Here is a 110715-nt window from a genome sequence, read left to right on the forward strand (position 1 = left end):
CAATGACACAATTCATATCATATTTTACCTTGGAGGCCCACAGCATAGTGCGAAGGTCCTCAACCTTTTCTGTCCCACATTTCTGAGGGCTATAACATGTCTCTATCATTAAGCACGGCAACCTTGACGCTGAGCACAGAACTCCTGAACCCAGTCGGCAACATCCGCACGATGCTGAGACAACTGTCCTACATTCCGGGATCTTCATAGTCTTCCCTGGGAGTTCCCGGGTGTTCCTGCTAGTTGGTCCCGCGCAAGCCCCTGCGCTCAACTGGGAGGAGTTAACCTCTTCCGACGCTACCAACTGAAAAGTGGAGGGAACTGCGGAGACGAAGGCTATAAAACGAAAGAAGGCGCTCCCTTAAATGATAAATAATGTTACGTCGTTCATTTAAACATAGTATGGGCCTCAAATCTCCTCATAGAAAGAAGACTTTCCATTCTTCTACCGAAAACAATCCTTACCTCCCCTACACTTGGTGCTCCCAGCCTTTGGTCTCTCCTGCGCCAGGCGACCCCGCGATCACGTGCTCCTCCGGTCCTTTCAGCCAAACGTGCGTGCTGCTGTGTGAACTGCGGAGCCATGGCAGCTCTGCTTAGACCCGCTGGCCGGCTCTTCCGTGCCGGGGCGTCCGCGCGCCTTCCGCTCTCTCTGCGCCTCCTCGCGGGCGGCCCGAGCTGGCTGCACGCCGCCTCTGGTCTGCCCGCTGCTCGTGCCGTTCCCGTAGCCAGGTGAATGCTCAGGCCCTTCCCCCAAGCCAGTCTGCAGCGCGGGGTCCTCCGGGGATCGTGGGCCCTGGCGTAGGTCGGGTCCCACCTGAGACCTCTCCACCCGGTCCCTACCGCCACCGGGCCAGGCTTCCCGGGGCCTCTGGCCATTCTCCTTACTGGGGTTTTTCGGGTGACAGGGTTGATCGCCTTTAGAAGGTCACAGTCGCGGGCATGCCTCGTTTCCGGCTTGGATCCCGCCTTCGCCCACCCGGGTTGGGTCTTCCTGTCCCTGGGCTACAAATGCTGGCGGGGAACCGCGAAGGGCGGTGGTGGACTTTGAAGGCTGTTGCGGGGGTCGGGTGGTATTCCCCTTCCTAGATTTGCTGTCTTGTAAGCTGTACCACGTGAGAGTCTTGTTGGTGATCAGTAACCACCTAGGACTTGAATTTTGAGAGCTTTTTTTTGGGGGGGGGTAGGTTAGGAATGGACGGTTAATTATGATCAGTTTGGACTTTTGATACCTCAAGTGAGTTCTTGCCTGATGCTTGCCCGATGAGCATAAAAGCCAAATCTGTGACACCAGAATTTCGAGAAGATAACTCGTTAGCGAAGACTGGCCCAAGGGGGACAGGAGGAAAATCCTCAAATCTCTCTCCCTGAGCTGGAGGGTCGAGGGAACTTTATTAGGTTAAACAAAGGGAGGTGAGGATAGCTCATTGTAATTGGCCGGTTAACATTCAAATTAAGGAGTTAACATAACCAATTACAAGTTGGCTATGTTCACATTCAAATTAAGGATTGTAAATTGGTTATTATTGCCGCTTGGTTCTCGATTATGAAGAGGTTTGTGTTGTTGCCGGAACTTTTAATGGTCGGACCTTTCGCTTTCTTTTAGGATCCGGTGTTGCTCTTTCCTGTTCTTGCTTTGATTCCGCTGGCAGTGTGTTTTATTAGGTTTCTCCTTTCTGCACATGAGTCAATGGTTGAAACTAGTTTCAATTTTGTGAGGGAAGAAGAAAACAGGAACTTGTCCTGCTGTGAGGCAAGTCCCTTATTAATAAACACAAGGAAATAGGTTTACCAAAAAAAGGAAAGTAAAAAAACCTTAACAAGTTAGTACAGGAGGGAGCTATTCTAGTGACGATTTCACTTTTGCCTGCATTTTCTTGAACGGTGTTTTCCTCCAGTATTTATGAGGGTTAGAAATTCTCTATGGTAGGCTCTGTAAGGTTAGTGAGTGAATTAATGAATGAATACTTGCTGGACACAGTTGGGATCCAGGGATGCAAAGGCAAATTAAACTAGCGGTGCGTGTCAAATGTGATAGGCTTGTATAAACCTGGGGAGGGCGGGAGGGAGATAAGGAATGTTGATGGAAATGTTAATTTGAATGGTATTCTGACCACCAGAGAAGGGGAGATGGGCCCTGAGATTTTAGTATTGATGAAAAACTAATTTTGAAAGACTAGTATTTATAAATGAAGGTCCTTTGGAAGACTGCATGATGACTTAGAGTTATGAATCTGGGCTAGGCCCGGGCTGAATTGCAGTTCCCTCATTTTATTTGCTTTATGCCATCGGACAATTTACTTTCTTAGCTATAAGATGGGAGTAATAATAGTGTTAGGAATATTACATGAGATCATTTATATAAAGCATTTAATATAGGGCATGTTCCATAGTAAGTATTTTATTAGTTACTATAATAGTAATAGATATTATTGTTAATTATGTTGGATCTTTGTGGACTAGCCTGGAAACCTAGTCCCTCCATAAAATTATATGGTGGAAATGTTTTATGATTTCTAAACAATTTAGTTATAAATCTTTGGAATGTAGTAATTTGAAGCCTACCTACATTTTCTTGCTAAGCTTTAACAGTAAACTTCAGAAGTCATGCCTCTGCTTTCACAGAACTACATCTCTTGGCTTTCAAAGAGTTTCTTTTGAGAAAGTGTGCCCATTACTCTATTTTCTAGTTCTCAACATTCTTGTGAGGCCAGAGGAAGGTTGGTATTATCTTTCATCTTCACTGTTGACAATTGAGGAGAGCCGAATAGTGGAAATGCAATCTAGTAGAAAGGTTATTGGTCTGGATGTTCATCAGACCTGAATGGCATTTACTTGCTGTATAATCTTGGACATCTGACCTAACATCCCTGATCCTCAGTTTCATTATCATTTAAAGTAAAGTTAACAGGGCCTTTCCCCTTATCTTTCTAAAGTTGACCCCTGTCACTTAAGGCTCAGCTCTTCAGAAAAGCCCTACCTCAACACAATTGAAACAGTTACATTCTCATATTTCAGTTTTATCCATGACATTTCTTACTTGTCTGATACTATTTTTACTTATTTATTTGTTCTTTGTTTCCTTGGTAGAAAGTGAGCTGCCTGAGAGTAGACTTTTGTCTTGTTCTGTATGCTTGGCTCATGGTAGGGAATAAAGTATTCATTCACTATTTATCCTGAACTCTGAATGCTCTTTCTCTACAGGCATCTACCTCACAGACTATAAGCATGCCCAGAACAACAACAAAATCTTTCCTGGGTCTCTGTACTAACTCTAGTGTTTCTTATTCCCTATCCATACTCTCCTGTCTCCTTCTCCATCCATGGTAATCACACCACTGGCACATCATTGTCCAATTTATTAATTTTTTTGTTCCTTGAGGAACAATTGCAAAGTACAGGGGGGAACAACAGTAAAATAATCATTCTATCACTCAAAGAGCCACTGATAAATATCTTCCAATCATTGATATATGTTTGTTTAATTTTTCCAAAGAACCTTTTAATTATGAAACCCTCTTATTAGACCTTGACCTCTGGCAATTACTCTGTCTCCAATTTCTGCCTCCTTGAGACCCTTTTCGTGGCGTTGATGACACCACTTTTGGTTCTCTAGGATTTTTCTCATTTGCTTCGTTGCTTCCTTTTCTTCTGTCTCTTCCTAAATGGTGATGCCCTTAAGGGTTTTTCCTTGGTCCTATTATGTTTTCTTATTTTTTTCATTCCCCTTGGGTAACCTTTTCCCTTTTCAGGACATTAGCCCTTACCTACCTATATGATGATGTCATTATTTCTTCTCCTGGATATAGTTCGTCTACTAGACACCTCTAGATTAAACTGCAGGTACTTCAAATACAACACATTTCACATTAGACTCATCTTGCCTCCGACATCTGCTCTTCATGTCTTCCCTGTCTCCTAGTGAATACTGCTATTTCTACCTGCTGCCCAGAAAGAACATGGGCAGTCATCTTACTGTCCAGTTTATTGATTGAACAAATGATCAAGTCCTCTTCAGTCTATTTCATCTGAAATGAATTCCCTCTTCTTCCAACTCCCATCATCATTCCCTAATCTCCCTGGTAAATTTTGTAATGTCCGTTTTCCTATTACACTCAGACACTGTGATAGCTCCCATCGACTCCAGGATAAAGTACTTAGCTTAAATGCTTTATGATCTGTAAATGCCTCTGGAGCCTCACCTCTTGTGAGTTCCTTCCCACGGCATTTTAAATTCTAGCCATACCAAACAACTGCTTTGAAATCCTCTAGAGCACGGCTTCTCACACTATAATGAGCATAAGAATCACCTGGGAATCTTGTTAAAATTCAGGTTCTGATTCTGTAGGCCTGGACAGGGGCCTGAGATTCTGCATTTCTAACAAGCCCCTAGGTGATACCGGTACTGGTCTGTTGACCAGCAAGGCACTGATGGACCTTGTTGCACATGTCCTTGTCTTTCTTTGAATGTAATGTTCACTCTTGGAATGTATCTGCTCCCTCTACCCCGCCCCCACAATTCAAGTGTCTCTCTGTTTAACCTTTCTTGCCTACGTTTCTTGTTTGACCACTCCTTTGTTGCGCACCTATACACACACCAGATCTGACTGTTGGTTCCTTGAAAGCAAGGAACTGTGTCTCATTCTTATCACCCTTGGTGTCTGACTTTGTGGCTCATAGTAGGTGTCCAATGTTTGTTGAGTCAATCCATGAAGATCTTAGATTGAGAAAGGAAGGGTGAAGGGGTATTGAACCCTTTCATGTAGTGCAGTGTCGCCATAAAATTGCTCTGATCTTGAGTTCCAGAAATCTGTCTGAGAAGAACAGGTGAGTATTACTGAGTGAAATTATTAGACTTGATTAATTTTCTGCTTTCAAAACTGAAGCACCTAAAGCATGTGCTTCTTTTTTCTTCATTCTTGTTCTTCATTTTCCGTTTCTTCACTTTTGAAAAAAAAACAAATACTTCCTGGAAAAAAAAGCTCTTACCCTATCCTTTGTGGGGAGATTGAAGAGTACATATATTTTCTCATATTTGTGGATTGGTGTATTTTTTTGAGAGTTTTTAGAATAATCCTTGTTTCCTTCAGAGAAAAGATGAGCTTTCTGCTGAATCTCTTTGGAAATGGATCTAAATTGATGACTGGCCTAAAGGTGAAAAGGTGAAAATCTCATATTTCTCTTTCATGGAATGGTGTGACTTGTATAGTTGGAGGAAAAGAAAACCTTTCCTTGTTTATCTTTCATTAAAGAAAAAAAATCTTCACAAATAGTAAGAGTCTATCTGGGTGCTTTTGGGGTTGCAAAGTCTCAGCCTCAGATATTCGGCCTCTGCTTCTATGTTTGTATGTTGATCAGTTTATCACACGGGGCTGTGACTGGCACATGTTCAACTATCACATATGTGCTATCAATGAAGGAGGAGTACAGTCTGATATTTCAGAAAGAGAACCTGTCACATTTGGTTCGTGGCAGAGGATCACATGTGGTTAATGGGACACATGGTAATGGGTATTCAGAGTGTTCCAAGGACGGAGAAAAGCATGAAAAGACTTGGAGGCCATGCTTCTATACTGTGTGGCTGTGTGGGGTGTGGCGGAAGTTGATAGTAGAAAGGCCAGTTGATTTATGAAGCTACCAAGTGGGGACTATTGCTCTGAAGCCACTGGAGAGTTTTGAGAGCTATAGGTTTAGGCAAAGTTTACTTAGACTGTAGGAGAGATGGAGACTGGGGATGGGTAGACCAGTTAGGAACAACATTGTTACTGCAGATTAGGGGTTAAAACAAGGCCTCAACTAGGTGGGATAGAACTGAAGAAAAGATACTTCCTTTTCGTGAGAGAAAGACAGCAGGAGATTGTTGAGAGTGTTAGCAGAATTAGGAAGAATATCTGGAGATTAGGATAAATGCATAGTACCTTTAGTACAGATTGCTACCATTTTCAAAATGTGTTTGCATATGTATAGCATACATACATTTCATCTTCTGTGAGGGTGATTTTACAAATTAGGAAATTGAAGTGTAGAAGGGTAAAGTAATTTATCCAGCATCTCAAGTTGGGATTCAACTGCAGATACTGTGATTCCCAGTTCTAAAGTGTTGTGTTTTGGGTGCTACAGGGATTACTTGTGGACCTAAAAACATTTTTTTTAAAGGCAATACATGATACATTATAAGTTTTGGAATTAAAAACTACAAGTAAGTAAACACGTGATAAGCTTTCAAAATATAAAATCTGGAAGGGATCTTTAGAATGATGTAGTCCACCCTACCCTCATTTTATAGAGTTTTAGAAGTATCTTGCTCTACATTGCATCATAGATCTCAACCTGTCTAACTTACTCTCCATTACTTCTGTCATAACTGAAAGAAAGGAAGCATCTGTTTGGACTGGGGGAATCTGAGATGGAGAAATCTGAGCTCAGTCTTCTGTCATCTGGATAGAAGGAATGGATTGGTAATTCAAGCCAGGAGACTTAACCAAGTGTAGGAGGGTTGCTAGGGGCTTTTCTAGTCTAAACTTCTGTGATAGACTATCAAGCATAAAGCTGTGCTTGGGGGACAGTTAGATTTGGCAAGACTTTGGAGAAGCAAGTTTTTACAAAATAGTTCAGGAAGAAAGTTCAATCTGATTTAGGTTATGAAAAATTTTTTTAAAAATCAGTCAACATATTTATTGAGCACCTTCTGTAATAAGGGCTGTCATTTATTGAGCACTGCTTTGTTAGGAGTTGTATATTCACTTCTTTCCCATGTAATCTTCTCAAGGTAGACTTTTTCTTCACATGAAGAAATGAATGCCCAGAAAAACCAAATACCTTGTCCAGAGTCACGGAGCTATTAAATACCATAGCTTGGATTTGAATAGACTGTAAATAGGTCTTGTGGTTTCTGCTAGTGCATTTAAAAAAGAAGGAAATGCTGTGGTGAATAGTTAACATGTATTGGGCTTACTTTTGACCAGGGCCTTTCTCAGTGTTGTCCACAATTTGGGCATTTATGTACCACCTTCAGAATTTTTGCCAAATATGGGTATTACCTGAACTATTTATATTTAATATTTTTCTTGAAGTTGTTTTTGGTTTAAATTGATGTTTTAAATTTTGACCTAAGCAAGAATACTGGTAAGATAAAGAACTTGATTTGATGGTTATTTTAAATAGCCATTAACATAAATAAAACTACTGAAATAGAAAATCTTTGTCTGAATGCTATCTACAATCATCTTGCCTAGCACAAGTGCAGTATTTCCCATGTAGTATTTTGAGAAATATATATTATCTCAGTTAGTCTTTGTAATGTCCCAGTGAGGTAAATACTATTATTAGCCCCAATTTACAGGTTAAGAGAGAGTTGCAGTAACTTGGCAAAGGTCATACAATTTGTAAATGGCAGAGACTGAACTTAGGCAGTCTCAGATTCCAAATCCTATATTCTTGAAGCTCATAGTGTTTCCACCATACCTTGGAGCCTCCTACTAGTGTTTCTGAGACTGCTCTTAGCAAGTGTTTATAAAAAATTACACATAATAAGGTAGGATGTATATAGAGGATTAAGTAAGGCTCTGTATGTCAGTTATGCACAAAATCGTATTGGTGAGACTTGTTGCCCTGAGTTTAAGAGTTCAGTCAGTTGGGGGCTTTAGTGATACATATTTCCTTTCCATCTCCACTGCCAACTCTGGTCTAAGCTTCCATCAGTCTCTCACCCAGACTACTGCAGCAGGCTCCTAACTGGCATGTCCATTTTAATTCTTGCTGCCTTCTATATTATATTCATTACCCAGCAGCTAGACTGATCTTTTCAAAACAGAAATAGATCATGTCACAATCTCTGCTTATAAACACCTTCAGTGAGGGGTTCTGATACAATTCTGTACTTGGAATAAAATCTGTACCTGGAATAAAGTGCCGAATCCTTACCTACAAAATCCTTAACTGTCTAGCCCAGTCTTTCCTCCCCAACCTCATTCCTGACTATTCCACCCTCTGCCTGGAATGCTTATCCTGTGCTTCTATCCATATGGCTGCTGCTTTTCATCTGTAGCTAAACATTTCAAATGGACCCTTCTTCGGGCATTTTATCTGAAGTAGACTCTTGCTATTTTTTTTTTTTGTTATAGTCCTTTGCTTATTTCCTTCATCATACTTAAGATAATTGGTATTCTGTTTCTTCGTGTGTGTGGGTTTTTTTTGTTTAACTTATTGATGATCATATTTAGTCATCAGATAAGTAGAGGAGTCCATCCTCTTGACCTAGCAAGTTACATTTTAATAGAAGGTTCTCATTAAATATTTTTGAATTAATAATGAAAGAACTTAGATAAGAACTTGTGATAAGAGAAAAGAATGATTATGGGATCTTAAAGAAGCAATGATATGAAGAAAGATGGTTTGAAGGATGATTGATCTAACAGTTGTGTGAAGACTTACAGAAAAGCTGAAGCCTGAGAAACCAGTAAGGGATTTGTTGCAAAAATCCAGGTGTTCTCGGCATGACAAGGGGTCTCAGAAATGAAAATAAAGAGGCATCTGAGGACTTGACTTATTGAATGGGAAGGATGAGAGGGATTGAGCAATAAAATAACTGCTTTAAGAATTTGAGTGTGAGCAATGTTGTAGTGGTAGAGTTGGTAGTAATGGAGAAATTTGAAAGGAGTACCATTAATTTTAGGAGGAAGACTTAACCTTTGAATTTTTAACACGTTAAAACTCAGTTGGATCCAGCAATTTATAAAAAAGAGTTATACACCAAAAGAATGACTTTAATGAAAAGTCTACTTGAAAATAAACGTTGAGAAAAATAACTTTTAAAATGCCAGATTTTACCAGAGAGAATATATGAGTAAACTTAGAATAGAAGTGGTGAGTGGCCGGGAGTCTTAGGAGGGAACCTGAGAATTTTGATTCAAAAATGTAAAAGAAGGTAGAGATGAGATGATAAAATAATTTTCCCTTATGCGGTTACATCAGTTTTTGTCATTAAAATTTGGAGGCAGTGCATTCCAGCTTGTACCAGCCTGATGGGTAGGTTCCTGTGAAAGAAGGGAGACGACTCTGTCTCTATGTTCATGCAAAAGAAAGTTTTATTCTACTAATTCCTACAGGTTTTTATAGCATACAAGGCAGTCTCCTACCTGACTGTTTTCAGGTATTTCAGGGAGGGTGCATTTTTTCAAAAGCCATAAGGTGTGATTGCATGTCTTTGATCTCAAGGGACAATCTGTTTGGGGCTAGACGGGGGTGGGGTGGGGGGGGTGGGGGTGGGGGTGGGGGGACAACAGGAGCAGGAAACAGGAGGATGGAAAGAGCCCAGCTATGTCCTTATCTAAATTGGTGCCTGCCTTCAGGCATGCAAAGCTTTGGCCTTCTCCCAGCCTGGTGCCCGCCTCCAGGCTCCCAATGCTTAGGAGGCGGCCCCCCTGTATAACCTGTCAAGCCAGGGAACCTTCCGTGTCTCCACAGGTTCCTACCTTGAATGGATCCACCTTAACCCCTGGACTTGTTCTTTTCTTTCCTTTCACAACACACCCATTGTTCCAGGCCATATATGACATTCTTGTGTTTCTTTCATGGTGTGTTCAAGTGAATTTAAAAATTAATCTTGTGCCATATCATAAATGTAGAAAGTGCTGCCATGTGGGGAAGTACTGGAGAATCCTTTTGAAAGGCGAAGAATCCTTTGGTTAAATACATAATCCTTCTCCCAACCCCAATTTATTTTATAATAGGCTTATATTTCCACTTAACTAATTCAAGCCATGCACACTTATATGAAGGAGACTTGACTGTGTTAAAGGTTTATTTGTAAGAAAAATTAGCTTTAGAATGTTTAGGATGAAGCTCTGGTTTATAAACATCTATCTTTTTCTGTCTTGAATTTTATTCATATTTGATCTTCCTTTTTTTTAACTGCATTCATCCAGATTTGGGTTGTCTTCCTTTGCTTAAGAAACTTTGACAAATATGCTTAATTTTGAAATTTCTATTTCAATCAGCTTTCGTTGTTGAACAGAATTACTGCACACTCACCTGAACTTGACACATTGTTCTGGATGATTTAAAATAATGTTATTCTGTGTCATTTGATACTAATAAGGGCATAGTTTAATAACAGCTGATCCAAAACCAGACAAATGGCCACAGGAGCCTTTGAAAGTAAAGAATAAATATATGTAGGAGTGTATCTTCTGTGGTTTATAGGTAATAATCTAGTATTTAATTAATTTAGCACATTTAGGAAATACTGATCAGCTAACCATCTGCAATGCGCTAATCATTAGGTTTACAAAGATAAGAACCTTGCCCTATTTGATCAGTATCCTGAGTTTTTTCAGTCTATTATCTGAATAGGTGGGATCATTGATGCTCAGAGTGGTTGTGATTTGTCACAGGTCACAGTGGTATAATTAGGAGTAGAACTAAATTATTCTCAGTTCTAGTCTTGTATCTATTTCTTACTGCGTCTGTGTTTTACTTAACCCTGTGGTAAAACCTCTGGTATGCCTTCCTTTAATGCCGATGTCACATACTTAACCATTCAATTTGTGACTGCTTTCCCAGGTTAACAACTATAAAATACATAGGATAGGAAACAAAGAGTAGTCTTAAGTTTAAGATGTTTTGGAATAAATGTGTAAATGTATGTAAATGTGTAAATATCAGAATTTAGCAAATTTGTCAGTGATATTTAAACTCTGATTCATGAAAGGGTTTTCTTCATACATAAGAATGATTTTCATGTCTGATATTTGTAAATCAGGCATGGCTTGTATTCATGCAGTGTAGAATACCTCTGATTTCATGTTTTAGAGCATTTGGTTGCACATTAGACCTTGAATTATTAATATATTGAATTGTTTACCAGTTGTTTGCTCTTTATAAACTGTCTGACCTTTCTTAATTCATAAACATTTTTCTTTCCTTTCTGACTTCCCTAAAATTAATTATGTTTAACACCAGAAATCTAGTTTTATTTTTGATGGTTGCAGTTGTTTCTTTTCTGCATACAAATAATTATGTATTAATTTAGCATTTTGACAGACGGAGACAGATGAATTAAGAGCCAACATATTGTTTATTTGAAACAAATATTTCAAATTTATTTAGACAGATAGGAAATTATTTTGGCCAGATGATCCTTTTGAAAGATTGCACGGTTTTAACTTGGACATTGGTCTGCTTTTAATTTCATAATAAACTTAAACCCAGAAAATATTTGATGCTAGTTATCAGAATTTTGGATGTATTTTAGATCTCGTCTCATTTGTAGAGGTGAGAAGACCTTTTAGAGTAAACTGCCTCATTTACCATTGTTAACCTGGTTTGGTTAATGGGGGGGAGAAAAACCCACTTAAAATGCACTATATTATCATCTTAGCTTTTATGAAATGATTCTATGTGGAAAGTTATGAAGATATTCTCAGTTATTCAGGAGATTCGCTGTGCATACAATTTTTGACCGTGCATATTATTTTATTTAAAGCAGTAGTTGAGGCTTTCCTACTAGTTCATATTTCACTGAGTATTTTTGGTATTGCACTAGGATTTTATATATTTAATAACTAATAAAACTTTTGCTCAAAAAGATGAGCGATATGGATAGTAACTGATTTAGTTTATTATCGTGTTTCATTTTATAGAGAGCTAGTCACCCAAGCCAGATTATATGCCACAGCCACTGAAAAAAAGGATCATCTTCAAGAGGAGCCCATTTCTGCTCACAGAAGAAATGCCAGTCAATTTGATTGGGCTCTAACGAGACTAGATAATTCTGTCCGAAGAACTGGCCGCATCCCAAAGGCTCTTCTACAAAAAGTCTTTGATAAGACATGCCACTCAGGTATTTCAAAATTTTCTGTTCAAAAAGTTGAACTTTATAATAAGTACTTATTTGGGGGCAAGCTCATTGTAGAGTGCATAATTCAGTATTTTTTAGTTTGTCAATTGACTGTGATAATTGTATGCTATGATTATGATTTCTGTCTTTCCACCTCAGCTGGGCAAAGTTGGGAGTAACTAAACATTTTATTATAGATGTTTATTTCAAAAATCAGCAAACAAAAATTTTTCTTTTGCTCCTCATAGCTTGTAGAAGGGTCACTTTCAATGGTAAATTGTTTCAGAAGATAATAGTTTTCCTTAATCTTCTGTTGTGCAGTGTCAGTTTTTCCTCAGATGATCACATATGACAGATTTGCAGAAAGACTGATAATCATTATTTTCCTTTAATTTTCTCTTAACTGCTGAAGTCTATTTGGGTTACTTATGCTTTTGGTAATCTGTTGAAAGCTGTAGGTCCTCTACCAAGAAAAAAAAAAAGCCACTTGGAATGTATACACACATAATTTTGTCTGCAGTATCAGAGGATTCACCAGTTTCCTGAAGTTTGTGAACTTCAACCAGATTAAGAAACACAGCTGCCATTGAATTGTTAATTTCAAAATGGTTAATTTTTATTCTATGTGAATTTCATCTCGATTAAAACAAAAGAAACAAAAAGAACATAGCTATAGAACCTAATGATGAGGGCTATCAAAGAAGTATCAATTGTAAAAATTGAGTGCATTTGAAGATACTTGGTATCATTTTCTGTCTTTGATTTTTTTGGGTTTAAGCTTTCTTCAGTTGTTTTTTTTTTTTTTTTTTTTTTTTTACGGCTTTATTGAGACACCCTGCGAATCACCCATTTGAATTGTACAATTCAGTGGCTTTTGGCGTATTCACAGAGTTGTGCAACCATCACCATAATCGATTTTAGAACATTTTTAGCACCCCTAAAAGAAACCCCATACCGTAGAAATCCTCCAAACCCCCTCCCACCCCTCTAACCCTAGGAAACCGCTGGTCTCCTGTTTCTGTAGATTTGCCTATTCTGGATATTTCATATAAATGGAATCATATAATAGAGATTTATTTTTTATCTTGTTTTGTTTTAAAGTCAGCTTTCAAGGGTATGTAGATAAAGGTCATGGATAAAGAGAAAAGAAAGTTTATATCATTTTGTAACTGATTATAAACCCCAATTTTTTATTCATGGGTTTTGTATATTGCTTTGTACTATTTTCATAAGACACTGAAAATCTTTGCCTTTGAATTACAGCAAGCAGTGCTTAAATCAGCTTCTTTGTACTTTGTATTTGATAGTCTTGAAGTACGTATATTCATGATCTTGGTTTCCTTAAGAAAGCAGACTAGTTTAAAAAATTCAAGTTGTAACTTTAATAACATTGTAAATGATACTTGTGAATTATGATAGGATTTTTATAGTTTCTGAGTACTTACTATTATCTTTGGGTCAAGAGATTTTTGAATATTTATAGATTTCAGTTTAAATTTTGATAGTTATCTCTGGGGATATTGATGCTATGTTAAACTTTATCCATTAACTTTTTTAATAGGTAACCCAGGTGCTAATCAAGCTTTGCTTCTACTGCGCAGCTGTGGTTCCCTTTTGCCTGAACTAAAGCTCTCAGAGCGAACAGAATTTGCTCATAGGATATGGGACAAACTTCAGAAACTGGGTATGATTAATTATATGCTATGTATTAAAAATGTAATTGTTTTTCTTTAAGGAAAAAATTGTTTCTTTACATAAATATTGTAATTCTTTTTTTATTATAATAGGATTTATTTCATGAGTTATAGTGACATCTAGGGGTATTAAGAATAAACTGATTACTCATAACTTTTTATAAGCATTACTTCCCCCCCCATGCCTATACTTTATAAGTTATGTCTTTTTCGTGGAAGATGCTGGAATGTTTCTTTGTCCTTTGAAATAAGTCTGGAGCCTCCCTGGCCAATAATACTGATAAAGAATCATTCTTTTGGCTTGAAGGTTTTGGTCTTCATTAAAATATGAACATCCAGTGGTATGCAGGAGCCAACTAGTACTAGCGCATGGAAGCCAATTGTAAGATTTTCAGGAATTTTGTGAGCCAGCTGATGTCATGTTGGTAGCTATGATGGGGGTACTTAGACCATGAAAATCAGTAAATGCTGCAGTTCAGGTGTCTCCCCTCTCCCACACCCTAGCCAGTTGTTAAACAGTTGCCAGCAGACCACTGTCCAGCTCTTGGAGAACTATACATTAAGCTGTATCAATCCTTGACCCCTTATTTATTTTGTTTTGTTTTGTTTTGTTTTGTTTTGTTTGTTAAAAACTTTATGTATCAAAAAATTTAAAAAACATTTCAAACAAAACAAAATGAAGAAATAACAAAAACCAAATATCCTAAAATAACTACATTGCCTCCAATATGCTCCTACTATACCATAGTCATTCCTGAGCATTCCCATATCATTAAGATTACCCTCAATATCTTATCTGTTCTTGTTAGATTATTGTTCCCCCTTCACTAGTTGCTGTCTATCTCTAGGTTCCTTATATTCTACAATATAAGACACTTGTTTTATGTTTTTCGCAAAGTTCACATTTGTGGTATCATACAATATTTCTCCTTTTGTATCTGACTTACTTCACACAACATATGTCCTCAAGGTTCATCCATATTGTCATGCTTCACAACCTCGTTCTTTCTCACTGCTGCATAGTATTCCATCATGTGTATGTACCACAGTTTGTTTATCCACTCATCTGATGTAGGACGTTTAGGTTGTCTCCATCTCTTGGCAATTGTGAACAATGCTACTGTGAACATTGGTGTGGAAATATCTGTTCTTGTCACTACTTTCAGGTCCTCTGTGTAAATGCTGAGAAGTGAAATTGCTGGATCGTAGGGTAACTCAGTACCTAGTTTTCTGATGAACTGCCAAACTGTCTTCTGGAGTGGCTGAACCATTATACAGTCCCACCAGCAATGAATAAGAGTTCCAATTTCTCCACATCCTTTCCAGCATTTGTAGTTTCGTGTTTGCTTAATGGTGGCCATTCTTGTTGGTATGAGATGATACCTCATTGTGGTCTTGATTTGCATCTCCCTAATGATCAGCGAAGATGAACATTTTTTCATGTGTTTTTTAGCCGTTTGTATTTTCTCTTTGGAGAAATATCTTTTCATATCTTTTGTCCATTTTATTATTGGGCTATTTGTACTAATGTTGTTGAGTGGTAAGATTTCTTTATATATAAAAGATATCAGTCTCTTATCGGATAGATAGTTTCCAAATATTTTCTCCCATTGTGTTGGCTGTCTCTACCTTTTTGACAAATTCCTTTGAGGTATAGAAGCTTTTAATTCTGAGGAGTTCCCATATATGTATTCTTTCTTTTGTTCTTGTGTTTTAGGCGTAAGGTCTAAGAAACAAACTCCTAATACTAGGTCTTGAAGATGTTTCCCTACATTATCTTCTAAGAGCTTTATGGTGGAGTCTCTTGAGTCTCTTATATTGAGGTCTTTGATCCACTTTGATTTAATTTTTGTATAGGGTGTGAGGTAGGGCTCCTCTTTCATTCTTTTAGATGTAGATATCCAATTCTTTTAGATACAGATATCCAATTCTCCCAGCCCCATTTATTGAAGAGGCTTAACTAGTTTTCTTCAAGTTGCTTATCTTTTCTGCAACGTTTTTTGCTTCGTACTCTTCCTTCCATTCTAGAGTTTTATCTTCAGAGTTAGTGTCTCTCTTCCGTATTGCCCTGGAGGTTACCATAAGTTGTCTTGTATTAGAGGAGTCTATCTTGTCTTTTTTGATATCCTAACTCTTGAAGGGTGGTGATCATACCTTATTCATCTTGGTTCTTCCTCATCACCTTTTTCAGTGTTTTGCTCGTGTTGGGTATCAGAGCGGTATTAGTTGATTTGTAGAAAATGCTAAATTTAAATATTACTAAATTGAAAAGTAAATATATTACCATAGCTCAATTCAAAAGCTTCATAGGAGATATAGTGAAAAGGCTCCAACTGATGTTCCCAGCCACGTAGTGGGGGAGGGGGAGAGAGACATAATCAGTTAAATCTTACTTTTCCTTAAACAGTTTCTCTAAGAGAGTAATCACATTTGGAAAAGGATGGGTGTAATTTTTTTAAAGAAAACTATTCCTTACAAAAGGCTATTAAAATTATTTATTTGGGATTGAAAAAAACTTTAGACCTCTGATATAAAGACAAAAATATGGGTAAAGACTACCCTAAACAAAAAAGTATGAACAAGTTTTTAGAAACTGGTATTAGAAGAGGTCCATATTTAACATATTTATATATGATCTTGATAAAAGGAACTGCATTGTGACCTCTTAATGTTTTCAGATGACACCATGTTTTTCTTAGACAGTAAAAGGCCAGGCTAATTAGCATAACTATAGAAATAATTTTTGATCTTTGTGAGATGACAGAAAAGTGGCAGATGAATTTCATTGTGGGCAAGCAAAAGGTGATAGGAGAGAATAATTATCTAAATTGTACTAATGGAAGAGTGAGCTCTGATCTAGGCATGAAACCTGACTTTTACCCAAAATATATTTGCAACATAGGTCTTTGCTTCATGTTTGAGCAAAATAAGTATAAGATAAATGATAATTTTCTAAGTTATTGCCCAGAGAGATTAAATAAGAACATAATGTCAAAACATTAAAAATGATTGGCAGCAGAGCCATAAGGTATTATTAAAGATAGGACATATGGTAAGATACATAAAGCAATGTTATGTAGTTTATGGTTACTAAAATACTGTTTTAGGGTTGAATCCCCAAACTTGGAATTTTAATTTAAATTTTAGATAGTTCCAGAGTTCCTTAATTCAGACCACAAAAGATACAATATGTTTTAAAAAAATTTTTTTACCTTTTTCAAGAAATGACACATGAAATTAACTAAAAATAATGACTAAATATAGGGATAACAATTATACACATAAATATTCACAGAAATATTTTGCCATAATAGAATGAGGCCCTGGTAGCTGTTAACTACCAGAAGAGATTGAACAGGTAGACTTGATTGGTGTGGCACTAGTTGAGATGGACATAGAGAAACATCACAAAGGACATTGGAATACAGGTAATTCACAATGGCAGACTAGCAGTGGTGTTCAGCAACTGGAAATGGAGTGGTTCATTTAAACAAAAGCATTGAGTAGCCTGGATAGTAAACAAGCAGAATTGTCAACACAGTCCCGCAGTCACAGTCCATCCAGCTCAGTGTGTCTGTATTGTGGTAAGGACTGTTGGATATGGAAAAATCTTTCAGTCACTTTAAAATATAGGGATATTGTTAGCATTGTCTAACAGGAAGGGAGTGGAGAATTGTCCCTCTTAAGTCAGAGACCTCTTAATACCAGAATAGGCAGTTACTTATAATTGCACAATAATTATTGTTTTAGATGCTTAGCTTGCTCTGTTCTGATTTTATTTCTGTATAGATGGGTAAGTATTAAGGTAGATGGGAGAAGTGCTAAAGTGATACTTTTACCCATCTTTAAATTTAGATATAAATGCCTTATTTTAGTTTTGATAAAACATGTTTTAAACGCTTCTAAAAATTGTATTTAAATTTCATTTATAGGTACTGTGTATGATGTAAGTCACTACAATGCTTTACTTAAAGTCTATCTTCAGAATGAATATAAGTTCTCACCAACTGACTTCTTGGCAAAAATGGAGGAAGCAAATATTCAACCAAATCGAGTAGGTGGTTCAAATGCGTATGTTTATTGGTCACATCCACTTTTTTTTTTAATCCAAAGAAAAGATATTAACCATCCATTTCCTTGACAGGTGACATACCAGAGGTTGATTGCTGCTTATTGTAATGTGGGAGATATTGAAGGTGCCAGGTATGCATCTCTATAAGTGTATGTTTAAGCATAAAATCTCCCTTAAAGCATCTTCTTCAGTAAAGGAAGTTATTTCAGAAGCATTTTAATCTAGCAAATTTGTTAATATAACTTAGATAAAATACAAAATTTTTGTGTAAGGGGAAAAATAAGTTCATGATTGATGTTTTATTTAAAAATTTTATTTGCCCTAGCAGAGGTTTAAAATTGGTGAGTTATAAAGCTGACTTTACCTTTTACCTATTTATTTTTAACATTTCCCAAGGGTAACATTCTTAGCCATTTAAACTGTTCATTTAAAAAACGGAATATTCTCTTTACTCCGCTGATTTCATATAAAATCAGTTGCATTGTTTCTCTGCTTGTATAAAATTTATTGTTAGTACTTTGGGATGAGGATTTGGGAAATAAAGGTTAAATTGAAATGTAGTCTTGTTTTTAACTAAATAAATCTTATTAAACTTTATGCTTTTTAAAAGTTAATAGCAGTAGAGAACAATCTGATACTTAGAAATTCCCTAGTATTTTTGATGAGTAGTACTTCAAGACTTGATATTTCAGGGAACGGGATTTGGTGGGAAAGAGACTTAGTTTTTAATTTGAAGTTTTTAATTTAAAACAAATGTGTTACTATTCTATTTTAAAAACAAAAATCTATGCATGTTGTAAAAGGTGGTTTTGACATGTATTTCCAAGGAGTATTTTCATTTCTTTTTCATTACAGCAAGATTCTTGGATTTATGAAAAACAAGGATCTTCCAGTCACAGAGGCAGTGTTCAGTGCTCTTGTTATAGGGCATGCAAGAGCTGGGTAATGTTCAAAATAAGGTTTTGGTTCTTCAGTGAGGTTTAAATTATAGAAAATTATTGGTGGAAAGATCTTAAACCATGTTTATCCACTCTAAAAAAAAAAAAATCACTGTGTGAGGTAGAACTTACTAATTTTTACAATTTTCCCTTGAAGTTATCTTTCACAAAATTTTAATTTGAAATTATTCAGTTTTAAAATTTGGACCTGTTCCAAAGTAACTTTAAAGTTTATTATGTTGTCCTGAAAAAATTATTTTTGATGAGTAATTCAATAAATGTTATTCTTCCCTAAAAGGTTAATTTGAGCAATGACTTTAATATACTTAGCAATAAAAGGGCATGTTAATTAATGTTGCTGTAATTATTATACAAATTTGGTTTGTTTTTGGAAAAGTTACCTGTAAAAATCTGAGATGTTTATGATCTTTATTATTTCAGAGCCATATAACCAGTTTTGTATGTGTTTGCTCTTCTTTTGATAGTATCATGATTCCAAATAGTACTTAAGAATTTTTAATTTTAGCAGGCATAGATCATGCATTTTAGATTGAATAATAATATTACAGTTGGAATTATTACAATAGTTTGTTTTGTTTTCATTGAATTAACTTACAGAGATATGGAGAATGCAGAAAACATTCTCACAGTGATGAAAGAGGCCGGAATTGAACCTGGTCCAGACACATACCTAGCATTATTGAATGCATATGCAGAGAAGGGTGACATTGATCATGTTAAGCAGGTATGGCTTCTGTTATGTAAATAAACACTAGACTTTAATAATTTGTATAAATTAGTGTTATGTTTTGCATGAGTCAGAAAAGTGTAGTTTATACCTCTTTTTAAAGATATTTTCTATAGACAGCAGTAGTTAAGGAAATTTCTTATTATAATTTGGTACCTTGGTTTTATAACAGTTATTGTTGAAATAGAATTTTTTCTGCTTGTAAAAAAAAAAAAAACCTAAACCTTTAGATGATATTTGTTCTCAATTGTTTGAATCTTGGTATTTTAATTTAATTTAGGTTTAATACTCAAAAAACCCTAGTTTCTAACTTGTTCCAATTTCTGAACTGTCTCTAGACTCTAGAGAAGGTGGAGAAGTCTGATCTTTATCTTATGGACCGTGATTTGTTGCAAGTTATCTTCAGCTTCAGTAAAGCTGGGTATCCTCAGTATGTTTCAGATATTCTGGAAAAAATTACATATGAAAAAAGATATATCCCAGGTATTGTTTTTAAAAATTATTTTCATGATTTTTATAAGAATCTGAATTGCTATTCTTACACAATAGAAAGGGCATTCTCTAACAATAGGGAAATGTGGGCTATGGTAGATTAATGTAGGACAGCTTAATAGGCTAAAAAACTTGAGTTAATGAATTCAGGGGAATGCTTTGATTTGAAAGCGTTGAAGTGTTTCATTATTATTTTTAATATTTACCTAAGAGGAGACTGACATATCCTATTGGTGTTTGCAGTTCACAATTTTGTCTTTGATATTGGTTGCAATGTAAAAATACTATTCAATTCAGTAACATAGATGTTTTTCTTTCCTTCCTAGATGCAATGAACCTCATTTTGCTTTTGATCACTGAAAAGTTGCAAGATACAGCTTTGCAAATTTTATTAGCATGTCCTGTATCAAGGGAAGACAACTGGAGTGACTTTGGCAATTTCTTTTTACAACATTGTGTGACTATGAATACGGTATTTTGTTCATTTTTGCTTTGTAGACATGAAATAAGATTCTTTAAAATATAATAATCTTACGAGATTAGACTATTTATAAAAATTATAAAACCTAATTCTTGTGTTTTAAGATTATTGAGTAGAAAGAGGATGAGAGGTTCATATTTTTCATCTTAAGTGGTAGAATATTTGCAGATCTAGCTGATACTGGTGACTTTGTTTTTTTCCTAGCCTGCAGAGAAGCTGAAAGACTACTGTAAGAGGTTGAAGGAAGCCCAGATGCATACATCTCCCTTCCAGTTCACACTGTATTGTGCTTTATTAAACAATAAAATGGGTATTGTATTCTTATACTATATTATATTAATGTTAGTTTTAACATTAATAAGTTTGGCTGAGGGAGTTTTGTAATATTTTATGGTATCTCTTTCAGATTTGGCAAAAGCGCTAATGAAGGCTCTGAAAGAGGAAGGTTTTCCTATCAGAACTCACTATTTCTGGCCATTGATAATTGGACATCAGAAGGAGAAAAACGTTCAAGGTTAGGTTTTGCCTTTTACAGACTTATAATGGCTCAGAGATCCAGTGTTAAAGTTTGAGCACACATTTAATTCAGTATTTAGGGAAAACATACTTTTTCCTGAGTATAAGATCTTCTGAGAAAATGGAATTGTGTTAAATTTTAGTGAAGTATTTCTAAAGTAAAAAACAAAACATGATGGATTTCTTTCATCTTAATTTCATTTCTTATTTCATCTCTGATCTTGATATTTAAAAGTACATGTTTTAACCAATACAATATTATTTTTAAGTTTTTAATAAAACTCTTTAGTTGTTTGTTTTACATATAGTGTTAGCAGTTAGTTTGTCTGGCCTTTAAGGAAGATTTAAAAATAAAGGTAATACATGTGGTTCATCAAAACAAGAAGTGTGGCCATTTTCTTTGTGGACCCCTGTTTCTCAACTGAGCTGTGTTACCTTAATAGGAAAGGCAGGAAAACTTTTATTGCAAAATGAGTGCTCATGACCTGACAGCCTGCTGATTGAAGGACAGAAATGTTCCATCTTTCAGGTTCTTAAGTAGGCTTAAAGCATTTAGCATACTTTTTCCTGGTACACATGGGATGTCTATAGGATATGAATAAGAATTGAACAAATATTAAATTTTAGAGTACAGTATCTAATTCTTCGGTTTGCATTATTGGTAATTCAGAAAGAGTAGTCTCATAAAAAGATGCTTTTAACGGAAGTACTTTCCCCTTGGGGAAACAAAAAAGGGTCTTTTTCATTTTATCTCACAGTATAATGTGCTTTAGAATGAGATGCAGGGTTGTTAGCGTGACAGTGGGTGACAAACAAAATGCACGAACAACAAAAAAAGTGCTTTTTAGCAGACTTTCATATTGCAATTTTGTTTTAAATATGTGGTCGTCTTCTGGCTTAAAGGAAATACTGAAACACCTATTCCCTAATTGTTTCTGGCTATAAAAGTCTCTAAATCCTTTTTAGAAAAATCTTTTTGAAAACAATATGCTATTTGTTTAACACTTTGTATATCCTCCAGTTCTGAAAACTTCAAGAGGTTACCTCTAACCCAATGTTTTTGAGCCACGGAAAGTTTACATCATCCAGTCAAAATCTTTGGGCATGTTAATATTGCCCATCTTAACACAGGATATGAAAATACTTTTGGTACTCCTTTTGAAATCTTTGTTCATCAGGTAAATTTGCTTTCCTCAACCATCTCATAGTACCTAGACTTGAATTGGGTACTAAATTTTTACTACTTAAATAAACATGAAAGAAGTCAGGTAATTTCTTTCTATAGTTTTAGCTTCAACTGATAGAAAAATGAGCTGTATCTTGAATCCATCTTTTCTTAGCGTCTTAGAATTTAGATTTCAAAGCTGTCTTGTTGAAACCTTACATTTTATCAATGATAGAGCTGAGAACTGCAGAGAGATTCAGTTGACTGAACTTTGGCTACACATCTAGCTGTCAATAGTGCTGGCAGTTAGAACCGAGGTTTTCTGCCTCCTATTTTAAATATTTCTTTTTATACAATATCACCTCCTATTGTAAATATTATGCCATATTTATTTTATAAAAAGTTATGATTATTGGTTAAAAATTAGTTACTAGTATTTACAGTAAGGACATTAAAAAAAGGGGAACCAAGTTTTTTAATTAGTGAAAGTTTTATTTGGAAAAACACAAAAGCTTATGCTTTTCTGAGAAATGTGATTGAGAGTGTAAGAGATTGTCAGTTGTTTTACAGTTCTTAAAAACTAGGTTCTCCAATGCAGACAGTCCTGAAAGATGGTCAAGTTTTTAGGGGATATCAGCTGGGCAAAAACAGTGACTATTAGGGGAAGTTTTAATAATGTGAAAGTAATGAAGCTGAAGAAGTGAGTTTTAAAAAGGAAATGTGTGTCTTTTATATTAAACCACAACCTCTGTCAAATCAGGTGTCACCTGAATAGTTTGGCAGTTTTCCAGAATTAACTAGGTCTCAAATAAATCAGTTTGTACTATTTGAGGCTATCTATAGCTTTGGAAAAAATGGCCTTGTAAGAGATAACTAACAGATTTTTTTTATGTGAGTCAGGGAAGGAAAGAAGAAGCAATTTACTTTTTAATTGGTTTTAAATGAGACAATTCATATAATCAGATAGTCCTCTATCCCTTTTTTATTCTTATGTTGTAAAACGTGAAGAATGCGGAAGTTAGTAACAATTAGGGTTTTTTTAACATGTGTGCTTCACTTTAAAGTACTTTTTGAAACTGGTTTTGTCTTTTTGACAGATCTCCCCTCATATCCCCTCCCCTTCATCCCTTTACTTTGCAGCATTTAATCTTGTCAAGATTCATTGTTATGGCCATTGTTATTTCTTATAATAGCAATTTTGTTTTATGATCTCTGCTTATTTCAGGTGCCAGAAACATTAGGCATATTGCTCAGTTGTTTTAAGTTTTCTTTAGCAATAATTTCAGTTAAAAAAATTTAAGTCTTTTGGCTTGAGAATTCTAACTTTTCAGTCTAGAGGCTTTTCTCACACTTTGTATACTTTCCTAGCATGAATTACTGAGTTAATAAAGGGAGATGATGAAAGGAGAAATTTATTTATTCTTTTAATTTATCATGTTATCTCTGTTTTATTTGCTTTTCTGTCTTCTTTAGACAGACGAAATGTTGAGTACTTATCCTACATTATGTTTCAAAAAGTAATTGAAATAAACTTTCTGATATTTTGCTTCTAAATTTTATCTTATAGGTATAATTGAAGTCCTCAAAGCAATGCATGAAATGGGAGTGAATCCTGATCAGGAGACATATGTAAATTATGTGTTCCCATTTTTTGATAGTGTGAAATCAGCATATGCTATTTTGCGGGTGAGTACAAGTATGGGTTTTCATTTCATTGAAATTAAACATTTGCTTTCTGCCTTCTCTCCCCCCATAAAGGTCATTGAACTGAGAACTAAAAATAGTCATGTCTGTATACAATTTTCTATAGCTTTGTAAAAGCATTGGTTAGAGTAAGATCTGTTGTTTAAACTAAAAAAGGTAAGGTAGCATTTTTCTTTTGTATTAAAAAGACAATATGCCAATATCAGAAGAAATTAACATATTCACTCCTTAATCCCAGTGCAACTGCAATTTTCAGTTTTTGAATATTACTTTTCACTTCCATATGCGTTTTCATAAATGCAATTATAGTATATGTGCTGTTCTGTATCTTTTTGTTTGTTTTTTCTGTTTTGTTTTTGTGTCTGTCTACATTTCTATCTTTATTTTTTTTGTTAAATTCAGTTTTATTGAAATACATTCACACACCATACATTCATGATATACAATCCACTGTCCACAATATGATAACATAGTTACACGTTCATCACCACAATCTATCTCTGAACATTTTTTTACATCAGAAAGAACCAGAACAAGAATAAAAAATAAAAGTGAAAAAAGAACACCCAAATCATCCCCCCATTCCACCCCATTTGTCCTTTAGTTTTTATCCCCATTCCTCCATTCATCCATACACTAGATAAAGGGGGTGTGATCCACAAGGTCTTCACAATCACACTGTCACCCCTTGTAATCTACATTATTATATAATTGTCTTCAGGAGTCCAGACTGCTGGGTTGGAGTTTGGTAGTTTCAGGTATTTACTTCTAGCTATTCCAATACATTAAAGCCTAAGAGGTGTTATCTATATAGCGCATAAGAATGTCCACCAGAGTGACCTCTCGACTCCATTTGGAATCTCTCAGCCACTGAAACTATTTCGTCTCATTTTGCATCCCCGTTTTGGTCAAGAAGATACTCTCAGTCCCACGATGCCGGGTCCACATTCATCCCCGGGAGTCATACTCTGCGTTGCCAGGGAGATTTACACCCCTGGGAGTGGGGTCCCACGTAGAGGGGAGGGCAGTGAGTTCACCTGTGGAGATGGCTCAGTTAGAGAGAGAGAGGGCCACATCTGAGCAACAAAGAGGTACTCGGGGGGAGACTCTTAGGCACCATTACATACAAGTTTAGACTCTCCTTTGTGGTAATGAGCTTCATAAGGGCAAGTCCCATGCTCGAGGGCTCAGCACATCAAACCGCCAGTCCCAATGTTTGTGACAACATCTACACCAGTCCAGGTGAAGCTGTCCAACACATCCGCACCTTCCCCCAGGTCCTCGGGGCTGGGGAGGGGGAGGCTGTAAATATATTTTTTATTATCTGCCCAAATTACTCTGTGATGTGTCACTATTTCACTCCAGCCTATACTAACCTACCGTATCTCACTTCCTATTCAAAGTTCCATGCAATTGTGGTGTTTGAACAAATCGACTGTAGAGTTGTACCGTTTAGAAAATTTAGATCCTGTACCAAATAGATATCTCTTCCCTTGGTCTCATATGGAAGTTGAAGTTAGCCAATGCTAAGTGTATATGAGAGGGGGATATAGGGGAGTAATATGGGATTCTTGGTAGTGGTGTTATTTGCTGTCCTTAGTAGTATATTGTATTGTATGACATGTTATTTTTCTTTTTATCATTTTTTCTTATTGCTAAAAAAAAATAAAAAACAAAAAACAATTTTTCTTGTAGTAATCAGTATGTTCAAGTGCTGATTGTGGTGATAAATGTACAACTTTATGATGATACCATGAACAACTGATTTTACACTGTGGATAAATGTATGGTATGTGAATATAACTCCATAAAATTGTAGGAAAATATATATATAGGAGTAAAAGTGTTGGAGAAAACATGGTGAGAGGGATGATGCCTCACCAATATGGACTAACTACAATGTGTAAACTCAGAATTGAATCTTAGAACATAGCCTAACGTGGACACAATAATTGTAATAGTCCCTAGATTGTAAGCTCTTACAAATTGGAAGGCCTATCTCTAAACTTTGAGATGCTGATCCCCTAGCGTATAACCTGATTGGTCTCTGGAACAATGCATATCTCTGAGACACCTGAAAGTCAGAGCTAGAGCTCGGCAGATATGAATGTCAGTATTAGTGCATACAGCCACTGTCAAAAAAAAAAAAAAAAAAAAGCTGAAAAAGAGCCCAGACTTCAATTAGTGATATGAATGAAGCAGGTCTGATTAAGACCAGGGCAAGCCAGGCCAAAGGGTAAAGGTTGAAACTGATTGTGTTTGTTTTGTTTTTAATAATCTTTTGTTTGACTCCAATGCATTATTTTCCTGCCAAATACTTCTTGTCCCCACCAGAATAGGCAAGAGATTAATGTGGGGGTATATGAAGAAGTTGACTTGGACAGGGCATTGGATCAACAAGGGTTGTACTTCACATTTTCAAAGAAGTGCTGTACAATTAAGAAAGACATGGCAGAACACCAAATACTTTAATAACAAGTGTTTTGCTCAAAATACCTTCTCTGATTTTTCTAATATTGTTAGAGTGCCTTGAAATTGTTATATAATTGCAGTCCTCTTAAAGATAGGGTTTATGTCTTGAGTTTCTTACCTTTTCTGAGTACTTAGCAGAATATTTTAAGCCTATGCTATACATATTTTACTGTTGAAAAAAAAATTTTTAAAGTAAGTCTTCCCACATATTCTTACCTCCCCAGATGTTTCATTTCTTTGCAGAAGAAATATCACTAAAGATTCCAGTATTGTTACTGCTTTTGGTTTCTCACTAGTGAGAACTAGATTTAATTTAGAAACTTACCCTGATTTTGTTTACATTTGTTCTGCCTTTTGCCTCCATTGCCAGAATTTCAGTATTTTGGGTTTGGAGACAACTACTCACAGTATTGATATGCTGTTACCTGTGGCTATACATGGAAACACTACATTAAGAAATACTTTTCTCATCAGTTTTTAAAAACTACAAAAATTACATAATGAAATTACATGTTCATTTATAGGTTAGAAAATAGAATAAGTGTTGAGACCACACATCTCATCCACAGGTTGTGAGATAGTTATTGTTTAACCTGTGTATAGTCAGTCATTCAGATGTAAAGTGTATACTGAAAAATCTTTTCGCAAAAAATGGATTGTACTATCTGTATTACCCAGCAACCTACTTTTTTTACTTAGCACCTCATATCAGCATGTAATTCTACAAATTATTTTTATGTCTGCTTGCTGTTTTATTATATTGCTATACAATGATTTATTTTTATCAGTTATGTATTGATAAATTAAGAAATTAATATTGTGCTATTATAAAATGATTAAACATATATTTGATTTAAATCTTGGTTCATATACTTAAATTAATAAACAACTGATGTTGGGACTAGTGACTAATCATTTGGAATTAAAAAAAAAATTAAATTCCATCCTTACTTCATTATATGTCCTAAAAATAATGTTTTAGATAGGTGCATTGAATTTTTATTTTGTTGTGAATGAAAGAATTGTTCTAGTGTCTTCACTAGTGAACTCTTCCTTGATGGCACTTTACAGGTAATGGATTATCTCTAATTTGAAGGTGAGCATTTAATTTGTAATGTTGGAACTCCGTCTCACAGTGTTTGCTAAACTGCAATTATGCAACTTATGCGTTGTTCTAGAAAATAATTTTTTAATGAAAGATTATCAGAATATGTTGATATAAAGAAATAGGAAAGCAGGAAATTAGAATGGACTATCAGAATATTTTTAATTAAGACGTGTTTTTGAAATATGTTTTATCCCTAGGAAAATGGATGTCTGTCAGAAAGTACATTTTTGCAAGCACAGTTCAGAAGTGAAGTGCTAAACGGGAACTTAGACTATGTTTTATCATTTTGTAAGTATGAAGCATTAGCAGTAAACTTAACAGATAGTGATTTTTGTTACTATTGTGGGCATGCAAGGTTTTTCATGCAATGAAAGCCAGGAAATTTTTATATGATTTGTTTAAGCCCAACTCATAATACAGTTTATGAGTTGAACTTGTGGTTAATTTGGAAGTAATTTTAAAGTTAGAAGGACTTGGGAGATAATTTAAGAAATTTCAAATAGTGCATTGGGTTAGGGTAGAGGTTAGACTGGGAACCCAGAAGACTTGTATCCCATTTATATATAATTCAACCACCTGGAATAAGTGTGAACTGGAAGAAGTCTTTTGAAGTGTCTGTTCTTCAGCTTCATAAAATGGGGATATAGTATTTTGTGGCAGTTGTGAAAATTAGATGAAATGTTGCTGAAAATGCTCTCTAAACTAATGCCTATTACAACGAAGTTATATGACTCCATCTCTCAGCCATCATTAAAAAGGAAAAAACCAAACACATGAACCATTTATTAAATACTTATAAATGCTGGGGTGCTTTATAGTACCTCTTACATGTTAATAAAATTGCCTCCATTTATGGATTGAGAAAGGCATAGAATGGTTAAATAATTTTCCCAAGGTTAGAGATTAAGCCAGAATCACAATATAAAGACCTTAACTTTATTATTTTTACCGTATCACATTTTATTTTAAAATGAGACCTTCAAAGTTTTCTTTCATTTTTGCACATGTCCATGATATTACTTGACAGTTTTTTCAGATCTTTTGAAAAATATATCCTTTAAAAATAAAAAACAAATACATCAACCGTTAGCCCCCTAAAATGTTTCTTAAAAGTTAATATCTGATTAAATTATATTAAATTGCATAGAAGATGGAGGCTTTGTAAAAATAGTTCATTATAAAATTGTAAGGAAAGGCAAAGTGTCCAGTGTGAAAAATGGTGACTGTTAGACACAAAGGGGTAGTTATTGAGTCAAAGGTTGGGTACTAATGCTGGCTGCTAACAGTGTGTTGATTTTGCTGTCCATTCTGTATATAGATTTTCCATACTGACAAGATGAAAACAGAGACACATTAGCAGCAGAATCTGGGCACGTAAGGTGCATTCATTAGAGCTGCCTTTTCCCTTTATCATACCATCCATTTCACTTTGTTGTCATCCTCTTGATTTTTCATACTTGTTTGTTGCTAAGGAAACTGAATGCTTTTTGCAGCAGCCTTCAAACTTGATGTTTCCGATCACCTTTTTAAAAATAAAATTCTTGACAATATTCCAGTAAAATATTATTTTGAATAGTATAAAAATAGTTTTCAAGAGGGTTTATTAAATTAAAAAAATATATATTTAGCAGGAACTATAAGATTAAAGAATTTTACAGCTTAATTCCTGTCAGTACCCTCCCCTCCACCTTTGTTATAGTGCTGTAATTGCCAGTATTTGCTTTCCACAGCTCCTAGGTGTGCACTATTGGTTACTACATCACAATGAATATCAGGGAGTACAGAATAGTAATTGACTTATCTTGATGAGTTTGTAGGATAGTAGGAAACATTTTCCTATTTGTGTTAGTGGGTATGGAAAATTACTAAAGATTTGGTCAAGAAAAATTAAAAGTTGTTGAGAGACGTGGTTGTATCCACTTCAAAATTTCTTTTTTGTGAGCAGTTTTTATGATTTTTAGATTTTCATACACCGAGTAAAATGACAGACAAACTTAATCCTACCTTAATCTGGAACTTCCATTGTAGGAAAGAAGAAGTAGGCCAAGTACATGGAGGTGCTGTGTTGCTGCCCTTCTTTGGCCAGTGTAGTTCTGCTGTTTTCAGTGAAAAGAAAAAGGCATATCACATTATCACCTTTATTTTTGGGTTAATTTTTAATTTATACTTAGGGGACTTGAAAAAATAATCTTAAAATGACTATGACTTTTCCCGTGACTTTTTTTTAAAGTAAACCAGGTATCTTAATCTTCATCTAAACTCACATTATCACCTTTATTTTTGGGTTAATTTTTAATTTATACTTAGGGGACTTGAAAAAATAGTCTTAAAATGACTATGACTTTTCCCGTGACTTTTTTTTTAAAGTAAACCAGGTATCTTAATCTTCATCTAAACTGTATTTGTTAATTCTGTCTGTAGAATTTGCCTCTACTGTGAATTTCTTTTTAAACTCCATCCATCTAGGATCATTCAGTAGCAACATTTTTCCTGAATAGATAAAATTAATTACATGGTACCTTTTTAATACAACAGGAGAGAAAAAGAAATTCAGGAGGTTCCTACTGTAATCCCATCCCTTGTGAGTTATGGCAAGGGAAAAAAATGTGAAGGTCTGAGTCTCGTTTTAAGCCAAATCAAGCTTTTATAACATCAACAGTGAAACAAGGTTGTACAGTTAAAGGCCAAAATGAGTCGTAGAGCAGACAAACGCTCTGAAAATTGAAAGATCAATTACATAACAGAGATGAAGATCTATTTTATTATGAATTTAGGTTATCATTCTTTTATGAATGCAGGTCATTGAACATAACAAAAATGGGTAAGAAACTAAATTACTCAGCATTACTCTCAGAAAAGAAATTCCCTCCTCATCTGCTGCATCTTAAAGACAAAAGCCCTATAGGGTAGTCATAGTCTCTCCCTTTATAATACCATGGTGTCCAGTAACATACAGCATTAGATATGTACCATGCTGACTCTGAGTATGCTGGTGTATAACAATTGCCATTTATTCAAAAGAATATTTATAAATCCATTAATTATACATATTCATGGAAATAAAGTAAAAAGGCCTTAAAAGGATAATTTATACTGTAAACATATATTATTGCATTATCTACTTAATTTTGTATGAAAACATTTTCATTTTCTAAGTAAAATTTCCAAAATGAAAATTAAAAGGGATTGGTATAATTGTATTTTCAAATAAATTGGAAATTTAGAAGTTTTCCAAGGTGTCTGAGTTATAATGATGATCATTTTCTTTTGCAGTGGAATCAAATACATTGCCTTTCCCATTTAAATCTTTGAGAGGCAGCCTAAGTTTAGGCTTTAGGAGGTAAGAGGATCACCTTATATAATATTCTTTCCTGGTCTTCACTATTTGTTTTCTCCTATCTTTTTGAACTACTGTATGAGGGAAGATATTTTTATCTTCCAAAGTTGTATAGTACTGGTGCCATCCGCTATGTTTAAGCAGTTTGTTAACCAGATCCTTCCCTTGCAAAGGTAATTAGTAAGAAATCTGTCAGGTGGTACTTTGAGATAGTGTGTCTATCCTCTTCCCTAACACCTTTCATTCAGTAATGGTTTTAGCAGCATTGGTAATCCTTGTTGAACTAGTTTTTATGTCGGTGGTTGCAAAAGGATGAGTTTCTAATTTTGTGATTTCTTCTACAGTTACCAGACAGCGTTTGTCTACAATGTTAATGACTTCTGATATTCATAATCCCAGTAATTTTTAGATTGTTCACTGAAGTGGGTTCTGTAGAATATTCTGGAACTTCCATTGCAGGCAAGAAGGAGATAGGCCAAGTATGTGGGGTGCTGTGTTGCAGCCCTTTCTTTGGCCAGTGTAGTTCTACTCTATTCAGTGAGTTTTGTGGGGAAAAACAAAACAAAACAAAACATAAAGTAGAACAACAATAAGAAAAAAAACAAAGTCTGAAAGTATAGAAAAAGTTTGAAAAGTATAGAATACATAATGAAGTGGATAAAAATGCTGGTAGAATGAGAATTTCGTTTCTTTTTTTCTTTTTTCTTTTTTTTTAAAAGAACCCATGATGAATACATTTTTATACAGTTGTCTTTCACAGAAGTCTTGAAATAAGTTTTTCACATAAACTTATAGGTCATGGGTATTTCCTTCTTTAACCTCACTAACGTTTTATATTTTAGTCAGTTTGGATGGCAGACATTATATTTCACAAATCCTAGACTTCTTAAAATACTTGAACCATAAAATTGACCCAATATGATGGAAAAAAAAAATTAATACATTCAGTTACATACCTAGGTCAGCCATTGAGTTTTTAAAGGCTTAATGATTAAGGTGTGTAGAGCTGCTTGCCCCTCTAGAAAATGACCCTAGTTGCTGTTTTTTCCCTGTTTCTGCTTTTTATTTTTGCATAAGGCTTTTTTGCTGTCATTCTTAACAGTTTTCAGTATGCTTACTTTAAGTAGCCACAGTTCTAATTTGCTGCTTCTGGTTTATGATGAGCTGGGAAATTTGGCAATCTAAGTCATTGTAATATTGGAAAATAAAAGGTTCTGAATAAGGACATAACTATCTTTTTGTTCTGTTTTATGATAAAGGTTTTGTGGCAGCTATTTTTAAAAAATTCTGTTTTATTGAGATATAGTCACATACCATATAATCATCCACTGTGTACAATCAGTTGTTCACAGTACCATTATATAGTTGTACATTCATCACCACAATCAATTTTTGAACATTTTCACTACCACACACAAAAAGAATAAGAATTAAAATTCAAGTAAAAAAGAACACCCAAAGCATCCCATACCCCCCATTCCTCCCTATTCATTTACTTTTTGTCCTCATTTTTCTGTTCATCTGTCCATACACTGTATAAAGGGAGTGGGAGCCACAAAGTTTCCACAATCACACAGTCACACAACGTAAGCTAATCATCTTCAAGAATAAAGGCCACTGGGTTGCAGTGCAACAATTTCAGGTATTTCCCTCCAGCTATTCCAAAACACTAAAAACTAAAAAGGGATATCTATATAATGCATAAGAATAACCTCCAGAATGACCTCTCAACTCTATTTGAGATCTCTCAGCCACTGAAACTTTATTTTGTTTTATTTCTCTTCCCCCTTTTGGTCCAAGAAGGCTTTCTCAATCCACGACGCTAGGGCCAAGCCTCATCCCCATGAGTCATGTCCCACATTGTCAGGAAGATTTACAGCCCTAGCAGTTATGTCCCACTTGGGGGCGGGTGGAGGAGGGCAGTGAGTTTATTTGCAAAGTTGTCTTAGAGCGGCCACATGAGCAACAAGAGATTCTCTGGGGGTGACTCTTAGGCACCATTTTAAGTAGTCTTCGCCTCTCCTTTGCAGCAACAAACTTCATAAGGACAAGCCCCAAGATTGAGGGCTCGGCTTTCCAAATTGGTAGTCCCCAGTGCTTGTTAGAATATCATTAGCTCCCCAGGTGGGGAAATATTTATATTTCCACATTTTCCTACAGTCCCTCAAGGAGACTTTGCAAATACATTTTCATTCTCTGCCGAATTATTCTGGGGAGGTATTCGGGCTTCACATTAACCTGTACAAACCAACCAAATTTCACTTGCTATTCAACTTTCCATGTACTTATGTTGTTTGAATAAACTGAGCATGTGAGTTAAATTAGTGTGTTACGGAAAATATAGATTTTGCACCTAATAAACATCTCTTCCTTTGGTCTCACACCAAAGTTTTAAAAACACCATCAGTATCGTCCTTTACTGCTTAGTCTGATTTACCTTAGGCCTAACCAAGTTCATTTCATTCATATCTCTAATTGAAGTCTGGTCTCTTTTCAGACTCCTTAACATTTTCTATATGGGGTAATGCTGACATTCATAGCTGCTGAAGTCTGGCTCTGAGTCTTAGGTATCTCACAGATACTCAAAGTTCCAGGGACCAACAAGGTTATACACAAAGAGCTCAGAATCAAAATTTAGAAGTGACCGTTACAATTCAGGAATAGATGTTACTGCTCTAAGAGCTTGCGATCTAGAAACCTTTATAATAAGCCTTCCCCTGGTAACCTATGTTCTCAGACTCAATTCTCAGAGTTTTCCCATTATAGTTAGTCCATATTTGTGAGGCATTATAAAATTTTTCTTTCCATTTCTGGCTTATTTCACTCAACATACTGTACTCAATGTCCATTCACCTCACAAGTTCACTCCTTCTTGTAGCAGCTCAATATTCCATTGTATGTTTAAACCACAGTTTGCCATTCCTTTCTTCAGTCGATGTACCCTTAGACCACCTCTGTCCACATAAATCTTGAATACTTACACCATAAATGCCCATACATGTCCCTCTATTCAGTTCTTCCAAGTATATACACAGTAACTGAGTTGTAGGACCATATGGCAACCCCATGCTTAGCTTCCTGTGGAACCACTACACCCTCCAGATGGGCTGTACCATTCTACTTCCCCACCAAAGGTGATTAGGTACACCCCTTTATCCACATTTTCTCCAGCACTTGTATCCCTATGTTTATTTTTTAGATGGTTTTATTCCCATACCATACATTCCATCCTTAGTAAACAATCAATGGTTCCCTGTATCATCACATTGTTATGCATTCATCATCACTATCTATATAAGGATATTTTTATTTCTTCCACAAAGAAAGAGGAAGAGGCAAAAAAAGTAAAAGGAAAAAGAAAGAAACCAAATAACTAAAAAGCCACAAAACAAAAAGTAAAATAAAAATAAAATACAATAAAAAAGTAAGACAACACCACCAATGCCAATAGTCCCGTACCCCTCCTTATATCCCCCTCTTATAGACATTTATCTTTGGTATATTGCCTTTGTTACAATTAAATAGCATATTACAATGTTATTGTTGACTGCAGACTCTAGTTTGCATTGATTTTATTTTTTCCCCAATACTACCCCATTTTTAACACCTTGCAAAGTTGGCATTCATTTGTTCTCCCTCATGTAAAAACATTTGTACATTTAATCACAATCATTGACCACTCTAGGTTTCACTGAGTTATATAGTCCCAGTCTTTATCTTCTATCTTTCCTTCTGGTGTCCTACTGCCCCTAACCTTCCTCTTTGAACTATACTCACAGTTATATTTGTTCCGTGTACTTACATTATTCTGCTACTGTCACCCAATATTGTGCTCCAAGCCTCTCTCACCTGTCTTTTCCTATCTGCCTGTAGTGCTCTCTTTAGTACTTCCTGTTAGAGCAGGTATCTTGTTCACAAACTCTCAATGTCTGTTTTTCTGAGAATATTTTAAACTCTCATTTTTGAAGGACAGTTTTGCTGGATATAGAATTCTTGGTTGGCAGTTTTTCTCTTTCTGTATCTTAAGTATATCATACCACTGCCTTCTTGCCTCCATGCTTTCTGCTGAGAAATCCGCAGTTTTCCCTTGAATGTGATGGATCGCTTTTTTCTTGATTCTTTCAGAATTTTCTCTTTGTCTTTGACGTTTGATGATCTGTCCATTAGGTGTCTTGATGTAGGTTTATTCGGATCTATTCTATTTAGGGTGTGCTCCGCATCTTGGATCTGTAATTTTAGGTCTTTCATAAGAGATGGGAAATTTTCAGTAATTATTTCCTCCATTATTTTTTCTGCTCCTTTTCCTTTCTCTTCTCCTTCTGGGACACCCATGACATGGACATTCATGTGCTTCATGTTGTCATTCAGTTCCCTGAGACGTGTCTCATATTTTTCCATTCTTTTCCCTATCTGTTCTTTTGTGTGTAGGATTTCAGGTGTTTTGTTCTCAAGTTCGTGAATCTTTTCTTCTGCCTCTTTGCATCTGCTGTAGTATACCTCCATTGTGTTTTTCATCTCTTGTATTGTGCCTTTTATTCCCATAAGTTCTGCCAATTGTTTTTTTCAAACTTACAAGTTCTTCTTTATGTTCACCCAATGTCTTCTTTATATCCTTCATCTGTTTTGCCATATCTTCCCTCAACTTGTTGATTTGATTTTTTGTTGATTTAGATTTGTTCAATTAATAATTAGTTGTTTCCATTCCTCTATCTCTGTTGAAGTGTATGTTTGTTTCTTTCACTGGGCCATATCTTCATTTTTCCTTATATGATTAGTAATTTTTTGTTGTTTAGGCATCTAGTTTCCTTGATTACCCCAATCAGATTTTCCCAGACCAGATGGGCCCAGGTCTCAGGAGGAGATTGTATTCAGTATCAGGTTTCCCTGAGGGTGAGACCCAGCAGGTTGTGAGACTTTGCTCTGAGGCCTAAAGACTCTGTGCTTTTCCTATCCTGCCTAGCAGGTGGCACTCGTCAGCCCACAGCTCCCCACTAGTGTAAAGAGGCGTGATCCTTTTCATTCTCAGTGGACCCTGTCCTGGTCAGGTTGGCCAAAGGTGTCAGAAGCCAAGCTTAAGTTGTTTCTTCCCCCCACCCCCCAAAGTCCTGGGGTCTGAATTCTCTGAGGAAGGGCAGCCACTTGAGCTGGGCCCCACCCCCCTTTCCTTAGGGAAGATATACCCTTTATGGAGTTATCTTCTACACTTGAATTCCTCCTTTGTCTCTCTGACACTGTTGACTCTACCCTTGCCTGGGTCAGTGCTGACAACTGAAAATCACTGAACTGAAACTTTCTCTAATGGTCTACTTCCAGATGAGAGAATAAATAAATGGAAAAAGAGAGAAAGCCCCTTTTCAAAGCCAGTCCCCAACCCACAGTTTTGCCAGTCGACCATTGTTGGTACCTGGTTCTCTGTGCCCCTTTTCTTGGGACACAGCCATTTTCCAGTATTCTGAGCTCAGCTGTCTCCAAAAGCCTCTGTTTTTAAGTGTTTATGAATCTTTTTTTCTGTCAGCCCTGTCTCCTCTCTGCTAGGAGGAACCTCAGGTTCCTTACCTGCTTGCTCCGGGTTTTTCTATGCTAGTAGTTTGTATTCAGTAGTTCAAATTTGTTAATTAAAACTGAAGTTGGAGCTTGGTTGAGCTACATTCCCTTGCTCCCGGCAGGGATTGCTTCTTTCTCCCACAGTGAAGTTTTGCAACTAAGCCTGCAGTGCCAGTGGGGGAGGGGCCCTGGCTCCACAGTTTGGGGAGCTTTACATACAGTTCTATGCTGTGATCTCAGCCATTCCACCCAATCAAGGCTGATGTATGATATGTATTCAGTCATAGATGTCCCCCAACAGTTGTTCCAGACTGTTTTCTAGTTGATCCTGGCTATTTAGTGGTTGCTCTAGAAGACTAACTAAATTCCACACCTCTTTATACCGCCATCTTGTCCTGCCTTCCTTTGTCTTCTTAATATCCTTTATCTATTTAGCCATATTTTCCTTTGTCTCCTTGAATTGGTTTAGGAGATTTGCTTGAATATGTTTGATTAGTTGTTCCTCTGACTTTTAATTTGTTCCTTTGGGCCATATCTTTCTGTTTCTTAATACAGCTGGCAATTTTTTACTAATATCTGGGCATCTGGTTATCTTGATGAGATTCTTCTGAAAGTTGATTTCTCTCTCTTGTCTAGGATTTTGTTGTTGATTGGGTTTGTGTTAAGGCTTTTCTTTGACCTTTGGTTCATCAGTATTTCTCAGCCAAAACCAGGCCAGGGACTCATGCTGAGGGCACAGGCTAGTTCCAAAGGGCCCTGAGGACAGGATCAGGAAAGACACCCCAAAGCCTTTATTTCAGCTTCCCAAGGTTACATTTTCCTGGCCTGCCAGTAGATGGTGTTCTTCGGCAACGTACTCCCCACACCTCTAAGAATGCAGGGCGTTTTTAGCCCTCTGTTGACTCGTGTTGGGTGTCTAAACTCACCGACTAATAGCTGGCTCAGTACTGGGCTGCATTCCCCTCTGTTCTTGGGAAGGAGCTTCTGTGACTCTTGAAGTCCACAGCAGCCTGCCAGGCAGGGCTGCCCTACCCAAGCTGCTTCATTCATGGGTGGGGGGTGGGTGTCAGGAGCCTTGGCCACATGAGTTATTCAGTTTTTCACCGTAGTTTCTCAGTCTGTTAATCCCAGTCTTCCCTGGATGCTATGCAGTACTTCCCTGGTCTCTGCAGTCCCAGAACAGTTGTTTTGAACCATTTTTGCCTGTCCATTAGCTGTTATGGGGAGAGGAGTGAGCCCTGCAACTCCCTATTCTGCCATTTTCCCAAAAGTCACTTTAATTCTTTTTTAATAGCTTAGTTTGGATATGTTGTAATTTTAAAAATTATTCCCTTGTAATGGACTTAGATTGTTTCTAGTGTTTGACACTACCACAGAAAAAAATACTGCAATAAATGTGTACATATGTCCTCATGTATATATATATATATATATTTTTTTTTTTTTTGCCTTAATGGATAGGACCTAAGAAAGATTGCTATGTCACAGGATATGTGTATTCTTTATTTTAATAAGTACTGCCATATCACTTTCCAAAAGAAGTTCCTTAATACCAACAATTCAGAATTCTACCAGCACCCATGAGAGTACCCGTAGCCCTGGATGTTCAAGGTTACTGGACATTATAATACTTTGTAGTTTTGGCCCAGTTGGTGTATGAGAAATGGTGTCTCATTGTATAACTTGCATCTCCCTAACTCTAAAGCAGGGTTAAAACATATTTTGTGTGCTAATTGGCCATTTCGATTCCCTCTCCTGTCAAATACCATTTTAAATCCTTTGTCTATTTTCTACTGTGTCATATGCTTTTTCTTATCAATATGTAATATACATTTGTTTATAAGCATATGAATTTTTGTCATGTGTACTTTTAAGTTAAAAAAAAAAAAGAACAAACCAAAAAACCTTGATGTAGAGAGATAAGAGAAGGGTGTAAGGACAGTATCCTGGGAGTCACTGGAAGGAATCAGTGAAGGAAACGAAACGGCTTATCTGAAGAAAAGTGACAAGAGTGAGAACTAGTAAAACCTCAAACCTAAGGGAGAAGTTTTATGAAAGGGAATTGTAGTTAGTGTTGAAAACTACAGAGATGTAGGAGAGATAGGCCTAAAAAAAGAGAAGGAATTTATTTTGGAACTGGGAAAGACATTGAGTAGCTCTAAGAAAAGAGAATCTTGATTTTTTTTTCTTTTTTTTTTTCTAAAGATTTTTTTTCTTTTTTTTTTTCTAAAGACTAACGTAAAATTATATACTCTGTTATCATTCATCTATTCTTTAAGGTTATTTGTACCCATGTTTAGACAGGTACATTAAGAATATTGGAAAATTGAATAGCTTATTTTTTGAAACTGCCAAGCTAGGTACTCTGCTTTTCTCTTGATTTAAATACTCTTGGTCATTTTCTTATTTTGTTAGCATCTTTTTAGTTTTCATTTTTGTTTGTTTGTTTGTTTTTTGATGAAGATGTTTGAAGTTCATGTAACCAGCAATGAATTAATACCTAGAATGTTTAAAAAAAAATCCAGTTAATCCATAAATAAAATAATTCATTCAGTGAATGGTTAAAAATATGATAATCCATTCATAGAAGAAGAAATCTGAAAGACATATGAAATATGCTTTTTCACTAGGAATATAGGTAATACAAATTAAAATAAAGAAATATTATTTTAGAACCACCAAATTGAAAAGTCAATAAATCTCTAATGACATCAGATATTGGCAAGGGTAATGAGAAACAAAGACTCTTAAACAGTACTGGTGGGACTGTAAATTGAAACAGCCAAAATAGGAGAGCAGTTTGTCTTAAATACATGTATGTCCCAGGATCCAGAAATTCCATTTCTAGGTTTCTACCCTAGAGAATCTCTGAAGGGCATGCATATAAGAATGTTCATGGCAGTACTGTCTAAGTTTTCTAAATTTGTAAGCAACCATATTAGAGTAAGGTATAAACTGAATTATTTGTATTAGGAACATTATGCAGCATGTTAAATGAATAAAGTAGAGCCACATGAATAAAGTACAAACATGAGTTAAGCCTAAAACTTAATGTTGACTGAAAAAAGCAAGTTGCAAAAGAATTAGAACAATGTTAGATTATTTGCATGCAATCAAGAAATAGAGAATCATTTATATATTTTTCATGAATAAAATTTGTGTGGAAAAATACACAATGAATTCAGGATGGTGGTTATATCTGAGGTGGAAGGGAGGGAGTAATGGATTGAGTTGGCAGGTTTTTGGTATATTTAATTTTTTATAAATGCAGAATCTCAATGCCCTGACACAAACATGGCAAAATGTTAATATCTGTTAAATCTGTGTTAGATATATGACATTAGTTTCTGTAGTTTATAGTAGGGATCAAATATGTAATTTAAAATAAAAATTTAAAGTACATGTTTAGCCAAGTTTATTTTTTACATTCTGTTTTTGCCTCCATTTTCTGTTCTGTTCTTAAAATTTACTATTTATGACTGATAAATACTGCCAAATTGTTCTCCATAATAGTCATATCAATTTATATTGCTGTGATCAGTGTCATTTTATTTATACATTTGCCAGTTTGATTTTTTTTTAAAAAAAAATCTTTTCCAACTTGATGCCTCATTGTTTTAATAGACTTGTGAAGTTATTGGTTATCGGTATTTCTTCATTTTCGTGACCTTTGCTTTTATTTCAACTGGTATATTTATCTTTTTTTATTGCATTTTTAAATTGTGAACTTTAACATGTATACATGACAGTGATAACTTTCAAAGTATGACTTTGTCAATCTTGTTGATCTTCTCAAAGAACCAACTTTTGCTTTTATTTATTCTCTCTGTTGTTTTTTTTGTTTTCCATATCATTTATTCCTGCTTTAATCCTTGTAATTTCTTTTCTTCTTACTTTAGAATTAGTTTGCTGGTCATTTGCTAGCTTCTTCAGTTGTTCTATTAGTTCTTTCTTCCTTTTTAATATGCATATAGAGCTATAAATTTCCCCCTCAATACTGCCTTCGCTGCATCTCAAAAGTTTTGACATGTTGTGTTCTCGTTTTCATTTGTCTCTAGATATTTAGCAGTTTTTTTTGCAATTTTTTCTTTGACCCACTGATTATTTAGGAGTGTATTGTTTAACTGCCAGATATTTGTGAATGTTCTAGATCTTTGATGGTTATTGACTTCTAGTTGCATTCTATTATGGCCAGAGAATGCTTTGAATAATTTCAATCTTTTTAAATTTATTAAGGCATGTTTTATGCCCCAACATATGATCAATCCTGGAGAAAGTTCCATGAGCACTAGAGAACATATATCCTAGTAATTTGGGATGTAATACTGAATGTATGTCTGTTAAGTCTAATTTGTCTATCACATTGTTTAGGTTCTTAATTTACTTATTGGCCCTCTGTCTATGGGAGAGAGTGGTGTATTGAAGTCTCTCACGATTATTGTGGAAACATCTATTGCTTCCTTCAGTTTTGCCAATGTTTGTCTCATGTACTATGGAACACCTTGATTGGGTGCATAAACATTTATGGTTGTTATTTCTTTGGTGAATTGTCTCTTTTATTAATATATAGTGTCCTTCTGTGTCTCTTATGATATCCTTGCATTTAAAGTCTATTTTATCTGATACTAGTATTGCTACCCCTGCTTTCTTTTGGCTGTAGCTTGCATGGAATATTTTTTTTCATCCTTTCACTTTCAGTCTCTCTGTGTCGTTGGGTCTAAGATGAGTCTCTTGTAAACAACATATTGATAGTTCATATTTTTTAATCCATTTGCCAATCTACATCTTTTATTGGAGAGTCGAATCCATTCACCCACAATGTTATTACTGTGAAGGCAGTTCTTAAATCAGCTATCTTATCCTTTGGTTTTTATTTGTCAGATCTATATTTTCTCACCCCTCTCTATTTCCTTTAAGTTACCCTTACTAATACTCTTCAGTTCTGTGCCCTTCTCCAGGCCCTTCTCTCCTGTCTTTCTTTCTCAGCTGGTAGAGCTCCCTTTAGTATTTCTTGTAGGGAAAGTCTGTTGTTGACAGATTCTCTCAGCATTTGTTTGTCTGTGAAAATTTTAAGCTCCCCTCAATTTTGAAGGAGAGCTTTGCTGGATAAAGAATTCTTGGCTGGCAATTTTTCTCTTTTAGAATTTTAAATATGTCATATCACTGCCTTCTCACCTCCATGGTGACCGCTGAGTAGTCAGTACTTAGTCTTATGTTGTTTCCCTTCTTTATGGTGAATCACTTCTCTCTTTTGCTGCTTTCAGAACTTGCTCCTTCTCTTCAGCCTTTGGCAGTCTGATCAGAATATGTCTCAGAGTGGGCTTATTTGGATTTATTCTATTTGGAGTTTGTTGGGCATTTTTGATTTGCATATTTATGTCATTTAGAAGGGTTGGGAAGTTTTCTCCAACAGTGTCTTCCAATACCCTTCCCAGCCTTTTACTCTTCTCTTCACTTGCTGGAACACCAGTGATTCATATATTTTGTGCTTCATGTTCTCCATCATTTCCCTGAGGTCTATTTCAAATTTTTAGATTTTTTTTCACCATTCGTTCTTTTGTGCTTTCACATTCCATTGACTTGTCTTCAGGTTCGCTAATTCATTCCTCTGCCTCTTCAAATCTGCTGTTATGTGTCTCAAGAATATTTTTAATTTGATCAATGGTATCTTTTATTTCCATAAGATCCACTATTTTTTTATTTACTCTTGCAAATTCTTCTTTATGCTCTTCTAGGGTCTTCTTCATGTCCTGTATATCCTGAGCCATGACGTTGATGTTTGTGTGTACTTCTTTGATTAATTGGTCCAAGTTCTATGTCTCCTCTTGCTTTTTAATTTGGACGTTTGGGTTGTCCACATCTTCTGGTTTCTTCATATGCTTTATAATTTTCTGTTGCTTTTGGCCTCTTGGCATTTGCTTATCTTAATAGGGTTCTTTTAGGATATGCAGGATTATTTGAACATTTATCTATAATTTGGCAGATTGTTTGAATGTTTGTCTATAGATTGGCAGAGCTACAGCTTGGTGGGGTGTACTTTTCCTTTCCTACCAGCAGATGGGGCTCTTGAGCCACCTGTTACCATCAAGTGAGTTCTCCCTGACTTCATTTGTGCCGAGTGGGGGTCCAAACCATGTGAAAGTCCAATCAGCGCACAAGTTTTCTCTGTGCCCTGGGGACTGCCAGTTCTGTGGGTAGGGGGTGTGCCCTGCACAGTGTGGCAGGGAGTCCACTCCAGGACACTGTGGTCCCGGCCGTTCCCAGGTGCTGCAGAGTTGCACATCTCAGATGCCCCATAGTTAGCTGTCTGCCACGCACCCACGAGTCCCTGGGATTGGAGCAGGTCTCCTGGCTCTTCCATGCGGTACTCCTGCCTCTAGGCTGTGCATACCACGGGCTTCTGTGGGGGAAGAGTGGACTCCACCACAAGCCTGCCGAATCCCGAATTCCCTCAAGGATGCTCTCGGCTGCGGGGCTGTGCAGGGTTGTCTCCCCAGCGAACTGCAAAGATGGCTACATGGGGCATGGAAAGCTGCCCTCTTCCATGCTATCTGCCTGCCCCAGCTGCCAGTCCCTGGCACAGGGGCTCTTGGCCATGGGTCTGTGAAGGGTTATCACCCAAGCCAAGTGCTGAGGAGGGTGCCTGGGGCATGGAAGGCTGCTCCCCTCCGGCTGCTCCCTCCGCACTCTTCCACTGGCTCCAACTGCCCTTTCCCCAGCAGCATTCTGGGCCAAACACTCACCGGTTTTAAACACAGTCTCTTGGCTTCTCCAAATGCACACTCACTATGGGTGTAGAAGTCTGTGCCTAGCTGATGGAACCTTGGAACTGCTGTTCTGGAGCTCTTTAAGTCCTTTATCTAGTGTTTTTCACAGAGGAGAATTTTGCTCTGTGTCTTGTAATCTGCCATCTTCCTGGAAGCCTTTTTTTTTTTTTTTCCCTCGATATAATATTGAGTTGTTATCAAATTAAATTAAATTCTTAATTGATTCCTGGGTTTTAAAATAGCCAAATATCAATACATTGTTCAAATGTGTTTAACAAAGAGCCCATTAGTTGGGAATCTCCAGTGTTTGGACAGTTGCAAATCCTTCTTTGTTCTTGCTATAGTCTTTATAAAAACACATTTAAATTAGTTCCTTCAAGGAAAGTTTTAAAATATGTAGATTCTAAAGCTATATTTTATTGATGACTTTTTTCTTATTGAAGATGTAGTAAAGTTTCAGAATGTAATTTGACATCATCCATAAGACTGTAATCATAACTTGAAGCATTTGTGATTTAGAAGTGATTTATTTCTTTCCTTCCCACCTCAAAAACTACTAGACATTTACAACATAATCAGTGTAATTCCAGTTCATCATCTCAGTATTAATGTAGCCAAGCTATTCTTTAATTCGATGCTGAATAAGATAGAACATATATTTTAAAATCCTTTTGCAGTACATTCAGTACAGTTATTGAAATGGTTCCCTGTCAGGTGCTTCTCAAGTTTCTTGTGGTACTCTGGCAGCTTTAGAATTGGCTACATGATTAGGAGAAAACTGAGTACTGATTGGCATTGAGTCACAGGTTAACCGTATCATAGCCAGTAGAGTCCATGTTAACCACCTGCTACTCCCATAAGGAATAGCATGCAAGAGCGTTTCAGAATGTTACTTCTTGATAAGAAGAATTATTCGTAGTTGCCAGTAGTCTAAGAAGTTACAGAGCATTATGAGATATCGTATCACTTCATTACTATGAGTATAGCGTAAAGGATGTTTGAATTTGTATTTCAATGTTGAATTGCAGTTTTTGGAATTATTTTTATTACAGCCAGCCCACTAGTGGTAGGTTTAAGATCTGAGAGGCAGGAATTTTTAGCACATGGTCTGTAACCTGTTTTGGCATAGATTAATTTTTTGTGATATCCCACAATATTTTTTGAGAAATCAACAATGTTTTCCTCACATCTTTTAAGAGTAGTGTTTAACTGGCAAGCTAGTGTTTCTGTAAATTGAAATGCTCAAGAAATGGTAATTTAATACCAGTCAAGTGTAATACTTTCTTAAAGTGTTAACATACCTAGGCAAAGTCACCCTTAGAAGTTCAGTCTTTCTTAATTAGGGTGAGATTATTCAAGATTATTAGGGGCTTTTTATTACTAAACTTTTAAAAAATGGCTATTAATGAGGCTATTTTACAGGGACTTTAGATCTGACTGATCAAGTTAGTGAAATGTTCTGTAAATTCAGGATGAGAAGCTGTTTAGTATGAATATGACTTTTTCTTTTCCCCTAACAATAGCACCAGCTAAACAAAGTTTAAATGAGAAAACAGAGCATTAAAATATATATAATTTATATGTTTATATAAATATATATAATTTATATACTAAAGTATTTTTTATATAACTGAAAACTGTAGCATTGAGCCATTTCTAAGAGACAAAATGCCACTGAGTTGTTTGAAAACTTGACTGCATATCAAAAAGAAATGTTATCTAAGAATTGGAAGTGAGGCATGTAAAGTATTTGTAGTACATAGAAAAAGAGTTCTGTGGTATAAGGAGAAATTCTCTCACCCGAAGGAATCAGTTTGAATATGGCAAGGTTGGAGTCTGTCCCACTGATGCCTACTGTATGTTGAAAAACAATCAAATTTCTGATCCTGATAATCTTAGGACCACAGATGCTAGCCCTGTTGAATTCACCACATTAAATGCCACAGTATAAGGTCCTCTTTTCAATCATCTGATGAAGCTCCCATTGATGACATCCTGTCCTTGCCAAAATTGGGAGATGGAGTGATGTGATGTGTTTGCTGTTTATTCCATCCTAATCATTGTAGAAAACAAACCATAGGCTCTGGATAGACACATAAAGAGGAAGTGAGAAGTTACTGGCTTTTATATCTTGGCATCTTATGTACCATGGTACAAGTTTGTTTTGATCCACAGAAATTCTTGTAGTCTCTTAATTTTTCTGCCCTCAAATGTGTGTGCTAAACTGTTTGCTGGGTAGTCACAGGTATGCAGAATGATTTGTGGAAGCTTCCTACTGTATTGTTTCCTGAGTTAGTACCATATTCTTGATAAGATTTTTGTTTTTCTTTTTTGAAAGGAAGTTTGGTATGTCTATTTTGCTCTGCCTTAGATTTATATGAAGTAAAATATGTTGTGGTTTTTTTAAACCAAAATTTAATAGAAAATGGAAATTGAAGCATGTGAATGTGAGCTCTCAGAGATAATGCAGAAATGTTACACAAAGAGAAAGAAATTTGAGGGGGAAGATCTGAAAGAATAGGAGGAATATAAACCTTTAAGGTAAGAAGAAGAGAATATGTGTTAATAAAGGTTAAGACCCTGAGCTTTTAAATAGAACTCATCCAAATCAGTGTTCTACATTTTATTATGTTTCACTGGTCATATCATCATGGGCACTTAACATTTAAATATCTCAGTTTTCTAATCTTTACAATGGAGAGAGAAAAATAGCTAAGTGGCTCTTGTTAAGATACTATATTCTAAATGCTTAACACAGTGCTTTGGATATAGCAAAGAATTCATAAATGGTAGCTATCTTTATTCTTATGAAATTGTGGAAAAGGTCTATCATTGAGATGGAAACACAAGAAACTAAGGGATGGGAAGGTGTGGGAAATGGTAGATGGGGACACAGGTAGGAGGGAGAGGTCTTAACTGTATACATTTTTATAATGTTTGGCTTTTGACCATATGGAAAACTAAAAAAACTAAAAGATTCCTCTTAAAAAAAGACAAGGGGATATATAAAAAATGGATTGGAAGTTTTAGAGGGCTTGTTGACCTGGTGCTTCACTCTAGCGTTCTCGGAGTGGCCGGGTGAGATCACCAGTGTCAGTATTTTGGGTCTTTCCTTTTAGGATGTTGACATTCCCTACTGAAAACTCTTTTGGAAACTGCATGAAGAGGGAGTGCTAGGGACCCCTGGGGTTAGCATTTAATGCCTCTTGTTACTTAATTCTCCATAATTGTCCAGGGACATTTTGTTTTATGCTCTCTAGAGAAGAAACCTTCAGATAATCTGCTGAGGTGGGAGAGGGGCAGGATCTCAACTGTGGAGCCGAAGGAGGCACAGGGATCTAGACATGTACTTGTTTTAGATTCTTTTCCTTTGGTAATGTAGATCCTGGGTCCTTTGAGGATTCTGTTGTATAAGTTGATTTGGTCACATATTTCCCCAGTGACATCTTGTGGTTTGAAATTCTCTTTTCTGTGAATCAGATGCTTCATTTTTCTGTGACTCAGTCTATTTGCTTTTAACTTGTAATATTTATTTCCAGTTATCTGTACTCCCATTTATGTTATATCTCATTAAAAAAATCTTTTTGTTGAAGTTGGGTATTGGGAAGGAGCAAATTTAGATGCAAATTTGTCAGTTTATTATCTGCACTCAGCTAAACCAGAGAACCCCTGAGCACATTTCAAACTACTTTGTTCCTCAATTTCTTCATCTTTATAATGGCTCTGATAATTGTATTTAACTCAGAGATACTGTGACCATTAAATAAGCTAAAATAAAGTGCTTATAAGAATGCTAAATAACATTTGTGGTTGCTTGGAAAATACTGACTCCTATTAGTGTATGCCAAGGGCTAGGAATCCTGGATAATATATGAACAGAAAACTGCTTGCCCTATGGAGTTCATAGTCTGTGGGAGACCAGAAGATAGCTGCAAAGTAGTCATGATAAGGGAATTCTGAATGGGTAGAGAAGGCAGTACTATTATTCTGCTAAGGTTGGGGGAGCGATGACCAGGGCAAGATGTGCAGAGAAGGTGCTGAGTTTGACCAGGGGAAGGTAGGGTATTCAGGCAGAGGGCATAGCATGTGCAGAGGCATTGAGGCTGAGAGAACATTATTGCATTTGGGGACCTGCAGGTAGATTAATACACTAATAACCAAGGGAACCATGAAATGATGGTAAGAAATAAAGCCAAAACATAGCCTGGGGCTTTTCATGAAGGGACTCATTCTAAGTTATGAAGTCTGGGCCTTGAGTGATGCTTTGAGCCATTGAAAGGTTTACCTGGATAAAGAAAAGATTGACAGTGGATATTAGAAAGGGGGAAGAAGGGTGCAGACAAGGATAGATAGAGGAACAGGATAGCATTAAGAAATTATTAACAATTTGAAGGATCCTCTGAGTTGCCTTTTAAGTGCTCAAGGGATTTACAGGTAAAGATACTCTACTGAGCCTTTCTAAGCTTGCTTCCTCATCTGTGAAACAGACATTAAATATCTACATGCAAGATTGTCTTAAGACTAAAAAATACTATGCACTTAGATCTGGGTACAGAGGATCATTATTAAGATCAGGTAGCTCATTTCTTTTTATTGCTGAATACTATTTAATTGTATGAAATTGTCACAGTTTATCCATTCACCTATTAAGGACATCTTGATTACTTCCATTTTTTGGCAATTATGAATAAAGCTGCCATAAACATCGGTGTGCAAGTTTATGTGTGGACATATGTATTCAACTCATTTGGGTAAATACCTAGGAGTTGATTGTTGAATTGATGCTTTTTTAAAAACTAATATATTAATTTTTATTTTGAATTACTTATACAATTACAGGAAGTTGCAAAGATAGTTACATAGAGGCCCCATATCCCTTCCCCCAATGGCTACAGCTTATGTAACCATAATACAATATCAGAACCAGTTGCAGGGTGTATGGCTTTGTCATTTTATCATGTGTAGATTCATGTAATCACTACTGCAATGAAGGTACAGAACTATTCCACCACCACAAATATCCCCCTCATGACCTCCCTTTATAATCACATCCATCCCTCTCCCCCCAACATCCCTAACACATGGCAACCACTCATTTGGTCTCCGTCTCTATAATTTTGTCATCTTGTGAATGTTATATAAATGTAATCATATAGTGTGTGATCTTTTGAGATTGATTTTTATTCATTCAGCACAATGCTCCTGAAATCCATCCAGGTTATTGTGTGTCTTATATATTTTCTTTCCTGTGTTTTTAAAGTAAAGATAAGCACCCTGTTAACTCACTATATCAAAATTAGTCTACCCCAAACTGTGCAACTCCAAGTTTAAAAAGGCCTATGAATTTTTGTGCATTGTAAATATATTAAAACATACAGTTTTCTTAAATTATACATTTGAATTACGCATACTTGATTATCAATCTTAAGCTGCAGCTTGGAAACAGTACCAGACTGGTATTCATTGATTATCCTGTTTTGTAAATGGTAAATTTTGGGTCATCTGTTCTTTTTGCTTTCCTTTTCTTTTGAAATAATTTTAAATTTACAAAAATTACAAGAATAGTACAGAGAATTCCTATATACCCATTAACCAGATTTACCAATTTTTAGCACTTTTACATCATTATTCATTCCTTCCTCCATCTATCTATCGATCTATATATAGATAGTTTATATGGATGTATGTAGGCAACTAACTGCACACACACAAATATACATACACATATACATAGATCTATAACATTTTTTATGAACCATTTGAGCTTAACTAGTATATATCATACTATCATACCTATTATGTTCCAAAGAACATGGATATTATTATACACAACCACATTATGGTTACCAAATTCAGGAAATTTAACATTGATGGAATATTTTTATCTGATATAGTCCATATTCCAATTATGCCAATTATATCTTTTTCAGCATTTAACCCCTTTCCTGTACAGATTTCAGTTCCGGGATCGTTGTTATAGTCATTTCTTTTTAATTTTCTTTAGTCTAGAACAGTTCTTCAGCCTTTGTCTTTTATGATATTAACATTTGATGAATACAAGCTGGTTATTTTATAGAATGTTTCTCAAAGTAGTTCTCCATGTTTAGCTTCAGATTGTGTATACTCAGTTGGAATGCTCTCTTCTCAGGGACTTGCATTTAAAGGTACACAGTGTACATTAGCATCTCAATAGTGATGTTAAGTTTGATCACCCTGTCAGGGTGTTGTTTGATTTCTCCATTATATAGTTTGTAGTTACTGTTTTTCTTGTTACAGTAGTAAGCAGTCTGTGGGCACACACTTTGAAACCGTGGAATAGCTTGCTCTTTATCAAGTGTGGACACCTAGATTTATGAGTGATTCTTGACAGTTCTTCCCCAAACCAATCTTTGTTTTGATGGTTCAGAAATTCAGCCTGATTCTGGAAACATTTATTTATTTATTTTAAGGCTTTGATTGGTACACATTACATAATATAATTGCTAGTGCATTTTTAAAATGTTTTTTAAACTTCTTTTTTGTGTGTGTTTTTTTTTTTTTTTTAAATCCTCTGCTGCCCTCTGCAGGTCTATGAATATAAATCTTTGGAGCAAAGTAAGTTCTAATATTGCGAATCATAAGGTGATGGTGATATATAAAAAGCCATTAAGAGGAAAAGTTATAATAAATTTGCACATTTATGGTCTATTATTTTAAGTTAATGAATTGTATGTATGCCTCTATATGTGAGCAATATGCAGACCAACTTTAAACTGCTACCTTTTTAAGAAATTAACTGATTTTGTATAGGAGGTACAACTATCTTTATGTCGAATTATAAGAAAGATTTGCATCTTACTAAAATCAGAATGTCCATTATTGACTGAGATTCCAAATTTAAATAATTTTTAAAATCCAAATTTCATTTCTAATTTTACTGTTGCTTCCATTCATTCTATATCATCAATTCTATTATATGACAGGGATATTTATATTTAGAAATAATTTTTTGGCTAGACTGATTTTCATTGGTTTATTCACTAAATGCGTCTGTTCAAAATTTGGTTTTAATGTGGCTGTCTTAAATCTAATGTACAACTACAACTTCAGTTAAAACTTATTGTTTGTTGGTTAAAAACAGCTTGTAGGTGAGGATTGTTTTGTTTCGTTTTTAAATTGCCATTAAATAAAGCATAATTTTAATGGTGGGGTGAAGTGAGATATGGTCAATTTTGCCTAAGTTCCCATAATAGCAAACAAATAATAGTAGAAGTAAACACAGTTTTGGGTTGTTAGCACTTCTAATATGTGTCAGGCATTGTTTTAAGAGCTGATTTGCCTAGTTGTAAAATACACATAAAGTAGTTAAGAATCCTAACCTATATTGCATTCAAAAACAGCTGCTGTTCTCATTATTTTCAGCATGAGGATATGTAGTCAAGAGTCTGTTTAAAAGTTACTTGGAATCATAGGATTTTTTTTTTTTTTCAGTGTGTTTATATTATCATTTGAAATATACTTAGATTTTTTTGTATCCCATTTTAAGGTTTTTCCATCATCCTAGTGAATGTTATCTATTATCCATCTATCTGTCTTTCAGGATGTAAAACATTAGCGTGGTGCCAAAAGTCAGTACTATAGGTTTTATAATCATTTTTATCATAAAATATATATTCAGATTTTTTTTAAATTAAAATTTCACTATTAGATTTAATGTTGACAAATAAGTGTTGTATACCTCTTTGCTTTAAAATGATATATAAACAAATCAGTTTAGAGGCTTTCTTAATGACATTTCATAAAACATTGCAGTTTATCTACAGCACTGGTGTTGTTTTTGTTTTTAAAAGACAAACCTATTATTTAAAAACAAAACAATTTCCTTGGTGGGTGGGGGTGGTATTGAATTACTGTGATAAAGAATAATACCTTACTGGGAGAGGTTTTGTTATTTCAAGAATTCAATTTCAGATTGTATTTGTTCTTGTTTGCTTCTCTTGCTGCAATGCACGAATTTTCTCTTACCAGATAACAGAACTGTTGTACAAGGATGAACGTTATTGCCAGGAGCCTTCAGGAACAGGTAGCCTTTCAATTTTGATAATGTAACTTATCCACAAATCCATTCCTTTGTGTAATGATGTTTAGAAGGATTATAGCAGTAAACATTTTCATTTTGAAAGTGAAATTTGAAAACGTTTAGTTATATATCTTTATGTTGATAACAGTAGTGTTTTGTGATCTATGAGATGTTTGGTTTTATTATAATTTTTTTTTAATTAGAGAAGTTGTAGGTTTACAGGAAAATCGTGCATAAATTATAGAGTTCCCATATACCACCTTATTATTAATGCCTTGCATTAATGTGGTACATTTGTTGCAATCAATGAAAGAACACTTTTGTAATTTAATATTAACCATAGTCCATGGTTTACATCAGGGTTTACTATGTTGTACAGTCCTATGGTATTTGCTTTTTTTAAAAAAAGTGTTATTCTAATAACATATACAACCTAAAATTTCCCCTTTTTATCCACATTCAAATATATAACACAGTGCTGTTAATTACATTCACAAATGTTGTGCTACTATCACCACCATCCATTATCAAAACACTTCTGTCAACCCAAATAGAAACTCTGTACAATTTAAGCATTGGGATATAAATCTTTATGTTGACAGTCACAACATTTTGTGATCCGTGAGATGTTTGATTTTATTTTTGTTTTTTTTTTAAAAAGAGTTGCAAGGGTTTTTTCTTTTCATATATTGAGGAAATGTTCCTTATAGATCTATGGAAATAGGCTTAAAAATCAATAATTCTTAGTGTTTATGTGATTTTATTGTTTTCCAGGGTATAGTTAATTTTAAACATAAAAGTAGTAGAGAGGTCTTGTGGATTTTTCCCACTTAAATATAATTTATTATCCAAAATACAGTATTTTGATATTTAACAGTTTTCATTTTTTCATAAAATAGAGCCTAGAGTATGTGGTTTTTTCAAAGAGGTGCCCTTCTTGAAAGTTCAGATTTCCTTTCTTAGGTGTTGGTTCAGGGCCCTATAGATTTTACACTTGAATACATAGGAAAATTATTGTTACAAAGCATCTTTGTTAATCTTGGTTTTTTCATTGGCTAATAGGCAGTTCTCAACAGGATTACTGTATCTGCTTATTAAAATTATTTAACTTTCTATACTCAACATTCAACAATTCCTTCTAATTTTATGTTTCTCTAAATATTGTTCAGGGAAAAATTAGTCCAGAAATGTGTACAAGGCATTATTTGTTCTCACCACTTGCAATTTGGACAGGAAAGGAGTAAGGCCTTGGATAGGACCAGTCCTGTCACAGAGTGGTAGAAAAAAAATAGATTGAAGTAAGATTTAGTGCTGAAAAGCTGTCACTCGGCTTGAAAATAATTAATATTCCTTTCAGTCACCAGTTAGATATGTGCTCCCAAACCACATAATCTCTATGCTTCAGTGATCATTGTTGCCATTTCAGAGCCTCTCATCAGGGTGACATCTCACACCAAAATGATTTCTTATAAATTAATCTTGATAACATGACAGTCTCAGTAATTTTAGTGGAATGCTTTCTCTTGTATTTTTCCACAGAAACTGTTGGCTATTTTCTTTATAACTTGATTGACAGCATGAGTGACTTAGAGGTACAGGCCAAGGAGGAGCATTTGAGACAATACTTCCATCAGCTGAAGCATATGGTACCATTTCATTTTTTGCTATATAATGCCTGTCCTGCCTGACATGTATCTATTAAATTTGAAATTGCTGCTTTTAAGTACAACCAGACCACTTCTCAGTGACATGCAAGAGTTGGAGACTTAAATTATGTCTGAGATAATTTTTGTTAGACAAATTTCAGTTTAGTTGTCTAAAACTTGATGTTTTTTTCCTCCCTTCCTTTCATACAGAATGTTAAAATTCCTGAAAATATCTATAGAGGCATTCGTAATCTATTGGATAGCTATCATGTTCCTGAATTGATAAAGGTGTGTCTGAAATAATCAACTTTTTAAAATGCTTAATTTATATAATTAAAAACATGTTAAAATTTTATTTAAATTTGATGCTTTGGCTCAAAACAGGTATTTAAATAGGCATTAAAACAAGGCTTTTCATTGATTGTTGAAATATGTATATGTATCGAAGTGTACATTTAAACCATTAATTATAATAGTTTATAAAGCATGAACAGGATTTCTGTAAAATTTTGAAAAGATGGAAAAATTGCAGTGAGTTCTAGGGTTTCTTTTTGATATTTTGTATTATATTTTCTCATGTGTTTTCTAATTCTGTGCTAATTTAAATCCCAATTTTAGGATGTTAGTATTTTGGTTGAAAGAGAGAAGACAGACTCTCAAAAAGTAAGTCGGCTTTTGAGTAGATTCTGTATGCAATTATCACCACATTTAATGAAAATTCTAGACTGTATCCTTATAAAACCTAACATTTTTATCGTCTTGAATCATCTTGTATACCCCACCAGAAAAATCAATGTCTCTTAAGACATTTGCATCCTGGATAGCTTTTTTGACATTTATGCAAGTAGCAGGGAAGGTCAGTTTAAAGAAAAGAGTGAAAAAGTAGTGCATTTTCTATTCGTGGTACATTTCTTCTTTTTTTTCTTTTCATTTCTGTAGACTTTGCAACATACGTCATCTGATTTAGAGGCTATGCTTGAAAAACTAAAAGCTGAAAATCAACCTATAGGAGATGTTCTAAAGCAATTCATAGTAGCACTTTGTTCAGAACAGGTAACATTTGTTTAAATATGTCAAACATTGCTATTACTGTTTAAAAATTCTTTATAGAAAACGTTAAGCAAAAGCCAAATATAATATTTGTGAATTTTGCTATTGATTATTATAAGTCATGCCTGTGAAGGATGCAATTAAATGAAAGGTTAACTAATTTCTGTTACACCTTGAATGGCATGTTTTCGGGTTGCTCTAGTTTGTTTACAATAATCTGCAAAGTGAATGATAGTAACAACCGTGATAGGTTTATCATACATGCCAAATGTCCTTTCAAGCCATGGCTCCGGTCTCTTATATCTAGATTGTCAAGCAACTGATACATGCAGTAGTCATTTGCAAGTCAAATATTACTAGGTTGTTAATGCAGGGATTGAAATTCCATTTTCCTGCTGGAAAAAAAGCTCTTTCTGAGATAAAGGGTCTCTTGCCTTTTTTCAGCAGGCGTCCAGCTGTACTTTGTGTTCATTTTAGTGTGTGACTGCAATTTGTGGGCTATCAGTAGACTTTTTTTTCAGTTTCTAGATCAGTATGATTTGGTCATATGCTTGTGGTTTTAAAAGAAAATATGACTGACTTTAAGATTATAACAGTACTGCAGAACTCTAAAATATTTCTTCACATTATTTGACTATTACAGTAGATTGTGAGGAACTTTGAAATGATTTATATTTCTGCATATGGAGATTGGACTGTGAATAGAGGTGAATATTTAACCTGGAAGTCTTTTTTTAAAATACAGTATACAACGCTAACATGAAATATGGCATAAATATGGCCTAGTTTGCATTACTGGTAACAAATCTTTTATTATTAAACACTATATATAGCTGACTTATCTGCTTTTGAAAAGGTGAATAAAAATATTGAGGAACAGGTCAAGTTCAGAACATGAGGCCATTTATTTTTAAAGTACTATGAGATTTTTCTAAACTTTGAACATTAAAACTAAAAATTTGACATTTTTATGTTTATATTCATTAATTTCTTCCTTTTTTTGCTTTTTACCTTCATTTTAGAATATGCAAAAAGCCCTTGAAGTAAAAGCAAAATATGAATCGGACATGGTTCCTGGTGGCTATGCAGCTTTAATAAATTTGTGCTGTCGACATGATAATGCAGAAGATGCTTTGAACCTGAAACAAGAATTGTGAGTACCCTGGCACTGAAACAAGTCATAGAGATTTATACTGATATATAGTCCTTGATGGATCAAGTAGATTGAATATTACTGCCTTACATAAGGTAATAAAAAAAAATCTTTTGTTCTTGGTGTTTTTGAAATTTCATAAAATGAGGCTGTTTGATTAATTATGGTTTGTTTTCAACAAGATATTTTTAAGTATGATAAAAAATTCCAGTATTTAAAGCCAAAGTCTCTCCTCCCACCACACGCTAGTTATATAACTGCATATTACAACCATGTTGATGACTTCTATAAGACTTGTTAACTATTTCCCTTCTACATTGTAGTATAAACAAAATTCTGTTCATTTCTCAGGTATCTTTGGTTTCCTATCCTGATAGATTTATCAAATTAATATGTTTTTTGATATTTCAGTGTTCATGATGAAGTTAGAATCATCTGAAGTCAAGGAACTTCATTAGTATTGTTTGTAGATAAAGTGGTACAATATATATGTAACATTAGGTTTTTACTTCTTTTGTCACTTTGAATAAATTACATGTGAATTCATGTATGCCTTCAGTAATAAGTCTCAACTGAAGTGTAGGGGCCAATGCGGAAACAGTTTAAACCTTCTTTGCATTTGTGAAAAGTGATAAAATGAATATTGCAGTCCTTTTCACAGTTTTTTTGACTTTTAACATATAAATGTGGCTTTAATTTTAGTGACCGATTAGATTCATCTGCTGTCCTTGACACCAACAAGTATGTAGGCCTCGTAAAAGTATTGGGAAAACATGGCAAGCTCCAAGGTAAGCCTTGGCATATCAAGGAAATATGTGATGCAAGTATCTTGCCACTGAAATAACATTGAATTGATATTAATGGTATATCATGTCCTGCAAAGTGCTTGAACACTTTGCATACAAATTTGCATGTGAATCCAACCAGAGCTGCATGGACATTGTAGGCCATTAGTTTTAATGGATTGGCAAGCTTGTCATTTACATTTGCACAGCTCAGTGCTTTTTGCATTTCTACAGCTAGTTTTTATTAGCATTGCTGTTTGGATTGAGTTTGAAGATCATGACTTATGGCACAATTTGCTTATGTGCCTGGATAATGGCTTTGTTTTTGCTTAAGAAGGTCTGAAGGCTAAGCATAAAGCCTATAAACATAACCTTATATATAAGAATCTGAATTTTGTAGTAGTCCTTAACTTTTAATAACATTAACAAAATGTATACTTTAATAAGTTTTTACTTAGATGCTCTTGGGAAAAGCATAGCTGATTATATTGCTGATTTGCATCACTTAATTTTCTCGTGATAATGCTAAACCTAATATTAATTACAGTTGATAATATATTCTTACTGTTTGCTTGTTACTTTCTGATTTGGCTTCATTTTGAAACCTCTTTTTTAGCCCTCCCCTCTTCTTTTTATTCCTAGAGAGGATTATTTTAATTTTATTATAGTGGAAAATGTATGGGGAAATAATTGATTTCAATATTGATTTTTTTCCTAGAAAGCCTTTCTGATACAGAAAACTCTAAGGAACAACCTGTTGTTGTTGTTTTTTTATTAAGTCACTTTTTGTAAAACAGTCAAAACATTTTGTCTGTGCAATAATTATGAACAACATTATAAAAATGCACTTATTCCATATCCTAAAATGTTTGTTTCTGCCTTCCTAATGAAGCTTAATGAACCTAATGTATTAACATGCAGTCTTTTGGAAAGCTTTCATTGGCTCTGCTTGGCTAATTAGTATCGACATAGCAAACAGGCCCTATCGGTATCAGACCATTAGTCTGGCTGTATATACTGTGTAAACACATCTTTATTATCTGGCCTCCTGACAAGCCATCTGCTGCAGAAACAATGGTGTGATTTAGCAGATGTTAGCACTGAATGATAAAAGCATCCATTTAGGAGGATCTTACAGCTATAGGGCAGACTGTGCAGGGTTATGTGGTGCAAAGTGGGCACACAGTCCCTATCTATAATTTGTAGTCAAAGTTGCAGGGAAATGATAAAACCATGCTATTGTGGATTTATAATTGTAGTCTCGTTTAGAAATGCAAGTAGTAATTAACTTGAAATCGGCATTATACACTAGAATTTACATTCCTGCTGGGCTTGAAATGCTATTTTAATAGCAGTTTGTTTTCCCTACATGAAATTACCTAAGGGTCTTTTGTGTTACTTCATTGTAGATGCTATTAACATTCTAAAGGAGATGAAAGAGAAGGATGTTCTTATCAAAGATTCAACAGTCTTGTCCTTTTTCCACATCCTAAATGATGCAGCCTTAAGAGGTGAAGTTGAAACAGTAAAACAGTTGCATGAAGCCATCGTGACTCTAGGGTTAGCAAAACCATCAACCACCATAAGTTCCCCATTGGTCACTCTTTATCTGGAAAAGTAAGTTAATTGAATTTTGAATTTTGAATGTTGGTATTAAAAGAAGGAATCCAATGATTTTGGGATTATACTTTGTATATGCTCTGTGGTGATGTGGATGCCTTTGGTTCCTTGCCACAGAATAAGAGGGCTTATGTGAACTAGGTAACCTTTAAAATCGCTGGCAGCCCTGGGGTCCTGTGGCTCACATCCTGTTGGAATGATCTGGTGATTTTTTTGCTGGGGCATATGATGATATTACATGGAATTGAGTCTAGTTTTTCGCAGTTTTGAACCTTACAAGTGTTAATGATTTATAGATATAAGGAAGAAGGCCCTCTGGGGCCTTTTAGTTATGCATCATGACTGTCATTCAGGTAATATTGTAGAAGCATTTCTTCAGTGCACCTTTGTCCATATGGTATCTTATTTTATTCACAAATTCTTTAGAGTTATTCTAGGTTTCATAACCATCTTAAAGATGTCTATGCATTGTGGGAAGAAGAAATTTGTTGAGAATAGGGCAAGACTAATTGAATTTTTTTCATTCCAAATGCTCATGTTGGTACCCACTTTAAAGTGTTATTTCCAATGCAAATCACAAAATCAGTCTATTCCGTTGTAATGAGTGAAGTATTTTAGGAAGATGATTATGCACACTGTATTATCTTATTTTCCAGTTTGGTTTTGTGTTTTTTGTTTTCTGTTTTGGTTTTTAATTTCCTGGATCTTACCTGTTTTTCATCTTTTCCATGGTTTAATGCAATTTGTAATCTGCTTGTTTTGTGAGTGGAGTTTTCTGGTTTTAGCATGAATGTTGCCCTCTCAGTGCCGGGAGAAAAATAAAAGATATATCTTAATGGTTGTCATATTCTTCCTAAGTTTCTGATGGTTTTTCTTTGTTTATTAAAGGGTCTAATTAATTGAATATTATGAATGGTTCAGTGTTGAATAAAAAATGTAGAATAAAAAACATCTCTTTTACTTGCTCTATGTTGGGAAATGTGTGTTTACACACACACCCACATATACATACATGTTTTATGAAATAATTTCTTTACCATCCAATTAAAAAACAGTTTTCAAGTTAGATGATTGGCTAAGTCCTCCACAATCTCAACATCACATCCTTTTATAGAAATAGTGATTCAGACAATTACTGTATTATTGAGTTCTCATATTCACAGCCAACTTTATATAGAAATCCTATAATTAACATGCTTCCCACTAGAATTTTTTGGATTGTTTAAAAGACCCATCTCTGCAAATTGCGTGTGGAGTTCTGCATAAGGATTTGAAAGAAATGGCCCAGTGCCCAGAAGAATTAGGCCCTCCTCCTCTGCTCGGCAAAAATAAAACAATTAACAGTGAAAACAAGGCCATGGTAGAAAGGCATTTTACAAATAGAAATACTTTGAAGATAGAGAAGACATAAAAGTTTTCCTAAAGAGGTCTGCAGATGGGGCTCATGAACCAAGGAGTGCTTACCCAAGTGAAAATGGAGATGGCATGGAGTTCAGATGCTACCGGGTAACATAATTGGTTGCTCTCTGCTTCCCTCTGGATTATACAGTATTCCCACTGGATTATACAATATATTCAAATATTTGTATATTCAGTACGATTTGGCTGTTCCTGTTAATTAGGCTAAAAAATCTAAATCATGATCTTTTTCTTACTGGTTTCTTACTACTTTCAGATACATATAGAAATTATTGCCTTCTGTTTTTATTTACCTACTTTTTTTTTTTTTTTGCTATCTTTGCTTTGCAGAGGCAGCTCCCATGACAAGATCTTTCAGTTTCATCTATGATAATAAAAAGACTTTTCACTGTTTTAGAATCATGAGACTAATAAAAAAGGAGATAAAGTAAATTTTGTATTTATAAAATTGCAGAAAACATTAGTGGCACTCTTAGTCGGGGGAAAAATTTACTCTGAAACTTTTTAAAACTCTTTTTTTCCCAAGTGATGGAAGATATCAAAAAGTCCACATGTATTTGATTTGATTAAATATGTCTAATCTTTAGTAATATATAATTGACCTCAGCAAGTATGGCACCATTTGAGGAATGAGCTTTACTTATTCAAATGTGAGATAAAATTATGAAAAGCATTTCAGAACATTATACAAAATCTTTGTCCTTTTATTCAAAGGCAGGCATCTTTCTGGAACGTCATTGCAAAAACTAAAGACGATATCACTTATGTATTATAATTCTGAAACAAATCCATGAGATTGAGCTTAGAAAGATTGAGCTTCTTGGAAATTCAGATCTTAGTTTGGAACTGACTTCAACATTGGGTAAAACACAGGAGAAATTATTACTATGTCAGTTCACGTTACTTGGCTAATGTAAAAAATCTGTGTGGTATGTAAATAATGTATTTGTTTTTATTCATTTGTCAAAGGAAATCCAGAGTGCTAGCAGGTTTGCAAAATTATAAAGAAGTTGGTAAACTAATCTGCTTCTGTATATTTTAATAATACTTGCATAAACAGAAAAGAAATACTCAGAGTTGAACAAAATAACTTCATATTTCATTTATATTAGATTGCTCTGTAAATCAAGTGTTTAAATGTAGTCCAAATGAATGTTATTGTAAACATTTTCTTCTGCAACTGCTTTATTTTTTTAAATATATTTCTTTTATTGAAACCATGCCTGATTCAGGGAGATGACATGGATCTTCCATATTAAGGAAGAAAGAAAGGCTTTAGAAAAGGTTAAAAGAGTTTTTGATTCATCTTTACGTTATGGTAAAGGAAGTGAAATTAATAAAATCTGGGCCATCAGATTTAGAAGCACAAAAATTTGTGTGATCAGTTTCAGCTTTACTTATTTTATAGCTGATCCATTCTGGTTTCATTGCATATGGAAAATATCTGAAGCTATTTAACTGGATTATATTGGTGCAAATGATTAAAGCAGTTTAATTTCTGCTTTTCATTGAGGATTTTTCTGTGCTGATTTGTGCTATAATCCATATGTGCACATACGCATTTCATTTAAGTGCATCGTGGACTTAAGTACATCATCATCCTCCCAGAACTCTTGCTAAATCAAATCCTAAATTCTTTAAAGAGGTCATAATTTCTGTAAGATAACCTATGGCACTGTGAGTTTTAAAACTCACTGTAACACTTCAGTGTGTTACATAAAATGGGAAATATACTGGCTAATCTGTCATACCTCCCCTTCTTCGATTTTAGCTTCTTCATTTATACTGTTTACTTTTATTTTTTATGGGAATGCTTACCTTCTAGAGTAAAACTTTTTGTGCTGAAAAGAAATTAAGAAGGTTTGGCTCTTTTACTCCATTATTGCAATTAAGAATTTAGCATCATCAGTGCCAGAGGACAAAAGTGGTTCATTTGCCCTAGGGGGACAGGACAGTGATAAGATGATTTTTTGTCAAGGATCATTGGGTCGTAATTAAGTTACATTCATGGCTATTGCTTTTTGAAGGATGATTGGTAAATGACAGGCTTCATGTGCTTAGTCCGGACAATGTTCAGTAGGGTTTTTCTCCCTCTGTCAGAAAATCCTGTTGAGCCTGATAATGTAAATGTGGCATTTTATTCTGAACAAAAGAGCAGGGAAATGAGCTATCTTGTCTAATCATTCAGTTGTTTAACACCGACTTCCAGTTTAGACTCAATTGGCTGGAAAGCACTTGACATGTGAAGTTAGTGCTGTTCGGAACGCATGTTTGAGTAAATTTTAAAGTAAGTGACAGCTAAATTGTACCTAGGGAAATTACAAAGCCTTCAACACAGTTAATTTTTGGGGGAGGATTAGTTGTAATTGCAACACCGGTCTCCTTGAAGATTTCTCATTTATAGATGATGAGCAGAAAAAACATTTAGCTCTTTCAAGGGCTGGTTTTCTTAACAGAATAATTTTTATAAAGATGATGGTTTTTCTTGAATTGATTTTTTCCCCATACTGAACATCCGCTTAAGATTTATAGAATAGTTTGTTTTTTGGGTATGAGGGTTTTTACCCTCCTTGTTTTAAACTTTATTTGCTCCTCCAAAGCCTTTCTTGTTTCTATTGATTTCAGATTTGAAAGCGTTTCAATCAGTAAGCTCTTCAGGTCAATTGCCACTTCACTAACACTTTGTGCAAAATGTTGAAGCACTTTGTTCCAATTAAAAATCAATATTTGTCATCTTTTTTGTTGTTTAAATTAAGTATCCTTCCTGCATTGGAAAGTTATTTGCTATAAGTAAGGAGGCTATGTTTAAAGCTGCTGATATGTGAATAGATACTTGTCACGGTTCTTGTTTTAACAATTCAAGATCATATGAAGCACATTCATAATTTTTAGTTATTTGTGTTGAGGAATTTGTTTGAGCTATATGAGCTTTTTTTCATGGTACATTTAAGTAGATATTTTCATGATGGGTGGATGCATCATATGAATGTATTTCCAGGAAGCTTACGTAGTGTTTGTTTTTCTGTCAGTGACATTATAGCAAACTTTAATTTCAAAATAAGGATTTACTGAAACAAGAGGTAACATCAGATTTGCCATATGTACTACAGGTTTGCCTTTTTGGATGTTCCTCCATGTAGTATTGAGAGATGACAATTTTAGTTTATTATAAGGTCATGTTCCCTTAAAACAGGAATTACAGATTCTAGAATGAATTTTTTTAATTAAATTCAGTTTTATTGAAATATATTCACATGCCATACAGTCATCCATGGTGTACAATCAGCTGTTCACAGTACCATCATATAGTTATGCATTCATCACCTCAATCTATTTTTGAATATTTTCCTTACATCAGAAAGAATCAGAATCAGAGTAAAAAAAATAAAAGTAAAAAAGAACACCCAAATCATCCACCCCATCCCATCCTATTTTTCATTTAGTTTTTGTCCCCATTATTCTACTCATCCATCCATACACTAGTTAAAGGGAGTGTGATCCACAATCACACTGTCACCCCTTGTAACCTACAATGTTATACAGTCATCTTCAGGAGTCCAGACTGCTGGGTTGGAGTTTGATAGTTTCAGGTATTTACGTCTAGCTATTCCAATACATCTAGAATGAATTTTAATGTGAGCCAAATAAGTCCGTTCAGTTTAATAAATGGAACTCTTTTTTTAAGTGTTCAGATTGCTTACTGGACTGAGTCTATATTTATATCTATATTTATTTATTTATTTTTAAATTTAGAATTATAGAGTCTTTTTTCCCCTGTTCTGCTTTTATTTTGTAGGCTAACAAAATTTTGGTAAAGTTTATATTAAGTTAACTTGCATAAATTAAAATATACTTTAAAAATTTTTTATTAGTATATATAGTTTTATTCATGCTAATCATTTTATGTATTCTATTGAAAAAATTTGGGAGGGGTCTTGTCTTTGAAAATACAGGGTTTTTTTAGAGATAGTAGTGTGTTGTAGAGCTGATTTTCTTTGTGTTATTGGAGGCTTTGTGAAAGTACAGTGAATCAATTTTTATCAGGAATGGACTTTTAAATGTGACCCATTTGTGGATAAAGCTTTAAAAATATGCATGTATACTGAAATAAGCATGGAATCAAAGTTTGAATCCAGAAGTAATCTTATCAACAAGATTTCTTCAAAGAATTATTGATATTTTGGAGTAGGGTTTTAAATTATAAAAAGGAAATCCTAGATTCACTTTATGTCAAAGAAGCTAGAATACACAATGTTTGGTAAAAGTGTTGCCCTACATTTTTGGTATAAAGGGGTTCCCACATTTCTCCTTTTGATATTTTGCTGCTCTTACTGATTTCATCCTGCCTAATAAAATTGATATTTTCACTTTTTATGCCCCTTTACCAAATCTTGGATGATTTTCTCTACTGGTGCCAACTTATTTGAGTAGACGAAGCTAACTAATAGCACAAATTCATACAACTTCACAGTATTAAAAGTGGGAGGAAACCCCAAGTTCCTTGAGTTCAGCCACCATGAGAATCTATTTTTCATCACTTTTGGAAATGTATCACGTTGCTTCTGTTCAGCTACAGGTAGTATTTATCAATTGGGATTGAAATCCAGAAGTCATGATATGAAAGATTAATGATGACATAACATTATGTGAGGAATGTAAATTTTTATCTCTTTTTAAAGTGATATTAACTGCAAGTTAGAATGTAGGTAATAGGAATTTAATAAAACTGGTCATTTAGTTCATTTCTATCTTCAGTGCACTTTGTATGAAGTGTTTCATTACAGATTTCTAATTCATTTTGTTAACAATCTGAGACAGGTGGCATTTGTATTTCAAATTAACAAATATATGAATTATTTTCATTTTGCTATTTTTGTCTTTTCTGTTGTTGTTCTGAGCACGTATAATCTTCAGAAGCATACATTTGCAGACCAAAGACTATTAGCATGTCTCTTTGATTGACAAGACAATTATACATTCATTTATTGATAGCTTTGACCTAATGTAGGGTAAATACAATTGAGACAATACTATTCCAGTTTAGGAATTGATCTGAAAAAGCAAATCTTGTTGCTTCAAAAAAATCAGTTATGTGTTAGTTTTGCCTTTAAAAGGGGGTTAGTAGTTTTCCATTAACTGGAATTGTAAAAGGCGATAACTGAACTCGTGTCTGAAGCAAGGGAAAATACTGATTATATAAAGCTTTATATCATATGTGGTAGCTACTGTAGCATTTCTCTTGCATGACAGTAATCTAGCCTGCAACATCTACTTGCGGTTTTGAAATTAACCTGTAATTTAGTCTTCACCCCAAATGACAAAAATTCAAATGACTCTGTGGGGTGCCAGAAGATGCACTGTAAACAGGGCTTAGGAAGGGGATAAGGTAGAGATCCATCAGGATAGGCTCATTTTCACTATGTCAGTATTACTGCAGTAAAATTAACACTTCTTCATTGTATGTTACTTTTTAGTAGAGCTTAAAACCTTAATCTAGATAAAATAGTAATTCAGTCTAGGGCAACATAACATTCGTATAATAGACAAAAATGTTAGGGCTTTAACAGGAAATAAAAAGACTTTTTTCCTTTTGAAAACTGTTGGGGGTATGAAAAAATACTGTTTTCTCCATAAGGGTTCTTCTTATTAGTTGTACGTTGGTCCTTGTTTCTCACCATCCTTCTTTCTTTATATATTTCATTCTCTCTTTTCAAGAATCTTCCAATTTCTTACCACAAATAATACCACCTTTTTTAAGGTAAACAAATAACAGTGCTTTTAATAGAGCATAATATATAATTAGATGTACTGAACTGAAAGTGGGAAATCCGGGGTTCAGGTGCCAGAGCCTTGTTCTGTATACTGAGTGGCCTCAGGCAAATAAATCAATATGTAGATGCCTCGGTTTCCTCATCTATTTAAAAATAAAGGAAGGCGGTGTGTCAAGTTGGATCAATAATCTCTACAGCTCTTCCCAGCTCTTCTTATATTTTAGAGCAGTATTTCTCATATTTGTCATTTTTCCTTTTAAAGGAAAAAAAGTACTTTTCAAGGACCCACAAGAATATTTTTGCTCACTCTTATTTAAGAAACTGTGACTTAATGAAAATATCTTTTTATTTTTTCTTCTCACCACATAAGAGAAGACTTGTCTTTGTAACTTGTAATCATTTTTAAAAGCTCACCCTCTAATAAGGGTTCTAGTTCTAGAATTCACTAACACAAGAATATACTCTTCAACAGTAAGCTATATAACGTGAATTCTGAGCTTATTTTCCTACTTATCTCAGAAAGGTGGCAGTATGCAAGAGTATGATAAAAAATTTGAAAACTGTTTGAAAATTCCTTCATAGCTAGTGATAGTAATTTAGTAGTTTTCCAAATCTGAAAATATTGAGGACCATAGAAGCACATAAGTAATTGGAAAAGATATTTCACAATAGTCCTTGCTTTTAGAAATAATGCATTCTTATAGCAGCTTATTTCATAAAATTGGATTTTATTTATAATAAAATCAGAGCATGCCTTCATCTATTTGGACTTTTTAAAAGTACCATTTAGCAAGCTGAGTAAAAAAGGAAGCAGGGAAAAGAGGGAACTGCTAATGACATCTGAACCCTGAACATTCATGTATGAGGGTTGCTTCTCTTACTTTTATTTCCATTGTTACTTTGTGGTTTTCTGCTCAGTTATGTACAGTTTGATTGATCAGTGTACATGTTTCTAAACCATTACTGAAAGCCTAAAGTGCATTAGATTTATTTGTTGTTTATTTTTCAATGTTTCCAAGGGATGACTTACCTGCTGCTCTTGAAGTTGCCATTGATTGCTGTGAAAAGTATAAAATATTACCAAGAATTCATGATATCTTATGCAAACTGATAGAGAAAGGCAACACTGATCTAATTCAGAAAGGTTAGTCACCTTCTAATATCTTAATGTAGGTTTTTTTTCCCCTTCTATTTGATCTTAATTGTTACCTGTGAAAAGAAAACAGGAAGCAAACACATACAGAGAAACTTCATCACACTTCTGAACTGAAAAGAAAAAATTGGGGATTTTTAATATTATAAATGTCTTTGATTTTAATAACTGTTCATTTTAAAAAGTGACCCCTCTATTATTTTTGTGCTCTCCTTCTTGGTGATCTCCCTTTGTGAGGATTTTTTTCACTTGTATCCCCACCAGTTCTCTTTGAAGCTAGTTTTAGGTACTTAATGCCCATACATGTATCCTGTTAGCTAATGAATATGACAGAAAATTGGTTGATATAGCTATAATTTTTTACTTATTCTAAATATTTGTTTTTAAGCTATTTTCTTATATTTGCTCAGAAATTCATTTGATACTGTGGTTTTATGTATTTTTTTTCCTTCTAATATTTTTCTTCTCTCCTCTCTAGCGATGGACTTTGTAAGCCAAGAACAAGGTGAAATGACGATGTTCTATGATCTCTTCTTTGCCTTTCTGCAAACAGGAAATTACAAAGAGGCCAAGAAGATCATTGAGGTGTGGTTTTTACTACAGTATTCTAATTGTACAGCTATTTAGATTCTTAATTAGAATACATTTAAAATTTTTAACCTTTAATTACACTTGTTCTGATTTATGTTAATAGAATTCAGTTCCAATAATGGGGGGAAAAATCGGCCTGCTTCTTTATTGTATATAATTACAGTTCAGAAAAGGCAGTCTGGTTGTATATTGAATTTGTTTTCTCACTTTGTTAAATTCACTGTTATATATCAAAATTATATTTGCATATTAAATCTTGGATTGTGGAACAATTAAATTAAACTGGCATTCCTGGGTGTAAAGTTGCTAATCCTCTTTTCCAAGGAATTCTTTGTTCTTAAAAGCAGTGGAATTTAATTTGCTGCAGACCATGCTCAGATTTATTTGTAATACTTGTCTACAAGTTAATCAGCCAAAAAAGTGCTGTCTGCAACTGTTTGGCATTTAATTTAAATTTTCTTTTTCTTTTCTTTTCTTATTTTTTTTTTTAACTCTAGTAAGCAGCTTATGGGAAGTGGTAGGTACAAACCTGGCCTATTTAGGATTAGTATATTTTATCTAGGCTTGATTGAAATTTTGCTTACTGTAATTGATAAGTTAGAGGGCAACTATGAAGTCTTTCCAAGTTGTGATTAATTTGTTGTTCAGTAATTCTGTGACCACTAAAATTAAAAAATAAAAAATAAATCCATAGAAGATGGGCCTGTTGCCTTAAGGAAAAAGCGTTTCATGTGATTCAAATTGTGAACTTATCAAATAGGGCAGGCACCAGCCTTCTCTCAGATCTCATTTTGCCTTTATTCTATACCTCTTCCCAAAAAACCCCTGGTGGATAGGATGCTAAGATAATGTTTTGCTTATTATTTGTATATTAATGGCTGCTTATCAAGAAATAGAAAATTTAGGCACACAACTCAGAAAATCATTATTGTTTCTCCTGATGATTTTCAAGAAAGAGAGAAGTCCAGTATGGGAAAGGAGGACTGTGAAATTAATTCAGAACTTTCTTCTCTTTCTGTCTGTCTTTTGACTCAGTGTACCCCCTTTTCAGAGGGCAGTGGGGCATGGTATCTGGACAGGTGCTTCTGTAGCTCAAGTGGTTCATTTGTGTTTTCTGGAAAATGAAAACACAAATGTGACATGCATGAACCTTATGCTAAGCATCATATTGTAAATTATATGAGGTAGTCATATAATTCACAATATGTTCCTGAAAAAATGAGGGGAACTGTCTGCCTGTTGAGTTCCATTGCTGTTGATGCATGGTGTCAGGAAAGTGCTGATGAGAGTAGAAATGAAGCTCAGGTGTTCAGATAATAGTTGTCAGAGGTGCTACAGAAGGAAATCATGTATCTCCCTTTATCTAATAAGCAAGGCATAATAGAAACAACCAAAGGCACCAGAATCAGTTCTCCTTTTACCATCTGCTTGCTTGTGTGACAATGGACAAGTTACTAAACCTTTCTAAGCTTCCATTTCCTCATCTGTTAAAGGAAATATAGTATCTGTCTTTGAGATTTGATCACATAATGCATGTAAAGCAGCTTGCATGCTTCTTGGATTATGGTAGGTGATCAGTAAATGTAAATTCTCTTTGTCCCTTAAAGGTAGTGATTGTGTTGTCTTCTTTGACTACCTCATGTAATTCACAATATGATGCTTAGCATAAAGTTCATGCATGTCACATGAATAGGGAAGAGAAGATTGCTGCCTCTTAATTACTTTCTGAGTTTTGCCACCTTACAATATCATTAAGGGTAGTGGTTTAGGAATGGCTATCTACTGATAACAGAATTTTCACAGTAGGTGTATACAAAATTGTATAAGAGGTAAGGAATAACTTCACAGAACTCCTGCAGTACTCTAGGGTAGGATAGCAAGGTGTGAGACTATCCTGAAGTACCTTTTCAGTTGTGGTTTTTTTTATGGTTAATTGGAGGGGAATTAAAGATGTATCGTTTAGGTGGGAACTTGATGTTTTCACCATTAAAATCCAAGACTTGGGAGGTTTCTCTTATAGTTTTCTAAGGATTCTTAAAAATGCAAAAAAGTAATCAAAATTAATAAAGCAAGACCATATGAGCATACATCAGAATCTTATAAGTACTGAGCAATATTTTTATCATTCCCAAAAGCAATAGTGTCTTGACAATGGGTAGATTCACTACAGTTGAATTTCCAAAGCTAAATATACACTAGAACTTGTTTATTTTTGAAGCACTGTGGGAGATCACGAGAGGAAACAGTCATAACAATGCTCACATTAAAGGAAGAAAGATAGAGGCAAGATCCGATGTGTAGTCTATTCTCTTTTCTTTTAAAGATGGGCCAGTATACTTATATTACATATTATATGTAAGACAGTAAGTTCAACATCGTCTTTTATTTTATTTATACACATGGGTTATTGCAGGAAGGTGGAATTATAGTGGTATTTTCTTTTTTACTTTTTGTATTTTCTGTTTTTATGAGCACATGTATTTTTAGAAAAAAATGTTACTTTCTTCCCAAGAAGACAAAAGAGATGAGAGAAAAGTGAATCCAACTAAGTTTAAATCCTCAAGTAGCTAATATGATGCTCCTTGAACATGAGATTAATATGTGAAGATAGCCAGCCACATACCACGTGGTTTATAGTAGTAAAGATTGGAATAAAACCCAGACCTCCTGAGTAGTTCAACTTCCCTTTTGCTAGAATTTATGGTAAAATGAGATTGTATTGCTCTGAACAAAAAATTGACCTTATTAAAGTCATGAACTTTTTTGGGTAATTCATTCTGTGTTTCAAGACCAGACATTAAATCCAGGGAGAGATGATAAATGCAAATATGAAAAGTTAAACAGTGGTATAAAATGTTAAATAACCATATAAAGGTCTCTTTAAAGAAATGTAGTATTTAATTTTGGCCTTAGCCCTCTGGGTAGTTTAGTAATTACTTATTGTGTGCTTGGCATATGCTAGGCAGTGCTATGCTTTCCGGATTCAAACACAAAGATGAGTACAATTTTGCATTAAACTTCGCATTTCTTACTCTAACTTCTTCTGAGGTCCAAACCTAGATTACCAGCTAGACAGTATAACTAGTATTGGTAACACTTTTATACGTCTCAAATGGTTTTCATGTACATCGTTATAGGAACCTCAACAAAACTCTGAGAAGAAATTAGGGCAAAGTGACGTTCAGAGAATGGGTTGTGTAGCTTGTTGGAATTTGAAGTCAGGTCCCTCATTTTACATTTTTCTTTCGATTTCCCTACACCATCTCTATGTCTATGATCTCCTGACCTCTCAATATCTGAACTATCAAAATAACTCATCCTTTCTCCAAAATTATTCTTTCTTGACTTTTGGGGGGGCTACTGTCTAACAGGTCATTAAAGCTTAAATCTCTAAATCACGTTTAACTGTCTTTATATCTGCTGTTTCCCTTCCAATCCCTCTCCATTCACTACACTACAACCAGAGTAAATTTGCTGGCTCCTCACTTGAGAAGCTCCCCACCCACCCCCTTTTCTAATGGCTTTTGATTTAAGACCAAAAGTTTGGATTACAGTGATCTTCCAATCTTTGTTACTCTTCCCTTTGTTCTTTACTAGATCAAATTCAGTGCTTATCCCCGTTTGCCTTTTTTTAATAAGCCAGGATAGATCTTACATATACAGACCAGATTTTAGAACGAGTTTTTTGGCTTTTGGTTTTTTTGTGGGTAGTTTTTCCTGACCTCCCAAATTCCAAGAAATGTCAGTTCTCTTACAAATTCATACCCCCTCTCCCATGAATTATTTTACTTAGTGTCTCCTGTAATACCTGGTTAAGTGGATCATATTTAGTTATGATAGTTAGACTTGTTCAGCCATATCTTCCTCATTATTAGGCATGATCTTTAAATCTGCTTCTGAAGATTTTAAAGAAAAGGACAAATGTTGAAAGATTTAACAAGTGCCTTAATACCCATTTTCCTCCCTTGTTATCCTAGTTATAGGGTTAAATAATTGGGTTAAGTGTTTTTTGTTTACTTGTTTGTTCTTTTTCCCCCTTCATACTGCTACCATTAATGCTACTAGCATGAAGACTTAAGGCTAGGGTGGTTTATTGTTGTGCTTTTTGGTGTTTTTTCATTTCCAGCAGTAGTGGCAAGAAAAAAACAGGTTTAAATTTCTATTCTTTGGGTTAAACTTAAAATGATCTTCCTTGAGGTAGTTTGAAATACAGGAGAATCTTCATTTCTTTTCACTTTATAAGATCATAATTACTTGATAAATATTTTTAGCAGTATTTATAGAAGCTTATTATGATACTACCAAATTTACATCAGAGTAACATACAGAAATTAGGGAAAAGTAATGAAAATGACTTTTGATTTTGGAGTACCTTTTTTTTTTTACAAGTGACCTAGTTCTGAATCGCAACTGTAGAAAATGTGTTTTGAAGCACAGTAACCCAGGTGAAAACAAAGATGACTTATAATACAATATAATAAAATAAAATAACAAATATAATTATTATAATATTATTTTATATTCATTGACCGTTAAATAGATTGTATGTAGCAAAAAGCAGAAAAACTTAAGAGATTAGGTCACTATTTTAATTAAGTGCTTATTAACTGGTTTTTGATAAATTATACTTACATCCCAATTAAAATTCTCTTCTTCTGTTTTTATTATATGTTCTTTCTATTTCTGCTTTTAGCTTGCAGTGTTTAAGATTTAATAAGATGTCAAGAGATAAGCCAGAAATGTAGACTATTACAGAAGCCTAAGAGATTTAGTTAATCTGACCTAGATGTTCTTTTGATGATTGAGATTCATATGTGAAAACACTTCTCAATTTCAAAATGAACCATAGGAATAGCTGCTGTATAAGTCAGCTATTCTGCTAGTGGCAGGCAGATTAGTCAGCTGCAAACAAGAGGAGCTTGCCATAAATTTGTGCCATTTAGCTCATTGCCATTGGATCAGCAATAATATTGAAAATTGCAAGTGAAGGTAGCCTTTGCATTTGGCTGTGTTCTAAAGAGGATTATCTATTTTTTCAAGGGTTTTTTGTATATATTGATATTGGTTTCATTTTTTAATGTAGTGCATGTATAAGAAAACATACTGTAAGAAAATCCTTGAGTAGAAATTGTGTTCAAATGTATTTGTTAATGATATTTAAGAATATATTTCAGTGATTAATTTATTTGACATCTATTTTTGTTTACCAAAATATGGAATCTTAAACAATAAAAAATGGGACTCTCATACAGCTCCTACTTTCCCAATTTTTCTGTCATTCTACCAAAGCTGCAAGATGGTAGTTTCTTTTTTCAGTTGTTAATTTAACATTGTACAATGTTAATTAAAAATAATAATAATGGGGACCTATAAATAAGAGATCAGATTCAAGGGATACCTGGTTTCATCTACAGCTGAGCAGAGAGAGCAGTAAAGGTACCTCCTCTAGACTTTGAGCAGCCAGGGCTAATGAGCATGTAGTTTTCTTATCATAATGCTGTGATTGAAATGTAGTATTTAATAATGAAGCCCTCTTACAGATGATGAAAATACTATAGTTAGAGTGACAAATCCTTGGAATTATGTTGAAGTGGTTTGTCTTTTATTCCAATATCTAAAATTGTAAAATAATCACTTTGAAGCCAGTTATTGACTGAAACTTAGTAATTCCTAGTTGAGTATATAACATACGTTTCATTGATTGAAGTAAAGTAAGACTATGAAGAAATTTTAAGTACTTACTTGCTTTATCCTTTAAACATTTAGTTTTAAGTCCTAGGTAGGCATTTGTGTAATCATTAGTATACTTTTATTACTGTAAATTTTAAAACAGTACTAAAAAGCATGTTTCTTTTAAAAATCCACTGTTTTATTGTTTTTATTGTTTTGACAATTGAAGTGTTAATAATTCTGCATAACGCATTATTAAGATTTGTCTCCTGAGTTTGTTGGCATCTCTGAAGAGTATGTGTGTGTGGGGGGGGTGGTGCATGTGTTTAATTTTACGTATTTTGGAGTTATTTGGTTCATTGTGTCAAGGATTTATTTTCAAACTGAAGAAAGCTTAACCATTTTATTAATAAAGGATTATGGAATAAACATTGACCTGCAAAGCAGCATTTTGAAATAATCCGAATCTTCTTCTAGACATGGGTTACATACAGGCTGCATTTTATGCTCTGTTCTAATCTTAATTAAAGGTCTTTGATAACTGTGGGATTAAGTTACAGGTTTCTTTCAGTATATAGGTTGGGGAAGGAGGCAGTGAATTCATTAGAGGAAAAACCGTCTACCTTTGAGGAAAAATTAACATTTAGCTGAAAACTTACCTTGTGTGCTATATGATTATTGTGTTTTACAGACTCCAGGCATTAGAGCTCGCCCTACAAGACTTCAGTGGTTTTCTGATAGATGTATTTCAAGTAACCAGGTTGGTATTTAATTTCTTATGTCTTAAGCACCTAAAACTGAGTAGAAAGCAGGTGTCCAGCATGTCATGTGCAATTGGGGATGTCAGGGGATATATAACATTATGGAAAAAATGTTATTTTGGTTGTTTTCTAAATAAACAATAGCTTAGTTCATGTTCCTGAGGTGCAGTAGAATCTCTAAAAATTTTAACTTCGTCCCTGAAGATTTTAACTTGTGTTATTCTAGTCGCTGATTTTGGCAGGGTAACCATGTTTCCTTGGCAGTTTAAACCTGCATTAGTCCTTAGTGACTAGAATTGTTACTTGATGGAGCCCATTGGAATTTCTTCTTAACCTCTCCTCCAGTGTGGGTATCTGTTCACATCCTGCCAAGTAAAAGCCATAGGGAAGAGGGGTATAACATTTAGGTGGAGGAGTGTTTTCATTTACTCATTGGCTTCTCCTCACCATGTCTTCTACCCCAAATGCCTTTGTAGTCTTTAAAATGCACCTTCTTGGAGGGTCCCTCAGCTATCTGGATAAGTATTCATGTTGTATTCTCAACTCCAAGGGATCCTTTGGCCCTTTTACTTTTGAAATAAAGCTGATTTGCTGTTTGGGTGATGCCAGTTTGAAGGATTATTCAACTGAGATTTGTCAACTGTAAAATATGTTTTTTACATAATCTAGAGCCATCTGTTTTATCTTATTTTTAAGGTTGAAACCCTGGAAAAATTAGTGGAGCTGACACAGAAACTATTTGAATGTGACAGAGACAAGATGTACTACAATCTGCTAAGACTGTATAGTAAGTGATAAGACTATTCCTCATGTGTTCATTTTGAGATATTTATTGATTCTTTTGAAGGCAGTGGCAGGAAAGGAGTTATCAGGCTTTAGGAAGCTCCAGGATTGTCAAATGCTGAGTCCTCAACAGAGCTCAATGAGAGAACAGAATGAAATTTTTCATAAAATGTTATTTTGTGTCACTAGACATTGTACAATCTTCATAACTTCTTACATTTTTATTTGCTATAATAAGAAGGTGTAGAAATTCTTCATCAAAGTGACAATTTAAAAGGACTTTTTGGGGAGAGACTATTCTTTTTCTCTTTTTATTTAAATCCTCAAATAGCTTTATTAGTCACTTCTGTAAGTAACCTGTGTATAGATCCTTTTCTAGAAAATAATTTGTTTTAAAGGTGTGATCATAATATGTTTTAGACTCAGTGATAAAAACATTTTTTTCTACCTTTTGTCACCTTTAAATGACTAAATTAATACATTGAATGAGGTACTAGAATTCACTCAACATAGAATTTACTCCTGTTGCTGGACATGTGAATAGCTTTCAGTTTTCCATATTGTAAATTATAACAACATTGCGTTATTCATCTTTGTACCTCAGTCTTTGTTCACACTCTTAGAAAAGTGACATTTCTAAAACGTTTGGTCTCTATTATCAAATAATGCTGAAGCAAGTTTGTAGCAGTTTACACACTTGGGGACTTTATGTACAGTCTCTTAGGATATTTGGGTAGAGAGGAATGACCGAAGTGTCTGTGAATGACAAAAGTGTCTGTGACTTTTCCCTGTTTGCTTTGTAGATATTTGATCTAGATTTATTGCTCTGTTTTTCTCATAGCAAATTTTCCTTCACCAAACAGACAGCATTGAATAAGTCAGCTCATTTGCCTTTTTGAAATCTATGTGTGTGTATGTGTGTATATATATATTTTTTTTTATTTCATTGGAAGCTTTATCTTACATCTTGATGGTGTAAATATTATTTTTTGAAGCAGGTGCATAAGACATGCAGTATCTGTTTTAAAATGGACATGCTAATTGTAAGTTGCCCTGAAGTACACATGTCGCAGTGTAATTATTAAAATTTTGGCTTGAATGATGATCAAATTCTAGCACACAATGCTGAGATTGGTATTGAATATATAGAATTAAAAGCCTATGTTTTAGGCATTTAATCCTTAAATTGTAGATTATAACCTATATTCAAGTGCTAACCATCTCCCTCCTTTTTTATTTTAAAGAACTTTTTCATGCTTAAATACTAATTTTTGCAAAGTTAAAAGAAAAGAGTTACTGCATTTTATTTGTCTAAATGAGTCTCATAGGCCCCATAGAAGACTATTTAAACTATTTCAGGAAAAAAAAAAATCTGTGAAGCCCTTAGTATGCTAGCCATTATGGTAGACACTAGAGATGTAAAAATTAGTGTTCTAGTGAAAGTTAGACACATAACCAAGACTTACATACAGAATGTAAGAACAACTGTAAGAATATGTGAGGAGCAGCGGTGGTCCAGGGAAGTACGAGAGGTGGCCAGCCTCACAAATTTCTCCTTTTTTCCTTTTCAGTTTCCTTTTCAGATGAACTTCCATTATCTTTTTTGTTTTTTTTTGTTTGTTTGCTTTTTAAGAAAGAAAAAAAGTAAAGACTTCTAGTTTCATCTTAAAATTTCCCTCGGGATAAGCAGCCTCTGAGGTATACCATTCTCTTCTCCTTAATCTCCTCCATCTGTTCTGTTGAGTGCCTCCCTCCAGTTTCTTCTTGCTCTGTGTATTAGAGCCAGTAGTCTGAGGAACTCTGCAGAATGTAGGTGGCCTCTGGTGAGGCTGAAAGCCAGTGGAATCCTTATAGTATACTTTTGTTGTGTACTTCCCGCCTTCTGTGGTGCTATAAATAGATGACCTGGTTCTAATAACTCAATGCTTTCTTTCCTTTCTGAAGAAAAAGTAAGCAAATCTGCTTTTGTGGTCCCCTTTCTCCATTTTGCCCCTGACTACTACTTAAATATTGCTGCATAATTTATAAAGCACTGTAGACTAACTGTATTTTAAAAGAAGCATGTGATACGTAATGTGTTAAATGTGGTCCTATTGCACTTGAAAAATCCATATTTTGGTGGATTTCTCAAAAAATAATTTGTTTGATCTACCAGAATTTTTTATGAGCTGTTCCTTCTTATGTAATTTTAGCTTTTGAAAGGGTTGACTTAATTATTTTTGGATATTTGTTTAAGAGCAGTTTCCTTTGTTTATCTTAAAACAGGACCTCACGTGCTTGTACGTATAAACACACACACATACTTCATTATTTTATTAATTACAACATAATACAGAAATGTGCACAAAACCAAGATATATAGCTTAATGGTCAGAGCCAAAACCCATGTAAATATAACCTAGTATAAGAAAGTATACGTTTTTTTAATACTAAACACTAGCTATACTAAAACTGCTTTCATTTTCCATTGATTCAATGTAGCATGATGGTTTTATATGAGCTCTTATAAGAATCTGTAATAATTCAGACTTCACTTCTATCTTTTCCAGTGCAGTTTGACTTTACATTGTGACCGGCTAGCAAAATTATGTCCTAGGTTCCACAACAAACATTACATGAATGAAACAAACTCCTTTGCCTGCATAAGGAATATCCTATTATTTCTAAACAAAAATGTTTGCACCTTCTTACCAAACATTTTCTTATTTTCTAAACATTTCAATTTCTTTTTTATGTATAGAAGTGTAGTTTGTTCTTTATATTCATAAGGAACTATGTCTAAGAATAAAGCTACTTTACATTTATAATTTTCCAAAAAAAATTCTTCGAATCTATTTTTTAAGAAAAGGCTTACAACCTCAGGGTTTATTCTACCTCAGAAGTTATTTAGTGTCCTTGTCTTTGAATATTTATGGCCTTTGGCATTTCTTTTCGTGTAAATATAGAGCTAAATGTGAAAACATCATTGTGTTCCCCCTATTTCCCCACCTCAGAGGTAACTTTGTCAACAACTGTCAATTGGCCATCCTTCCAGTCCTCTCTTTCTCTACCTTTATATACATATATTTTTACATATGCGTCTATATTTTGATTGTTTTACCCATGGATGGGATCATACTCTACATAGTGTTCTGTGGCTTACTTTTTTTGCTTAACAATATGACTTAAATCCACAGGAAAGAAAGGATAAATGCTGGGGTTTGTTCCCTTTAACTACTGTTTTTTAAAGTAATGATCTGGTGGCTTTGCAACATCCAGAGTTGATTCATGAATTTTTTTTTTTAACTTCTGAATTCATGGAGTTTATATATTGTGTTTCAGTCTGTGGCAGTCATGATTCTTTTCGGTGCTCAAATTGTCCAGTCTTTCACCAGTGGGAACCCCATCACATTGACTTCTTTGTCATTTTATACAATCCCATTAATATTTGATAGTTCCTTGTCAGGCATAAGAGAATCCAGGCTCATCTTGCCTAATACCTGTCCAGACCTGGAATCCTCATTTTCCAGGGGAATGCTATTTGAGGACCATTTTCAAGTGATTAACAGATAGTGAATTTGGAAATTACCTCAGCATATCAGTAATGTGTACCTGCTATCAGCTTTACAATTAAAGCCCTGGACTAGAAATCTTCATTTCTTACTTTAGTACCAACAGCGTACCATAGTGTACCATGTGTGAAGTGCCAACTGCTACACTCTGGTCATAGAACCTTAAGATGTAGCCCTACAACTATGCTGTATTCTTTTAAAATTCACTAACAGTGTTAAAATTTTTCAGTTTATAACTTCAGAGTTCTTAGAGGTTATTTAAAGATGGAACTCTGTGTTCCAGAAACATGATGTTGATTATAGAGGTAGAACTTCATTCCCTGGTCACAACTCAGGTTACTGGCTGTTTTATTATTCAGATAACAAGTATGATCATTGTTCCCTCAACAGAAGGAATTTTAAGCCCAAAGCCTTATTATATAAGGAAGGCATGGCCTTTCTTGGCCTCTGTGAGATTTTACACACTGCTGTAGATTTTGACATAGTGACTGGTTTGAGTGCCTCAAATTTTGGCTATGTATTTTATGATCCAGATACATATGCAAGAAATTTATTTCCCTTAAAAATATGCGTGTGTATGTATTTACTGAGTTGTTTCATGCTACATTACACTGTCTAATACTCATCTATATTTTGAAATACTTGCTTGTTAAAAATTATTAGTCTATTTTAACAGTTGCATCTCTGTAATGTCTTTGTTTCCCAAAGTAGAAGCTTTTAAAATATTTTGTACCTTTTTTGTAAGAAGATAATTGTCTTCCTAGAGTTCTTTAGTCTAAAGGTACAGAGTTAGGAATCATCCACCCACCTCCTTCTTCAGTGTTTGAGATAGTTTTTTTGAGCTTAAAAATTAATCCCTTATAAAAGTTCCTAGGCAGTAGTTACCAGTCTTGGCAACTCCCTATCTTCCCCGCAGTCCATACCTTTGGGCCATAAGCTGAAGGGCTCCAGCTTTCTCTTTCTACAGAACAGAGATTCATGGGCTTGTTTTTTTGTTTTTTTTTTTAATAAAGTTATTTTATACTTTCACATGAAAAAATTACCCTTGAATTTTATATTATATGCCATCATTTAGATAAAGAAAAACATAAATGGCTTATGACAATCTTGCTTTGAAGACTCATTGTAAATTTAAGGGTTTTATATTACTTAGACTAATTTATTATCAAAGTATGTATAAAACCATTCTGAACTTGAAGTTAATTTCTACTATTTGGGCCTATGAAAATTTAGGCTGCCATCTACGTGTGACATAGGGGAAGTTTCCTACTCGTTACTTTTTTTTTTTTTATTGCTGTTACAGATTCCTGATAGCATGTATGTCACAGCCCAAAAGGGCTTTTGTAGCCAAAGGACTAAAGAAAGCACCAGACACATTCTGAGACATGAGCTTTCATTATAGGGCTTACCTACAGGGTGGGGAAGTCAAGTCATGTTGCCCTGAAATCAGGAGCTTCTCTGAATGGATTCAGGAGCTGCTCTGAATGGCGAGCACTTTACTTTAGTACCAACAGCGTACCGTAGTGTACCATGTGTGAAGTGCCAACTGCTACACTTTGGGGGGCTGAATAAGCTGGTTATAAGGGTTCAACATTCCAATGGGTAAGAGAGCATAAGGTAGGGAGCTGGGTTTTGCAACATAGGGAAGGGTTGATTGTAATCAACAGGGAGGAGGGGAGGATTATAGAGTTAACAGTATCTCAGGGAGGCTCAGGGAGGAGGTAGTTTCAGTATAGATTACACTTAGCACCTGATATTACAAGGAGAATAGGTCAAACCTTAACAGCCCTAGGTCAAGCAAACTGCTGTGTGCAGTCTTCAAGACACTTGGGGGCCAGGAACTCCCAAAATGTTTTGTTTATTGTTCTTTTTGAGTTCTGTACTTCCTGTCTTCATTCAAAAGCAAAAAACTTTGCTTTTTGAGTTTTAGGGGAAAATTTAGGGTAAAGTACATTTGTTTTAGTGCTTTGTTATTTTTACTCTCAGGTGTTGAGGAACAAATTTATTCATGTTTTCTGGAATGTTTGTGCTCTAATACAAATGAGGTGATATTTACACATATTTGGAAATTTAAAAATAGAAAACAGCAGCATTTCATTTGCTTAACTGTATTGAACTTAGTGTTGTGGCATTTTTCATATCTTGATCTAATTTTTCACAAAAAGAAATTAATTTAATTTATTAAGTTAAATTACCTAGTCTGTTCTTTTACTCATCTGTTAGAATGTTTAAAAACAAATTCTTGATTCTTAGTTTTTGCTATTTGTGAAGACTGGTTTACCACATAGGAGGAACTGAGATTTTCAATATGAAGGAATCTGCCTCTTTTCCAACAAACTTCCTGTACCCCCCTGACACTGACTTAGGCTGGTAACATTGTTTGTTGAGATAAGAAATCTAAGAAGATATACTCTATCACACACTGTCATAAAATTCTTAAGCTAATTAGAAGAGACACAGACAATTTTCTCTACTCAACTAAGTGAAAAGGGTTTGAAGAAAATCATACATTTACATACTTTAAATCATTTTAGACCTTCTGCTGTGTACTGTACAGTATACATGTATCATAACCTTTGCAAGTGTGAAGGGCATAGTTGAGTTAGCAACTGTCACTTCTTTCTGATTTTAATTTCAGCAATGGACAGTTTCTCAGTTACTTTAAAAAGGCAGTTTTTTTATCAACATGATTTTCAAAGTGGTTAATAGATAAAGTGTGTTTGTTTGTTTGTTATAAGTAAGGTATTTCTGTGTTAAAATTCAAAAGGTACAAACAGGTATGCTGAAAAAGTCTTTTCTCACTGCTGGTCTGCAGTCACTGTGTTTCTTTCCTGGAGGCAGCATTTAGAATAATGCTTCCTTCAACATCAAATAAAAAAAAAGTTCTAAATATTCATGACTTCTGTTTAGTATATTCACCAATTTCTGCCTAATCTCATTTTACAGAAATAAATGGTGACTGGCAAAGAGCTGATGCTGTCTGGAATAAAATGCAAGAAGAAAATATTATTCCTCGTGAGAAGACATTAAGGTTATTGGCAGAAATCCTTAAAAACAGTAATCAGGAGGTTCCATTTGATGTACCTGAGGTAATTTGTTTTTAGCTGTAAGCATAACAGATTTTGTTTTCAGTATAATTTTAGGTCATAGATCAGTCCAGTTTTATACTGAAAAGATCACTGTATTTACAATTCGGTGTTTGAATAATTTTGTTTTTAAGTTGTGGTATGAGGATGAAAACTCCCTGAATTCTTCATCAACCCCACCTGTAGAAACTGATTTCCAGAAAGAACTACTGAATGCCTGCGCACAGAAGAGAAGTCAAGGTAAACATGTATAATGGGGTCTTCTTTCTAATAGCAATGTGGAATCTAAGTCCAGCAAATTAAAAATGGTGTAGAATATAGACGGAACTTAAATTTTCCATATTAATTTTTTCTTTCATACTTTTAATTAAGAAAGACCCTTTGGGGCATTTGTGGAAATTTAAAATTTTGACTATTAGGTAATATTAAGGAAGTACTCTTAATTTTATTAGGTATTATCATGCCAATTTATAGAAAAATGTCTTTAAATTTTAAGAGCCATGGTGAAATACTGAGTGATGAAAAAAAAAATGATTTCAGTAATTTATTTTAAACTACTTAAGCTATAACAGACCAAAGATGAAGCAAATTTATAAAAATGTCAATGATTGTTAAGTATAGATTATGGGTATATGAGGGAGTCATTATACTTTATACTTTTCAGTGCATCTGAAAATTTTCATAATACAAACTAAAAACAGGTATACATTTATAATTTGAAAATAGGATGATCATAAATTTTTTTTGGCAAATACAGCAACTTTTATTTGAAAGTGAAAAATGATTAGGAAATCAGCCACCATACAAGTGTGTATTGAAGTGATCAAGCACTATCTTTATGTTGGAGGCAGGACGTGAGCGGTGTCTCTTGCTCTAGTGGTAAACCTCCTTGAAGGCATCCCTACCTCTGTTTTGACCGCTTTAAAATTCTTATGACTATTTTTTTTTTTTTTTTTTTTTTTTTTTTTGGTAACAGAATTTTTAATGGTTAAAACCAGTTAAAAGACCTTTCAAACAATACAATGAAAAATTATGCCATTTTAGGTTTGCCTTTTAATGGCACAGCTAATCTTTAATACACATTTGTAAAAGGCACCATATGTTAACAGGGCAAAGAAAGCAAGAAACCAAAACTAAGCCACTTTCCCCAACTTCCTTTTTGTACAAGTGTATACATTTTAAGGCAGATGCTTTTCTGTGCAAAATACAACAGAAGAAAATTCAACATTAGATATTACATGTTCACACACTCACAGATTTTTTTCAATACCATTTTTCAGTATAGTTATTTATGAGAAAGCATATTAAAAGTTTTTCTCTAGTAAGCTTAAAGAAGTTGATGTACAATTTTTAAAATTTTAGAGATTTATTACAGACCCCTCACAGAAGATATACAAAAGTCAATCTTTTCTCCTTTTTTCTTCTTTTAGAAATGTCCATATCAACTTGTTCACTATGTCAGGTTGGTCTTGTTGAAGCCAATGGCTGGCTTCTGACAAAATAGTTAGCCTGAAATAGTTTTTAACATAAATCTTTGTGACTTCAGCCATCTCAACCTCCATAAATGCATCTCTCTCTCCCCATAGTAGTAGTGTTGGAGTGGTCACCACGTGATGTTTTAGAGGCAGGCAGCTGAAGATATTTCGGTAATGGTTAATTGGACCACTTAATGCTCCTGGCTGAGAAAAGACATAAATGTGAGCTTCAAGATCTTCTGCTGTTAATCGACATCCTTTTCTTCCAATGCCAGTGCTGTGACTGGTAAAGAGATGTTTTAAAGCCTTGAAATCATTAATTGAGAACATAAATTCTGGGAACCATGGTATTTGGAAGAAGTAATAATGGCTGGATTTGAACCATTGGGCAGGGTGTCGTAAAATATATTCTGTAAATACATTTGGATGAGGAAAGTTAATAACAATAAGCTTCATCACCATTTCTGGATAACAGATGGCAATTAGCCAAGCAATCATGCCCCCCCAGTCATGGCCAATAAGAACACATTTGCTATACCCTAAAGAGTCCAAAATATCCTTTATGTCTGTAATTAGACAGTCCAATTTATAATTCTCTTGATGAATGGGAGCATCTGTTTCTCCATAGCCTCTCAAATCCAGGGCTACAACTCGGTATTCACTTTTAAATTCCCTCAGTTGGTGACGCCAAGAATACCAGAATTCTGGAAATCCATGAAGCAGCAGCATAAGTGGTTTGCCTCTTTCTCCAGCAGCGACATAATGAAATCTTAACCCCGAATCCTTGATCCTCACGTAGCAGTGAGTGCCCAAGGAGGAGTCGTTCAGGCACGCGGGAGGGTGCTCCCGGGCGACCCGCCGGAAGGTCTGCGTGGGTCCCTTGCCGATACTCCACAAAAGTTTGAGCAGGTGGATGGAGGCGCAGAGTCCGCAGTAGCAGTAGATCAGGGACCAGAAGAGCAGGGACCGGATCGTGACCACCAGGCGGGGCAGGCAATCCCGCAGCCTCGCCATCGTTTGGCGGCGGCGGGGCCCGCTGCCCTTGGGAGGCCAGGGGAGCAGCTACACACGACTCGGGCCCCCGAGCGAGAGAGCCAGCGCGGCCGCGCGTCAGGCCCGCCAGTTCGCCTGTCTTCCCGCGTCGGCTCCGCGCGCGCCTCCCCGCCGGCCCCCGGGCGTCGCCCGGTGCGGGTCGCGTGTCACAGCCGCGAGTTTGAGCGCACACGCTGCGCGCTCGGGGCCGCTGGTTATGACTATTTTTAATCCTCTGATACAAGCTTCCCTATTGGGTTCTAGATATTTTCATTTAGACTTTCTTGTACCCTCCCCAAGTCATATTTTACTCATTTCCCTTATTTTTGTTTATTTCTCTCCATAGAATACTGCCATTATCTTTAATTGCTTCAGTTTTTGTGTAGATTTCAAGTATACTTTATTATAATTAAGCCATTAAGGAAATAAATGCAGCAGTTTTGTTTTTGTTTTTCATTTTAGTATTGACAGTTTGGAGATTACAGCTGAATAGATCAGTGGAAAGGAATCAATTTAGAAACCTATAGAACCTTTTTATTTCCTGATTTAACTAGAAATCTTGTCACACTGACAAAAGTGTCGGAAGTAAGAATAAACTAAATTTCTCATGCTTTCTCAGTTACGTATGGTTGTTACTAAGTAGACAATAATTGCATTATATCTTAACTTTTTAGCCCCCTTAAAAAGAAAATCCATGTTTTAGGTACTCAGTAAGATTCCATTGCAGTCACATTAATGCAATATGAATTGTTATGATATAAAAATATTTAGCAGTAATATTTTGTGACTTTTAACAAATAAATAAAACTTTGTTCTTAAATTTGTAATTGATACTGATATGCAAATGGAGATATGACTTTAAATTTTATCCTGTTACAGAAAAGTAAAGTACACTGACTAGACTAGGTGTAAGATGGAGTAATCTATAAATAATAGTGGAATTCCTTCTTGCTGATATGTTGGTTTTATTTCTTATCAGTCCACTTTCTACCAGTGCCCTGGAACATAGAGTTGTTTGCAAACATGAAGATCTGATATAAGGCACTTTGTAATTTAATAACTGAGAGGGATTTATATTTGAAAGGTTTATTTAAAACTTGATTAACTTTTACCACATACGAAGTCACTTTTACTTGCCCAAACTGTTCTCCTTGGTTTAAGATGCAAAAATAAAGATGCCATACCTTTTCTCTCTTTCTGCCTCACTGAATTTAACTTGAAGGAATAACTGGCTTTTTGAGATGGCTACTTCAGTTCCACTGAGGGGTTACTGCAAATCCCTGCTCTCTAACTTATAAATACAAGCGTAACAATTTCTTCTGGTTGAGAAACCTCTGAATTAGCTCAGAATGTACTTCTGAACATTAATGTTACGTTCATTCATAGTTTTGTGTTCTTTATTTCCTTACATTGAGCCTTATATCCATAGAAGGATGTACATGATAGTTCAGTTATACCCCATTTTTCTTTTGATTTGTTTATGCACACAAGAGAGTAGATTGTAGTTTCAGCTGGATGTTTATAGCCAGGCAATTTTATTTCAGAAAAGTAAGTGACTGAAAAGTGTAGTTACTTCTCTTTTCGTAACATCTTTTCATTCACTGACAGTTATTGTGAATAAGTGAAATAAAACTGTTAATCAGTCAAACAAATGTTGCTTAGTTTACTTGTTAGATATCTGTATATTTGAAAATTGTACGTTTTTGTATAAGTCCTGTCGTAGCCAAATAATTTGATCTCCTAATTTTAGAATTATAGGCTATATTCATTTTAATGCTATTGTGCTGAAATGTTAACCATTGTAACCACCCACTTATAGATTAAAGATTGCTTTAAAATGAATCTTTTGCTCCTCTCAATCTAAATTATACCTCTGGCTTATTTGGACTTTAGCACACATTTTGCAATTTATTTTGAAACTGAATATCATCTGGTTATCATCTTTTGACAAACATTCAGAAGAGCTATTTCCTATTTTTATTGGCATGAAAATAATTTATTGACTTTAGAAACTACAGTGAAAAATAATTTTAAAAGGAAACCCTTCCAAGTTTGCACCCATTTGGTGAAGTAGGAGTTTCTAAATCTAACTTTGTCTTTAGAAGATTAGAAGTATAACAACATCTGCCTATTTGGTCCATGTGTTTGTCTCTTGAGATGGTAAAGTTGGGTGGCTATTAAAAGAAACAGAAATATGTGGATTTGGAGATTAGTTTGGGGAGTTTTCTCCCCTTCCTTTCTGCCATTTCAGAATAATGTCATCTCATTTTTTTTCTTTTTCTCATAGATGCATATAATACTTTCCTGAAAGCAGAAAGTCAAAATATTATATTTAACAGTGAAACTTACTGTAATCTTATAAAATTACTATTGTGGAAGGATAGTTTTACAGAAGCAATGCAAGTGAAATCTGTGTAAGTATTAGTACATTTAAAATGTGTCCTTTAACTTAAAAAATATTGGCTTCCCTTAGTATTTTCTAATGATGTGTTGTTGTAGTGTCAGTTGCTTGATTATCCTCACCTACCCATAAAAATCATGTGATGAAATGGTTAACCAATTTTATGGTTTTTTTAACCTATGGAAAATAAAATTTTTACTAGGCCTATGGAATACAGTACATTTTATTTACTTTATATACCTTAAACTATTCTTTAAAGATGCCCATGTAAAGAAAAGTAACTTTTTATCTTACTCTGTTTCTTGTTTGGCAACTAGAATCTGTACCTTTTGTGTTGGGAGGAGCAGGATATAATGAAGACACCAGGGTCTTTGAACTTAGACTAAGGTTTGAGTCTTATGTAAGCTCTGTGACCTTGGAAAAATTACTTCCCATCTCTGAGCCTCACTTTTTCCTCTGTGATAAGTAGGTGATGATATTACTTACATTAAAAGTTTCTTCTAGGTACTGAGGGAGGTAGAGTGAGGTAGAGAGAACTTATGCACTCAACACATTTTAGATGCCTTTTCCCTTTTTCCCTCTGTTATGTTTTTTGTTTGTTTTGATACCAATCAAAAGTGGCAAGTTTTCTGCCCGATGTGTTCAAGTGACCAGTTCCTGAGACACTAGAGTTTCCAAGGGAGAAAGAGTTTATTGCTAGGCACAAAGTAGGAGATCAGATGGCTTATGGGCCTAAAAATCTGTTTCCCTGAACTCCAGTAACTGATAATTTTGTAGTATTAAAAGATGGGCAGGTTTTAGGGTAATGAGCACAGTGGCTTAAGATGATAAGATTAGAGATGCTCCAATTATTGAGCATGAACAGACTGATGACATGAAACTTGCATAAATTTAGGGAGGCCTTAATATGATGACGGGATGTCTCTTACAGGTTAAAGTTTAGGCTACTGCATGTGTCAGGTGGACCAATTTTGGTGAGATCCAGGTCCCTCTTTACAAATAGTTTTAGAATTGGGTGAGTTAGTTCTGGGCTGACTGAAGGCCCTTCATTAATAAACATTAGGGGCTGTCTTTAGTGGTCATAAGACTCTAAAGTTGAAAAAACAGGATAAAGGAGTACAAATGAGGGTTTTTACACTGTTTTTACAGTCACAGGATAAAGGCTACGTAGTTATACAACTATTATCAAAGATCAAGGCAGCTGGATTACAGTTCAGCAATTTCAGGTATTTCCTTCTGGCTATTTTAATATACTGGAATGAAAAAAAAGAAATATCTATATAATGATTCAGTAATCTCAATCATTTGTTAAATCCTAACTTCTCGGTTACAGTTTTTGGGTTTTTTGTGGCTTTTTTTTTTTTTTTTTTTTTTTTTTGTCTGTCTGGTGGTTTGATGGTGTTGATTTTGCCTCTTACGCTAATTTCCTAGATTAAAATACTTTGCAAATCAGCACAAGAGTAAAGGTTTGTTAACTTGTGTACAGTGACCCCTTACTCTGTTGGTCTTATTCCCCAGGAGCTACCTTGATAACTTGATTTATTACTCAGAAAAGGGCCTGGAAAGGAGTAGATCAGGGTCCTCTGCCTTGGAACATAGACATGTCCTGTCGATGGAGCAATAGCTTTATTCCCATGGGAAAGGTCAGCCATTTCCTAGTATGTTGAAATTCTGAAAGAATCTCTCCAACATTTTTTAAGCCATAGCACTTTTGGAATATTAGAATCCTGACTAGAACATGGATGTTTCCCATTCTCGTAAGCCACTGGAAAACCTGGTGTTATTCTAAAGTTATGCATCATAAGGCAGTATTTACTGCTTAGGTTTCAGTATTGTTTCGAAAAATGTATTGACTATGACTGTATTTGTCTGTATGGGTATATATATGGTCGTCATTTGTATGTCTTGATACTGGGATAGTTACACTAAGACGTTTAAGTTTAGGTTGTAATACATTGTGGTGTGTGTATACCCAGTTGCTAATTAAATTAAGTACTTTAGAATACAGTATTCAGTATGCTTTCAATTAGTGATTTGGAAAATTGACACTAAGCAGTATCCTTTCATCTGTAACCACTGAGGTCAGGTGTGTGAGTTTTTTTCTAAAATTACTCTTCCTAGAAAGTTATTATCTAAACTTATAACCTGTTACATATAGGTTTTATCCTTTTTCTTCTGTCCCAATACTACCCATAATATTCAAAGATGTTTTGAGGCAATAGTGATTTGGGAAGAAGGGCAAGAGTAAAGGAGTGTTTTGTGTTGAGAATTGGATCTGATTAAGTGAGGAGGTAAAATCAAAGAGAGAACACACACAAGGAATTTTTAATTCTGGGGTTGGTCACAAAGACCTCTAAATACTTCTCAGAATTACAGAGCATAGTTTTTTGTTTTTTGTTTTTTGTTTCAGTTTAATTAGGCTCACACTATGATAGCATAAAAAGATTCCCTGCAGCCCGCCCCAAAGATTCTGGTTCATTTGATTTGCTGCAGAACCCAGGAATCTGTATTTTAATTAACATCCAGGTGATTCAAGAATCATATATTTCAAACGTTTTGTTCACATGCCATTAATAGTGAACTGTACTAATGTATCCACATGTAAGTATATTAAAAAACATACTTAAAAATAGGAATTTTTCATAGGATGAGATTTTAAAATTGTAGCGGTTTAAACGTTTTCTTGCCTCATCCCAATGTGTTCACAGAGTGTACATACGTCTCTTTGAAGACCACTTATCCAGTAGTATTTCTCAAACTACAGTTGCAATCAGTTAGTAAGCCATGGAATCTATTTAGTGGTTCAGACCAGCATTTTTTTTTTTTCCAATGGGGGGGACTAGGATAGAAAATGTTAGAGAATCTCGTGTAGTAAAGGTATATTATTTTATGAAACTTTTGATTTCTGTTATATGCATATGTAGAAATCTGTGTCCTGGGATGTACTGTAAAACACTATTTCTTACTCACTGTGGATCTTGATCAAACAAGTGTAAGCACAGACCTGCTTTTTCACCTTAGTTCTACAACCTATTACATGTAGGTTTTACCCCTTTTCTTCTCTCTGTCTCGATCTTCATGAAGCCTTTCTGCCCTCTTAAGGGCATTTTTATCTTAGCCATAGCATCCCACCATGACTTTTCTGCAGTTGCTTTCCCACATAGCTGGATGGGCCCACAAGAATCTCATATCCAAAGCCTCAGGATACCTGAAGGCATCTGATCTGGGAACTCCATGCATGACCTTTCCCTTTAGTCAATAAAATGTTCTCTCTAACTATGTAGAATTGTATCTTGGGTTAAATCTACATTGATTACTTGTGAAAATAACTCTGGAAAGGGAATTCAGAAGTGGAAGTTTTAGTTTTACTTTTCCAACTAACTAACTGGGTTACTGGAGGAAGGTTATATAACTTCTCTGGATTCATTTCTAGTTCATTGCCAACATTAGACTTGGTCATCTCTTTCCATTCTAGTTCCGTATCAGTGATCAGAGTAAAAAAGAACTGTTGCTTTTATAATGTGGTGTGACAAAATGAGCCACTGTAGCAAGTGACAGTGCACCCTAATATTATGCCCTCGTATTATTTGGACACTGTTCCTCTCAGTCAATAACTAGCTGTCTTTTATAATTATCTTTATAATGTCACTTGTTCGACCTTAAGAACAGTGGTTTTCCTTATGAACTAAAAAATGGAATCTTTGTTTTTATTGTCCTTTGCCGTCTCTAATATGTTGCATATTCTCTTGACCTTCAATGAGCTTTCTTCTACTTTATTATTAACAAGATCATTTAGCCTTCCCAATAGGGAATGGTACCTCAACAAAATAGCTGCCTTTAAAAACTTTTAAAAAAAAGCAACTTTCTAACATTTGTCGTTAGAATTATAACATCTTAGGTTTCAAAGTAAAAATTTACCTGTGGTGAATTCTTTCAAAAGAGGGGAACTGCTTATTCAAGGAGCAGTAAGGGATATAAATTACTATTTTAAATCTCTGATAATACTAAACTGTTTTTAGGGGATTTAAGAATCATGTAACAGTGGCTCTGCTTTAGCTTTTGAGAGTAGCACTTCATTTTCTCTCGTACAAGCTCCTATTTCATTCTCTTTGTCTAGGAAATAACACTAAATCACTGATGGTTTTACTGGAGTGGCCAGTTTTCGTTATCCAGAGTAACATGAATGATAATCACTGACTAATGCCCTGTGGGTGTGTTACATAAACACAATTCATAGACCAGTCATTGCTCAGAAGTCACTAATTGGAAAGTTCTCCGGCAATACTGTCTTCTTTGGTTAAGATGGATTAATTTTTAAAATTGACTACAAGTTAAAAGATTACCCTTCAATCCCTGTACTTTTTTTATTTTGACAATTCTAAAAATGAAAAAAAATGTCCAGAACTCTGTGCTAGTCACATGTGGCTGTTTAAATTTAAATTAATTAAAATTAAATGTAATTAGGATTTCCATTCCTTTGTCATAGTAGCACAATACCTATGTGTGGCTAGTGGCTACTCTGTAGGACAGCACTGATAGAGAATATTCCCATCATTGCAGGAAGTTCAGTTTGATAGTGCTGGACTTGATTTTTCCAAATGGAAAGATGAAAGTTATGGGTCAGAAATGAATTTCTTTTGATTGTAATAGATGTACACCTGAATGATTCCAATGTAGAGTTTCTAGCAGTAACTTTCTGTCTCTTTTCTCCTTTTGCCAGTTTGGAATGTATTTGGAATTGTGATTGGTCAGTTTATACATATGTAAGGTACATATGTTAAGTATATCTAACAGATCTGGGGAGAGTTTTGTGGGGGTTTTTTTCCTAATATTTATCTCCACTTTCATATTTTGATGACTAGGCAGCATCTTGAGACAGTTTACTGAAGGAAAAGGTTTTGTTTTTGAGGTCTCAAAAGGTTTGTAGTTCACCTTTATATCAGTTAAAACCTCATGGTTTTAATGAATTATAGGTAATATTTTAAAGTAAATATACTGTATCACATGTAATAATATTAGCATGAGAAGTGAGCTTTTAATAGTGTCTTATGTTTGTTTAATCATGCTAAAGATTGAGAAAGTAAATCCTTTATTTTATGCAATTTATAGTCTAATGCATGAGTTGACGATTTAAGAGCTTTGACAGATGGGATAAAGGAGAAAAGTCAAACTGAGTAGTGGGTGCTTTGGCAGGATTGAGAGGATTGGGTGAAGGATGAGAAAATCCTGCACCCAGTGACTGCAGGGATGAACCTTAGAGGCTGAAGGTGACTTGAGAGGATGGGCACATTGTGTCCTTGGAGGATTTTCTTGGGATTGATGAGAGTAGTTTAGCAGTGACCCTGCTTTTCTCACATTCTGCTCAGCTAATATGTTCATGTGGTTGTTGGCAGGAAGATCATCACTGAGCTTGATAAAGCAAATGGCAGCAATTTCCTTTGCTCCTTTTGACCAGTGGAGGTTTCCTAATTGGGAGATGAATGCTGGGGGCATTAAGAATACTGAAATTTCATCATAGGAGATGTGCAAACAGTGTAGCAAACAGAAGTCATCTCTGGCTAGGTTTTTTGGTTTTTGTTTTAAATCCTGTAGGTTTTAGTGATACATATAAAAGGATTCTTTTTTCTTGAGTTTCAAAAAGTTGAGGTTTTTGTTTCAAATTTAAGACTGGGACAAATTGTTTTGTGAAATTTTTAATTTTAATGTAGCAGTGGTTTTAGAGCTGCAGTACGTTCAGCTTTTAAAACTGCATGCATCTAGGTGACAGAAATTTGAAAATTAATCAACCAAATGATATGGTGTTAGTTCGTTATATGCCTTAGTTTATATTTAAAATATACAGTGCTGAAAATAAATGTTCATTTTCATTGCTGAAAGAATAGTTTTACATTTTATAATTATGGTGAATGTAGAAAAAAGAGGAAAAAGTATCCAGCTTAGGATACAGCAGAACAATGCAGGGCATGCAGTTATTTTAGTCATCTAATATGTCAGCATTCAAGAGTCTGAACCGATTGTTTAAAAAAAATCTTGTACTTTGTTTCTTTTGTTGCTCATTTCCAACTTTGTCATCTGTCAGAATGCAAAAAAAAATTATCCTTCTATAACCATTGACAGGATAACACAAAAGCTGTCTCCAGGTCGATATTTTGCAGCAATATTTTTAACATACGAAAAGTAGTTTTTATAATTTCACCTTGGTGCTCAACCGTTTATTATCGTATCAGAAGCATGTCAGTAATTCCTTTCTAAATGTCTGCTTCTTTTAGCGCTGAGATCCACATCAAGGGCTTCACACTGAACGGTGCTGCCAACAGCCTCCTCATCGCAACGCAAGTTAGGCGGGATTATTTGAAAGGTATGTCACAATGCTTGACCTTTACGTCACATTAATGCCTCTGCAGATTTTTCTTGTAACGCCCTTCGAATACTTGGATAAAGGAGTCCATTTAGCAAATTACCTGCTTATCAAGAGCCTTTTGTGGTAGCTGAGAGACGTAAATTACTGTACATGCATTTATAATACAGCTTGAATATGAATGTACTTGTCATTTGACCACTTAGTCCAGTTTCCATTCCATTTAACACAAGATGGGTTTTCTTAAGATGAATCACAGCTCTTCAGACATGCAAAATTTGTGTTACAGAACGAAAGAAAGTACAGGCTTTCAAGTGTGTTAAAATTCACAGCACAAGTCATTTTGCTTTGGAAATTAACATACTTTAGAGCATCTGAAACAATTCCCAGCAGTTGTTTCTTGCATATTGTGTTGGTTGTGTGTGCGATAGCAAATGAGTTAAATTGACTGTTAAATGTGTGGGATTGTGCACGAAATGATTATAATATTGATTTTTAAAACTTAATCTAATACTTTTTTAATAGTTCATAATACCAACAGCAATGAAACACAGTGTTTGCTTGAAGTTTAGAGTTTTTAAATTAATGTTAAGAGGAAAACACCAGGAGGATGTGGAAAAGACTTTGGGGGAGGATTGGGGCGGGGCCTTTTGTTTAGTAGAGGCTGTTTATGGGTTTGCAGTAGGATAGATTTGGATCTGGAGGGCTTATGAATGAGTTCCCAAGCGGGAAAATGATGAATCTCTTAAATTTAGGGAAGCATCTTGTCTTGTTAAGTTTTACATTTGAATTTTAGTCAATACAGTAGCACTACAGTTTTGCCAATACAACGAAAATTTACTTAGGAGATTTTAAAGGAAGGCTGCAAAAGCTCTTTAACTGTTTAATATGTTACCCTGTTTTTTCCTCAGTCTGAGATAATGATGTTATTCCTGGCTGGCATGTTGATAAAATAATTTCACATCCCTAAAAGAAAGTTGCTAACTAATTATGTGTGACTTTAGTGTTGCCTGGAATACCTAAGTATCCTGGTGTTTGGCCATCTAATTTGATTAGGACTGAATATTTAGGTGGTGATTTCTCCCTGCAAAATTTCCACCTGCATTCTACAGGCAGGGCCAGCCCATCTAGACAGTCTTTTTGGACAGCCTTAAGTCATAATTGAGCAGTGTAGGACTAGTTATTAAAACTTTAAAAGCTTTCATTTTATGTCCAGCAGTAGAGAAGTCTCTTTGTCAAGTTGATATTTTATGTAGAAATGATAAAGCTTAAAAGCATTGAAAAATTAAATTTGTTTCCCATATAAATAAGACAAGAACAAAATTTTTTTTAATTTTAATTTTAATTTTAAGGGGTTAATTTTTTTAACTGAATCTGAACTAAATTTGTTTAACTCGACTGTTCCCCTTTACTTGTATGCCCTGTGACAACTATAAGAAAGTACGTCTGTTCTTCGCAGTAGCTCTTTAGCTCAACTGGAGGGTCTCTGGGAGTGGGAGCCATGAGCCCACTGCTTCCTCACTACCATCTCCAACCCGCCCTCCCCTCCCCACCTCTTATGTCTTGCCACAGAATTAACCATATTGTTAAAGTGATACTTTACTCCGTGGCTCAGCAGAGCTCCTGATGTTTAAAATCTCCTTCGGCTCTTCTGCCCCTCTCTCTTTCAGGTTTCTTTTTCTCAATCCCATCTGAAGTGAGAAGAAAAAATAAAGCTAATGAAATCTTAAATAATTTTATACACTAATAGTGTTCTAGACTATGAATAGTTGCAATATTAATACTAGTTGCAATATTAATACGATCACTAGTGAGTAATTGAGTAAATACTGGAATTAGAATGACAATGGGAAAAGGACTTGGGGAAAACGGTGTGTAGATTTTGGTACCAGTCTTTTAGGTACCAATTTTGGTGTTCCTTAAGTCATAAGCTTTACAGAGACAGGTCCTGTATGAGAAGAGGCTGTGGTTTAGATCACAGTGTCCCATGCTCCCTTTGGATAGACTTAAAAATGCTATGTTTCCTTTTCCCCACTCTCTCACATATACGTGTACACATAGATGGTTAATCTGAGCAATTTGACCTAGAGTAAATTATTTAAATTTTCTGTGGTTCAGTTTTCTCATCTGTAAAATTGGCACTTAACTCAGAGGGATAGTTGTGAGTATAGCTGCTTGGTACTGTGCCTGACATGTCATAAATGTTCAATAAATGTTAGTTATCATCACTATCATTATCTTATTTTTGTTGTTATTATTTTGATCCAGTGGAGAAAAAGAGCCTCCCTTACTAACCTAGCTTGGTTAGTAAGAATATGCGGAAGATGATTATCTGTGTATGGCTACCAATTAAAGTGATTTTATCAAGCTTATCTTCTATAGTTTATATCATTAAAATAATATTAACATTTTTTGTTTCCTGTATGTACGTGTGTATTTATAAAATTTTACTGCACATGCTTTTTAAACTACCTATTTTTCCTTCTCCCCGTTTGAGATTCACCAGTTTAGATTGTTTACAGATACGGAGTAATTATGAATTAAGTGTTTACTCAGTAATGAACACTGAATTCATAATGTCTCTTACTGTATTGTTTTTAACAGACTGTTTAATTATTACCCTTTTCGTATACTTCCATGAAAGATCAACTTAGTTTTGTCTAGGTTACGTTGCTTTAATTGCTAGAAAGCCATAGTTTTCTTTGACAGTAGTGATGGTGACTGTTGTGGTAAGTGTTTCATTCCGCCTCTCCCCCAACTACCACTTTATTTAATGTAATGATTTTGCCATGCTTGCACATGAGTCAGTAATCAGAAAGGTTTTCCATATTTACCCATAACTGAGTACTAGTTCTAAGCATAGTACTTTAAAAAGAAATAGACAAACAAAACTCCTGTGGCTATATCCATAGAAATCAGATGTGCTTTATTATTACTATTATTTTATTTTTTTTTTTGTAAAATGAATGCAAGAAAATGTACACAAGGTATTTTATCATGTAAAATAAATTTACTAGTGTGAAAGTTGCTTGTTCCAGTTTGGCTGCTCCTATATGATCGATCGATCCTGTTTGGGCTAGAGAGATACATTGTTTCCAAGAAATAGTCTTTGGGATATTAGAAGTTTTTAATAATCATGTAATCTTGGAGTGTATATAAAATTCGGGGAACTTTCAATGTGAGAACTCTTAATCCTTTTATTCTTTATATTTCTCTTAATTTACCAGCTTCCTTGAAATTGGTCACTAGATGTTATCCCTGAATGGAACCCACATTCTATCTGCCACATTTATATTTTCCCTGTGACTAAAAGAAGAAATATCTTTGGTCTCTAGGATCTTATAGATAGTCAAATAAATCACTATTTTTTTAGATTCCTCATAAAGTATTAATTATTTCTGTAATCCAAAATAAAATATTCATAGCCTTTGGTGTATAGCCATTTGGTGCTCAGATATAAAAGCTAGTTTTCAAAATGGATTAAAGTCAGTACAGGTTCTATAAGAAAAACTCTGTCCCCTGCTCTTCTATTTTAGAGGCTCTAACAACGTTAAAAACAACCTTGAATCTGGAGCAGATACCTTCTAAGACAGCAGTGACCCGCCTTATTCAGGCATTAGCCTTGAAGGGTGATGTAGAAAGCATACAGATGATTCAGAAGATGGTAAAGGGGCTTGAAGACTCAATTGGACTCTCACATATGGTTTTCATCAATAACATTGCTTTGGCACAGATGAAGAAGTGAGTATTTTCGAGTTCTCTCTTACCTCCATTGGATTTTGGAAGGAGCATTAGCTCACATACCACGTTTTTAAACATTTTAGGCTATGAGAAAATATTGATGCCTATTGCTGCTTATTCCCTAATTAATAGGGAATAATTAGATATTACAAAATTTGGTTTTGCTTTAAATTTAATCTTAGAATAAATGTCATTTACCAAATTCATAAAATTTGCTTTTCACAGTTGCAAACTTTTCTCATTCATGAACGCATATATTATATATGCTATGTTGTTGAAACACCATTAAAAAAGTGAAGGATGAGCTCATTTGCTTGTCAGCAATACTTGAGAGTGACCCTCATCTAGAATAGCGTGAAGCAGAGGACCCAGCAAATTTGTTAAAAATATGCACATCCATATTTCCTGCCCCCATTACCCCCATCCACGCCTGTCAGCACACATGCCACAAAGAGGGTTAGTCTCTGGGGTGATTCCCTCACCACCACCTCTAGATTCCTTTCTGAGAACCACCACTATAGTATAGAAGTTTTACAAGGGCTTGATTTTTGTTAGGCTCACTAGCATAGTACTTTGCTGCAGTTTAAAATTCAAGGGGGTAATTATGGAATTGACATACTTCATAGTTTTAGGAAACCATGTTCTTTAGTAGTTAAATCTTCTGTTTAATGGGACTTGATATTGAGATGTAAATATTTGCTTTGCAGAGATTGTTTCATTTTTCTCTGTGTCTTTGGGCCAGGGAGACAGTTGCTCTTTGCTACATGTTGTGTTTACTTTTTAAAATTATTTCCCAAATTGAACTTTAATAAAGAGAAGGTGATTGTTTTAAGTTGGACAGTTGACAAAATTATCAAAGTAGCATCTGTATGAATTTTTAAAATTTACTGTATAAATGCAGTTTGTATATGCTTTGACTATTTTTATGCACTATTAAATGATTCTTTAATTAAAACCCAGAAGAAATATTTATTGTAACTGAGTGTTCATTGTTAGGGCATTCTTATATTCATGTAATAATTTCAACATAAAATTGATTAATTAGATTTTGAGTGCCATATCATAACTATAAAGTATCAAAGATTACGTAGCCAAAAAGATAGTCATAAAGATAATTTTTATTATGATTTATTAAATGACCATGCAGTGATTTTTTTTTTCAGTGTTAAGTGTGAAAGATATTTTTTTCCTGAGAATTTTAGTATAAATTGAATATTTTAAGAAGTTTTATAATACCTGACAAAAACCTATTGATGTGACTATGGATTAGAGGCATGGAAAATAACAATACCTTCTGAAAATATCATCAGCATCTTTAAGAATCCTAAGATGATATATTTGACCAGTTGTGGGTTATTAAAGCCAAGGTTATGACAATTAAACATAAGTTTTCATTTTACCTCAAAGGAGCTACAAAATAAAATTCAGTATTTAAGATTTTTAAATTTTATCTTCGTTAATTCCTCTCTATATAGAAGATCATCTATTTCTGAAACACTGTTATAAAACAAGCAACTACTTCCAACTATTACAGGATAAACCGTCCTGTTGATTGCTTTTGCTACCTAAGTGTGGTTGGTTTGAAGTTGCATAGTGCTTTTTTAAAATCTGGTTATCCATAAATATATTTCCTTTTTTCCCTAAACTATTTGTTTGAGTGGATTTAAAAGTAAGTTATCAAATTAAAACTGTCAAAAAAATTAATACAAAACAAATATTTCTTTATAATTTTTTAACCTTGACAGCAATAACATAGATGTTGCAATAGAAAACATTGAAAGTATGCTTACTTCAGGGAATCAAACTGTGGATCCCCGATACTTCGGCTTGGCATACTTATTCAGAAAAGTAATAGATGGGCAGTTGGAACCAGCGCTTGAAAAGAGTAAGTTCGTTGTCCTTGTAAAGAACACAGAAACACCCTTTCTGTGTCTAGTGAGACGGGCACCAAATTTCTTTGCTGGATGAGTTATACCATTGTTTTTAATGAAGGAATTTTTCCCCTTACCTGTCATTTTTCCAGTAAGCATCATGGCAGAGAGATTGGCCAATCATTTTGCCGTTTACAAACCTGTCACTGATCTCTTCCTTCAGCTTGTGGATTCAGGCAAGGTGGATGATGCCAGAGCACTCCTACAGGTAATGACCCACGAGACATGGAGCAGTGGGGGCTGCGGCTTGTGAGAAGTAAACTGAGAAATATTAGACATAGGTGTGTGGTAGAACACTGGAAATGAAATGTGGTTCCGTGAGCACACTTAAATTCAGTGCGAATCAAAGTCTCATGACAAGAACTTGGAGTTGTAAGTTGTAGGTTATTTTAAAGATGCCATATTGGACTAGAAATGTCCTTAGCTATAAGGGGTGGGGGGCGGTGAGGGGGCGATGGGAAAGATGCATGGGTTGAGACAAATGTTTCTGTGAAGATAGGTAATGCAAAATAATTCCTTTGATTTCCTACTTTAATTTCTCTAATGCTCTAAATTCTGTGCATTACCATGGCAACACAGTTTGCAAACAAAAAGTAGGAACTGTTTGTTTTTCAAGCACAGCTTCTTACTTGAATACGCAAACATTCTCGGTGCCTTATTCAAGGTTTATTAAGAGTTGAATTTGCTTTCTATTCACTGTGTGTCACAGACACATTAAATGACAAATGCAGGTCTCTGTGGCCCACACTCTCAGTTAAATTAGCTATCTTCAGGAAGGGAGACAACTACATTGATGCCATTTTAACAACACTAAATATAAAGCTGCGCCAAGTGCCGACAGAACTGTGGGTGATCGGAGCTGCCACTGGCAATGTACACAAACAGGCACCGCTGGGGAGCCCCTTCCCAGCAGGTGGCAGTCAAACAGTCACTGTGATCCCGCCAACGGCTGTGTTTATGTAGACTCCCTGTGTCAAATTGAGGCCTGGGACCAATTTCTGATAGTAGTGTAATATTCACTTACATTTTTACCAGCTGTGAAATATTTTAAGTAGTAGACAGAGAAGGCAAACTGCACCCATTTTCTTGAGCTCTGATTTTGATCCTTAAACTTCATCTAATTTGACAGTGTAATCCAAAACCATTTTTAAGGAAATTTTAAGAAATTTCTGTGTTAACAGTTTTGTGAAAAGTTTGCTTCTAAGATTTTTACTTTTATTCCTGAATGGAGAGAAAATACAGCGACTTGGGAATTTTCTTGTTTTGTTTGATTTGTTCTTCCTCTCTCTCTTTTTTTTTTTTTTTAAAGGAAAAGACAATTTATGATGGAAAAGGATTTCTAGAATTGTTTACTTGTTTTATATTGCTGCCTTTAGTTTTAAAGTTACCTCTTGAAGGGAATGTACTCTAATGCTTTATCTTCACATGTATCTAAGTACCTATTAGGGGTGTAAATAATTATACATGCCATAATATTTTATTCAATTTTAACACCTTATTCTGATAGTTCTTTAGAAAGTGCCACTTGGTACTTTCGATCAGCTTGTCTGAGCGATCGTTCTGGAGGCTTTTCTTAGGAAGCCCCGATTGATAGCAGTCTAGGACTGGAGAGACCAGGGATGTTGCCCTCCAGAGCTGCCTTTACCCAGAGCTGCTTGTCTTAAGGACCCTTGAGGCGGGGAACTGTTGTTGCAACAACAGCCGTCGGCAGTTTTCATCCCTTCACTAGGCTGAGGTTTTAGATAATAAACTCCTTACCCCATCCTTTACCTGCTTGTCAAACAGTAAAAGATTATTCTTGCTGAAGTGAAGAATACTTTATTCACAGATATTGAAAGCAGTTTATAATGTAAATGTTCTGGGTGTCCCCCAAAATTCTTTTTATACTATTCGTTTTAGTCCTGACAGTGTTTTAAAGCTTTGAAAGAGCAATGTGCTTTTAGGAACTTATGAGAATGACATCTGTGATGAGTGTAAACTAAAATATTGTCTTGCCATATTTGATTTTACTATAGCTTCTAAGATTGGATAGACACTTGATTTATCTGGTCTGTCATATAAACTTTTTTTTTGAGTTTAACTTTTGTCTCTTTCTCAAGCACCGGCTGTCTGTTGCAATGAAAGCCTTTTATAAAATAGAGAGATTGAAATCAGTCCTTTTGTATGCATAAGTGTAGGTAATTATACTTTAAAGAGAACTTGCTTTGTACATTTTAATTTTTATAAAGAAACGAGCAGTTATCTCCCTGACACCTTATTAAATGTATAATTAACCTTATGATCCCTAGCTCACTTGTGAATGCTTGGCAGTATAATTGGAGAGGAACAGTGTTTCTTTTTTTCCCTCTTTCTTTGCCATCCTAAACCTTATTCTGTGGTTGTTGAAGCATTAGTTTAATTCCTCCCTTTTCTTTTTAAACAAACTTTATGCTTGCCATGCCAAGGACATCATTCACAAAAGCTTGGCATAGCTTGCACCTGTTTTCTTTTTTCTTGCTTTAAAAAAAATGGTCGACTGTTAGGCCTTCCTATTGATAATGATACACTACAGCATTATTGTGAACTTTCTTAATTGGAAATATTCACCTTGGTGTGCTTGTTTATCAAAAATCTTCACTTCTTGAATAATGTTTTAATTTTTAGAGATGCAGTGCAATCGCTGAACAAATCCCAATTTTGTTGGTGTTTTGCATTAGGAGTTCTCGGAAACCAGGAAAGGTACTGTGCTTTACTTGCTAAAAATCAGTGGTGCTGTGAGCCAATATTGTTCTAAGGCATTGAGTTCAACATGAGAGCTTGCTGGTTCAGGACCACATCTAAAAGCATATCACTAAAGGAATTGAAGACTTTGCCTGTCTGTACCTGTTTACCTTTTTAGGATGTTGGTACAGAGTCAGTTCTAGCTTCTTAGTAGTTCTCTGGGAAAGACAAGTAGGTTCATGCAGTGAATTTTCCATTCATGTGGTTGCACACTTATAAACCCAGGAAAGGGCCCTTGGAAATGGAAGATAAAAATCCTGTTGCTGAGGTTACTTTGTACATTTAACAGTACAGAAGCACTCCTGAAGGGAACTTGCAACCACATGTGTCTCCCATCAGGTGTCCACTTTTGACCATTTGTCAGGTAGATGAATGATTTGGCTTTGAAACTGGTATGGTGCCACAAATTAGTGCTTTCAGTTTGCAGTTTACTCTTTATATTAAAGAGTTCGTGTGTGAGTGTGTGTTAAGACCAAATCCTTTTTTTTTTTTTTTTTTTTAGATCTGACTTTAGCACCAGAAACCCTATTCTAAGTTTATTTGGGGACACTATAAATGTTTCACATTGAGTATCAATTGTAATATTTGTTTTATGTAAAACATTTAGTTTATTTCCTGCAGTCTGGGAGATCTAGTTTTCCTTCATTTCCACACACTCACCCCCCCACCCCCACCCCACAAACACACACATACATTTTTTTTAAATTTACCTAATGGCACTTTTTATTTCTTTCACTTGTATATTTACAACCACCTACATTTAGAAGATATTTAGTTGCTTCGCCACCATTTTTCCTGTCAACGAGACTATTTTAAATTTGTGCTTAAAAAGTATAAGAAATGTGAAAAGTACTTGTCAGAAAACATCTGGGGCTGTGCCAGGTTCCTACTGCCTTGCTTATAGGATGGGACAGGAAATGGACAGCAATTTAATGTATCTGCTTAGAACATTCCCCCCAGGAGACCTGCAGGAAGTCCTGGAGAGATGTAGGTCCAGGTATGGTTTGACAGAATAAACATGCTAAACAGCAAGTTTGGTTGAAAAAAATGCCAGGTACGGTGTTCAACTATTTGACAGTAGAACAGTTATGCCTGTTTTAGCTTCTTGGACATAAATATGTGTAAAATCCATCACTGATTTATCCAGCAAAGCTGGAGTGTGTTTGGAAATAATTTGTATTTATTCATTAGGGCATGGCAGTTTTGTATCACTATAGGAAATAAAACCATAGCACTGACAGCAATCAGGTAAAAATTCTATTGAGATCCCAGAAATGCTCCATTACCTGAGTGGGGAAGATGTCAGAATGTTTGACCTAATTTTTCACATTTCATCATTTTGGCACCTAAAAATACAAATGTTATCTCTTCTACCCTTGGGATCCCATAACATCTTGATATGGTTACCAACTGATTTAAAAGAAGCAATCTGTATTTTAGAAAAATCTTCATAGAAATATAAATGAAAATGCATTAGCTTTTGAAAAATGCTGGTTTATTTTGGCTGCAAATTATTGAATCAGCATTAAATGCTAAGATACACAGAAGGGAAAATAGTCCATTACATTGAATAGGCTTTAGTTGTAATTTTTCTCAAAATTTTCTGATATAATGTTGCTATATCAGTGTTCTGGTTCACGGTCCTTTTGCGTTTGTGGTAATGTTACCTGTATTTAATTTCCTAGGCACCAACCATGAAATCATTGTTAGAATTGATTCCTGAATTAATTGAAAAGGAGGAAGCATATGGTTCTATCATGAGCAACTATGGTAATAAGTTTAATCTGACTATATTATTTTAAGTAATTTAAACATTTGTGGTATAATCAACTAAGTCTTAGTCTGACTTTAACACAATAATCCTAAATATCAGGTAATTACTAATTTACTTAGGCTTTTGAATGTGTCTTAAAACTATATTTAAGAAAAATATGAAATTGTTCATATAACTTTAAATTAAAAAGTATCACAAGAATCTTCAGAGGGGCCCAGGTGTGTCTGAGAAGGATCCCTGGCTCCTAGGAAGATCAACAAGTCCACTTGGGCTACCATCTCGGAAATCAATCCAGTCTTCTCAAGGCCCTGCAGCCTGAAATGGAATGTGAAATTGGTACATATTTGAGACCATCACTCGACTTGCCTTGTTGCTCCTTCAGTACCCACTGCCTGCCTTTTGAAATAACAGATCCCTAAATTAATAAGTGGGCCTGGGGGTTCCACCTTAAATCTCAGGTGAGATTTATAATTTTAATCTGTTCCCTGAATGGCAGCAATCATATGAAAAGAAGCCAGTCTAACATCAGGATAAATGTCAGCATTTATCTGGGGTAAATAAAGATGCACTGGGGTAAATAAAGAATCGCTTTGTTGATTTTATTGTTGGCAAGACAATAGATTCAGCAATCAGAATTAGTAAATTGGTTTCTGTTTTTTCACTCTCTGAGAGGAATATTATGTATATCAAAATAGAGTTACAATCATAAACCTCAAAGTCATATTTTGGGAGTTGGCAAATATTAAATAGTAACTAAAGAACATAAACCACATCAGACAACATAAAACTATATGTGCCACTACTAAATTGGGTAATCCCACTTGAGAATTGGTGGAACAGGGAGATCCCGAAGTAATGGAAGGGAAGAGTCGAGTTTTTTGAGCACCTTCCTAGGAAATGGTAGCACCTTCTTAGGAATTGAGCTGGACCCTTAACAGGTAGTGAGGACAGGATTTAGGACTTGAATTACCAACAATGATTTTTTGCAGAGCCCTTAAAATCTTGACAATAAACTTAAAATCAAAATTTCAAAATCAAAATTTCTGCAAATCAGCTTCCCTAAGAAGATTTTATTCTTGATTAATGGAGAGCCAGCTAAACTTTGTTCCTAAGCTACTTCATCATTCATTTAATGTGAAATATTAGTTTAACTTATTTAATGTCTCCTTACAGATTTTTTGTCATTGCAGCTAACCTTATTCCCCACATTTGCCTATTTTATAATAGAAGAATGTATTGAAAGTCTGTTGTCTTTTTTGTGCTGATAACCTTGATATTGAAAATGTTTTCCACATAATTTGCGTGCCCCACACCACAACAGTCCCTGGATTAGCTTGATTTCAAAGTGTGGTTTTTAGCCTAACAGGGTTTGCAGTGAATGGTGCTGAGTGAGGAGTGTGGGGAAGGGTTGAGGGAGTGTGAACGTTCTGAATGTGTTTTTTTACCAGAGAAAGTTAAGTATTCATTTGCTTTGGGAAAAAGGGATCCAGGAGTCCCTGAGTGGCCAAGTGTTGTGGTTAAAAGAGGAAGACAGGTTGTCTTTATCTATGGTTAATATCTTTTTCTTCAGCCTTGGACAATGATGTTGCATCTGCTAAAGCGCTATATGAACATTTGACTGCAAAGAATATAAAATTGAATGACTTATTTCTAAAGCAGTATGCAGTTTTGCTGAAGAAAGCTGGAGAGTCTGTCCCTTTCACTGAACCCCCAGTGAGTATTTTTTAATTAAAGAAAGAAAACACCTGAACAGATTTGTGTATGCTTCATAATAATATGTAAAAAAGTTGAATACTTAATTACATGAAGATTAGATCTCTGAAGAGCTCTCAGTGGAGGCCTTCAGGGACTTAACAGTCATGCCTTGGGTTTGGCTCTGCAAGATCATAGCCCTCGTGGGCCTTGGTTTAAAATACCTGGTCCATATCAGACCTTCACCTATAGGTATGACTTTATCAAATGCCCTTGGGGCCATTCTCTCATGGTTCAATTTTAAATAGAATTTAGTAGCCTGTATTTCCGTAGCCAAGTATAAGATGTCACTGTAGCCAAGTATAAGATGTCACAGTAAAACATTGTTACTTGTTTTAAGTATAAATTGGTTTTTATTTCTTCATCTAGGACAGTTTGTTTTTTTTTAGTTTAATAAGCAAAATCACATAAGCAAAATTCCTTTCTATTGTGTCACTGAACTGAAAGTCACTGCACCACATTCATTTCAGACACCTCAACCTTGGGCAGGTGTCAGTGCCTTCACACAGAGGCATGCACACGTTCTACAGAGGCTCCTGGTGCTGGTTTTAATTCTGAACTTTGGGCCCGAGAACTGATGATTTCATCAAACAGCACAGTGCTGAAGCTTGGGGGGTGGGATCTGCCATGGCCAGTAGCCTCGGCTACCAGTTTTATGGTTTTATGATTTTAAGTTTTGGACCATTGCCTTTTACTGGTAATTTTACCTGTAACTTCCCTCCCCTTTTTTCTCCTTCACAGGAAAGTTTTGCATTTTATGCAAAGCAGCTAAAGGAATTAAAGGAAAGCGCTTTGTGAAGTGAGCAGGCACTACTTTGTTTTGTATGTATTTGTGATTTCGTGTCTAAAATTTTATTTTTTAAAATGTATTTGAGAGGGAAGAATAAATATATGAAAAACTGATTTGTTTAGGCACTCCTATTTACTTGTAATATACAATATGATCAGCATCTTATTGACAGTAACTGTGTATGTATACTTAGTTACTAGGTGTTTTGTTCTTATCAGTGAAACATCAGTAGCATTTTATTTGAGGCTCCTGGTATGAAGCCATAATTTTTCAGGATTCTTCTCCCAATTGACCTTTCAGATCCCCTGCTCTGTTCATTTAACATTTTAGCAAAAATGTTTCTTTATTCATAGACTTGTTTGTTAATATGTTTACCTGAAAAAAGTTTGGAGCTGGACAAGATGATGTTCAGTGAGCTAAAGGACATCATCATGAATTACAGCAATGCATTTCCTCTCATTTTGGTTTTAGGTCTTTGTCGGCACAAGTTTACACCCTACATCAGGCTTGCCACTTGAACACTGAATATGTGATTTCATATATGAAGGGGGGAATCTTGGTTTGTATTCAACTGTAATGAATAAAAGTCATTTCCATATGGATTCATATATTTGTTAATACCTACATTATAGGTAGGTATTTAAAAACTATATATATATTGCCCGTCAGTTTCTAAGATTTGTGGTCAAGGCAGTTTATCATTACATAGGTGTCTTAATGTATTAATACGGACTATTTGGGGATTAAGTAAGTAATCACCAAAAACACTGAAAATGTTTTTTTTTGCAGAATTATCTCCATTTTTGTTTATTCCTTGTCTATTCAAATTTGGTGATGACTCACCATTTTGTCTTTAGTGAAGACCCTCTTCTCACCATTTACCTGGAGGGGAGTCCTTGCCTTAGGGGAATAAACCGACCTCTTGCTATTTATATTAACCTTTTGACTTGTGGGGCCAGTCCTCTTCTGCCTCTAGTGCCTGTGGATGGTGTGAGAGCAAGGGTTGATGAAGGGAAGCTAAGAAGTAAATGTCTTCTTGGCATTAGACATGCTTTTACTTCCATTGTGTTTTTTTTTAGAGTTAGACCTAAGGAATCACGAGGCTCGGCTAATGCTGGGTCCTGGCCTAGAAGACTTAATAAAGCTTTCCTCTGTGCTCTCCCCAGGTTTGGGTTTGGTACATGTAGTAGTTTTTCTTGATGTTCATTAAAATAGTTCTCTAAGGTGAGGCATAACCTTATTATAATCAGGACTTCCTAATCATCTTTGGGGAAACTGAAAGTAGAATCTCATTTGCATGAAGCGATTCCAAATTAGCCTTGTATACTGGCTGATAAAATGTGGGCACAATAGAGGAGTAGAGGAAATTAGTAGAATCCGTCATCTAGCATCCTAAACAGCAGGCTGGGGGCATTAAATATATTATATATTTTAAAGAAATATCAAGACAAATATCTTTAGCACTGTTTTGGCTTCACTTTTCAGTGTAAAATATTTAAAGTCTAATAATTGTATGTTCTAGGTGGGCTTAAGAATGCTTTCTAAATATCTAAGAGCTAAATTGAAATAGAGTTATAGAGTAACCACAAAAATAAACGTGAGGAAAATCGTATTTTATATGTAATTATACATTAATGCGTTTCAACCTAATATGAGTTTAATGTGAAATGAGTTGAATAAAGTATACCTCAAATACCCCTGGGCTTCTTCATTTTTATCCTGTATTTTTGCATTTCAAGAATGTCACCAATATTTTTAAATTAAAAATTGTGTGGTGACGTATGTTGTGGCCAGAATTTCCTTGTTATAAATGACTTAGATTTTGTGTGTAGAGAACAATGGATAAGTTAGAGTGTGTGTATGGTAAATTGACACTCAAAACGGAGGGGGTCTCGTCTTGTGTTACGTGTCAGAGGAACATTCTACATCTACTTAAGATGATGGGGATCTTGGCTGACACGTACACAGGCTGTGTCCAGGACTCTTCTCTGCTTTTACCCTCTTATTCCACTCTTCCTGAATGCGCACTGAGCACTGCCCCCATACCTCCTCTGTGCTGCTCTCTTGGGCCCTTGTCCCCGCTCAGCCCATTGTCCTCTCTTCAGGGTTCCTACAGCCACTTAGGCAGAACAGATTGTGAACCCCTAAGGACCTGTGCTTTGTCTCGTTGTCTGTGTGTCCCCTGACCTAGCACAATCCTGCCATAGGCTCACAGTAAACTGACTCCTCTGTGATCAGTCCTGTGGGAGTGGAAAAAACTGATTAGCACTGAGTACTCCTACCATGCCTCTTCATCTTTAGGCATCAGTCCTACCTGATTTCAGAGAGAGAAAACTTGGGCTTACCAGAAGTTAATTTGCCCAGAATCACAGCAATAAATCACATGGCTGGGACTCTGACTAGTCACTTATTCCCTATGAAAATGCAAAAGGATGGAGCAATCCTACCCAGTGTCTTAAAAGTCAAATTAGAATCTCTAAACTAAAAATATGCCATAAACCTTTCACATTGGTACAAGTGTCCCCAGCCCCTAGACACCTTGCATTGTAAGGTTACTTTCTTCCACTTAATCAAATATTCCAAGGCCTGGTATAATCACCAAGTTTGCAAGTTTCAGTAATTTACTAAGCAAGCTTTATATTGCAAGTTATTCTTCCCGGTACAATTTATTTCTCAAATTTGCACTGCTCTCCTCATGTCTTTGAACACAATTTTCATTTAATTTTGTCTTTCTGACAAACCAGTATTTGCAGAATATAAGTGAAAGCAACATTCCCAAAGTATGGTTGCACTAATAACTGCAGGGAGTACTGAAACCATAGTAATTTATTGCTTCGCTGTTGTACACTCATGCGTATGTTGACCGTGTCGACCCTTCCATTAGAAATGTATCCTGCTTTCAGGCCTGAGGACTTTACAAAGCCCACATTATGCAGCCTTAGTACAAATAAAGGATATGGCTGCATTAGCAAATTCAAAATAGGTACTTCTTTAATTTTTTTTGTTTGAGGCAGATAAAAATCAGGTCCAGGTAGAGCAAAAGCATTACCCAACATCAGCCATACTGCCCCTGCACGTTTGGTTGGACAGTGGTTGGTTGTTGGCCAACCGGTGTGGGTGCAGTGCATCAGAGGGGCCTCTAAAGTAGGGTCTTCAGCCCCGCCCCCAGTGCGCAGCAGAACCACCATTTGGAACAGAGCTTGCCACTGGTTCCGAGCCTGAATAAGCGTCGTTGAGTGAATCGATGGGCACAGCACGGTGCCCTCCCCCTCTCAAAAGTCATGTTCTTCATGAAATGTGTGGTTTGTGTGTGCGTTGGAGAAAGGTTTCCTCACACATACTTCTCCTCATAAAGGATTCAGCTGCCACTTTTTATTCATTCACTTTGTAGCGAGGGCCAAGGAATATTTCAAAACATGAATGCCCACGTAAAACCATTTTCAAGTTTTCCATCAGGAGGTGGAGACCTCAAGTGTGTGACAAGATCAAGAAAGTCAGATAACCTCAAGCTGAGCTCTCAAGCTTTTTAGCAGTTTGGGAAAACAAGGGACACCTCCCATTTCACATCATACGACGATAACTGTAAGCACAATTCCATAGAGAGTGAGAAGTGTTATGCAGCTTTTGAGTTGGGGTGTGTTTGAAAATCTCAACCCACTGCATAAACGTTGTTTTAATTTATAGCTGCTGACACAACACGCACGACTGTTCCTGGGCTCACCAGCAGAAAATGGGCTGTGCTCCATCTGTTTGTTTTCCTGTCGAAGCTGCTGCAGGCAGAGGCCACATAATCATGGCTACAGGATATTACTATATATCCAGGACACTTTAAATGAAGGACCATTTTATCAAAAACAAATGACAGATGTCCTGAAATTCGAATTACCTAATTCAGACTGTTTGCAAATAAGGACGTTTTCTTTCAGGCACGAGCATTGGATGTGCTTTCCAAATAAGCAGGACTCAGTCAGCCAGCAAAATGCTTTATCACTTTCCGTAGCAAGTCCCTTGCCTAGAGCCAGTTCCGAGCTCTAGCCCCAGGTGACGGTAGGGCCTCACAGCAAAGTGGTATAAGGAGGTTGTGTTTAGTGGCTAATTTGAGTCACAGGAAACTGGCTTCCCAGGTCTGTAGTTAACATTTGGATTTGATGTAGATTATATATCACTGCTGCTAGTTGTTTAACCTAGGCTCAAGACAATCGAAGAAAAGTGGGAATAAATAAATTAAAAAGGCAAGATCTACATCTATGAGTCTGATGGGGTGACTAGCCTAACTCAGGGCAAGACTGTCTTATGTAATTTTTATAGGAGCTAGAGCACTTTTTAAAAAGATCACATCAGGAAATATTTAAGTCGATGTAGGTAATTATTTTCTGCTTAATTAAAATTCCCCCATCAGTAGCCTAACTTGCAATTGAAGAGCTTAAAATGCAAATTTCAAGACCTTTACTTTTGTTCAAGGGTCTGCAAACTAGAGCTTCAGGCCAAATCCAGCAGGCTGCCTGCGTTTGTAAGTAATGTTTGCTGGAATGCACCAGGCCACCGTTGTTTCGTCTATGGCTGCTTTCACGCTCCAATGGCAGAGTCTAATAATTGTGAAGAGACCATTATAGCTTGCAAAGCCTAAAATATTTACTATCTGACCCATGCTTTTGATAATTACAAATAAACAAATCTAACCCCTTGGATTACAGGGACAGACTAATTGAACAGCATTTACACCCTCTAGGGCAGTGGTTTTCCCTGGCCTCACAGGCCCTTGGAGAATGTTTAAAAGAGGGCAGATGCCCAGGCTCCAACCCAGATCAACTGAAGCAGGGTCTCTGGAGGTGGGTCCACACTGGCATATTTGAAAGGTTTCAGGGTGGAGAACCACCACTCTAGAAAAAGCCAAAGAAATGGCAGCCACTAGTGTTTCACCATGCGTGCCATTGCCCTCTGTCCCTTGCTTCCTGCAGCCCTGCACACCAGAGCACTTCGAGTCATTAAAGCCCTTGGCAGCCTGACTGGCTAGCTTTCACAGTTAGATGTTGCATCTCAGTGGCTCTCAACCCTCACTGCACATGAGAATCACCAGGGGAGCTTAAGAAAACAAGCAAAACCAAGTCCTCTTCCTCTTTCCCCCTTCTTCATCCAGCCTAAAGCCAACAGGTGCCACAGTGTGGGGGTGGGGGTGGGGTGCGTGGTGGACCACAATGGGTGAGGCGGGCATCTGTGGGCTTGGGCACCTTGGGATGGGAGTCAGAACCTGAGCAGGGCAGTGTGAGGAGGCCTGGCAGTGTGGATGAGAGAGTGGTTACACATGGGGTTAATCAAATGAGTAAATGTATTAAGGATAATGAAAGTCAGGTTTTGCACAATGGAGAAGGGCATTATACATAGGAAAATGGACAAAACTAGAATCAACTCTGTAGTGCTGGATTGGAATTGGATACACCAATGCTAAAAAATATATATAGTTAGGTGGATGTGGATGTGTGTGTGTGTGTGTGTGTGTGTACATATATATCTACACTCCAGATGTATGTACACATGTCTACATTCCCTAGTTGTGTTCACCAAGAGGGCAGTGATGCCTCAGGAGCAATGAGCCTACTTCTCATTTGGACCTTGGCTTCTAAATGCCAGTTTCCACCAAAAGGAGTCAAGGTTCTTTATAGAAATTTCTGATCCCAGGGCTGGGGATAGAAAGTACAAGATGAGCCTGAAACATCTGGTTGTAACAAAGTGTTCAAAGAATGGTGGGGACATGTCAAAAGGACACAGAATGAGCTCCTGCTGGCCAAATCAGGGACAATCTGAGCAGCAAAATCAATAACGATAGTAAAGGATTATAACCCATTGAATCAAATAGGAAAGCCCTGAGTCCATATTGATACAAACTTTAAAATAAATACATGGAGAGTTTGGCAAGCAGCAGGAAACGTGCATAGTTTCAAAGTACCTCCCTACAAAATGTTTATTAATTACAAAAGCAGGGAAAAGAGTAATTTCACTGTGGAGCAGCCTGGCTGACACCACTCTAATCAAGTGATCAAAGTGAGCATCAGTGGTGTGGGAGACTGAAATCCTGCCCTGCCTGTCAGGGAGGGGAACACAGCCTCACTTCTGTAATTTTCCTATCAGAGGCATGTAACCTGAATTTAATCATGAGGATACATCAGACAAAACCAAATTGAGGAATATTCTACAAAAATCTTTACGTGTCAAGGTCATGAAAGTCAAGGGAAGTCTGAGGAATGGTTCTAAACTGAAGACCAAAGGAACTCGACGACCATCTCCAACTCAGGATTCCGATCTTCATCCTTTTGCTCTGAAGGACCCTGCCAGAGCAATGAGTGAATGGGGGACAGGGTCGGTGTCAATAGCCTGGTTGTGATGGTTGTGCCGTATAAGGACAGTGTGCTAGAGCACGGCTTCTCGAACTCGAATGTGCGTACAAATCACCTGAGCATGTTCTTAAAAGTACAGATTCTGACGCTGCCGGTCTGACCAGCTTATAGCAATGCTGCTGTCGCCTGCCAGGACTGCACGTTTACTGCTTGCTTCCCAAACATCCACCTCCCTCCACCTTTTGGTTCCAGACTCTAATTTTCCTTTGGAAATGATCCCTTCCCCACCCTCAGTGTTTGGGATGAGACGCTCCTCAATGCTCGGGCGTAAAGCATGTTTGGTCTCTGACATCCCATCCCCAGCTACCGATTTGTTCAAGGCTGGTCCCAAGAG

General features: G+C 35.3%; 2 protein-coding genes across 3 annotated transcripts; one reads left to right on the forward strand and one right to left on the reverse strand.

Moving 5' to 3' along the window:
• The first annotated feature begins 547 nt into the window (after nucleotides 1-547).
• LRPPRC (leucine rich pentatricopeptide repeat containing) lies at nucleotides 548-105684 on the forward strand. Of its 2 annotated transcripts, none has more exons than XM_037806558.1 (39): nucleotides 548-732; nucleotides 11643-11842; nucleotides 13401-13523; nucleotides 17466-17587; nucleotides 17678-17736; nucleotides 18461-18547; nucleotides 19162-19288; nucleotides 19630-19774; nucleotides 20110-20255; nucleotides 20469-20574; nucleotides 20671-20778; nucleotides 23513-23631; nucleotides 27427-27517; nucleotides 30503-30569; nucleotides 49444-49471; nucleotides 50885-50939; nucleotides 52476-52582; nucleotides 52793-52870; nucleotides 53201-53245; nucleotides 53522-53635; nucleotides 54655-54785; nucleotides 55488-55573; nucleotides 56980-57187; nucleotides 65400-65524; nucleotides 66012-66118; nucleotides 72486-72554; nucleotides 73252-73342; nucleotides 79836-79978; nucleotides 80110-80215; nucleotides 84770-84896; nucleotides 91153-91241; nucleotides 94778-94982; nucleotides 96728-96867; nucleotides 97006-97121; nucleotides 99557-99631; nucleotides 101359-101443; nucleotides 103018-103160; nucleotides 103941-104021; nucleotides 104461-105684. In XM_037806558.1, exons 1-38 carry the CDS (start codon nucleotides 584-586, stop codon nucleotides 103995-103997), a joined length of 4179 nt encoding a protein of 1392 aa, XP_037662486.1. In that variant the 5' UTR covers nucleotides 548-583; the 3' UTR covers nucleotides 103998-104021; nucleotides 104461-105684. The 2 variants fall into 2 exon arrangements, with proteins under 2 accessions (XP_037662486.1, XP_037662487.1); XM_037806559.1 differs by having other exon boundaries at nucleotides 103941-103998.
• On the reverse strand, nucleotides 80941-82681 carry LOC119512023 (epoxide hydrolase 4-like). The gene has a single exon (XM_037806560.1). The coding sequence runs from the start codon at nucleotides 82462-82464 to the stop codon at nucleotides 81376-81378; it is 1089 nt and encodes a 362-aa protein (XP_037662488.1). The 5' UTR covers nucleotides 82465-82681; the 3' UTR covers nucleotides 80941-81375.
• Nucleotides 105685-110715: the final 5031 nt, after the last annotated feature.

Source organism: Choloepus didactylus, chromosome 17 (genome assembly GCF_015220235.1).
Source record: "Choloepus didactylus isolate mChoDid1 chromosome 17, mChoDid1.pri, whole genome shotgun sequence".
Classification (NCBI taxonomy): domain Eukaryota; kingdom Metazoa; phylum Chordata; class Mammalia; order Pilosa; family Megalonychidae; genus Choloepus; species Choloepus didactylus.

Bases quoted from the DNA above. Each gene is read 5' to 3' on its own strand.
- LRPPRC (XM_037806558.1), top strand. From the start codon at position 584: ATGGCAGCTCTGCTTAGACCCGCTGGCCGGCTCTTCCGTGCCGGGGCG. The intron at 54,786-55,487 runs GTGAGTACCCTG...CTTTAATTTTAG, and splicing joins TTGAACCTGAAACAAGAATT to TGACCGATTAGATTCATCTG. The intron at 79,979-80,109 runs GTAATTTGTTTT...TTTGTTTTTAAG, and splicing joins TTCCATTTGATGTACCTGAG to TTGTGGTATGAGGATGAAAA.
- LOC119512023 (XM_037806560.1), bottom strand. From the start codon at position 82,464: ATGGCGAGGCTGCGGGATTGCCTGCCCCGCCTGGTGGTCACGATCCGG.